This window comes from Vanacampus margaritifer, chromosome 2, assembly GCF_051991255.1.
Source record: "Vanacampus margaritifer isolate UIUO_Vmar chromosome 2, RoL_Vmar_1.0, whole genome shotgun sequence".
NCBI lineage: Eukaryota > Metazoa > Chordata > Actinopteri > Syngnathiformes > Syngnathidae > Vanacampus > Vanacampus margaritifer.
Genome location: NC_135433.1, coordinates 10,792,274 through 10,914,169, shown reverse-complemented (window position 1 = coordinate 10,914,169; position 121,896 = coordinate 10,792,274). Strand labels below are relative to the sequence as shown.

The following is a 121,896-nucleotide window of genomic DNA, read 5'->3' as shown; positions in this document are numbered from 1 at the left end:
CGGGATTTATTTTTTATTTAAAAAAAAAAACTTTTTTACTAAGCGATTAATCGTGATTAATCAAAATTCTAAGATGTGATTAATCTGATTAAAAAATGTAATCGTTTGACAGCTCTAGTAAAAATGTAACTCATTCTATCCTAGTGTGCCCTAGTTGTTGTACTAGTGCTCTGACTAGTCACACTAGTGATGGCAGACAAGTTTATGGATAATTCATCACACTAGTAGATACTACAATACTAGTAGAATGAATACGGCACAATTTGTGGCGGCCGAGGCTCAGGAGGTAGAGACTGTCATCCAGTAAAGTCTGCTGTTCGATTCCCGCTCTCTCTTCCACACACTAGTGGGACATAGAATAGATGCTCGAACGGCTTTCCATAGCGCACCATTCACCTCCTGGATTTTGTTTTGCATTTTAATAAAGTTTTAAACACAATTACATCCATCCATTGTATCTGTGGAGTGTGGTCATAGACAACATTGTATTCCCCTGGACTGCTTCTGTGTTCTTTTTAACTATTCCAAAAATTCGTAATTCTATGAATTATGATCACGGCTCATTTCCTCTCACTTTAAGCCTTTTAAACATCCTCTTTTTTCAGTAGCCAAATTGTTTTTGTCTTTTTATGAGCAGTCTGTCGTTTTGAATTCTCTCTATGTTACCACATCAAACTGTCAAACGCCACATCAGTTAGCCATAAGGATTTTCTAATTTCTATCCCGTGTCACCACACTTCTCGTATCACGTACACGCACACACACGCACACGCACGGCTCCAAAGCCACACCCAGAGCCTTCCCACGATAGCAGCGCGGCCACAGAGCAAGTGTGCATCTCCTACTTTTTTGGGGGGAATCGAGTGAGTTAGTTGACTGTGTCGCTGTAGCTGAGTCGCACCTGGGGACTTGTTCTTGTAACATTTGCTTACTTTAACATTTATTTCCTACAAACACTGTCCCACCCGGAACTGCGCTTATCGTGTTTTATTCGACGTTCTTCAAACTCGGTGAGTAAATGTGTGTTTGCATATACAAAAGTTTGGATTAAATGATTTACTGTTAACTGTCACGTTGATACACTTTATTCTTCTCACAAAGTTTAATTGTTGCACCTCCAAATTAATTCCAATGTGCGCCAATTTTACATTTAACGATTGTAGCGTACATTTTCTTTTTTTTTTCTTTCCCCAAACGTGCGTATTGCGCACAAATATCTCACCCTCAACTCCCAAAGTTAGACAATGGTGCGTTCGTGTTCTTCTTGGGTTAGAATGAATATTTAAGACAAGATGCAAGTTATTTATTAGAAAGCAAAATTACATGTGCTGCGGGTTCGTGTGGAGTTTAAAGTCTGCATTCTTTTTAACCGTTTTTCTTGTTTTGTTAACATTCCAGCTCCCTTTTTCATCTTCCATATGGTAACTCTACGTTAATGCACGTGACATGTTGGATCCCAGTTTTAACTGGGAAAAGAAAATGAACTTGTTTCGGTGAAATTAGTCTCAATTGTTATCTTGTGGTGAGTTTTGATGAGACTGGATATAAAACGAAAGATTATGATGTGATTTAAATTTCCCATGCACACATAAGGGATTTAGTTTTGACGAGACGGTGCCCTCCATCGTTGCAATTTTATGAAGTGGAAGTTCATTTTTCTTTTAAGTTTTGAGATGAACCTTGGGCCAATTGTTTGAATTGAAAATCCTAAAACATCAGTAGGCCTATGGGTTTTTATTTTTCGGAACAATAGTATTTCTAAATGGAGAAATACTCACATTGCTGATTTATTATATTTATGCAATATATATATATATATATATATATATATATATATACATATATATATATATATATATATATACAGTGAGGAAAATAAGTATTTCACCCCCTGGTGATTTTGTGAGTTTGACCCTTTACAAAGAAAGGAACGGTCTATAATTTTCATGGTAGGTTCATCTTAACAGTGAGAGACAGAATATTAAAAAAAATCCCAGGAAATCACATTATATTAATTTTAAACATTTATTTGTCTTTTATTGAGGAAAATAAGTATTTCACCCCCTACCAACCAGCAAGAATTCTGGCTCCCACAGACCCAGGGACAAGATTGTAGACCTGCACAAGGCTGGAATGGGCTACAAGACCATTAGCAAGCAGCTGGGTGAAAAGGAGTCAACTGTTGGTGCGATAGTTAGAAAATGGAAGACACACCAATTGACCATCAATCTCCCTCGGTCTGGTGCTCCACGCAAGATCTCACCTCGTGGAGTGAACCGGATCATGAAAAAGGTGAGGAAACAACCCAGAACTACACGGCAGGAGCTTGTTGATGATATCAAGGCAGCTGGGACCACAGTCACCAAGATGACCATTGGTAACACACTACGCCGTAATGGATTGAAATCCTGTAGTGCCCGCAAGGTCCCCCTGCTCAAGAAGGCACATGTACAGGCCCGTCTGAAGTTTGCCAATGAGCACCTGGATGATTCAGAGGAGGCTTGGGAGAAAGTGCTGTGGTCAGATGAGACTAAAATCGAGCTCTTTGGCATCAACTCGACTCGCCGTGTTTGGAGGGCGAAAAAAGCTGACTTTGACCCCAAGAACACCATCCCCACCGTCAAGCATGGTGGTGGAAACATTATGTTTTGGGGCTGTTTCTCTGCTAAGGGTACAGGACGACTTCACCGGATCGAGGGGAGGATGAATGGGGCCATGTACCGGGAAATCTTGGGTGAGAACCTCCTTCCCTCAGTCAGGATATTGAAAATGGGTCGTGGATGGGTGTTTCAGCATGACAATGACCCAAAACATACAGCAAAGGCAACAAAGGAGTGGCTCAAGAAGAAGCACATTAAGGTTATGGAGTGGCCTAGTCAGTCTCCAGACCTTAATCCTATAGAGAACTTGTGGAGGGAGCTGAAGCTTCAAGTTGCCAAGCAACAGCCTCGAAATCTTCAGGATTTGGAGAGGATCTGCAAAGAGGAGTGGGCCACAATCCCTCCTGGGATCTGCGCAAACTTGGTGACCAACTACAAGAAACGTCTGACCGCTGTGCTTGCCAACAAGGGTTTCTCCACCAAGTACTGAGTCATGTTTTGCTAGGGGGTGAAATACTTATTTTCCTCAATAAAAGACAAATAAATGTTTAAAATTAATATAATGTGATTTCCTGGGATTTTTTTTAATATTCTGTCTCTCACTGTTAAGATGAACCTACCATGAAAATTATAGACCGTTCCTTTCTTTGTAAAGGGTCAAACTCACAAAATCACCAGGGGGTGAAATACTTATTTTCCTCACTGTATATATATATATATATATATATATATATATATATATATATATATATATATATATATATATATAAATGTTAATACATATATATATAAATGTATTAATTATTTTATTTAGGAAAGGGAATAACCAGGGGCGTCACTAGGCTTCATGGTAAGGGGGGGGGGGGATGGCTTAGCCCCAAGGACAGGGCTGGGCAAACTCGGTCGTCGAGGGCTGGGTTAGGGTTAAGGCTTCATCTGTCTATCAGCCAGAAACTTCACATGCATTGTAGAGTAATTATTATTAATATTATTAGACAATATAGCTTGGGACTTTCTGCTGTTAGCTAGGCCGTGGCCACCGCTAACTAATTGTTACTAGCAGCAGACAGTGATGATGACTTACTTTCTTCTTCAGAAACTTCCTTCCTTATAACCATCATGACTCCCTTTCTCGGCCGCGATAAGACAATGGCCGCTAATACCGGCAGGTTAGGAGCAAACATGGACTGGATTATCAGTAATAAGGAAGTTCAAGTGGAATGGATTAGAATTGGATAACAAAACATGACAAGGGCTCTCGCTATCTACAGTACTATTGAAGTGAAGGAAATCAATTCATTTCTGATCATATAAGTAATTAAATACAGTCCATCCGTCACGTTATTTTACTCAATGCTGCTTGTAGTTGGCATGCTAGGAACACTACTTGGCTGACAGAGGCACGTTCAACTGCAAGCATGGTTGCAGTCTACGACGACGCAGAGAAAACATGGACTGGGTCATTACAAATAAGGACGTTTTCGACATGATTAAGTGGAATGGATTGGATAATGACACACGAGAAGCGTGGACAACCTTACACTTGGAAGTAAAGGGAAACCAACAGATTTATGATTATATTTACATGAATAATGAGGTTATGTGCCTGAATATTTAGTTCATTTCGCTTTCTGTATACTATATATTTAAGATTTTTGATATTTTTAGTAAAAAAACTATATATATATATATATATAGGGGAAAAAAGGCTTGAGCCCGTAAAATAGGTCGCCATTGGGAATAACTGTACTTCATTGTCCTTTACAGAAAATGAATGAATTGCTACTAAACTGTGTGGATTGGACAATTAGTATATCTGATTTGAAGCTATTTCAGAGTTTAGTGTTATGTAACATGAGCTCTTGACCACTGCAGAATTGACTGCCTCCGGGTTGCTGGTAAGCCAGTGTTAGTTTTTCCAATCTATTCTGTCATCATGAACTCAGCACGAGCAGAGAGGTGTGTAATAGTTGATTGGAGGTTAGCGCGAGGTTTTTGAAAGGTGCTGACTGATGAAATTGATCAAGAAAATACAGCGAAGTGAGGATCTCATGGATGCTAAACAGACATGTAGAGTTTTTTCTTCTTCTTTTTGGTCCCCAAAACTCTTTCTACCATGTGGAGGTCATTATTCATGGCTGTCACTTTAGGAATGTCTATGAAAAACATGTGCGTTGACTCAAACACATACTAAAAGCATGTCAGTGTCCAACACGAAAGAATTCCAATGTCAGGGGGAAGTCGTTCAACCCTGCAGGAAAAATAGCGGTGTACATTTGTGTGTGTGTTTATGCGGGCATTGGTCCAGTTTAGGAGGTCCTAATTAGTGTGTACTACACACACACATGCTCGACACGCCTACTGTTAACATACATTCATCACAGCTTGTATTTTGTCAGCCTGCATGTGACCATGAATATGATGAGCCAGCTAGGGAAGCCTTTTACATGGCCACTGTATAAGATCCAGCTTTCGTAATAACAAAAGTGGTGATAATCTTTTCACAATTTAGAGATCATTTCATTTGATCTTTTATTGACTGAATGGCTTGCTTCTTTGCCAAGGTACAGATTTCGTCAAATTTCCTGTTGCCCAGCTGGAGGCACCATCACTGAGAATACTGTACATACAACCTGTGCGTAGCCATACAATCTTTACCACGTAACTCAGTCTTGGATATTTAATTATACATATTTGCAGTACTGTATTTTGTTTTTCCAACAAGAAATCGTGCTTGGGCTTTGATGGATTAGTCACATCCTCACACAGACGACTTGACTATTGCTACCATTATTTTTGTTTCTGTGCTGATTGCTTGTTGGTCTTGGCACCAATGCAGTATAATAGAGTAGAATGTCTGAAGCCATGCCCCAAAAGTCACAAAATTGGGAGTTAAACTACATTCTTCTGGGAAAATATATGCCTCAAATGTTTCACAAATTCAAACCAGTGTCATGTGAGCAATACAATTATTTAAATGTCATAAGGCTTTTTTAATTCCAGGGATAATCAATTTCCATTGTACAGTATGTCTTGATAAGAGTTTTCCCACAATTATACTGTACAACAACTCAAACTCTCAAACTACACAATAATGTACAGTAAATACTGGAAACCAAACCAACATTGTCACAATCGGACTCAAACAACAATGCCAACTCAAATAATTATCATACAGCAATCTTGATCTTGTCATAGTAGCAAAAGCTGTGGCTTCATTTGTCGCAGAATTTTCAAATGACAACTGTCCCTAGCTGAAAAGTTGCTACAAAGATTGACATTTTTCTTCATGCGTTTCTATTTGTCCTGCCTCAGTAGTGTGAGCTTGTGTCTGCCCCCGGCCTATAAAACTGTAGTACATTTACGACTGTACAATGAAAAGTAGCAGAAAGTTGTGTATCTGAAGAGTTGTGCATTTGTTTGCGGTTCCCCAAACAAAGCTTTGTATTTACTCAATGGCAGGGAAGATGTGCCTTTTGTGTTTTCACTAAAAATAGACCTTGCGCTTTATGGTTGCTGTGTATCAACACACACAAACCACCTAAACTGACCCGCCCACACACACTTGAATGCATACACATTTCAGAGAAAAGATAATTGAATCATTCTGATACTTTGTGAATGAACCCCAGTGTACAGTGCAAGGTCCATAGATGTATGCTTGGAACAGAAGGAAAAGTTCAGTTTAATACTAGATTTATATTGCACACATTACTTGGGATGATAATCCTTACTAAAAACTTAATTTAAACTGGAGCAGTCCAAATATTATTTATGGACAATACATTAGTGAAATAAAGCACTCTAGAAGGAATGTCTACTTGTAGTTGTCCTGGTAAATGGCTGAGAGGGAAGTTTTAGTGCAAGGAATGTTACATTTTTCAGCAACACAACTTAATTTGGAGTCAGAGGGCCCCACTGGAAGATTTCATGTCCACTTCCTCTTCTCTGTTCATCACTTTTCAGCCATTTTCCCCAAAGCCAGCAAAGAAAGAGGAGTTGGGAGAGCGGAACAGTGAGAGAGTCGGGGGAGTGAGATCCAGAGGCCCAGTTAAGTCTGTGGCTTTGTGTTTTATGAAAGAAAAGGACATTAAATGTCAGCATTTTCCAGCAGTCACACAACACGCACGTACGCGCACACGTGCGCACACACACACTTGTACAGAGTCCCCTAGCTTCCTATTATAAGGGTGAGTGGAAAGGAGGAATGGTTGTATTTTGTGTCTCTTTGTCTGTGTATGTCAGTCGAAGTAGCTGCAATAAGCACACAATGGAAGAAGGTGCTATGGTTCCTCACTTGTATGTGTTGCTGACTGTGCAACAAGAGAAGTTAGACGTAGCGATAAATCAAATCTGGCTTTTTGTAATACATCCACAATTGCTGTAAATGTAATCTATTACTGTGATGATCTGAGTGACAAGTGGTAGAAATAAATTAGATATTGAAGCCTTTTATTTGCCTGTTGATTGACGCAGAACAGCTGCTGCTTTGTGATCACACATCTACTATGACACATACATCATGAGATTTGTGATAACAATGTAATGCATTCCTAACCGGCAGCCAGGCTAATGTATGTGGCATGTGGACATCATTACGTGTGCGTGTGTGTGTGCAGCTGCTGGCTAGTGCCTGAGGTGAGTACTGGTGCAGGAGGTAAGTATATAAATTACAGTGTTATTCTGCAATTGCAGATTTTTGTGTCTAATGTATTTAACGAGAATCACCAATATATCGTGGAAATCTGCGGTTTACAGCGATATATTTTTTTTTATCGTTTTTTAAATATACTTACATTAGGGATAGACAATACCCGTGATTTTGGATTTGAGCCGATACCAAGTAATACTTGGACTAAATAACGCGATATCGAGCCGATATCGATACCAAAAGTGTTTTTTTTCTTTTCTTTTTTAATTTTTTTATTTCATTTTATTTATTTTTTTTTACCAAATACTGCAAACAAAACCACGTCAGCTGCCACTCTGCTCATACCAATTCTGACTTCTCTAATAATGCTACTTACGGATGAATGGTTCTTAAATGTTTAGTGAGGTTTGTTGTATTGCCACAATATTTGTTAGTTGCTGTTTAGTGATAGGTCCAAACTAAACTCCTCTTTCGCTCCGACGATGCCGTCACCATGCTTCCAAATGTTTGTTTTGTTTATGCTGGTGAGGGCGGAGGAAAAGCGTGCTTGGCATGGATTTGGGACCTAAGAGTGGGCGGGAGCAGATGCCAGTATGTGCGTGCAGAAGGCGGAGGGAAAAAGTAGTTTGCATGAAGAAAAATACTTTTAAAAAAATAGAGATAAAGAAAATATAACCAATTAATTGCAAACATTGATAATTTAGCTTGGGGATCGATACTTAAAACTGAATCCTCTCGATCCAACCATCCCTAAGAGACCCACAGTTGTCAATGCACTTTTCTACTGTGTATATAATAAACAGAGGGAAAAGAGTAAAAGAAAAAAGTACAATGGTTACTTTCACTCAGATGCTGCTGTCAGCCACAGCCCACGCCCGGACACTCACACTCAGAGTCACCAATATCACACGTATCCCCTTGGGTATTTTCGTTATCCTTGTAGATAAGGTGTAGTATAACAAGTTGCCGTGGTTAAAACATACAATATAATAATAATAATAATAATAATAATAATAATAATAATAATAATAATAATAATAATAATAATAATAATAATAATAAGACATTTATTTTGTACAGCATTTTTCAAGGTACTTAAAGACGCTTCACAAAAAGTAAAAAAAATAAAATAAATCGAGGACAATGATAAAATCGGTACAAAAAAGCTTTAAAAAAGGTCCAAAACATAAAATCATTACAATACTAAATTCAGTGCAAAACTAAACATTCATAATATATATGATTATATGATATATGATTTTGAATTTAACCCCCAAGCATTAATGCTTTGTACGCGTGGTTTGTATTTTGCACGTGTTGACATAAAATATGTGCAAAAAATTACCCAAGCGGATAAAAGAAAAAAACATTTTATTTTCCAGCCTACCACATGGTAAAATTAGCAGACTGCAGTTCAAATTTGCCATAATGTGTGAATGAGCTAAATTTATAAAGCCATTGTATGTTTGTTGTGGGAAGTCACAAAGTCAGTACCATATTGACTTGCTGGCAGTAGTTTTGACAAATACTGTCAAGCAAAGAGGGTGTGTATTCATACTAGAATTTACATGCACAGTTTACATGCCTTTCATGTCAGCCTTAAAATTTGACTATTCAAACAGTGTCTGCAAATGTTCCTAAATTGCAGTTTGATATAATTCAAGTTTCGACGTGTGTTTCTGTGTGCTGCTGCATACGAGTATACAATATTTTCATTCCACTGTTACCCAATTATATTTACGTCCTCCTTTTTGCTAACACGTTATCAGCAGACGTGATTACATTTGTGCGAATGTGCATGTGTGCACATCTGGGAGTTATCCCGCGGCTCTAAAAAAAGAGTATTTCGGCAGCATAGTATTCAAATGAAAGTGTTGTGATGCAATACATTCTATTGGAGATCTGTCTAGTCAGTTTGCTCAGAGGTATTTATTATCTTGAGATTTATTATTGAGTTTGTGGTTAACAGCGATATAATTATAACAATTGAGTTTAATATTGTGGTTAGCTGCCTTAAAGTGGGAAAATATGGCTTGTCTATGATGTGCATATCCTAATTGCACCTTCATGAATCGGTGCGAATTTATTCAATTTTTTTTGGTCTGAGTTTACTGTGCTATCCTGTTTACTTCTCAGAGCTCAGTGATGACGAACATTTACCAAAAAGCAGTTGGTGTTTACATTCCTATCTAAACCCTCAACCTGGTGTCACATGATTGAAAGCCACAGCACGCCACCGTTTCAAGATGTAGCCTCTATTTTCCTGTCCTCGCCACCTCAAACAGGGCTAGTCCATCTCCTGGCGGCACCCCCACAACCACATGTGCTCACAGAAATTGTGGCCTGCTTCCTGTCGGCGGGAGGAGTCTGTTTTTACTACGATTCCATTTTGGCGGAGAGGGCTAATTCTTTTGCTGTCTGGTTCGTGTGTGTGGTACAACTGTGTATACTGCCAACTCAGCTCCTTTTAATGTTCGCGTTGGGTGGCAGTTACCAAAATCTAAATCAAGTGTGCACATATCAAAGTATTATGTTGTGTTGATTCCAATCCAATCCTATTTGATTTGTTAAGCACTTTAAAAGCAAGCGCAGTGCTCCAAAGTGCTGTACAAAGCAACAAATAAATGACATAAAAAACAAAGAGGTTCACAAAAAACACGAGGTTGGTCAATAAATACCATTAAAAGACAAATGTCGGTCATAAAAGGAGCAATAAAATCAAAAGGAATGTAAGTAATAGTGACAGATATGTCGACATCTTACTGTGTGACGTCAAACGTCAGGAAGAAGAGATGTGTTTTGGAGCGGCAAGAGCAAAGCCGAACTCCACTATGAGCTTCAGCTTGGTTTTATGCTGTCAGGAGCAGCTGATCAAACTGACCAGCAAGAGCAAATGGGCGCTTAAGGTTGAAGAAACTTAAAGATATAGGGTCGGGCGAGAGCATTTAACAATTAAAAAGCATATTAAATCATTTTATAATGCATCCTGAAGTGTGCTGGCAGAGTGCACTGTTACCAAAAATGGGGAAATATGCTCAAATTTAAATGTGCCAAGTTGACTCATTCATTGCCATTGACGGCTATAGACGTCAAAAATTCATTTGATCTATTTCTATTAGTTTTTCCCACTTTTGTTAAGAAAACCCAGAATTGTTTTTATTGTATTAGAACAGATATAAAATTTGTGATTAATCGTGAGTTAACTAGTGAAGTCATGCGATTAATTATGATTACAAATTGTAATCGCCTGATGCGCCTAATTTTTAATAATCTTTTCTTTAAAAAAAAAAAAAAAAGATTATAATAAATAAATAAATACAATTATTTTATTTATATTTTTCTAAAGAAAAGAATATAAAAAATTAGGGACGTCAGAAATTTAATTGTAATTAATCGCCTGACTTCACTGGTTAACTCACGATTAATCACAAATTCTGTTCTAAATGTACAAAAAAAAATTATAGGTTTTCATACTCTTGTTAACAAAAAGTAGGACTAATAGAAATAGTTCAAATGAATTTATGACGTCTATAACCGTCTGTCAGGATGGGGGAGCTTGAGGACCCACAAGGGAAGACAGAGCGAGGAGGCCGAGGTTCAATCAAAAAGAGGGATTTAATGACTATGCAAACAAAAGGTGATCTTCCAAATTACAAGATAAATCAAAACTTGAACCAAAACATGAACCAAAACATGGGGGGGAACAACAACAAGGCAAAAACGAGCAGCATGACATGGGGAAAAGACAATGAACCAACAGACAGGGGGGAGACAGGAGACTAAATAAACAGACGCTAAAGACACAACAAGACACACCTGGGGCAAGACACAAGTGGCTGAGGGCACTGATTGGTTCAAATGAGGAAAGGCAGGATTACACTTAGACAAGACCATGGGAGACACACAAGGAAAACAGAACCCAAACATGACACCGTCAATGGCAGTGAATGAGTTAAAAGACGTGCATTGGCTATTTGTGCCATTTGCAAGCGATTAATGGTTTAATTACATTAGTTCAGTGTGGGTGCGTGGTGACTGGTGACAAAGGCATGGACTATTGTACATGAGCAACTGGCATGACTTTGGCCATCTGTCCCAAGTGATAAAAGTTCAACTCGCCTGATCTGACTTTCAGATTGGCAAAGAATCTTGAGCTCCTGTGGCATTTTAGTGGGGCCACCAAAAACCATCACGTTTCCCTTGTTGGCATTAATTTGCAACTTCAAAAGTTAAGAGTCAGCCAGGTCTGCTTCAACAAGACATTTGATCAATGCAGCAAGATAATATCCACTACTATTTTTGAGGCACATACTTTTTGGTGCTCTCTACATAAAAGGGGAATGAAATTCCATATTTTCTGATTAAGGAATTAAGTGGAAGTAACAAAATGAAAAAAAAGGGGGACCTATAACGGAGCCCTGTGGGAACCTTCACATGAGAAGATCTTAGGAGGAAGCAAAGTCGTAGAGGCTGACACAGAGGTCCTGTCTGACAAAAATACGGTCTGCACCACTTGCTTTGCCCCACTGCTCAATTCCCAATCCGGGATTTCATGCTTCACAGTGTCGACTGCAGCAGTTGAATCTAAAAGCAGTCACCAGAATGTCATTAAATTATGTCATTAAAAGCCTTTGAAAAATTCATTTTGTGATATGCAGAGTTTTAAAACTGTTTTGGAAAACCACAAGAATGCTTTGTTCACTAACTTCCAAAAATGAATTAGCTGTGAATAGATCCTCTAAATGACAAATTAGGCATGAATAGCTTCATAGGACAGGCTGTGACAGAGCAGAACACAACGTAGCAAAGAATGTAGCAATTATCTTCATAAACCTATGTTACAAAATGTTCACATTTACTTTGATAGCCAGCCAATGCTGAGCTAATAAAGTGTTGCCTCGGTAAAGCTTGATCCGACGCGCTAGGCGGCTAATGTTTACCTGTTGCTTCTCCGTGTCATCAAAGAGTCCAAAGACTAATTAAAAATACAACTTTCTACTTTATTGACAAGTATTGACTTCTTGACATCAAAAAGAAAAGGGTACAAAATCCATAAAACATAGGCGCAAGCATACGGTACACAAGAAATCCACCAGAGCGGTCAAAAACCCGCATGCCCTTCCGGGCCAACACTTGTCTGCTCCCTGTTTTCTCCTGCTGATATACTTTTGGTGACAGCACCTCTTTAGCGGACAACATGGGTAACACAATCAAGCAAGCACATCAACTCATTAACATATTTGGCTCCTATATTTACTGTACTTGTCCCTTCGCTTCATGATGCATACATTAGCATCTAAAGTGGACATCTTACTAAACGATCTTAATCCTCAACAGTTAAGAAAAAAATTGCTCTTGGGCTTCTACTCCAGTTGCCACAGTTACTCCAAGACATCATTATTCAATAATCTATCCAAACCATTTATTAGTTAGTAGTAGTACGCTACTGTTTTTAAACATTGCAATGTTACGATAAAAGAACCAATGCCTGCGTATAAAGTCGCCCTCTTTGACACAATTTGACAGTAAATTATATTTTTTATAATTTGAGGGGAGACTTTGAGGCTGCACGTATTTCACTGGGTTAACCCTGTGATTCTTAACATTCTATAGAAAGCTGTCTTTGGATAATTGCTCACAGATAGAGCAGTTTCAACACTTGCACTGTACATTTGTTCCCTCAAAGAGATCTTCAATTGCCACACTAAATATTGAGTTACGCAAATTTCTTTTTATTCAATTATTTTTAGCGTTAACGATGTGCATCTATCTGCTGGAACTGAAAAGGGCCTTTGCCAAACTGTTCCCGTAAAGCTGGAAGCAAGAAGCAAGTTTCAGGCAGAACTATTAAGTCAAAGCATATCCCTAAGTAAATATTTAAATCATCTGCCCATATCATTATTCATATCATGCTGGGCAATCGAGACATTAAACTTGTTGGTGTGTTGTGTATGTATTTGTTGTTTCAGAGCGACTGACTCCTTTTATGTGAGATCCAGCCTGACAGAGGGAAACGGAAGCATCTTGCCATCTATCTCCATCTATCAACCACTAGAAGACGTGTTAGCCAAACAGAGGGGGCAGCCATGTTGATCATCTTAGTCCTCATCATCCTTTTCCATTTGGCTGCAGCCATTCTCCTCTTTGTTGCAACCATACACAACGTGAGTAAGATGATAGTGTAGACATTTTAGTGCCATTTTCATCAGGTATAAAGAGCACGTGTGATTTGTAAGATATAGTAGTTTAATATGACAAACTATGAATATTTTTATTGCAACTTTGTCAGCTGACTAGACTTTGCCAGCCAGTAGTCGGGAAAAAATGGACACAGATAAGTATCCACTTCCATGTTGACAACGTCGCTGAGAGGGAACTGACTCCACTCCGCTTGCAACAACTTGCTAAATGTTTCAAAAACACACACAAAAAAATGATTGCAGGAAAGGACGTTTAGAGTGTGTCACTACTGCTGTGTTCCAGGCATGGTGGTTGGTATCAGCACCTGGACGAGACGTGATTTACTCTGACCTGTGGTATTCTTGCAATAGCACTTGCTTCCCTATCGCCAAGAGCCACACGCCCGATGCAGGTAGGAAAGTGTCAAGTCTGCAGGTGCGTGTGTATGCGATGTCAAATTTTCTAACGGCTATTGGTTCCTTTTGCCCCTCAGCCTACCTGCAGACGGTCCAGGCCACCATGATTCTGGCCACCATTTTATGCTGTATCAGCTTCTTCGTCTTCATTCTTCAGCTCTTCAGGGTCAAGCAGGGAGAGAGATTCATCTTCACTGCTATTATTCAGCTGTTAGCCTGTGAGTGAAAAAAAAAATGTAACCAAGTTTAAAGGATGGAGTTCTATTAGCTGTCCCACATATTTTATATTCAATACATAATAGAGCTTCATCTGTGAATATGCCATTATAATTCTGATGGTCTTGTCAGGTCTTATTAGTCAGAGGTTTCTTATATTTTCTATTCACGGTCAAGCTTGGTTACAATCTCCCCACAAGCAGTTATTTATGTTATAATGACGTCATGTGTGACATTAATACAATTTCGAATGTACATTCAGTATGAAGACCTGTCATGAAGAGCAAAAACTTGTGATAAATTTACCACCCATAAGGTTGATTATTGCAGTAGTAGATGCTATAACTTTGGTCTAAATGAAGCTCCTCAATTCATTTCAACATGGTTCCTTGGTGCCATGATACCACAGGACTGCAACCAAATAATACTTTTGAGCACAAACACGGTGTTTATTATACAAACCCAATTCCCAAAAAGTTGGGACACTATAGAAATTGTGAATAAAAACGGAATGTAATTATTTGGAGGTGCCAAATTTTAATATTTTGTTCAGAATAGAACATAGATGACAGGTCAAAAGTTTAAACTGAGAAAATGTATCATTTTAAGGGGAAAATATATTGATTGTAAATGTCATGGTGCCAACAAATCTCAAAAAAGTTGGGACAGGTAGCAATAAGAGAATAAGTCAATTGCACTTATAAAAAAAAAACAGCTGGAAGACCAGTTACCACTAATGAGGTCCATTGGCAACTTGATTGGAGTATAAAAGAGCTTCTCGGAGTGGCAGTGGCTCTCAGAAGCCAAGATGGGTAAAGAATGACCAATTCCTCCAATGTTGCGCAGAAAGATGGTGGAGAAATATCAGAAAGGTCTTTACCAGCGAAAAATTGCAAAAAGGTTGAACTAATCATCATCTACAGTGCATAACATCATCCAAAGATTCAGAAAATCTGGAACAATCTCTGTGTGTAAGGGTCAAGGCCGAAAAAGCATACTGGATGCCCATGATCTTCGGGCCCTTAAACGGCACTGCACAGCAAACAGGAAGGGAAATCACAGAAAGGGCTCAGCAATACTTCCAGAAAACCTTGTGGGGCGCTATATCATACTGACTAAAGAGGACAAGGACAACCCAAGCTCTTATCAGCACTCGGTTTATAAGCCTGCATCTGTGATGGTATAGGGTGGCATGAGTGTGTGTGGCATGGGCAGCTTCCACATCTGGAAAGGCATCGTCAATGCTCCCATCCAGGCATCATCACTTTCAGAGAAGATCTTGCATTTCTCAGCACGATAATGCCAGACCACATGCAGCACCAATTACAACATCATGGCTGCGTAGGAAAAGGATCCCGCCGGGTATTGAAATGGCCAGCCTGCAGTCCACTTCTTTCACTTCTAGAGCACATTTGGCGCATCATAAAGTGAAATGTGCATAAAAGAAAGCCCAAGACAGTCGAACAGTTCGAGAGACGCGTCTTAGACAAGAATGGGACGGCATTCCGATTTCGAAACTTGTCTTCTCGATCCCCAGACGTTTGCAGACTGTTGTAAGAAGAAGAGGGGATGCCTCACAGTGGTGAAAATGGCCTTGCCCCAACTTTTTTTTAGATTTGTTGACACCATGGAATTTAAAATCAACATAGTTATCCCTTAAAATGATACATTTTCTCAGTTTAAACTTTTGACCTGTTCTATTCTGAATAAAATATTTAAATTTGCCACTTCCACATAATTGCATTCAGTTTTTATTCACAATTTGTATAGCGTCCCAACTTTTTGGGAATTGCGTTTGTACTTCATATTGAAAATCTTGCTAATACATCATGGCTAAAACTGCTGTATGATATTGAAAAGATGACTCTGATCTCATTTCCACTCTTTTACCAATTCTCTTTCCCCTTCAGCTGTGTGCGTGATGATGGCGGCGTCCATTTACACGGCTCAGAACAAGTCCTTCCACCACAGCAGTCTCCATGGCGGCTCGTACGGATCCTCCTATATTTTGGCCTGGGTCAGCTTCCCAATGACTCTAATTAGTGGTCTCATGTATCTGGTGCTTAGAAAACGCAAGTAGATGTCAACTTATGAGCGTGCAGTATATAAATCAAAATCCTTGGATGTACAGCAAATGCCAGGCATTTTAACATGGCGCTATTTTTCTAAACAAAACAATTAACACACACACACAGATCAAGCATATCACTTTTTTTTTTTTATGGAGAACAATTGTGTCATGTTCTCACCAAATGCAGCCGATGCATTTTAGATGTCAGTACCCATAGATTACTGACAAATAGCCTATTTGTCATCTGAGGAAATCCCGCTGGATTGTCTGATGAATTTGCAGTAACTGAACAACATTCGGCGTACATTTTAAAGCGTGATCTAATGGCAGGGAGGCAGAGTCATGTTAGTTCAATTTGCATTTCAAGTTGGACAAGTATCACATGATTTCCTTATCGCCCCACCAAAAGTTGATTTGCATGAAATCTAGGTGAGCATCTCCATGTAAATTTTCACGGTGACCAATGCTTCTTCGTGCATTTAGTGAGAACAGCATTTAATTTGTGCATGAACTGGTCATCCAAGTTGTAAAATCCACAAAACCTTTTGTTTGTTGCTGAAGGCCATCCATTTTTTTTTAAAACAAGAAAGTACTTGCCTTCATTCACCTTTTCATTTACAGGTGACTCCCCACATCCATGCTATCGCTTTTGCTTCTTTTAAGGCTCATTGTCATGTTTTTCACCAACATGAGCAAGACCATGTGTGAAATATATGTGGGTTAAGTAAAAAAAAAAAATTAAAAAAAAAAAAAACATGGGAGATTTTCTTGCTGGGTCCACATTTGTTTTTGAGAAGCTATTAACAAAAAAACATTTGTACATATTTGCTGTGTATGTATCGTGAAAACTATTGCTGACTGAAGTACTAATGTCGTCAATAACATAAAAAAAAAGTAGAAAATATTACAGTAAGCTTTGCTTGTAAGAAGTGTAGTGATATACTGTAAGTTGTAGGATTTTATTTTGTCTGTTACGCTTTTGCATCTGTTGGTGCTGACATGGTGAAACACTCAAACCAATGAAGTGCTGTGACGTGTAGGATTTAAAAGACAACATAAACTTGAAATAGGATTGTTCTGCTATTTTGCCATGTTATTATGCCATTTTGTTCTTTTTTCCAACAAAAACCAGGACAAAGGCTATTTATTAAATCAAGTGTAACACATGTTAAGATCACAAGTGAGGATGAAATGGGTAATTTTATTCTGTTGCCATTCTGACATGTTTGTCATTGTCTTATGCTTCACATCGGAGATTATGTCTGGCTAATTTGCTCATAAAATAGCACTAACTTTTTAACTCACTATTTATTGGTGTTGGTGTGGTTTTTAACATAGACCTGAAACTTTTTTTCATTTTCTTTTTTTGAGGCGGTGGGTTGTGGGCGGAAGAGGGTTTACAATGTGCATGCAGTATTGTGCCATATTCAACAGTTCAATTACAGTTTTTCTCCATAGGTTTGACACATTTCAGATGACATTTTCAAAACTGCAAGCTCATTTGGCCAAACAGACTGATCAGTTCATTAGCAAAAGCACATATCTATCCCAAAACTGCTCACACATGCTTCACTCCAAGTTCCTTTCCCAAACAAAGAGCTGGTACTGTCGCAACTGCAAAGATACGTCTCAATTGCTTTGGCTCATCTGCATTCACTTTTCTCGTGACTTGGATGATTTTGCACAACACCATGGATCATCTGCAAAAGCTCATATCTCTCCCAAAACAGCTTACCTATGTGTCAAAATCAAATTTCTATGTCATGCAAGTAGTCAATGCCCCCAAAATGCATCGTCCCTTTGGCATTCTGTGAGCACCGTCAGTCAAAATCAGTAGATGTTTTCTCACAACAGCTAACAAAATACAATTATATTTAAAACTGAGGGGGAAAAAAGGATTTTACAAGAGCAGTTTTCAAAGTTTGCGGTTTGACATACTCCACTCACAGTCAAAGAAATTGCAACACTTTTTATTGACACAAAGTTACTTACACAATAGAGTGCAACAAAAGAAAGTGTAAGCCGAAATCTGTATATTCATTAAAAACTAATAACTAAAATCATACCTAGCGCACAGCGTAAATGAAGAACCAACTACTGTAACATTTTCACTATACAGTAAATTCTGTCGAGTAAAATTGACTCTATTTAGAGTGGGACCAAATAGACTCCGTTTTAGAGTAATATTTACACTTGGAGTAGTGTAAAATAAAGAAGTGGGAAAAAAGTCACTCAAGGGTTGAGGAACGAACTGAAGACCTTTTGCTTGGGAGACAGCCGATTGACGCCTTGAACAACAGAGCTCCTGCTGTGTGTTACTGTAGTAAGTATATCGCTCTTGTCAGCTGGAATCTACACAACTCCGAGACCAAAAACATCTTAGAGCTAAGCACACAGTAGAATTGGCATAGCTTAGGTGGTTTCCCAACCTGAAGGTTCCTCAACTCTTCAGTGACTGAATGGTTTTTTTTTTCAATTCTTTATTTTACTCTCTTCCAAGTGTAAATATTACTCTAAATGGAGTCTATTTGGTTCCACTCAAAATAGAGTCAAATTTACTCTACAGAATTTACTGCGCAGTCACTATCGTCACCTTCCCCCTCTTGGGCATCCATACGCTGCTCTTTGTTTGGCCAAAGGTTTTCATTCACGTCGCAGCCGATATTTTCCCTTGCAATGCTGCGAGGAAAAAAAACGGCGTCAATGTCTCAACCATCCTCTACTGTTCACTGATCCCCTGTGATATGCTTGACTAATTTTGACAATTGAACAGTTATGCCTATTATGATTTACACACTGAAATCCTGCTGGCACGTTTTGGAGAGGACAGCCATTAGATTGCAAAACAACTAATCCAGTTCGATCATCAAGGTCTATCCATTTGGAAAATATGCCAAATGTGGGCACATTGTGCTAACTGTAGGCTAAATGTATACAACCATTTGCACAGATCCACTGAGGCAATTGAGACATGTAATAAGACATTGGCAATTTGATGAAGGCAATGAGTAATGCCATTCAGTTGAGACCAATTGTAAGGTCGTTTTGGGATTTGTCCATGGTATTTTGAAAATGTTATCACGGTTTCAAAAAATGTGCCAAACCTATAGAGTGAAACTGTAGGATGCACTGGGTTCTTTTGGGCAAACTTTAAACCGAATAATTTTCTTTCTTGATTCAGGCAAAATAATATTATGATTTTGCTCTTCAAACTCGATCTTACTTGAAAAATGATCTAAACAACATTTTGCGTGTTATTAGTCATATGATTTGAAGTCTGTCTTAATTAATTAGCATCCAATTCAAATGGATGTTCCTGTCTTTCAGTAAATCCCTTTAATATTCAGCATACTGAAATCAGAAGGAATGAAATAAATATGTAAATTGAATAGTTTAACAACATTTGACTGGAAACGCATTTGGATAGGCAATATATTTGCAGATATTCAAGAGAACTTGCAAAAATAAGTTGAAACATATTTATTTGTGGTTGGTTATGTACAGTGGTGTCTTTGAATACATTTAGGCGTAAAAATATTACTATATTGACTACTGTACATTTTTGCTTTAAGTAGTAATGAAGTCCTATAAAATGGCTAGTTAAAATGTACTAATGATTATATTGTTTTTTTTTTTTGTTGTTTTTTTAATGTTTGACGTATAACTTTTAATAGTCTGTTTCAGTTTCATTTAGGCCTAATAACAAAGACACAATATGCACACAAATGTATTTTATGTTGGGAAATAAATACTCTAAACTGTGGAAAAAGCCTTTCATATTTCAAAATAGAAAATATAAACGGTGAACGTTATGTTGCAGCCTAGATTTTTTTCAGTCCATACCCCAACCCTCTTGTTAGACTTACTAAACTTTGTCCTCTAGCGTCTAGCGACTTCAAGTGGACTGGCAGTGAAATACACCTCGGGACAGTACGTCACTTCATACTGTACAACCGCTGCACACACTCGTTTGATGTGAACCTCAGTAATTGTTTTAAACAATAAAAAAAAATGTTTTGCTTCATTTGTGACAAATGTCTCTTTGCGGTGTCATTGTGCAGGCAGACAGACAGACAGACAGACACATACAAACATACATACATACATACAGACAGACATACATACAGACAGACATACATACATTGAGTCCTGAATCCAGGCCAGAGGGTGGCAGTAAAGAGGAAATGGTAAAGAATAAGACAAAGAAAGGTAACACGAACCGGAAGTGTTGACACCCGGATGAATAAACAAGTAACACCGATGGAGCGAAACAACTGAGTTCAAAGAGGTTTTCCAGATACAGTATATATAACTATTTTTTGCGTATGATTTTGAGAGGAAATACGTAAGTGTACAGAGTAAACCTGTATATATCTGAATATTAGTTTGAAGCGTGCGCTGTCAGATTGGTAAAGTTAGGGTTGTCCATCTCACTTTATAAAGTTGTAAATCACATACAATTTTTTAGTATAACGATGGGATGTCATGCTGATCAGTATTGGTATGAACACATTACTTGTGTGAAACAAAGCTGCAGCAACCAACAGTAGTAAAATAGTGAAATACGCAATTAATGTAGGGCTAATTCTCTGGAAGTGCAAACGTCGTTTGACGACATTTAATGTTAAATTCAAAGCTAACCCCTATGTATATTTTTTTATTCTATTTAATTTGAAGAATGAAGCGGTTGTGTGAACCGTCGGTTTCTGAGAGCTGTGAAAAAAAGATAAAATTCTCCCAACCTGAAGTAAGTGTTCGTTCACGGTTCCTCATTTAATAGCTTGTGGAAGTGTTTATAAAATTTTGCCTGATACTGTGAAAGTATATTAAATGTACTAAGTGTGTCTGCTTTTGTGTACAGCTTCGGATTCTGGTTGAAGAGGAAGTCCAAAAAGCAGTGAAAAAGAATAATACCAAATTGCAGGTTTTAGCTGAAACTATTCAACAGCTTCAACATGACTTGGATTATGAAGGGTCCGTCCAAAAACTTGAGGTTGGTATACCGTACTACGTCATGCGCCACAAGTGACGTAGTGTGTATATTTTAGTGTAATGAGAGGACAAACAGCCAAAATGTGTTCATCCCAGTGTGTAACCTTAAGATGGTGCCAAACACACGGTTTTTGCCCCAAATTCAAGCTTTCAACAAACATCCACTAAAATGTTAAAATAATGACCAGGACATGTAGACAACATTTGTAGACACCAGTTTATACAGTTTATTTGTAAACATTGTATATTGGCACCAATACAAAAAAAGTTCTTCACCGGGTGTAGAGTAGACATATCTGTCCACTGACCTTGAAGAAAGAATACAGAGCAATCTTAAAGGAGCCATATCATGGAAAGTCAACTTTTTTATTTAAGTCATCTAAAAATGCTAATTTCTCATGTTTTTTTTCCTTCTTTCACGCATTTCTGAGCATTCCTGAGCATTCCTGCTCACTCCTGCTCTCCAAGCAGCAGCCCCTCCCAACCCAAGAAAATGACTGGGTCCTCACTCATGTATGTCATACTAGTCAATAGAGGTCGACATTAACAGAGGCCCATGGCCCCCGGGGTCCATTACGTGACTATGCCGGCCGGGCCAGTTGAAGTTCACCAATGGTAGTCCAAACGGGCCAGCACTGAAAACTTCCAAGGCCAACGTATTGTAACATCTCTCCAAAATATTAGCAGCAGATGTTGGTTGGGGATCTCACCTTTATTTGAGACACACAAACAGCTGCTATGGGCCTGAGCCGACGCCAGAAAATAATAACGAGTAGTGGTGGGCGGATCGATCCAAATATTGATATTATCGATACCAAATCAGTATCTGATAAATAGGTCTGCTTGTGGCAAAAGTTGTGTCTTCCGACTTTGAAAATGAAGACAGATGAAACTTTTTATCTTTATGTTAATTCTGTTTTTTAGACACGTATTGAGAAAATTTCAAAGAGAGCAGAAAAAGTACTCACCGCTGTGAAGTCAAACAAAAAGGTTTGAATGATGTGCATGCAGGTTTGTCCACTTAAATATGTTTGTGTATATAACAAATACATGTATCTCTATAGTTGCAGAGTTTGCTGCCATCTGTTGTTATTGATGATGAAGTCATTATGTAAGTAGAAGGACTTGCAATTCAGTATCAGTCTGCATTAATGGTGAAATCGTGTGCATTGCGTTACAATGTCATGTCTTTCTCAACAGAATAGATTGTGATGATGAAACCGTGCCACAGAGTAAGAGCCCAGTACTAATACAAGTAGTTGTAAATTTGTAGATAGCTATTTATTTCACCTGTGTATTTATCTACAGAAATAAACATGAGCAGAACAAAGAACAGACAAGAAAATGAGAACGATGTCTTGGTGAGTCCGAGTTTTCTTTTCTTGCACTTTGTTTTTTTTCCTCAAGAAGTGACACTGAGGGACAGAATTTTTTTTACATGTTGTGTAAAATGATAGGGATTAAAGGGTGATTTTTTTTTCTAAATAAAGCTCATATATATTTAACATGATAGTTTTATTGTCTGGGCCTGAGCACACAAACAGCGAATAGATGAATTTGTTTTTTAAAGCTAGTAGCAGAGGATTGTTTAAAAAAAAAAAGTCACAAAAAGCCACAACTCCGTGAGTGTTCACTCACTGTACTCTAATCTGTATCTCTTAATTGGAGTGTAAATTGATATGTTGCCTTTTGGGATCTCTGTGAAAAGTGTGATAAAAACATTTCCTCCTTTTTAGGTTACCATAAAAAATACTCTAAAGGAGTTAAATAACAAAAAACAAGGTATGGTTACTATGGCTGAGTGAATGTATGCATGTGACTGTATTCTTTACCCTTTTTGTCGGACTCATTCCTGTGTTTAATCCAGTTAGTAGGGCTGGACGTTATGGCTTAAAAAGAAAAATTTAAAAAATAAAATAAAACTGTTTGCAATAGAGAAGGTAAATATATTGTATATAAAAGATGACTAAATTGCAACAAATATCGAGTATAAATCCTCAAGTGGTGTTTGAAGACGGTACGTAATTGTCTCACCACTTTGAATCACACAAACAACTCAAACTAAAATATATTTTTTTAAATGATATATCGCCTAGGCCTATCAGCTATAATGAGCAACTTAGAAGAAATATGTAAGCTTCGATCTCCTCCTACTCCTGTGAGTGAGGTAAGATGCTTCCCATGCTCAAATCAAAACACAACATGCGTATTACGACTAATGACATGATGCTCAAGCAAAATACTGACATTTTCTTGCTTTCATATGTAATTCTTCTGTGTGAAGCCACAGAGTCCGCATCAGAACGAGGAATCCGTCTCTCTATGCCATAGCAACGACCCTCAGCACACAACACCACAGCAGGTAATATAATAACATACTCAGGCTAGATTTACACTGCTGGTCCAAGTGCCCAATTTTGTTTTAATTTCACATTACACGTCTTTACACTGACTGAACACATGAAACAACCTGTAGATGCTCAAATTGCGCATCAGTTACTCCACGAGTGTCAACACTGTGCAGCGACAACACAAAAATGATACATTACATATAGTTTTGTTGCATTGGGCTGAGGGTAACGTATAGGCTAGTCCACATCGCCACCATCAGATTTACAGTTGCCATGTTTAATGTGTTTGTGTTGTATAAGCAGATGTGAATGCTTGAGAGCAAAAAACTGAATGGTAGGCCTTGGACCATCCAGCCTAAATAATCAGTCGCATTTATGACTCATTTTCCTCCGCTTTCCCTTCCCCATAGAATGAGCCTGGTTATCCTCCTCTACCGATAAACCCTTTCCCGTCCGACTTGACCATGGAGGCTGTGTCCGACAGCATCCCCCCAAAAGTGAGCGTCCACCTGGCTCTCATCGAGCAGACCGGAAGCCTCTCTGTGATGTGGAAAGGAGAGGAAAATGAGATCTCTTTACCACCAATGGAGAACTACAGGTATAAGAAAAGCGCTGCGTGGCAAGTGTGTAATGGCTCAACTTCATTTATTCTGTCACCTCGAATTAACAGAGGAATGAGATTTCAAAGTTCATTTTTGAAATTAGGATTCGGATTTTGAGTGCCAGTCAAGTCGGAGAGTGTAAATGAAAGCAAAAAGTAGATTTTTGGATCATACAAGTTTAATAAATTATTCCAAAATTCAAATTGTATTTGGGGATAAGCAATTGATTTCATGATTCATTAATCAACTCGTGTTTTAATATTTGTTTCTATAGAGCACTTATTTTAATCATTTATGGTGCCATATACCTTTAATACTGAAATAGTTCCCAAACTTAATTCCGAGGTAGAATTTCTGCCTTGTTTATTAATAACTCGTTTTTCTCTTTTCTGTTTAAAAAGTCACATTCAAATTCTTAAGCCAACACTTTTATGCAGATTCTTGTTAATTTATTTTCATGTGTTTGCAATGTGTATCAACTTTGCCATTTTATTAGGTTGAAATGGTCCTAAATCGTCCACTTGCAATACTGTACTCGTGTTTACCATTTTATTTCAAAAGTAGACCATTTATTTTGAAAAAATCTGTGGACTATGTTTTCAGACAAATTTTTCTACACATTATAACCTAGTTGTCACATTGTCATATTCCACCTGATCTGTTGAAATTTTTAAATAAATTATTTCCCGTTAAATTACTTTGTTAGGGACGTATGCTGCATACATGTGTAGGAAACCAAACTCTGTTTCAATGGGTCTTGGGATTGGTGTATTTGTGTTTTGGATATACTGTAGTGAATAACGTGGTTTTCCTTACTTGCTTTGACGTTGTCTATTTCTTTTTCTCTTCACACGCTAGTGTCTTCCAAACCATGGAAAAGGTCAAGGGGAGCGGAGATTTCCCAGAGTGGAGACTGTTGGGCAGTGTGGTTGCTAAATCTCTTCCCATGTGGATAGCCATCTCTAAGTACAAACCAGGACACAAGCTGTGTGTCGCTGTGGTAGGCAAAGACATTTATGGCCGTTATGGACCCTATAGTGACGTTGTAGCCGCAGTCCTACCTGAATAGCCCCAGAACCAGAACCAGAGGAGCATCTGACTTACATATATTGTGTTCTTTTTAGTGCACTATTTATTTTGCATAGTATTTACCAAAGGCAAGGTATGCATTTGTTAACTGTTGGACGCAGAGAAGGCTATCCTGGTCCTGAGGCAGAATGTTTATTTTATTTTTTTTATGCTCAACATTGGTTGTGAATGTTAATTTTGTTTTATATTGTTGCTGTTTTTTTTTTGTTTTTTTGCTTTTCTAATTAATAAATTCCATTTATTGTTTGTGTGCCTTTCTGTTGTGAAATCATGTCTTTTGATGTCATGTGTGGTGTCATTTTAACAACTTCATTGAGCGTATAAGTGACGTAATAAAGGGCATCTTTTGACAGGTGACTCGCAATTACGTGACGTCACTCTAAAAAATACTAATTGCGTCGTTCGCTTAGAAACACGTGACAGCACAACGGCTATACAAGCCAGTGAGGGGTGTAATTGCTTCGCCAAGTTTTAAGCACTCTTCTACAGCTGTAATATGACTCATGTACATTATAGTTTTTTTTTTCAAGAACCAACTCGGTAACGGCTGGTTTTAACCACCCGCTCGTCATCGTGAAAGAACTAAAGATTCACATGGCCAAGGAGAGGCTCCGCTTCTCTATCTATCAACGAAGGTAATATTTAGTGAACGATTAATGAAGTGAACGTTCCTAATTAGTAGTGATGTGCCCTACTGTGCCGAGGCGCCGATGCGTGTGTGCCGAGTAAACCGGAAAAAAAATCTGCAAAGCGCGCATCGAGGCATGTGTCGATTACGCTTGTGGCCACGCCCGAAGCCTCGGAACGCGCGTTGCTACGTCCGAAGCCTCACCAGACGGGCTTCCTACGTCATCGCCAACACATAGTTTCGTGTGTGATTCGAAATAAAATGGCGCACCGAGACGACAATGAGCTCACAGGTGACACTGACACACTGGCACAACTCGCATCTTCAAACCTCAATTCAATCGGATTCGTTTTGCAATGGACGCACCGTCCAGTCCACAACGAAAAAGAAGAGAACATCCCCTGTCTGGGATCATTTTGAGCAGATCTCTCCTAAAAAGGTACAAATTATAATAACCAGTGTGAATATATATTGTAAATTATTGTGACAACACAGTGTATCCCTCGTTTTAATGTCTTTCTTATACTTGCTGATATTTCAAAAGGTGAAGTGTAAACTTTGTTCTAAAGAATTTGGGTACCAAGAGAACACTCTTTAGCCCCAATAAAGCACAAGAGGCTGAGAGGAGGCTCACAGCTGAATGTGCGACAGTGATCCGGCACAGGGCATCTTCCTCCTCCTCCTCCTCCTCCAACCCATCATCTTCATCAACACAACCGGACACATCAGAAGCTTCTCAGCCTGTGGAGCAAGGTAATATTCGATACATTTCCCCCCCCCCCCCCTTTTTCTTCTTCTCCAGGAAAATAAAAAATATTCAATACATTCTAATGGTGTTAATTAAGCAATAGGAAATGAGCGGCAGTGCATTATTGTGGGATAAGGCATTCTTTTGCTCCCATCTCTACGATGGGCAGCCAGAACTGCCTGTTGGCTAGTCTGTTTGTTGTGTCTTAGGTGACAAACTGTGGCGGCGATTGGACCACACAGTCATGAAGAGGAGGACCCAGAGTGAGACCGCAGATGCGACTGTGGAGGTCCACACTTACCTGGGGGAACCCAACATAAGCAGAATGTCAAACCCCCTGGACTACTGGGAGCTGCACAAACATGTTTACCCAAACCGCTACAAACTAGCAATAACCTTTATCTGTACCCCGGCCTCATCCGTCCCTTGCGAAAGACTATTTTCAAAAGCAGGAGAAATCCTATCTAAAAAAAGAAACCGTTTAAAGCCAAAAACTTTGGAAATGCTAGCTTTCCTCAATAAAAATTAATGAAAGGTGTGTCTTGTTCCTTGTTTATATGTCAATGTCTAAAATAAAGCAATCATTCTTTCAAGTACCACACGCACATTCATTCACATCACAACTCCCTGCCCTTTTGACCACATCAAATCCATGGTATCATTTTAATCACTCAGTCTGTCATGACATTTATTTTCCACATGAAGGCGCAATAGAACAAATGAAGCCTCATGATGCTTCGGCCCAGGAGCGAACCAGTTGGATGGAAGGCCTCATTGCTTCATGATGCTTCAGTTTACCATCACTACTAATTAGTGATTGGACTTGCTAAACTCATTAGGATAACCAATCACTAGAACCACTTAATTTGTTTACCGAATCGTTCGTTAAGTGATGCTTCAGGATTCAGGTCTTGTTTCTGTCAGGGTAGTGGTGGTTGCGGACCTAAACGCAGGGCAAGGAGGCACACACACACTAACGACACAATAAGACACACTTGGGGCAAGACACAAGTGGTTGAGGGCACTGATTGGTTGACACGAGGAAGGGCAGGATTCCACTTAACAAGACCAAGGGAGACACACAAGGAAAAATAACCCAAACATGAAAGTACCTCTCCCTCAAGGGACGGCTCCCAGACGTCCCTAAAAAAGTCCAAAAATAGGGCGGGTTGAAGGGGGCACAGAAGCAGGAACCTGGCCAACCAATCAGGGCCAGTCCGCAGGGCGTATTGAAGGTATTAGTTGATTACTATATTAAGTGTAATCTTTGCGTGTTCAAAATAATTGCAAATGAGATCTTATGAAGAAGCTTTCTTTGCAAAGAATTTATTTTAAGAGCTCTTAAAGACACATCAGAAATTGCTTGCATTCAAAGGTAATGTTAATATGAAAACACACAGTTGCTTTATACTTGAAAAAAGCATACTCCTCCTCTGAGGCTGGACAAAGGGTTAGTAATTATAATAGGCAGACAAGTGATATACCGACATGTTTACTACAACTCCCCGTCCAGGCCGGAAATATATGATTAGACAGGTAATGCAATGAGACCTTGACTCCCTTTTAAGACATACATTCTTATCTCCATGAGAACTTGACTCCCATGTACATTCCTATCTCACCAGCTGGAAGGGAGTGAAAAGTTCCAATATACTTCACAACACATTATCACAGTTATATTCATTACAATACACAGTTATATGTCCAATATATACTTATAAGTAAATTCATAAACAGTAAAAATATAAATTGAAAATGTTAAATGTCTTCAGTATCGGAAGCCAAACGAGGGAAGCCCGGCGGCACCGGTCAGGAGGGCGTCCCGGACGCCAAACTGGAGCAGAAGGCGGCTGTGGCAGCGTCCACGCCGCCCTGGCACAGAAAGCAGAAGGCGGCCGCAGGACGTGAGCCGCCTGTCCACAATCATGGGCTTGAGGCCGCCGTGGAAGAGGCGAAGAGACTTGGCACGGCAGCGGCAGAGGCGAGGAGGCCTGGAGGCTCGGGGCTGCAGTGGCACAAGCGAGGAGGCCCGGAGCGGCAGCATAGCCGGGACGGGGACTTGAGGCTGCCGTGGAGCCGGGACTGGGACCACATCAGCCTGCTGCCATTGGGATTGGGGAACACAGGAGACACAACGGACAGAAGATACAGGAACTAAAGACTCAAAACTAGAAGAAACCTGACGCGGTGAGGACAAGGGAGAACGAGGTAAAGAGGACATTGGAGAACGAAATGACGTGGGGGCAAACTTGGAAGGACGTGACTTGGGGTGACAAGATCGCAGGGAACGAGGTGAGGATAATGGTGGAGAATGAAGTGGTGTGGGGACAGGTTCGAGACAACGTGACCTGGTTAAAGACTTACTATGTTCTGAAAGAGATACGGGGTTTGTGGCTTGGAAGACGTAGGGTGACATGAATTGAAAAAGGGAGCTGACGTTTGTGAAGAGGATTTGTGACCTTTACTTAGGCGCGCCCGCCGGCCACCACGCGGAGGACCCGGGTAGATGGCCAAACGGGTGCCCAAGTAAAGGTCACGTTGACCTGATGGTGTGGGATGGGTTCCTCAAGAAAAATGGGTCAAGAACTGAGAAGGAATAGAAAAACCAGGGAAATCAAAATCTGCATCAAAATCATCGGAGTCAGAGAGGAGATTAACCAAAACCAAAACCTTCGATATCAGAAAGGTCAGAATCTGTATTTAAGGAGGTGACTCATGTCACACACAGGGAGGACTATAGGACACGAGTGAGTGGGGTATAGATGAATGAGAGACAGAGGAAAAAACAGAACCTACACGAAGAGGGAGGTGGTGGTCGGCAGGCTGAGGGCTAGCTGGGCGCTGCCATGTGCTTCCCGCTGGGTCCTTTCTTGGTCGATTCATTCTGTCAGGGGGGTAGTGGTGGTTGCGGACCCAAATGCAGGGAAGCAGGGCAAGGAGGCGGAGGTGATGTAAAACAAAAAAAAGGAATTTAATTATACAAAACAAACGATAACTCCAAATAGCAAGTGAAACAAAACGTGGGGAGGACAACAATGCAAAACGGCTTACCCATGTACTAAATTTACTGCACAACAAACGCAAGTGCTTCTTTTATATTGTGGATGATTGTAAACTAGGATAGGAGGGGATATTTTCTTTAAATAAAATGACATGTAATATATGTAATAAAATTATAGGCTGACATTGACAATAGAGAAGTTTTGCAAGTCATCAGAAGTTCCTCCTTCGGTCACACCCTGCCTGCGTCATTAGCAAGAAGGGCAAGTGAGTGAAAAAAAAAGTTCTTAATCTTGTCATGCAAATCATTAGGTGTGTGTGATTGATAGGCTCCAATGAGGATGAAGAGCACAGGCATCACTTACGCCCTCATGCTTCAGGTGGACGACCCCTATGTGGCCATAGCCTTGATGACCAGTTGTGGACGTTACACCGTCAAAGATGTGTGAGTACAAACTGAAAAATTGTGTTTCTTTAGTTTTGGAGACTGATGAGGTGTTGAGTATTAAGAAACTAGGATTTAAGCCTATAAAATAATTACTATTTATTCACTGTCCTATTCCCCTGCAAATTTTGATTTAAACTTACTTGTATTCAACCAGAATTTTTTTTTCTGCATTGGAAATGACAGGTGTCTCTCAGGACTTAGAAGATAATATGGATGTTGTACTGGAGGCATCACTGTGGGAAAAAAATATTTCCCAGCTTTTACATTTGAACAAAAAGTGGCACGTCCAAAATGATTCATACCCTTCTCAAAATCAATAAATTAATAATAAATAAATTTGATTTGACTTTGACCACGATCGCTCGCTCTGATGGAATCCGCAATGAATAAGGGATCGACTTTTTCTGCCTGAGTCATATCAGCGCATCGAGATTGACAGTTGATGTCTGTCACATCCAACATGGCGGCGTCCGGAGATTCGCGTGCGCTTTTCACCGATGGTGTGAGAGCAGCCCTGCAAACTTGGCCAGTTCTGCAGGTAAATCTAGACTATCAGATATTTACATGACGTGCATGCAGCACACGCTTCAACACGGATGCTTAACAATAATATGCAGTCGATCACGTAATGACACGCACCCAATAAAGGAGACATAGCCGCCGCTTAACGCTCTTGAAATATTTCTGTTTTTGCGTGTTTGTTTAAACGACTTTCAACCTTATGTGACAAAACGGCAGGTGCACTTGGTGCCATTTTTAACTGTCCTGGACTCCTGATGGAGTTTATCTGCAAAAAACACCATTGCAAAGCTCGAGAAGACGGAAGTGTACGCCTGTAAACCTCCATTCACTCTTCCCAATTTCCAGACAGAAAAGAAAGATCCAAACGGACGTATAAGAGGCTGAAATTGATTAAAAAAAAGAAACATTTATTTTGTCAATATCCTGAAAGAGATGGAACAGAAGAAGGCATCACGAAGCTTGCTAGCGGACGTACGTACGTGTAACCAAACTAATGGAGTGGCAGTTATTTAAGAACCCGCTTCAGTGTAGAAAGCTCCTACCCGTCTCTTGATCGCGTCCAACTCCCGGTAAAGTGCACACATTCATTCAAATAATAAACACTTAAATAGGTTTAACTGTCGTGTCAGTAATGACATGCTATTCATGTTTAAAATAGATTCAATAAAAAACATCAACTTTCCAACGGTTGAAATGGTCCAAATCAGCGCTTCCCCCGTTAGACTCCATTAGTTTTCAATGACAGCCTGCCTACCCATAATGCACCGCGCCGCCGAGATGCGCACTTCGCTTAATTGGGATACTATTTTTTTTTTAAACTTTTATTGAGACAATCAGAACATATAGTTACATTTAATAACATTTTTTGCATAGTTTTCTTTTTCTGGCTATTTATCTGTTCATTTTAAAGATAAGTGTGTGTGTGTGTGTGGGGGGGCAAAATAAAATAAACATTTCACAGGAAAACAGGTCAACCATCTTCGGATATTATACGATTGAAATATCTTGGGGTACTTCGGTGACTTGCTTGTGTGCTGATAACATCACGCTACAGGATGGAAGAGGAAATGTTTTGTGGCTTTCGGGATTGGATTGTGGTTAATGCTTATTTGGAGGGAAACATGGATGGTCACATTTTATGAAGAAAAAAAAAATCACTTTATATGCATACATTAAATCTTACAGCTGATACTGACAGTGTACAGGAAATGTCGGCCCATAAGTGGAAGTGACCTCCCTTCTATTTCATTCACAAATATTCACATACTTATTTCAAGCAATCCTAAAAATGTAACCCTCTGTATTTAATATGGAGACAAATGATGGAGGTTTGTTGTCGTTATTAGACTTTATGGGTTGCCTAATGCCTTATGTATTTATGCTTGTGATAAACAACATATGCTTTCAGATTGCAGTGGATAACGGTTTTGGAGGCGTGTACGGGCAAGAGAAAGCTGATTGGTTGGTGGATGTTGTCCAGCAGTACTTTCATGACAACGGTAAACAAGTCAGCTAACAGTGACTCAACAACAAACCTTTCTAAAGACGGATAATATTCCGTTTCATTCTTCTGGGGGCTGGTGGATTAATTACTGTTGAATTACTTCCACATCCACTATGCAAGTTAATTTCACAAACAAAGAACAAAAATGCCCCAGGTGAATAAGATGTGGTCTTGTCTATCCAGAAAGAAGGAGTAAGTGCATGCTTTGCTGAATTTTGTGTCTCATGCCATCAGCTAACCTGAAACAATATGAAGTGGAAGATTTCATCAGCACCCTCATGGATCAAGAGTTTCATACCGTGGTGGATGATGGAAGTTTACCTCAGGTACACACACATTCTTCACAACATCATCATCATCACCATCATCATCACAATTCTTCAGATATTATTATTATACATATTATTAAAATAATATAGCTTAGTGGCTGAACAAAGCAAGTAAAAGTTGCTAACTTGGTCGCTCGCTGTACTACACTTGTAAACACTGCTGGATTATACGATAAAAGTAAAGGTAGTCAATTTACACAACTAACATACACGGGTCAATTAATTTTGCACAACTAATGCATACAGCTGAGTGTGTGTCTGTCTTCAGGTGTGTGTCCAACTGATGCAGATGTTCAGTCAGTGGCAGCAGGGGGCGCTGCAGCAGCTATCCCTCTCCATCCAATCGTTGACACTGAAGGAGACGCCGAAGGCAAAGGTCGCAGCCCCGCCCACGCAATCGGACTCGGACAGTGATGGCGAAATTTAGGTGAGGTGTCGCGCGCTCAACACGTGCTCCATGCGCCCACCATCTTGCCTTTGTATTGGGGCTGTCACAACGCAATATTGCATTCACCTTTTGACGCCCACACATTTTGTTTTGCGAGAGTGATAAGGACGCCTCGAGAAATAACCACACGTAAGTCACCGATGTGCAAGTCTGGAGTTGCGAACTTTAAGTCTCAAGCAAGTTCCAAGTTACTATTAAAAAAAAAAAATCAAGCAAGTCAAGTCATCCAATCTTGCTCAGTCACAACAAATATTGGAGTGATAATAAAAACCAAAATTACTAATCATAACACTAAATAATATATGAGTTAAATACACAACAACTGAGATTATGATTGATTGAATTGATTCCACCAAATTGTTTTGAAATAGCATTTCAGCAAGTCAGTTGAAGTCAACTTGGTTTCTAACTAAACAAAGCCATCTCCAAACTTGAGCACAGAGGCGACAGGACAGGAGACATTTTAATAGTGAGAAAATGATTTACACACGTTAGCCATGCATATATATTTACAACCCATATTTCACTTACTATGGGTTCAAACACACTTTTGTTAAATTTTTCTTTTTACAGTTGTGATGACAATGCATCAGACCCGTATAAGTGCTGGCGCTTCATCCAGCCGCCAGATTGTCACAACTCCCCGATGAGTTTGTATATCCTGCCACTCTTTAGAATTCGACTCTAACCTTTTAATTATCAATCCTGACTTGCATTTCCGTCCTTGTTTCCAGCCTGCCATCTTGCCCGCACTCCTTGAACGGTGAACACTCCTCGCCACCCAGACCCAGCTCTCCAACACACGACGGACCACATCCTCCTCCAGGCCCTCCATCCCTGTTGCAATCCAAACTTATATCAACTCACTCATCCTCTCATTTCTGCATTTGGGTCCCCCCCACCCGCAACCGGAACCATGACACAGATTTGTATATAGTAAAGATGTTCATGCTTCTAGAACGAAGGCAACATTTACATCCATGGCCGTGATTGGTCAAAACAAACGTGCACAATGCCAATCAGCTTGAAGTATTGTATAGAACAGGGCTGGGCAAACTCGGTCTTGCAGGTTTTGGATGTTTCCCTTCTCCAACACAGCTGATATATGATCAGCTCATCAGCAAGCTCTGCTTAAGCCTGTTAACGATCCTGTTGTTTGGAATCAGCTTGTGTTGGAAGGTGGAAACCTCCAAAAAACCTGTTTGCCCGCCCCTGGCATAGAAGGACCCGCCTTTCCCGAGCAAATTACCATGGGGCAGTCCCAGATTGATATTGTGGAGAACTTCCTTGAGTGAATCGCAATTCTGGCTATTGCCAGGTTAGTACCCTGGTCCAGGGGCTGAAAATCTCCCCCAAAGTATTAGGTATTTTTTTTTCCATCTGATCATAAAATGTGAGACCAGAAATATTCAACTTTTTCCCAGATGACCATTTGCAAAAGCCAAGTGAGTGCTTTTTCTGGAGAAGTTGTCTTCTCCCTGGTCCGTGACCGTGGAACCCAGCAGTGTCTGTTGGACGGTCTGCCTTGAGACATTGCCATCAGCAGAAGCCACATTCACCAATATGGCCTTGGTGACGATCCTTGAGTTCTTTTTCACCTCTCACTATGCTTCTGGCCAGCACAGGTGTCATTTTTGTCGTTTGGAATTTTTCACAGTGCAGAATGTCTTGCAGTTTTTGAAATAATACTTTGTACTGTAGCCACTGGAGGTTCTGGAAATTGAAAACATTTTGACATGTCCTTATCGCTCTTTCCGCACTTGAGAGCAGCAACCGTGCGCAAATGCAGACCCTCAGTGTCAACCTGTGGCCCGAGCCATGACTGTCCACAGTCAAACCTGCTGCAGAGAACTGCTGTTTTTGCACCTGTTGAGTTTGAGTTGACATAAACAGCTTTTCCTAATCAACCAGGATAATTAGAATGCTTTAGAACAGTCTGGGCTATTTGAAATAGTTTTAAACGTTGTATTTTCCCATAGACTTTGACAGTTTGCAAAGGGTATGAATAATTTTGGACGTGCCACTTTTGGTTTAAATGCAAATAAGAGCTGAGAAATTTGCTTTTACTACAGTGATGTCTCTTGTACAAGATTAAATATATTTTTTGAAAGCAACAAGTCACAACGTGTTCACCACTATTCATTCTTAGAGCCAACAACATCAAGGCCATGGACAGGGAATATCGTGTTTCTCCAAATCCTCATTAAAGCTTCCGTGTTCATGATTCATGCATGGATGCCAATCGCTGCTCTTCAGTTAGAGTTAGAGTTAGAGTTTAGTTTCAAAACAAAACATTGCGTCACTATCTGCGAAGTTTGAAAAAAAGTAATGTGCCTAATTTGCCAAAGCAAGGAGGAGAAAGTAGTGATACGTGCGATTGTGCGGTGTACACTGTATATGTAAAACTCGCCAAAGAAATAATATTCAAGTATACATATACGTAGACTTGGGTGACCAGATTGCGGTAAACAAGAAAGCAGACCGCTAGACGGAGTGTCGTAACACATTTTTAAATGCTGCTAAAAAATGGAAACATGTAAAAACAGTTCAATCAAATCACAGTAACAGCCACCAACAGTTTAACTGCTATTATTGCCTAAGTCATAACAAACTTAGTAATAAAGTGCTTAAAGTCTAAACAAAACGGTACCGTACACCTTAACTATGTCTTTTCCCAAGGTATATACTGGTCTACCACTGCATACTTTTTAGATGATCTAATCTTTTGTAGCAGTCTGTCATTTCCTGTCAAGTGTAAATGAAACACTTTGCATGACATATGTGCTTGAAAATGTACTAAGTAAACAGAAGTCCTTTCAGTGAGTCCACAACTTACTCCTATCCTTTGTCCACTGGCTTTGCATCAATGAAAATATTCTCTCTACATTAGCATTATGAGAAGAAATAGCAAAAAAAGAACTCTGCAATCGTAAGTAAAGTCTCTCCTGCAGCAGTAACTTTAACATCATTTTTTTAATTGACAAAATAGTCCACTATTTGAAAAAAAGTAGGTACTGTACAAACCAACCTATTTGTACTTCATGTTACACAGGTGAAAAGCACAGATCACACCCTAAATATTACTAGTAGTAATTAGTAAATACGACCTTCACGTTTATACATTGAAAACTGTAAACCGTAAACACAAACTGAAACGAAAGGAACTGTCTTGTAAGTTTGTTGTAAGAAATAAACTGTAATTTACACCCCTAGGCAGAAGGGGGCGTTGGTCATCCGCCGTTATTACCAGAAGAAGAAACAAAGAAGTTGCTTACCAAATCTCGTTGCAAGCTAAACGGATGTAAATACATACTAAAAACGGCTTCAGTAGTAAAGCAATGTCGTCGTTTCAGTACATTCGACATTTTGTCAACGAACGACTAGCTGCTGCAGCGGAAGAGATTGCCGGGGTCTTCATCAATACTATCGTCGAATATGAAGAGGAGATCGGACGTCAGCGTCGGCTTCTGGATGACGTTCAGAAACCAAAAATAAACATACACAGAATAGGTCAGTCAAATAATTGAACGTGAGAATGTGCGCATTATTCGGGGCGTTGTCAGGAGTGGGTTAAATTAACTCTTAAATACTGTAATGGACATCTGACCGAGTCACATCTGGTGATGTTGCGACGTCATGGCAACCATCATTTGTCAGTGATACATTACATACAGTGATATGTACATTACATCATACATAGATACATTACGATTATCTATTTATTGTCCTCATTTGGGATTTCATCCCAGCCAAAGTATTTTGTCAGTATGCACAATATTTGGTGACAGTCACATTGAGAGTCGGATATATCTGCCGGATATGCTCCAAATCAGTCTGCATAATGAATGGAAGACTATTGGTAATAGTCAAATCAATTAATCTTTTATGAAGTAAGTCATTTTTCCCAGCATCCAAATCCTACCAGTAGTGTGATTGATTTTTGATTCAAAATGATTTGATTGACAATGATTTTTGCTTTAATCTATAGATGTGCAAGGAATTTTAATGATCTACTCCAATTTGACTCGCTAATGCTAATTAACGCGCTACTCGCGGGACTTTTATCACTTAAAAGAACAGCTCCTCACTTTAAAAAAAACAACAACTTTTATTGGAATAACTTGATTGTGACTTTTTCCTTCTACTCTCTAATGTGGCTACAACTTAACAGTGTATTAGATCGCGTGGAACCACACTGCTCCTAAGTGGCCAAATCGGTTACAACATGAACAGCGCTTCAAATAAAGGCACACACAGACAAAGGCAAGACAGTATAAAATAATTTAAATGAAATCGATTTTGGGACATTTAAAATCGATTCTGAATCATAATAAATGAGAATCACGATTCTTATGAGAATAATTTTTTGGGCATACCCCTAAAAAAAAATATATATATATCAACCCAAAAAAACTAATTTAAAGTACAGCTATCTGTGTCCAAATGTAAGGAATGGAAGTAAACATATACATACATACATATATGCAATTACATAAAAGTACAGATTTGATCTCGGACTTGTTCTGTCACAGTAATTAAAAATCTTACTTTTATTGTCCCTTCAGACTACCAAGAGCAAGTACTCGTTGGGTCCTCCTGGCCCAGTGAGGACCAAGAAGACCCAAAGCCTCCTCAAATTAAAGAAGAGCCTTGTACCAGTCGGGATAGAGTCGAGTTGGACATGAAACATCGGCGGGATAACTTCAGACTGATTTCTATTTGCCAAGAAAGTCACAAAGATAATCACCCTCTGGATTTGAGTCCTGGTGAAAGTCAGGATCATTTAGAAGAATTGGACTGTGATAAGGATGCCCTTTTGCACAGCACTAATGTAGATGAGAGTCAAGATGGCAAAGCAGCTGAGCATGGAGGCTTGGTATCGAAGATATATGCAGAGGCAGAAATAAAGAAAAGACTTGACAAATCCAGTCACGGTAAATATATACATAACTATTGGTATCGTGTTTATTGGTTAACTGTGATAGCTTCAAAAGTGGTACAAGTTATGGCCAAAGTCACACTCTAAACTTGAGGTGCACCAATTAATTAATAGACTGGATTATCAAATATTTTTTGTTGTTTAGAGACCTTGTTTAGTTTAAATAGTGTAAATCCTTGAAATTCAGCTTCTCAACAGTCAATATTCTCATATTTCTGTCGTGCTCCATGAAAACAAACTGGTCATCTTTGTGGTTTTCCAAAATTTAAACATTTGCAAACATCTGCTTTTACTTTGGAAAACTGATCAATATTTTTGCCTATCCTTTGACATGTTATGGACCAAACCAGTAACTGAATCATAATAAATGAGTGCGTTTTCTGTGCTGTTAATTTGAAATAATGTCCTGTTTTTGAATAAAGGGATGGATATCAACTCAGATTCATCCTTTATCGCCAAAATAGTTGCCAGATTTATCAATTATTTAAAAAATCCTTAGTTGCAGCAGGCCTAGTCTTATATGTAATTGTGAGTGGCCAGTATTTATTTGAATGTATCAAAAGACACAAATATTTTATACGAAAAAAGTGGACAAAGACATTGGAGACTTCTGCCAAGACTTCATTGGAAATTAAACCAAATGAAATTGAAATCAATCTCTGATATTTGCAGTATTGTATAGGCTCTAAAAATATATAGAGATTACTGTTTACACCTTTTTTTTATTTATTTATTTTTATTATTTGCTGTTTGGAATTTAAACTGTTCTACCCATTTAGCTAATGGTGTCTTTATTTTGTTGTACAGGTAGATCGACATATTGTGTTGTTTTGTATTACTACAGTTGGAATCATCTACAGTATTTACTGTAGAAAGCTCAAATTTAGTTACTGGTTTCTTCTGATCCCGAATTAACAAGGAACATTTTCAGATGATAAACTGACTAACTCCATATACAGACTATACAAATGCAATCACAAATGCAATCAGCAGAATTCTTTGTGACCAATAATTCTGCCCATCCCTGATTAGGACTAGTTAATGGGGAATCTTTTGAGGTGCCCCGAAAAACACCAAACCCAGTCCTATATCGGAGTTCAATAAATGTACCTTATTGAGCATGAGTGCTAGAGCGACATAAAGTATACCAGGCAGCCGTATGTAACCTTCCCTTCTTCTTTGTCCCTTTAGACCTCCAACTGCAAGATGTCCACAAGCAACAGGAGGTTCCCACTCGTTTTACCTGGTCCAACGAGGACCAAGAGGAGTCGGAACCTACAGAGATAAAAGAAGAACCTTGCACCAGTCAGGAGGAAGAGGAGCTGAGAAGAAAGCAACGCGTGGATACCTCTATGTATTTTCCTGTTTGTCAGGAAAGCTCACCTAGAGAGGATCGCTTTTTGGACCCCAAGACAAATCCAGATCCAACGCTTAAGCATGGCCTCGACATGATCAGCGCTTACAGTCAATATGCACACTCGAAAATCGGCAAAGGGGAGAAGCGGTGTATTTGCAGCCTGTGCGGGAAACGATTTTACAACAAAACAACGCTGAAATTGCATACCATGAGCCACACGGGTGAGAAACCGTATGCCTGCGACATCTGTGGGAACCGATTCACTGTAATTGCCATGTTGAACCGGCACATGAAGATCCACACGGGTGAGAAACCATACGCATGCGGCCACTGCGAAAAGAGATTCAGTGACAAAACGGCACTGCGGGTCCACATGAGGACGCACACGGGCGAGAAGCCGTACCCTTGCGACATGTGCCAGAAAAGACTGAGCAGCGCCACGGCCCTCAAAGTTCACCTGAGGACTCACACGGGAGAGAAACCGTTCTGCTGCAACACCTGCGGGGGCACTTTCCGAGCCAAGACGGCCCTCAAAAGCCACATGAGGATCCACACCGGCGATAAACCGTACACCTGTGACTTCTGCGACAAAAGACTGAGCAGTACGACGGCGCTGAAGGTTCACTTGAGGACTCACACGGGCGAGAAGCCGTACCCTTGCGGCATGTGCGACAAACGGCTGAGCAGCGCCACGGCACTCAAAATTCACATGAGGACTCACACGGGAGAGAAACCGTTCTCATGCAACATTTGCGGGAGTCGATTCAGAGCAAAAGCGACTTTGAAAATTCATACGAGAATCCACACAGGTGAAGCCATTCCTCTGTGACTAATACAAACACAGACGCTACACATACAGTAACTACAGTGGGAACTTAAACACATTTCATTCCCAGGACGCTTGTCTTCCTCCGATTTGTCTTCCAGGTCACAAAAATGGAATCTCGGCAACTAGACTCTTCATGTTTGTTGAAGATGTTTCACAGTGAATCCAAATATCTAATTCATTATCTTGTTTTTTTTTGTCTCTGGTGGTATGAAAGAAGCCATCCATGCAAAACGGTCATTCACCAGCCACCCAATTGTGACCACCCCCAGGGGACACGCCCACCAGAGACATAAACAGTGAGACTCGGTACCTAACGTTTAGAATTGAGGTTGTTTGGATTCAAAATTTGTGTAATGGAAACAAAATATTCTGTTTCAAGGTTAATAAACTTGTATCATCTGCATAATGTTTGAGGTAACATTTTAACATTCTTTAAATGCTTCAAATTTTCCCAAATAAACCATTGTGAACGTTAAAATGTAAAACAGCCCTCTCGTAACACTTTCAGTGATTTGACCACTCTTAACACCTGACCTTGGGGAATTTCTGTGTACTTTGTTAACATGTTCCATGCTTGCTGTGGGATTGCTCTGGTTGCTCTTTCTAGTCCCCTCAACAACAAAAAGCATAAGTCAATTTCCATTGACAGCTATAGACGTCAAAAATTCATTTGAACTATTTCTATAAGTTTAACATTTTTTCCCACTTTTGTTAACAAGAGTGTGAAAAACTGATTTTTTTTTAAAATTGTATTAGAACAGATATAAAATCTGTGATTAATCATAAGTTAACTAGTAAAGTATTGCGATTAATTACGATAAAAAATTGTAATCGCCTGACGCCCCTAATTTTTAATATTTTTTTCCTCATAAAAAAAAAAGATTATTAAAAAGAAAAATATATATATAAAAAAGAAAAAGAATAGATTATTAAAAATTAGGGGCATTAGGCAATTAAAATTTGTAATCATAATTAATCGCTTGACTTCACTAGTTAACTCACGATTAATCACAAATTTGATATCTGTTCTAAATAAGTTCTAGGGTTTCATGCTATTGTTAACAAAAATGGAAAAATATGTTAAACTAACAGAAATAGTTCAAATAAATTTTTGACGTCTATAGCTGTAACTTCCCTTGACCAACAAATTAACATGAACTAAGAACTTCATTTGGTCCTTGGTCGTTGAAAAGGATTTCTTAAATACAGCAGGCAGGAAAGGTCATCTGTACGGTACATACAACTTTTAATATTGTTATATGTTGATGTAAAATATCTAGTAAGCTAACATCCCAGTAGACCCAGATGCTTAATTCTAATAAATATGCAAACATAAATATGCAGTGATGTCAGTAACTCTAAAATAAGTACCTTTTGAACTAACGGCTAATCCTTCATCTACTGTATTACAAGCAATTTTAGTCTCCCAAGAATTTCAGGAGTAAAATAAACTGCACACACTTCTTAGCCACAGTGCCGCTCTCATGCACATATTTTTATTAAAAACTAATGGCGTAATGAATAATAAAATACAGGACCACACCTGATTCCTGACACTTTAGTACTCACTTAAGTCCCATCCATCCATCCATTTTCTTGACCGCTTTTCCTCACAAGGGTCGCGGGGGTGCTGGAGCCTATCCCAGCTGGCTTCGGGCAGTAGGCGGGGTACACCCTGAACTGGTTGCCAGCCAATCGCAGCTCACTTAAGTCACTAAACGAATAAATTCGAATACACGTAAGAAAGGGAAACTCTATCATAGATCATCGTAAAATTCTACAGTGTTATCTACTGTACATAATTTTAATAACACAATGTCCAATTTTTTTTTAACAAAAAACAAGATTGCAAGGCATTGTATAAGCCAAATAAACAGGACTACCTTTATTTTAGAAATTATCTAAAAAATGTAATTTTGTTAAGTGAAGTGTCTTTTTATAGGACAACAAACCCCAATCATTCATAGGCGTGAACAAAAGCTAAACGTTCATTCAAATGTGCTGTGACTACCGATACTTGGAAGCAGACAGTAGTTTCCTCTGAATCACATTTTTTTTTTTCATTTGGGCAATTGCTTGCTTCCAACTTTCGTAAAGGTCCTTTTGTGTTCCAGGATGACTGCGTCCCAGACAGCACCCAATGAAAGCACCATAAAGGCATGCTGATGGAGGAGTGAAAGATATTATAACATTTTTAATACCTAATTTCATACATCAACTATTGTTACACATTATTAACATTTTAATTCTTTATATTAACCTTGTTGAAATGTTTTGTGTCCTGTGCAGAGCAGATGGTGTTGATTTCGGTATAATCTGACCTAAACTGGGTCATACTATTGACTCTAAAAAAGTTCCTTCTCAGCGCTTTGTGCGAAAACACATTTGGTCCTTGAGAACAGAATCTGTTTTGAACACCCAAATCTGACCTTGTTTACGCCACTGCTCACGGAAAAGTACCAGAGAGTATGTTTAGTCTATAAATGAAAAGGAGGAGGTCTTTTTAACTATAAGAAGCTATTGTACACGTAGAAGAGTACATTTGACGCTCTGAAATCCCACGTTTTTTAAGTGATGTAATCGGAAGCTGTTATCTGTCCAGAGATCTCTGAAAGATTAAACATCATTTTTGCAAAGGTGTATTTTTCTTACATTAAATCTATCTTCATTTTTGGAACACGCAAAGAGGACAAAAATTCTTTTATTCCTCTTCAGGAGCCTTATGACTGATATAATTGCACTTGCAACTACGGAGGTCGCCACAATAAAAATAAAATGCATGGTTAGGTGACCAATTTGGCTTGCTGTTTATGAAAACGGTTTCATTAATACGCTGCATGTGAAAGACAGTAAAGTGAACCATCAGAACCACAGTGGACGTCTGTCTGACCTTCGCATCAGCAATAGTGTCTCCTCTAGACGAGCGGGGCCCAGTGTAATAGCGGCGCAGAATGATCGGCCCCCTAAGACCACTTAAAACAGTCACCCACACTGACACACAAACACACCGTGTCCTAATCAGAGCTGACGGGGCTTATGACGGACGAAGATGGGGAGCCGAAAAATAGTGCCGAGTGGCCAGAAAGAAAGAGCAGAGGTGGAGCAGCAAGAGTGATTAAGGAACAAATGTGCTCTTTAAAGTTTTAAAGTGAAGCGCTGGCAGAATGGCAGCCTCCCTCTTTAGTCCCTTCCCTCCTGTAAAATGGATGATGTCCATGGAATATTAGACTTTGCGTGAATGTGCGCTTTAAGAGGTTTAGACTTGTCATCTTAATCTTGTGCGCAGCGGCACTGAACTCTACACCCTTAAACTCGTAGAATTACAGTGCTGAAAAACTTTTAAAAATCCATTGATCGACCAAAATGGGTGACCACTGCATTTAGCTACAACAAATATGCTGGTGGTCATTTTAGGTCATAGACTTCTGGCACAAATTCCAACATCTTTCTTTGTGATTGGCTGGCTAATGTAATGTTAAGCAGAACAGAAAATGGATGGAAGAATGGAAATTTGTAAGAATAAACATAGCTAAATGATTTTCGGCAGTGAATAACATCAAGAAAGACAAAAGAATATTGTTAAACTTCTGTGAATCAGCAATTTTAGCTAGCTTCAAAAACTTCACCTTACACTCCTTCTACATCAATTAGGCCTATCAAACAAGTGTGTGTTTTAAAAAGAAGAAGAAGTAGTTTATTCCATCATCATTTAACTCAAAGTGGACATTTATGAATAGGACATACATTTTAAGATCCTAAAAAAATAACAGATAAAAATTGTACACTTTGCTCCTTTTAAGTTCCCACCAAAAGAGTGATGTCACACCTGGAACAGAGTCATGAGAACATTTTTTTTTTTTAAAGGACAAAACTATAACACAGACTAATGAGGCAGAAGGAAATATAGGGGGTAGAACAAATTAATTAAAACTGCAGTTTCAATTGATATTTATTTACTGTAGCCTATGTTTGGAGAAACTGTAATTAAATCTAACCGATGACGAAGGTGATTTTCTATATGTTAATAAGTGTCTTTGAAGCTGAAAACTTTCCTCGGGGACATCATGTAAAAGGGTAAATACATGTCACAATCATCCCCAAAAGTACGCACAACAATTGGTTGCAGTTTCAGGAACATATTTTTTTTTAATTCTAACCTAAGTGAAATGAAAGCCTAATTAGTCTTATTGCTGCAACTCTGCATCTGCCACCATATTCATTGTCACACATAAATAAATAAATAAAAATAATGGAGAAGCTCGCAGTGGAGTAATGCTTTTTGCTCAGTAATACTATTTTAATGCAATATTAGATGGAGACCTAAAACAGCAAACCGCATGACGGTGCAATGTGACGTCACTGCATCTCTCACATTTACCACAAGATGACAGTGTTTAACAAGGTATCATAATATGACGAGCCTGAAAGACGTCGCAGGGAACATTGTGCATTTTGTGTGCGTGTGTGTGTGCGCGCGTGTAAATAACATTTCACAGTCTACTCTCATCATAATTGCCTATTGATCTGCAGGGAGCAAAAACAACTAACGGCCATCTCATTTGAATTCATCTTTGAAATAAAACCCGAATAAAAATATCTTAAACGTTAAACATGTTATAAATAACATTGGCATTGTCCTTATTGTCTGGATGTGAAAAGGACCTTGAAATAAATGGACACACACGCATGCACGTACAGAAATACACGCATGCACGTACACGAACACACGCGCATACACACTGACAAGAGCTAAACATCCTCTTGAGAAGACAGGCTTAAACCCTTTTACGCATGACTCACCTCCTGTTTGAGTTATGCAAATTATTTATTCATAGCTACATCTCCACTCACTTCTGCTAACCATATGTTTTAAAGGTCAGTGAGTATTGAGTGTCCAGAAGTTTTGGAAGGTTCAGGGATCACCAAAGTCACTGGATTAATCCACTTGGGGGCATACACGAACATCAGTACAGTCTGTCACAGTAATCCTCCTCATAAAGGTATACATTTTTTTACTCATTTAAGATGATGAGTCTTGTGTTTACCTTTAAATCGATAACAGTGCACTTCCACAAAATGATAAAAGTGCACAAAATATTCTATTGGTGCTGACACCCTTGCCCCTCTGCCCTCTCTAAAAAAAAAAGTGCCCAATTGGAAAGTTCTTTTTTATTATTATTATTATTATTTTTAAATAAACTGTTTACCTAGGACAGGTCAATGTTGACACAATCATTTAGATTAAACTCGTGGGAGAAAAGCCCCGATATGCACCGAGTGCTCGCACACTGTCACGTGAATGCAGACTGCACGTTCGCGGTCGCAGTAGGACATAAAAATAAAAAAAATCTCTTCCCCTGCTCCACCCAAGCCAGGTAAGTGTGTTATGAATCCAGTGAAATTGTATTGTTTGTTTGCCCTTGATTCCCTACCTAGAATCATCTTGTTGTGAAGTAGCCTGTCTCATACACAAACAACTGATCATAAATTAGCCGAATAGCCACCTAATTAGCTTGTTTATTAAAGTTGTGGCTAAACCTCTAACCTACATTTTTAATCTGTCACTTTCAACTGGAAAATTTCCAACTGAAATGAAAACAGCAAAGGTCATTCCTTTATATTAATTTGGAAAAAAAAAATACAGTGTCAAGTTTTAGACCAGGTCCCTGCTTCCACAATTTTCTAAAATTCTGGAGAAATTATTTGTGATTAGATTGGAGAGTTTTATCGAAAAATATAGCATCATAAGTAATTATCAGTATGGATTTGGAATAAACCAGTCAATAGGGTTAGCTCTTATGAAATTCCTGGATGAAGTAACCACTGCAATAGACAATAAATTATATTTAATAGGAATTTTTATTTGTCTAAAAAAAGCTTTTGATATGATAGATCATGGTTTATTATTGCAAAAGTTGTATAAATATGGTGTCAGAGGAGTAGCTCATTCCTGGTTATGTTCTTATTTGAGTGATAGATGGCAATATGTATCTTGTGATCAAAATGATTCTGTGTCTTTAAATGTAACATGTGGAGTCCCACAAGGGTCAACACTTGGGCCAAAATTATTTATTTTGTATTTGAATGATGTATGTTTTGCATCTAAATTTGTTAATTGCATTATTTTTGCTGACAACACAACTTTTTTTCTGTTCTGGGTCCGATTTGATAACCAATGTTGAATGTGAAATAAAATTGGTTAAAAAAATGTCTGACCTGAATAAGTTATCTTTAAATACAATCAAAACAAAATTTATGATATTTGGTAATCATAAAATGGATTTAACAGTTAAATTGAGAATATTGGAAGTGGAAATTGAAAGAGTTTTTGATATGAAATTTTTAGGTGTTATTTTGGATCACAAATTGAAATGGAAAATGCATATAGATAATTTTAAATCAAAGACGGCAAAATCAATTGCCATATTATATAAAGTGAAGGATCTTTTGAATCATCATGCTTGGTATATTTTGTATTATTCTTTTGTTTTGCCTTACATAACATACAGTATTGTTTGGAAATATGGGGAAATGCATATCCCACACATACACAAGGTCAAAATTTATTCTATAAAAGAGAGCTATAAGGATAATAACAAAGTCAAATAGTAGAAAACCATCAAATGGGTTATTTATTAAGTCAAGAGCTTTGAAATTTGAGGACTTGGTTAATTATAAAATTGCACTTTTAATGTATAAATTGCATTATAAACAGTTCACTAGTCATATAGAGAATATGTTTAAGATAAAAAATATATAGACACGACCTCCGAAGGAAGGTACATTTTGAAAGAATAAAATCTAGCACTAAATTAAAAGATCAATGTATAATAAGTGGTGTGAAGGTATGGAATCACCTTGATGATGAATTAAAAGGGTGTCAGACAATTAAAAATTTCAAACGTTTATTTAAAAGTAAAGTTATTGGAAAATATGAGAATGTAAGTTGATGTATGGATCTTGTTTTTGTTAATTTTATTATCATTTATGTGTGATATTTGAGTTAATCGTTTTGTGTGGTCTGATTTAGTTAAAAGAGTAGGCGGAAATAAGCGTGAGCTTCAGCCTATGCCTTTTCGGTCTCTATGTTTCTTTTCATGACTGACCTGTATGTTGTATTTTTTTTCTTTTATGACTGATCGAAATAAATTGTAGTCATTCATTCATAGTTTAATGCTATACGCTAAATCAATCATGGAAAAATCAGCAGGCATGAAGCTATTATTAGCCAAATTATTAGCTATGATTTTGTTCAAACTATAACATTATTTCTATGCTTCAAGTCTTGTTGCCCTAATGACCAACAACTAGCTGTGGGATATTAATTATTATTATTATTATCAATATTAATATATGTGTGTGCATCCGGGCATTTCTGATACTTCCAGAATGCAACATAATGCAAATGCTTCCTTTGTACGGTGAAAATAAACAGCGAATTGTAATGCTTTTGCCTGCGACTATCATACAAGCCACACCGATTGTTAGAGTAGTCAAATGACATCTCATCACATTTTGAAATCAAAATAATCCTCACAAATTACAATGATCCAAAGTCCAATGCTTTTCAATGAGCGGATAGATTTCGTTCAGCAAATTGACCGCCATCTTGACCTGTGACGTCATCTCGGAATTGTCAATAAGGTATTCCATATGCGCAAAAGCGCCCTTTTTTCCCCTGGAGCACTTGCCGCCCAAAATGTCTGTGCACGCCACTGTCAATATGATTTTTGGTCCAATGTTCTTCATGTGTAAGAAAGAAACAGAATAGTTAATATTATTAAATGAGCCAGTAGATAAGCTAGTTGCTGTTTTGCCAAGTTATCAAAATGAATATTGCTTCTAACTGCAGCAAACAATTATTCTTATTGTTTTACGTAAGTAAGCTACATTTCAAAGCTTGCACTTTTTTGCTTTTACTGAAGTAAATGAGTTACATCGATACCTCTACTTCTAACACATGACATATCTGTAATTTTACTTATGAATGCGTTCGCCACCTGATCCAAAACTTGAGTCATGCATAAAGATGGTCATACCATGATCATTAGGCATGCGATAAACTTTCAGCTCAGTGAGCATTTCTGTAGATCAAAGCATATTAGCTATAAACTAGCACAGTACTAACCAGACCTGGTCAACAAACAGAACATTTGACTGTGCTAAAAATGTTGCCTATCGTTACTTTAGTTTGTCCATTTCCAGTTTCATTTACTCCAACTCTCTCACGAGATGGACTGTGAAGGCCAAATTGTTAAACACAAAATATTAAATGCCCAAACCTATTGTCAATAATTGAGTATTCATGTGAACTTATCACTCATCACGGATTTCTCTAGGCAACATCAACTGGTTACCTTCTGCATGTCCCTCCTGCCGGTGGGAGGAGCAGCTCTTGTTCTTCCCGTCACGATCCACAGCTCATGACCAAAGGTGAGGGTAGGAATGTAGATCGACTGGTAAATCAAAAGCTTGGCCTATCGACTCAGTTCTTCTAATACAGACTCTACACCGATCCGCCTATCGATCCCGGAGTAGGCACTCCACCCTTTTCCGACTGAGGACCATGGTCTCGGATTTGGAGGTGCTGATCTTCATTCCAACCACACTCGGCTGCAGACCGATCCAGTGAGAGTTAGAGATTGAAGAAGCCAACAGCACCACATCAGCTGCAAAAAGCAGAGACGCAATGCTGAGGCCACCAAACTGGACCCCGTCAAGGCTTCGGCTGCACCTAGAAATTCTGTCCATGAAGGTTATGAACAGAATTGGTGACAAAGGACAACCTTGGCGGAGTCAAACCCACACTGGAAACAAATTCAACTTACTGTCGGCAATGTGGACCCAACTCGAACAAGGACCGAACAGCCCTTTTTAGGGGGCTCAGTACCCCATACTCCTGAAGCACCTCCAACAGGACACCCTGAGGGACACGATCAAACGCATTCTCCAAGTCAACAAAACACATGTAGATTGGTTGAGCAAACGCCCATGCACCCTCGAGGACTCTGCCGAGGGTGTAGAGCTGGCTCACTGTTCCACAGCTGGGATAAAAAACACACTGCTCCTCCTGAATCCAAGATTCGACTTCCCGATGGACCCTCCTCTCCAGCACCCCTGAATAGACCTTACCAGGGAGGCTGAGGAGTGTGATCACTCTATAGTTGGAGCACACCCTCCGGTCCCCCTTCTTAAAAAGGGGGACCACCACTCCTGCCTGCCAATCCAGAGGCACTGTCCCTGAAGTCCTTATGATGTTGAGTGTCAACCACAACAGCCCTACAACATCCAGAGCCTTTAGGAACTCCAGGCGGATATCATCCGCCCCTGAGGCCTTGCCACCAAGGAGCTTTCTAACCACCTCAGTGACTTTGATCCCAGAGATGGGAGAGCCGACCTCAGAGTCCCCAGACTCTGCTTCCTCAAAGGAAGACACGTCGGTGAAATTGAGGAGGTATTTAAAGTATTCTCCCCACGACTCACAACGTCCCGAGTCTAGGTCAGCAGCGCACTATTTCCACTATACACAGTGTTAATTGTGCACTGCTTCCCACTCCAGAGACGCCGGATGGTGGACAAGAATTTCCTCGAAGCTGACCGGAAGTCATTTTCCATGGCCTCACCGAACTCCTCCCGTGCCAGAGTTTTTACTTCAGCGACCGCCGAAGCTGCATTCTGCTTTGCCAGCCGGTACCTGTCAGCTGCTTCCTTAGTCCCGCAGGCCAAAAAGGCCCGGTCGGACTTCTTCTTCAACTCGACGGCATCCCTTATTGCTGGTGTCTACCAACGGGTTCGGAGATTGCCGCCACGACAGGCACCAACCACCTTATGACCACAGATCCGATCGGCCACCTCAACAATGGAGGCGCGGAACATGGTCCACTCAGACTCAATGTCCCCCGCCTTTCCCGGGACAAGGGAGAAGTTCTGCCGGAGGTGGGTGTTAAAATTCTTTCTAACAGTGGATTCTGCCAGTTGTTCCCAGCAAACCCTCACATTACGTTTGGGTCTGCCAGGTTGGACCAGCATCTTCCCCCGCTATCGGAGCCAACACTAGGTGGTGATCAGTTGACAGCTTCGCCCCTCTCTTCACTCAAGTGTCCAAAACATGGGGCCATGAATCCGATGACACAGCGACAAAGTCCAATAACAAAAGACCACTCGGGTTCGCCCCTCCAAGTCTCACTGTCATTGCCCACGTGAGCGTCCAGCAGAACCAGAGAGTGCCTTGGAGGAGCGCTCTCCAGTCTTCCAAGGACTCCAAAAAGGGTGAGTACGCTGAACTGCTGTTTGGTGCGTAGACACAAACTACAGTCAGGAAGGCAGAGGGAGGCTACCCTATCGTCTACTGGGGTAAACCCCAATGTACAGGCCAAGCCAGGGGTCAACAAGTATGCCCACACCTGCGCTGCGCCTCTCACGGTGGGTAACTGCAGAGTGGAAGAGATACCAACCCCTCTCGAGAGGACTGTTAACATAGCCCAAGCTGTGTGTGGAGGTGGATCAAAGAAATCCGTCCGTCCGTCCGTCTTTTTCCGCTTATCCGGGGTCGGGTCGCGGGGGCAGCAGCTTTAGCAGGGAAGCCCAGACTTCCCTCTCCCCAGCCACTTCAGCCAGCTCATCCGACGGGACCCCAAGGCGTTCCCAGGACAGCCGAGAGACATAGTCTCTCCAGCGTGTCCTGGGTCGTCCCCGGGGCCTCCTGCCGGTAGGACATGCCCGGAACACCTCCCCAGGGAGGCGTCCAGGAGGCATCCGAACCAGATGCCCGAGCCACCTCAACTGGTTCCTCTCAACGTGGAGGAGCAGCGACTCGACGCTGAGTCCCTCTCGGATGACCGAGCTTCTCACCCTATCTCTAAGGGAGAGCCCGGCTACCCTGCGGAGGAAACTCATTTCGGCCGCTTGTATCCGGGATCTTGTTCTTTCGGTCACGACCCACAGCTCATGACCATAGGTGAGGGTAGGAACGTAAATCGACCGGTAAATCGAGAGCTTTGCCTTTCGGCTCAGCTCCTTCTTCACCACAACGGACCGATACAGCGTCCGCGTCACTGCAGATGCTGCACCGATGGATCAAAGAAATATATATATGACCCCCGGCTACTGAAGCTAGCTCTGGGGATCAAATAAATATATTATGTATATCGAGTTGGAACTTCTCGGCCTCACACACTAGCTCAGGCTCCTTCCCTGCCAGAGAGGTGACATTCAATGTCCCAAGTGCCAGCTCCTGTAGCCGAGGATCGGTCGGCCAAGATCACTTGGGTGCCGCCCAGCTCACTATGCACCCGACCCCTTTGGCCCCTCCCACAGGTGGTAAGCCCATGGGAAGTGCCTTTATACTGCCCGTCATATTTTGACTGGGAAGCACAAGTTTGGATAGGACGGCAAAGATGCAATCTTAATGAAAACGAGATGTGACACATGAGCTTTTATGGTTGATTGTTTCTAACATAGACATTCCCCTTTTATTATGTTATTGCTTTAAAAAATTAAAAGACATTGGCTAATGTGCTGGTGAATGAGTGTGTGTGAGCAAAAGATATGCTTCAAGAGAGATGGCCAGAGGAGCTTCTTGCAGCCGAATTAGCAGCACATCAATCTTTCATGGTCCTTGTTTTTTAAGTTGCATCTATCTCTCTCGCCCGCGTTCCATTTGATGCGACTACTTTTGCCACATTTCACATTCACTGAGACAAACATGCGCACTCTCCTTCCATATTCATTTTTATCCTGCTCTTTCTTTTCATGTCCAACTTTTCCAGCATGGGAATTGAACATGGGCGCAACTGAATGCCACAGCAAAAAGAATGACATCATTGCTCTCATGTCTGCTCAAACAGGAGAAAATGCAGTAGATGGTCATAATGTATATTTTTGATACAAGAGAGGTTTTAAGTGGAGTACATTTACATATGTAACTGAAAACATTTGAACACAACCGGGTGCTCTTTTATTTGTGTCTCACAAGAACGCAAGCTTCTGGCCGCTTCCTAATTGACTATTATTTCATGTTATATCACAATTGAGCATCCGCATAAGGATTAGCATTATTGAACAGGTTTGACTTTTATTGTCGAGACAACGACTTTCCAAGGAAATGGGGGAGGGGGAAAAAAACACTCCTAACACACACAACACCATAAAATAATCAATAAAGATGATCCTTTCAAGATAACCGACGATCGGGCCTTTCCTGACATAAAATGAAATATTCAGGACTGACGCAGGTTGACGCACACAAACAGTAATGTAACCATGTTCTGTGGTGAGTGAAATGACACAATCACATGGCCACAAATTAGAGAGACATTGCATGTAGCGACATTTACAGTTTTTTTTTATTTCAAGAAATAAGCCAACAAAATGAAATTCAAACCAAAAAGAAATTCAGAAAAATAGGACCATGTTGATAGATGGGCTTGAACCACCAACCTTCCGGTTAACAGCCAATTATGCTGACCGATTGCGCCACAGAAACACTGTATGTAATGATATTTATAGTTTTTGCATTTCAACACATAAGTGAACGCGCTGAAATTCAAACCAAAGGGAAATTCTGAAAAACAAACAGATCCCTGGTTGGGCTCGAACCACCAACATTCTTGTTAACAGCCGAACGCGCTGACCCATTGCGGGTACCAGTGGAATGTACTGAACCAATGCAAAACAAAGACAATGCAAGTAGCAATTTATAGTTTTTGAATTTCAAAGCATAAGTGAAGAAGCTGAAATTATAACCAAAGGGATATTCTGAAAAAGTGTAATACATCCCTGGGTGGGCTTGAACCACCAACCTTTGGGTTAAAAGCCGAATGCGCTGACCCATTACGCCACAGAGACACTGCAAGTAGGTCTATTTTACAATTTTTGAATTTCAACACATAAGTAAAGAAGCTGAAATTATGATCAAAGGGAAATTCTGAAAAAGTGCTAGACGTGCCTGGGTGGGCTCGAACCACCAACCTTTCGGTTAACAGCCGAATGCGCTGACCCATTGCGCCACAGAGACACTGCAAGAAGGGATGGTTACAGTTTTTGCATTTCAACACACAAGCCAACAAGCTGAAATTCAAACCAAAGGAAAATTCTCGAAAATATCACCTCCCAGGGTGGGCTCGAACCATGAACCTTTCGGTTAACAGCCAAATGCGCTGACCCATTGCGCCACAGAGACACTGCAAGTAGCACTATTAACAGTTTTTGAATTTCATCACATAAGCAAAGAAGCTGAAATTCTAACCAAAGAGAAATTCTGAAAAAGTATTACACGTCCCTGGGTGGGCTCGAACCACCAACCTTTCGGTTAACAGCCGAATGCGCTGACCCATTGCGCCACAGAGACACTGCAAGATGTGATAGTTACAGTTTTTGCATTTCAACACACAAGCCAACAAGCTGAAATTCAAACCAAAGGAAAATACTCGAAACTAACACGTCCCAGGGTGGGCTCGAACCACCAACCTTTCGGTAAACAGCCGAATGCACTGACCCATTGCGCCACAGAGACACTGCAAGTAGCACTATTAACAGTTTTTGCATTTCAACACACAAGCCAACAAGCTGAAATTCTAACCAAAGAGAAATTCTGAAAAAAAATTACACGTCCCTGGGTGGGCTCGAACCACCAACCTTTCAGTTAACAGCCTAATGCGCTGACCCATTGCGCCACAGAGACACTGCAAGTAGCACTATTTACAGTTTTTGAATTTCATCACATACGCAAAGAAGCTGAAATTCTAACCAAAGAGAAATTCTGAAAAAAAATTACACGTCCCTGGGTGGGCTCGAACCACCAACCTTTCGGTTAACAGCCGAATGCGCTGACCCATTGCGCCACAGAGACACTGCAAGAAGCGATAGTTACAATTTTTGCATTTCAACACACAAGCCAACAAGCTGAAATTCAAACCAAAGGAAAATTCTCAAAGCTAATACGTCCCAGGGTGGGCTCGAACCACCAACCTTTCGGTTAACAGCCGAATGGGCTGACCCATTGCGCCACAGAGACACTGCAAGTAGCGATAGTTACAGTTTTTGCATTTCAACACACAAGCCAACAAGCTAAAATTCAAACCAAAGGAAAATTCTCAAAGCTAACACGTCCCAGGGTGGGCTCGAACCACCAACCTTTCGGTTAACAGCCGAATGCGCTGACCCATTGCGCCACTGCAAATAGCACTATTAACAGTTTTTGAATTTCATCACATAAGCAAAGAAGCTGAAATTCTAACCAAAGAGAAATTCTGAAAAAAAATAACACGTCCCTGGGTGGGCTCGAACCACCAACCTTTCGGTTAACAGCCGAATGCGCTGACCCATTGCGCCACAGAGACACTGCAAGAAGCGATAGTTACAGTTTTTGCATTTCAACACACAAGCCAACAAGCTGAAATTCAAACCAAAGGAAAATTCTCAAAACTAACATGTCCCAGGGTGGGCTCGAACCGCCAACCTTTCGGTTAACAGCCGAATGCGCTGACCCATTGCGCCACAGAGACACTGCAAGTAGCACTATTAACAGTTTTTGAATTTCATCACATAAGCAAAGAAGCTGAAATTCTAACCAAAGAGAAATTCTGAAAAAAAATTACACGTCCCTGGGTGGGCTCGAACCACCAACTTTTCGTTTAACAGCCGAATGCGCTGACCCATTGCTTCACAGAGACACTGCAAGCAGCGATAGTTATAGTTTTTGCATTTCAACACACAAGCAGACAAGCTGAAATTCAAACCAAAGGAATATTCTCAAAGCTAACACGTCCCAGGGTGGGCTCGAACCACCAACCTTTCGGTTAACAGCCGAATGCGCTGACCCATTGCGCCACAGAGACACTGCAAGTAGCGATAGTTACAGTTTTTGAATTTCAACACACAAGCCAACAAGCTGAAATTCAAACCAAAGGAAAACACTCGAAACTAACACGTCCCAGGGTGGGCTCGAACCACCAACCTTTCGGTTAACAGCCGAATGCGCTGATCCATTGCGCCACAGAGACACTGCAAGTAGCACTATTAACAGTTTTTGAATTTCATCACATAAGCAAAGAAGCTGAAATTCTAACCAAAGAGAAATTCTGAGAAAAAATTACACGTCCCTGGGTGGGCTCGAACCACCAACCTTTCGGTTAACAGCCGAATGCGCTGACCCATTGCTTCACAGAGACACTGCAAGCAGCGATAGTTATAGTTTTTGCATTTCAACACACAAGCAGACAAGCTGAAATTCAAACCAAAGGAATATTCTCAAAGCTAACACGTCCCAGGGTGGGCTCGAACCACCAACCTTTCGGTTAACAGCCGAATGCGCTGACCCATTGCGCCACAGAGACACTGCAAGTAGCGATAGTTACAGTTTTTGAATTTCAACACACAAGCCAACAAGCTGAAATTCAAACCAAAGGAAAACACTCGAAACTAACACGTCCCAGGGTGGGCTCGAACCACCAACCTTTCGGTTAACAGCCGAATGCGCTGATCCATTGCGCCACAGAGACACTGCAAGTAGCGATAGTTACAGTTTTTGCATTTCAACACACAAGCCAACAAGCTGAAATTCAAACAAAAGGAAAATTCTGAAAACTAACACATCCCAGGTTGGGCTCGAACCACCAACCTTTCGGTTAACACCCAAATGCGCTGACCCATTGCGCCACAGAGACACTGCAAGTAGCGTTTGTTTCAGTTTTTGCATTTCAACACACAAGCCAACAAGCTGAAATTCAAACCAAAGGAAAATTCTCAAAGCTAACACGTCCCAGGGTGGGTTCGAACCACCAACCTTTCGGTTAACAGCCGAATGCGCTGACCCATTGCGCCACAGAGACACTGCAAGTAGCACTATTAACAGTTTTTGAATTTCATCACATAAGCAAAGAAGCTGAAATTCTAACCAAAGAGAAATTCTGAGAAAAAATTACACGTCCCTGGGTGGGCTCGAACCACCAACCTTTCGGTTAACAGCCGAATGCGCTGACCCATTGCGCCACAGAGACACTGCAAGTAGCACTATTGACAGTTTTTGAATTTCATCACATAAACAAAGAAGCTGAAATTCTAACCAAAGAGAAATTCTGAAAAAGTATTACACGTCCCTGGGTGGGCTCGAACCACCAACCTTTCGGTTAACAGCCGAATGCGCTGACCTATTGCGCCACAGAGACACTGCAAGCAGCACTATTGACAGTTTTTGAATTTCATCACATAAGCAAAGAAGCTGAAATTCTAACCAAAGAGAAATTCTGAAAAAAAATTACACGTCCCTGGGTGGGCTCGAACCACCAACCTTTCGGTTAACAGCCGAATGCGCTGACCCATTGCGCCACAGAGACACTGCAAGTAGCACTATTGACAGTTTTTGAATTTCATCACATAAGCAAAGAAGCTGAAATTCTAACCAAAGAGAAATTCTGAAAAAGTATTACACGTCCCTGGGTGGGCTCGAACCACCAACCTTTCGGTTAACAGCCGAATGCGCTGACCCATTGCGCCACAGAGACACTGGAAGAAGCTATAGTTACAGTTTTTGCATTTCAACACACAAGCCAACAAGCTGAAATTCAAACCAAAGGAAAATTCTCAAAGCTAACACGTCCCAGGGTGGGCTCGAACCACCAACTTTTCGTTTAATAGCCGAATGCGCTGACCCATTGCTTCACAGAGACACTGCAAGCAGCGATAGTTATAGTTTTTGCATTTCAACACACAAGCAGACAAGCTGAAATTCAAACCAAAGGAAAATTCTCAAAGCTAACACGTCCCAGGGTGGGCTCGAAACACCAACCTTTCGGTTAACAGCCGAATGCGCTGACCCATTGCGCCACAGAGACACTGCAAGTAGCGATAGTTACAGTTTTTGAATTTCAACACACAAGCCAACAAGCTGAAATTCAAACCAAAGGAAAACACTCGAAACTAACACGTCCCAGGGAGAGCTCGAACCACCAACCTTTCGGTTAACAGCCGAATGCGCTGATCCATTGCGCCACAGAGACACTGCAAGTAGCACTAGTTACAGTTTTTGCATTTCAACACACAAGCCAACAAGCTGAAATTCAAACCAAAGTAAAATTCTCAAAGCTAACACGTCCCAGGGTGGGCTCGAACCACCAACCTTTCGGTTAACAGCCGAATGCGCTGACCCATTGCGCCACAGAGACACTGCAAGATGTGATAGTTACAGTTTTTGCATTTCAACACACAAGCCAACAAGCTGAAATTCAAACCAAAGGAAAATTCTCAAAGCTAACACGTCCCAGGGTGGGCTCGAACCACCAACCTTTCGGTTAACAGCCTAATGCGCTGACCCATTGCGCCACAGAGACACTGCAAGTATCACTATTAACAGTTTTTGAATTTCATCATATAAGCAAAGAAGCTGAAATACTAACCAAAGAAAAATTCTGAAAAAGAATTGGACATCCCTGGGTGGGCTCGAACCAACAACCATTCGGTTAACAGCGGAATGCGCTGACCCATTGCGCCACAGAAACACTGCAAGTAGCGATAGTTACAGTTTTTGCATTTCAACACACAAGCCAACAAGCTGAAATTCAAACCAAAGGAAAATTCTCAAAGCTAACACGTCCCAGGGTGGGCTCGAACCACCAACCTTTCGGTTAACAGCCGAATGCGCTGACCCATTGCGCCACAGAGACACTGCAAGATGTGATAGTTACAGTTTTTGCATTTCAACACACAAGCCAACAAGCTGAAATTCAAACCAAAGGAAAATTCTCAAAGATAACACGTCCCAGGGTGGGCTCGAACCACCAACCTTTCGGTTAACAGCCGAATGCGCTGACCCATTGCGCCACAGAGACACTGCAAGCAGCACTATTGACAGTTTTTGAATTTCATCACATAAGCAAAGAAGCTGAAATTCTAACCAAAGAGAAATTCTGAAAAAAAATTACACGTCCCTGGGTGGGCTCAAACCACCAACCTTTCGGTTAACAGCCGAATGCGCTGACCCATTGCGCCACAGAGACACTGCAAGTATCACTATTAACAGTTTTTGAATTTCATCATATAAGCAAAGAAGCTGAAATATTAACCAAAGAAAAATTCTGAAAAAGAATTAGACATTCCTGGGTGGGCTCGAACCAACAACCATTCCGTTAACAGCGGAATGCGCTGACCCATTGCGCCACAGAAACACTGCAAGTAGCGATAGTTACAGTTTTTGCATTTCAACACACAAGCCAACAAGCTGAAATTCAAACCAAAGGAAAATTCTCAAAGCTAACACGTCCCTGGGTGGGCTCGAACCAACAACCATTTGGTTAACAGCCGAATGCGCTGACCCATTGCGCCACAGAGACACTGCAAGTACCACTATTAACAGTTTTTGAATTTCATCATATAAGCAAAGAAGCTGAAATACTAACCAAAGAAAAATTCTGAAAAATAATTAGACATCCCTGGGTGGGCTCGAACCAACAACCATTCGGTTAACAGCCGAATGCGCTGACCCATTGCGCCACAGAGACACTGCAAGTAGCACTATTAACAGTTTTTGAATTTCATCATATAAGCAAAGAAGCTGAAATACTAACCAAAGAAAAATTCTGAAAAAGAATTAGACATCCCTGGGTGGGCTTGAACCAACAACCATTCGGTTAACAGCCGAATGCGCTGACCCATTGCGCCACAGAAACACTGCAAGTAGCGAGAGTTACAGTTTTTGCATTTCAACACACAAGCCAACAAGCTGAAATTGAAACCAAAGGAAAATTCTCAAAGCTAACACGTCCCAGGGTGGGCTCGAACCACCAACCTTTCGGTTCACAGCCGAATGCGCTGACCCATTGTGTAACAGAGACACTGCAAGTAGCACTATTAACAGTTTTTGAATTTCATCACATAAGCAAAGAAGCTGAAATTCTAACCAAAGAGAAATTCTGAAAAAAATTTACACATCCCTGGGTGGGCTCGAACCACCAACCTTTCGGTTAACAGCCAAATGCGCTGACCCATTGCGCCACAGAGACACTGCAAGTAGCACTATTGATAGTTTTTGAATTTCATCACATAAGCAAAGAAGCTGAAATTCTAACCAAAGAGAAATTCTGAAAAATAATTACACGTCCCTGGGTGGGCTCGAACCACCAACCTTTCGGTTAACAGCCGAATGCGCTGACCCATTGCGCCACAGAGACACTGCAAGTAGCGATAGTTACAGTTTTTGCATTTCAACACACAAGCCAACAAGCTGAAATTCAAACCAAAGGAAAATTCTCAAAGATAATACGTCCCAGGGTGGGTTCGAACCACCAACCTTTCGGTTAACAGCCGAATGCGCTGACCCATTGCGCCACAGAGACACTGCAAGTAGCACTATTAACAGTTTTTGAATTTCATCACATAAGCAAAGAAGCTGAAATTCTAACCAAAGAGAAATTCTGTGAAAAGTATTACACGTCCCTGGGTGGGCTCGAACCACCAACCTTTCGGTTAACAGCCAAATGCGCTGACCAATTGCGCCACAGAGACACTGCAAGTAGCACTATTGACAGTTTTTGAATTTCATCACATAAGCAAAGAAGCTGAAATTCTAACCAAAGAGAAATTCTGTGAAAAGTATTACACGTCCCTGGGTGGGCTCGAACCACCAACCTTTCGGTTAACAGCCGAATGCGCTGACCAATTGCGCCACAGAGACACTGCAAGTAGCACTATTGACAGTTTTTGAATTTCATCACATAAGCAAAGAAGCTGAAATTCTAACCAAAGAGAAATTCTGTGAAAACTATTACACGTCCCTGGGTGGGCTCGAACCACCAACCTTTCGGTTAACAGCCAAATGCGCTGACCCATTGCGCCACAGAGACACTGCAAGTAGCACTATTGATAGTTTTTGAATTTCATCACATAAGCAAAGAAGCTGAAATTCTAACCAAAGAGAAATTCTGAAAAATAATTACACGTCCCTGGGTGGGCTCGAACCACCAACCTTTCGGTTAACAGCCGAATGCGCTGACCCATTGCGCCACAGAGACACTGCAAGTAGCGATAGTTACAGTTTTTGCATTTCAACACACAAGCCAACAAGCTGAAATTCAAACCAAAGGAAAATTCTCAAAGATAATACGTCCCAGGGTGGGTTCGAACCACCAACCTTTCGGTTAACAGCCGAATGCGCTGACCCATTGCGCCACAGAGACACTGCAAGTAGCACTATTAACAGTTTTTGAATTTCATCACATAAGCAAAGAAGCTGAAATTCTAACCAAAGAGAAATTCTGTGAAAAGTATTACACGTCCCTGGGTGGGCTCGAACCACCAACCTTTCGGTTAACAGCCAAATGCGCTGACCAATTGCGCCACAGAGACACTGCAAGTAGCACTATTGACAGTTTTTGAATTTCATCACATAAGCAAAGAAGCTGAAATTCTAACCAAAGAGAAATTCTGTGAAAAGTATTACACGTCCCTGGGTGGGCTCGAACCACCAACCTTTCGGTTAACAGCCGAATGCGCTGACCAATTGCGCCACAGAGACACTGCAAGTAGCACTATTGACAGTTTTTGAATTTCATCACATAAGCAAAGAAGCTGAAATTCTAACCAAAGAGAAATTCTGTGAAAACTATTACACGTCCCTGGGTGGGCTCGAACCACCAACCTTTCGGTTAACAGCCGAATGCGCTGACCAATTGCGCCACAGAGACACTGCAAGTAGCACTATTGACAGTTTTTGAATTTCATCACATAAGCAAAGAAGCTGAAATTCTGTGAAAAGTATTACACGTCCCTGGGTGGGCTCGAACCACCAACCTTTCGGTTAACAGCCGAATGCGCTGACCAATTGCGCCACAGAGACACTGCAAGTAGCACTATTGACAGTTTTTGAATTTCATCACATAAGCAAAGAAGCTGAAATTCTGTGAAAAGTATTACACGTCCCTGGGTGGGCTCGAACCACCGACCTTTCGGTTAACAGCCGAATGCGCTGACCAATTGCGCCACAGAGACACTGCAAGTAGCACTATTAACAGTTTTTGAATTTCATCACATAAGCAAAGAAGCTGAAATTCTAACCAAAGAGAAATTCTGAAAAAGTATTACACGTCCCTGGGTGGGCTCGAACCACAAACCTTTCGGTTAACAGCCGAATGCGCTGACCCATTGCGCCACAGAGACACTGCAAGTAGCACTATTAACAGTTTTTGAATTTCAACACACAAGCCAACAAGCTGAAATTCAAACCAAAGGAAAATTCTCAAAGCTAACACGTCCCAGGGTGGGTTCGAACCACCAACCTTTCGGTTAGCAGCCGAATGCGCTGACCCATTGCGCCACAGAGACACTGCAAGTAGCACTATTGACAGTTTTTGAATTTCATCACATAAGCAAAGAAGCTGAAATTCTAACCAAAGAGAAATTCTGAAAAAAATTTACACATCCCTGGGTGGGCTCGAACCACCAACCTTTCGGTTAACAGCCGAATGCGCTGACCCATTGCGCCACAGAGACACTGCAAGTAGCACTATTGACAGTTTTTGAATTTCATCACATAAGCAAAGAAGCTGAAATTCTAACCAAAGAGAAATTCTGAAAAAGTATTACACGTCCCTGGGTGGGCTCGAACGACCAACCTTTCGGTTAACAGCCGAATGCGCTGACCCATTGCGCCACAGAGACACTGCAAGAAGTGATAGTTGCAGTTTTTGCATTTCAACACACAAGCCAACAAGCTGAAATTCAAACCAAAGGAAAATTCTCAAAGCCAACACGTCCCAGGGTGGGCTCGAACCACCAACCTTTCGTTTAACAGCCGAATGCGCTGACCCATTGCTTCACAGAGACACTGCAAGTAGCGATAGTTACAGTTTTTGCATTTCAACACACAAGCCAACAAGCTGAAATTCAAACCAAAGGAAAATTCTCAAAGCTAACACATCCCAGGGTGGGCTCGAACCACCAACCTTTCGGTTAACAGCCGAATGCGCTGACCCATTGCGCCACAGAGACACTGCAAGTAGCACTATTAACAGTTTTTGAATTTCATCACATAAGCAAAGAAGCTGAAATTCTAACCAAAGAAAAATTCTGTAAAAAAATTACACGTCCCGGGGTGGGCTCGAACCACCAACCTTTCGATTAACAGCCTATTGCGCTGACCCATTGCGCCACAGAGACACTGCAAGTAGCACTATTAACAGTTTTTGAATTTCATCACATAAGCAACGAAGCTGAAATTCTAACCAAAGAGAAATTCTGAAAAAAAATTACACGTCCCTGGGTGGGCTCGAACCACCAACCTTTCGGTTAACAGCCGAATGCGCTGACCCATTGCGCCACAGAGACACTGAAAGTAGCACTATTGACAGTTTTTGAATTTCATCACATAAGCAAAGAAGCTGAAATTCTAACCAAAGAGAAATTCTGAAAAAATATTACACGTCCCTGGGTGGGCTCGAACCACCAACCTTTCGGTTAACAGCCAAATGCGCTGACTCATTGCGCCACAGAGACACTGCAAGTAGCACTATTGACAGTTTTTGAATTTCATCACATAAGCAAAGAAGCTGAAATTCTAACCAAAGAGAAATTCTGAAAAAGTATTACACGTCCCTGGGTGGGCTCGAACCACCAACCTTTCAGTTAACAGCCGAATGCGCTGACCCATTGCGCCACAAGGACACTGCAAGTAGCAGTATTGACAGTTTTTGAATTTCATCACATAAGCAAAGAAGCTGAAATTCTAACCAAAGAGAAATTCTGAAAAAGTATTACACGTCCCTGGGTGGGCTCGAACCACCAAACTTTCGGTTAACAGCCGAATGGGCTGACCCATTGCGCCACAGAGACACTGCAAGTAGCGATAGTTACAGTTTTTGCATTTCAACACACAAGCCAACAAGCTGAAATTCAAACCAAAGGAAAATTCTCAAAGCTAACACGTCCCAGGGTGGGCTCGAACCACCAACCTTTCGTTTAACAGCCGAATGCGCTGACCCATTGCTTCACAGAGACACTGCAAGTAGCGATAGTTACAGTTTTTGCATTTCAACACACAAGCCAACAAGCTGAAATTCAAACCAAAGGAAAATTCTCAAAGCTAACACGTCCCAGGGTGGGCTCGAACCACCAACCTTTCGGTTAACAGCCAAATGCGCTGACCCATTGCGCCACATAGACAGTGCAAGTAGCACTATTGACAGTTTTTGAATTTCATCACATAAGCAAAGAAGCTGAACTTCTAACCAAAGAGAAATTCTGAAAAAAAATTACACGTCCCTGGGTGGACTCGAACCACCAACCTTTCGGTTAACAGCCGAATGCGCTGACCCATTGCGCCACAGAGACACTGGAAGTAGCACTATTGACAGTTTTTGAATTTCATCACATAAGCAAAGAAGCTGAAATTCTAACCAAAGAGAAATTCTGAAAAAGTATTACACGTCCCTGGGTGGGCTCGAACCACCAACCTTTCGGTTAACAGCCAAATGCGCTGACCCATTGCGCCACAGAGACACTGCAAGTAGCGATAGTTACAGTTTTTGCATTTCAACACACAAGCCAACAAGCTGAAATTCAAACCAAAGGAAAATTCTCAAAGCTAACACATCCCAGGGTGGGCTCGAACCACCAACCTTTCGGTTAACAGCCGAATGCGCTTACCCATTGCGCCACAGAGACACTGCAAGTAGCACTATTGACAGTTTTTGAATTTCATCACATAAGCAAAGAAGCTGAAATTCTAACCAAAGAGAAATTCTGAAAAAGTATTACACGTCCCTGGGTGGGCTCGAACCACCAACCTTTCGGTTAACAGCCGAATGCGCTGACCCATTGCGCCACAGAGACACTGCAAGCAGCGATAGTTACAGTTTTTGCATTTCAACACACAAGCCAACAAGCTGAAATTCAAACCAAAGGAAAATTCTCAAAGCTAACACATCCCAGGGTGGGCTCGAACCACCAACCTTTCGGTTAACAGCCGAATGCGCTGACCCATTGCGCCACAGAGACACTGCAAGTAGCACTATTAACAGTTTTTGAATTTCATCACATAAGCAAAGAAGCTGAAATTCTAACCAAAGAGAAATTCTGAAAAAAAATTAAACGTCCCTGGGTGGGCTCGAACCACCAACCTTTCGTTTAACAGCCGAATGCGCTGAACCATTGCGCCACAGAGACACTGCAAGTAGCACTATTGACAGTTTTTGAATTTCATCACATAAGCAAAGAAGCTGAAATTCTAACCAAAGAGAAATTCTTAAAAAAAATTACACGTCCCTGGGTGGGCTCGAACCACCAACCTTTCGGTTAACAGCCGAATGCGGTGACCCATTGCGCCACAGAGACACTGCAAGTAGCACTATTGACAGTTTTTGAATTTCATCACATAAGCAAAGAAGCTGAAATTCTAAAAAAGTAATTACACGTCCCTGGGTGGGCTCGAACCACCAACCTTTCGGTTAACAGCCGAATGCGCTGACCGATTGCGCCACAGAGACACTGCAAGTAGCGATAGTTACAGTTTTTGCATTTCAACACACAAGCCAACAAGCTGAAATTCAAACCAAAGGAAAATTCTCAAAGCTAACACATCCCAGGGTGGGCTCGAACCACCAACCTTTCGGTTAACAGCCGAATGCGCTGACCCATTGCGCCACAAAGACACTGCAAGTAGCACTATTGACAGTTTTTGAATTTCATCACATAAGCAAAGAAGCTGAAATTCTAACCAAAGAGAAATTCTGAAAAAAAACTACACGTCCCTGGGTGGGCTCGAACCACCAACCTTTCGGTTAACAGCCGAATGCGCTGACCCATTGCGCCACAGAGACACTGCAAGTAGCACTATTGACAGTTTTTGAATTTCATCACATAAGCAAAGAAGCTGAAATTCTAACCAAAGAGAAATTATGAAAAAAAATTACACGTCCCTGGGTGGGCTCGAACCACCAACCTTTCGGTTAACAGCCGAATGCGCTGACCCATTGCTCCACAGAGACACTGCAAGTAGCACTATTGACAGTTTTTGAATTTCATCACATAAGCAAAGAAGCTGAAATTCTAACCAAAGAGAAATTCTGAAAAAGTATTACACGTCCCTGGGTGGGCTCGAACCACCAACCTTTCGGTTAACAGACGAATGCGCTGACCCATTGCGCCACAGAGACACTGCAAGTAGCACTATTGACAGTTTTTGAATTTCATCACATAAGCAAAGAAGCTGAAATTCTAACCAAAGAGAAATTCTTAAAAAAAATTAAACGTCCCTGGGTGGGCTCGAACCACCAACCTTTCGGTTAACAGCCGAATGCGCTGACCCATTGCGCCACAGAGACACTGCAAGTAGTACTATTGACAGTTTTTGAATTTCATCACATAAGCAAAGAAGCTGAAATTCTAACCAAAGAGAAATTCTGAAAAAGTATTACACGTCCCTGGGTGGGCTCGAACCACCAACCTTTCGGTTAACAGCCGAATGCGGTGACCCATTGCGCCACAGAGACACTGCAAGTAGCACTATTGACAGTTTTTGAATTTCATCACATAAGCAAAGAAGCTGAAATTCTAAAAAAGTAATTACACGTCCCTGGGTGGGCTCGAACCACCAACCTTTCGGTTAACAGCCGAATGCGCTGACCGATTGCGCCACAGAGACACTGCAAGTAGCGATAGTTACAGTTTTTGCATTTCAACACACAAGCCAACAAGCTGAAATTCAAACCAAAGGAAAATTCTCAAAGCTAACACATCCCAGGGTGGGCTCGAACCACCAACCTTTCGGTTAACAGCCGAATGCGCTGACCCATTGCGCCACAAAGACACTGCAAGTAGCTTTATTGACAGTTTTTGAATTTCATCACATAAGCAAAGAAGCTGAAATTCTAACCAAAGAGAAATTCTGAAAAAAAACTACACGTCCCTGGGTGGGCTCGAACCACCAACCTTTCGGTTAACAGCCGAATGCGCTGACCCATTTCGCCACAGAGACACTGCAAGTAGCACTATTGACAGTTTTTGAATTTCATCACATAAGCAAAGAAGCTGAAATTCTAACCAAAGAGAAATTATGAAAAAAAATTACACGTCCCTGGGTGGGCTCGAACCACCAACCTTTCGGTTAACAGCCGAATGCGCTGACCCATTGCTCCACAGAGACACTGCAAGTAGCACTATTGACAGTTTTTGAATTTCATCACATAAGCAAAGAAGCTGAAATTCTAACCAAAGAGAAATTCTGAAAAAGTATTACACGTCCCTGGGTGGGCTCGAACCACCAACCTTTCGGTTAACAGACGAATGCGCTGACCCATTGCGCCACAGAGACACTGCAAGTAGCACTATTGACAGTTTTTGAATTTCATCACATAAGCAAAGAAGCTGAAATTCTAACCAAAGAGAAATTCTTAAAAAAAATTAAACGTCCCTGGGTGGGCTCGAACCACCAACCTTTCGGTTAACAGCCGAATGCGCTGACCCATTGCGCCACAGAGACACTGCAAGTAGCACTATTAACAGTTTTTGAATTTCATCACATAAGCAAAGAAGCTGAAATTCTAAAAAAGTAATTACACGTCCCTGGGTGGGCTCGAACCACCAACCTTTCGGTTAACAGCCGAATGCGCTGACCGATTGCGCCACAGAGACACTGCAAGTAGCGATAGTTACAGTTTTTGCATTTCAACACACAAGCCAACAAGCTGAAATTCAAACCAAAGGAAAATTCTCAAAGCTAACACATCCCAGGGTGGGCTCGAACCACCAACCTTTCGGTTAACAGCCGAATGCGCTGACCCATTGCGCCACAAAGACACTGCAAGTAGCTTTATTGACAGTTTTTGAATTTCATCACATAAGCAAAGAAGCTGAAATTCTAACCAAAGAGAAATTCTGAAAAAAAACTACACGTCCCTGGGTGGGCTCGAACCACCAACCTTTCGGTTAACAGCCGAATGCGCTGACCCATTTCGCCACAGAGACACTGCAAGTAGCACTATTGACAGTTTTTGAATTTCATCACATAAGCAAAGAAGCTGAAATTCTAACCAAAGAGAAATTATGAAAAAAAATTACACGTCCCTGGGTGGGCTCGAACCACCAACCTTTCGGTTAACAGCCGAATGCGCTGACCCATTGCTCCACAGAGACACTGCAAGTAGCACTATTGACAGTTTTTGAATTTCATCACATAAGCAAAGAAGCTGAAATTCTAACCAAAGAGAAATTCTGAAAAAGTATTACACGTCCCTGGGTGGGCTCGAACCACCAACCTTTCGGTTAACAGACGAATGCGCTGACCCATTGCGCCACAGAGACACTGCAAGTAGCACTATTGACAGTTTTTGAATTTCATCACATAAGCAAAGAAGCTGAAATTCTAACCAAAGAGAAATTCTTAAAAAAAATTAAACGTCCCTGGGTGGGCTCGAACCACCAACCTTTCGGTTAACAGCCGAATGCGCTGACCCATTGCGCCACAGAGACACTGCAAGTAGCACTATTAACAGTTTTTGAATTTCATCACATAAGCAAAGAAGCTGAAATTCTAACCAAAGAGAAATTCTGAAAAAGTATTACACGTCCCTGGGTGGGCTCGAACCACCAACCTTTCGGTTAACAGCCGAATGCGGTGACCCATTGCGCCACAGAGACACTGCAAGTAGCACTATTGACAGTTTTTGAATTTCATCACATAAGCAAAGAAGCTGAAATTCTAAAAAAGTAATTACACGTCCCTGGGTGGGCTCGAACCACCAACCTTTCGGTTAACAGCCGAATGCGCTGACCGATTGCGCCACAGAGACACTGCAAGTAGCGATAGTTACAGTTTTTGCATTTCAACACACAAGCCAACAAGCTGAAATTCAAACCAAAGGAAAATTCTCAAAGCTAACACATCCCAGGGTGGGCTCGAACCACCAACCTTTCGGTTAACAGCCGAATGCGCTGACCCATTGCGCCACAAAGACACTGCAAGTAGCTTTATTGACAGTTTTTGAATTTCATCACATAAGCAAAGAAGCTGAAATTCTAACCAAAGAGAAATTCTGAAAAAAAACTACACGTCCCTGGGTGGGCTCGAACCACCAACCTTTCGGTTAACAGCCGAATGCGCTGACCCATTTCGCCACAGAGACACTGCAAGTAGCACTATTGACAGTTTTTGAATTTCATCACATAAGCAAAGAAGCTGAAATTCTAACCAAAGAGAAATTATGAAAAAAAATTACACGTCCCTGGGTGGGCTCGAACCACCAACCTTTCGGTTAACAGCCGAATGCGCTGACCCATTGCTCCACAGAGACACTGCAAGTAGCACTATTGACAGTTTTTGAATTTCATCACATAAGCAAAGAAGCTGAAATTCTAACCAAAGAGAAATTCTGAAAAAGTATTACACGTCCCTGGGTGGGCTCGAACCACCAACCTTTCGGTTAACAGACGAATGCGCTGACCCATTGCGCCACAGAGACACTGCAAGTAGCACTATTGACAGTTTTTGAATTTCATCACATAAGCAAAGAAGCTGAAATTCTAACCAAAGAGAAATTCTTAAAAAAAATTAAACGTCCCTGGGTGGGCTCGAACCACCAACCTTTCGGTTAACAGCCGAATGCGCTGACCCATTGCGCCACAGAGACACTGCAAGTAGCACTATTAACAGTTTTTGAATTTCATCACATAAGCAAAGAAGCTGAAATTCTAAAAAAGTAATTACACGTCCCTGGGTGGGCTCGAACCACCAACCTTTCGGTTAACAGCCGAATGCGCTGACCGATTGCGCCACAGAGACACTGCAAGTAGCGATAGTTACAGTTTTTGCATTTCAACACACAAGCCAACAAGCTGAAATTCAAACCAAAGGAAAATTCTCAAAGCTAACACATCCCAGGGTGGGCTCGAACCACCAACCTTTCGGTTAACAGCCGAATGCGCTGACCCATTGCGCCACAAAGACACTGCAAGTAGCTTTATTGACAGTTTTTGAATTTCATCACATAAGCAAAGAAGCTGAAATTCTAACCAAAGAGAAATTCTGAAAAAAAACTACACGTCCCTGGGTGGGCTCGATCCACCAACCTTTTGGGTAACAGCCGAATGCGCTGACCCATTTCGCCACAGAGACACTGCAAGTAGCACTATTGACAGTTTTTGAATTTCATCACATAAGCAAAGAAGCTGAAATTCTAACCAAAGAGAAATTATGAAAAAAAATTACACGTCCCTGGGTGGGCTCGAACCACCAACCTTTCGGTTAACAGCCGAATGCGCTGACCCATTGCTCCACAGAGACACTGCAAGTAGCACTATTGACAGTTTTTGAATTTCATCACATAAGCAAAGAAGCTGAAATTCTAACCAAAGAGAAATTCTGAAAAAGTATTACACGTCCCTGGGTGGGCTCGAACCACCAACCTTTCGGTTAACAGACGAATGCGCTGACCCATTGCGCCACAGAGACACTGCAAGTAGCACTATTGACAGTTTTTGAATTTCATCACATAAGCAAAGAAGCTGAAATTCTAACCAAAGAGAAATTCTTAAAAAAAATTAAACGTCCCTGGGTGGGCTCGAACCACCAACCTTTCGGTTAACAGCCGAATGCGCTGACCCATTGCGCCACAGAGACACTGCAAGTAGCACTATTAACAGTTTTTGAATTTCATCACATAAGCAAAGAAGCTGAAATTCTAAAAAAGTAATTACACGTCCCTGGGTGGGCTCGAACCACCAACCTTTCGGTTAACAGCCGAATGCGCTGACCGATTGCGCCACAGAGACACTGCAAGTAGCGATAGTTACAGTTTTTGCATTTCAACACACAAGCCAACAAGCTGAAATTCAAACCAAAGGAAAATTCTCAAAGCTAACACATCCCAGGGTTGGCTCGAACCACCAACCTTTCGGTTAACAGCCGAATGCGCTGACCCATTGCGCCACAAAGACACTGCAAGTAGCTTTATTGACAGTTTTTGAATTTCATCACATAAGCAAAGAAGCTGAAATTCTAACCAAAGAGAAATTCTGAAAAAAAACTACACGTCCCTGGGTGGGCTCGAACCACCAACCTTTCGGTTAACAGCCGAATGCGCTGACCCATTTCGCCACAGAGACACTGCAAGTAGCACTATTGACAGTTTTTGAATTTCATCACATAAGCAAAGAAGCTGAAATTCTAACCAAAGAGAAATTATGAAAAAAAATTACACGTCCCTGGGTGGGCTCGAACCACCAACCTTTCGGTTAACAGCCGAATGCGCTGACCCATTGCTCCACAGAGACACTGCAAGTAGCACTATTGACAGTTTTTGAATTTCATCACATAAGCAAAGAAGCTGAAATTCTAACCAAAGAGAAATTCTGAAAAAGTATTACACGTCCCTGGGTGGGCTCGAACCACCAACCTTTCGGTTAACAGACGAATGCGCTGACCCATTGCGCCACAGAGACACTGCAAGTAGCACTATTGACAGTTTTTGAATTTCATCACATAAGCAAAGAAGCTGAAATTCTAACCAAAGAGAAATTCTTAAAAAAAATTAAACGTCCCTGGGTGGGCTCGAACCACCAACCTTTCGGTTAACAGCCGAATGCGCTGACCCATTGCGCCACAGAGACACTGCAAGTAGCACTATTAACAGTTTTTGAATTTCATCACATAAGCAAAGAAGCTGAAATTCTAACCAAAGAGAAATTCTGAAACAGAACACAAAACAATACAATCATTGTTTAACTTCATACCTGAAAGCTCAGCTTTAACAGGATAGACTTTGTATGTATCCGCTTCAATTTGCAGACTGCTATTTCTAGAAATAAAAACAAACAATGTACACACAATCATGTGTATTTAATCTGGAAAAACAAGGCAAAGTGCTGTGAGATAATTTTATATTTTAGTTTTATTAATTTTCACATTTCTGTGCTATCCATTATCATATTGCGCAACAGCCAGAACAGGCTGGATATGACCTCATCAATTAGGGACTCAATATTTTAATAACACATGCGCAAATGGGATAATAACTTCTAATTGTCATTTCTGATTACTTACATTTTGATGACTTAGTGATCTAATTGGGGATTGCAGTGCCACACTTTCAACAATGCTCATTTGTATTTTTGCTTCATTTGAGTTAAACCATTTGGCATGAATTTACATATATTTATGTTTTATTTTATTTTTATTTTTCCATTTGTCCCTTTATATCAATAACTGCTGCTGCACCCGCTGTCTGCCTGAGGTTGTAAAAGTATGATATTCCAATCTGTGTCCAACTGCACAAAATCCATGCTGTGTGAAAGAGGATGTTAAATGAACATCCATCCATTCAAGAGGTTGACTCAATGACCAGCAACATTATGCAGTGGGGATCGAAAGTTTGGGCAAACTTGGATAAACCTTTGCAGACACGATAAAAGTGTATATGATGGAAATAAAGTCAAACTTTTTTATTTATTTTTTATTTTTACATGTTATAAGAATGTCTCATATGTAATTTGATGCCGTTTGGAGATTTTCTATCTTTCCTTTGCTAGTTAATGTGCATTATTAGAATTTTTTACCTGAGGTGCCCATACTTTCATTCTCCGCTGTAGTTAATACTTTTTATATATATGGAATAATTCCCATTCAAAACCTTAGTGTGAATATAATCATTGTACGTCATGCAAGTAACTGTATGCATTTACAGTATGTTAGTTCATGCAGTACAAAGATACTAGTGCAGTGCTGGAAGTGGGCTCATGGAATTTGATGGTTTCCTTTCTTTGCTATCATGAATATTTGATTCAGCTTACCGTCCCCAGAAGATTCCATCCAAATGAAAGCTAAACAACATCAACAACTACAAGAGCATGCGACAACAGAAGCAGCCTCCAACATAAGTGCTGTGTACATCCATCTCATTAAGCACTGGCCTTGAGTGTGAATGACATACGTGAATATGGAGTATTGTGCATTCTGTGTGTGTGCGTGTGTTTTTAACCTTGTTAGCATATCACAGTGGCCTGATAAAAAGGCAGTTATTATGTCGTTGGATGCAGAAAAAGCCTTTCGACAAAGTTAACTGGTCCTTCCTCTTTGCTGTTTTAAATAAATGTGGCTTTTGGAAGTCATTTATTCACTGTGTCAGTATTATATGATTCTCCTAAAGCTACATTTACTACTAATGGGATTATATCTCAGAGTTTTACTCTACAGAGAGGCACAAGACAGGGATGCCCACCGTCCCCTGTATTATTTGCGATATTTATTGAGCCGCTCGCATTAGCTATACGCCAGGATAGAAGGATCCAAGGAATTCACTCGGGGGTAACAGAACATAAAATTAATCTATATGTCAATGATATTTGACTTTATTCAGAAGAACCTGCTATCTCATTAGGGGAAGCATCTAATTTAGTAACTAAATTCTCACATTTATCAGATTATTCTATCAAGTGGACAAAATCAACACTACTACCTATTACAGAAAATTCATGGAACGCTGCAAGCCAGGACCCACATTACTCTTTTCCTAAAGGTAATTTAAAATACGTAGGCATAAAAATCTCACTTAAATGAACTGATTTAATTCATTTAAACTTCACTCCACTTTTGGATAGCATTCACAGTGACCTGGAGCGCTGGAAGAATCTTCCTATTTCTCTAATAGGATAAATAGCCACCATTGAAATGAAAGTTTTACCCAAAATAAACTATTTTTTCTCAATGATTCCATTTAAACCTACAGCTAACTGGTTCCATACAAAATTTTACTGGAATAAAAAAAAGCAAAGATTAGTCTATCTACTTTTCAGAAAAGTAAATCCAAAGGAGGTCTAGAAGCATCAAATTTTATGCCCTACTATATAGCTAACTAGCTACAATATCTCATTCTATGGGCACAACCCAACAGAGATACCAACTGTTGGCTGGAACTAGAACAGAAGGATTGTAACAACCTCCGACTTTTAGATTTACTCTTCATTACAACATAATTTAAGCGACACAATTGTTTTAAAAACCCAATGATTTTCTCCACACTGACCGCCTGGTGGAAGGCACTAGAAATCACAAAATCCCAATTGGAGCCCTGCGGGCTTTCCCCCATATGGCATAACCCCGACTTTCAACTTAACAATTGTTTTATTTAGGTGTGTGGGAGCAGAAAGGAATTACACATCTCCACCATCTTTTCTCAGATAATATGTTTATATCATATACAAACTTAATAAAAAACAGTATTTTTTTTTACATTATCTAAAGTAAAGTAAAGAAACTAATTCCAACACTTCGGGGTTTGCTCCAAACGCCTGTTTTAGCTAAAGATACTAAAGCTTTCTCAGACAACAACAAAAAACCTATAAAAAATACTTTAGTACACAGATAAAATGTACTTACCCATCTTGAAATGGGAGACAGACTTGTCTATAGCTCCGGAATCTGACTTTTGGATTCAAGTTTGTGATAACGTATTTAAAATGACAAAACACACAAATTTACAACTTATCCATCATAAAATCATTCATAGAACACATATTTCTCAATACATTATGAAGAAAATGGGACTCTCAGACTCCGACATTTGTTTCCAGTGTTAAACACTGTAGACACTTATTTTCATGCTTTATGGTTATGTACTCCGGTTATGCATTTCTGGACTAAAATCTTCGAAAAACTTTCCGATATCTTGGACTGTAGGATACCTTTATCTCCAAGCTTGTGTTTGCTAAGTAACCTAACAACAACTGACTTGCCACAAAAACAATCTCAATCTACACTCGTAGCCCTTGCTATCGCCCAAAAAAACACAATTCTTGTTAATTGGAAAAATAAACAAACTCTGAATATCAGCCAATGGTCTAACCTCCCCATAAATCACATTTTAATGGGAAAAATCTCTGCTTCGAATAAAAACCAACAATCAACATTTATATAAACATGGTCTACGTACATAGAATCTTTCTTTCTAGAATCTAAATCTTGTAACTTGATTCTGCCTGTTAGCCAGAGCCACCACATCGCTATAACTTATATTGCTGCTTCTCTATTTGGCATTTTGTAACTAATGGTTGTGTTTTTATAGTCAGGAACCCAGTTGCTGCCAGCAGGATCGAGTAGACCACATCAAATTACACCTTACAGTCACCAATGGGCACTAAGGGTTAATATTCGGAATCATTGCATGCTTGTTGTTCTGCCTTACGCAGTTTTGCCCATTGTTTATGGTCGGACCCATTTTGGGATGGACGTTATGTTTGCGGATATCCGATATAATGCCCAGTAGTTGTGGCGGGTTTTTGTAGAGACGCCAACAAGCAGAGACCACGCAACAATCCACAAGTGTATGTGCTTCGTCACGCAAAACTTGGTTAGATCTTTGTCTGTAAGTAATATAATTGATGTTTAAGTTTGTGACTATTGATTGATTTGACGCGGCAGTTTATCGTCCGTGTGTTTGTCGCTTGTGGCTGTTGTACGGGTTGAGTTGCCCTCGCTCTAAATGCACGTTGCTGATGTAGTGCTTAGTTAGGCCAATAGAGGGCCTCGTTGTTGCATTTTTGAGCAGGCATTTATTTAGGTCTTGTGTAACACGTAGTGGAAATGTTTGAATGTTTTTCTTTATTTTCTATTGACAAAGAACATTTATAATCTAAGTCTTAATAAGAAAGACACTGTTAATTTGCTGTTTATTATGTGAAAGGCATTAGACATTATACTTTTGTAATGTTCACTTTCTGTTTATTTTTTCAGTCTTACAAACAAACCAAACACATTAAATACAGATACATGGAGAAATGAGTGCAAAGGAATAAAAAACTGAGGGAGGAAAATATCATCCATCCATCCATTTTCTTAACCGCTTATTCCTCACCAGGGGCCCTCTTCGCCCTGCAACTCCCCTACAATTTTAATGCACCCCCACAACTGGGAGGGGAGGGTGAGTCGGGGTGGGGAGCAGACCGCAGTATTAACTCGTGCTGAGGTCCCGGTGGGGTGCCTGGTGGCTCTGCCGTGCCCCCTTCTGCCGCGCTGGGCTTGGGGCGCGGCCCGTGTTGGGGTGGGTGGGGTTTGCTTCGGGCTCCTGGGTTTGCCGCGGCCTTTAGGGCCCTGGGGGGGTTGTGCTTGCTCTGTCCTGGCCAGGATCGACGGCTCCCCTCTTTGGTGGAGGTTTTCATGTATGCCAGATCCACCACACCAGCATCTACCGAAATTCAAACACAATCTGCTTCTTTCTCTGGTCGTTGAATCGGTGGAAGCTGATGTCTGCGGCTCTTACTCTGCTTCATCTATCCTTCCTTCCTTTCCTCAGTCTCTCCTTTGGTCTCATGTGGTCTCCCTAATTTTTGAGAATTTAGATGTTTCTGGGGTTGGTGAAAGATTCTGGTTTGTAACCCTGTGGGTAGTAGGTGTTGTCTGGTCAGTGCTGGATTTCACATTTCTTTCTTTTCTTTTATCCTTCCTCGGGTCTCCTGACAACTTGACGACTAACGGGATTCTGAAGTCTTCAGTTTAGGTGAAGGGTATGGGATTTTTAATACGTTTCATGTGAATTAATGAGCACAAACTCACACACACGCACATTGTGTACACACACACACACAGAAAAAAGAGAGCAATGATAATGACATGTTGGATTACTGAATGAACAATATTGAGCTCTCTCAAAAAACAAAACAAAAAACAAAGGCAATCAACATGGAATGAGGTTATTAATTATCATTATTACAATTATTATTATTATTATTATTATTATTATTATTATAGTGTCTACTATTAAAGTACAGTATTATTATTCAAGTCAATATACAGTATATATATATATAATATATATATATATATATATATATATATATATATATATATATATATATATATATATATAATTACATTATTATTATTATTATTATTATCATGATTATTATATTATATTATAACATTATATACATATATATAACTTTACACTTTAGATTGGCACCACTAATTACTGCTCTTAACGCTGGCCTTCCTTCTTTTTGGCTGCCTAAAATTTGTGAAGAATGTCAATTAAATGCTTCAATGTGAAAGCGCAGATGATTCAGAACACGGTGTGAAATGTACCTGAATGTCCTCATGTTTTTTCAGGATGACTCATTTTTATAAATGAGATGTTCACGGTCCCCCAAGGCTCTTAGAAGGAAAGTGTATCATGAATGTTGCAAAATGAGCATGCACCCTTTAAGGACATTATATTAAACTGGGCACTCAAGTCATTTTTTTGCCCCTTTGGGAACCATAAGAAGAAACATCAACATCACATCAAACAACACATGCCAATGTGTATTAGATTAGCCAGGTTGATTTGAATATGCTGACTGTGTGTGTGTGTGTGTGCGTGTGTGTGTGTGCGCTTGCTGTGGTGTCCTAGTTTTTGCCTTGCACTCTTTGAGGTCAAATAAGGAGCAAACATTCTGCATCGGGGAAGGAAGAATCGTAGCCACAGGCACGCAGGCCTACTCACACACATATTAGAGCACACACACACCACAGCACAATTAATTCATGTTGTAAAATCACATTGGTCATGCTGTCAGGACACATTTTCATAGATGCATTTAAAACAACACCATCGTCCACATAATCAATGACAGTCACTAAACAAACTGCCCGGCAGTTTCCACCCACGGGCTGGTAGGGACAGGGCATAGGCAAACTAGGCGGTCGACTAGGGCGCTATCTAGTGGAGGAGGCGTCAAATTGCAGGGAAAATAAAAAATAAAAAGCTATAAGATACCCCCCTCCATCAGGTTTTCAAAAATAAAATATGTAAAAGACCCTGCTATTATTTGGGTTTTTGCATTTTTGTATTGTGGAATTGCGTTGTTTTATTGTGCTATTATAATATAGTTGATACTTTTATTTTGAAGGATACAGGAAAAGATCTCATAAACCGGTAGGAACTGACGTATGTAACCGACATACTTGGTAACGCCGTCTTCCAAGTACAGAGAAGACGTGTGCGCGCCGCAGGAAATCAGAGAAAACTTAAGTTTACAGCTAATTCAATGAACGATTCTTTAGCACCTGGCTGAAAAGGGAACAAGGCTCGTATTGGAGCAATGTTTCATTGTTTAATTAATGTTGCTATATTTCATGTTCATTGTGTAATTTACTGCATAGTAAAACATTACCGTTTTCGTCCACTGGAGTGTGCTAACGCTCCTTAGTAAATATTTAGCAACGCTAATGCTCAATCTGTCTAAGAATCTGTATTTCTGTATGGTTTATTTTTCTTTTAAGGTAAGGTTAAATTGTTTATTTGCAATATAAATTGTTTCTCAAGAGATTGTCAAGGCTATAAAAGGTAATACATTAAGGCAATTAATTTATAGAATATGGTAGGGTGACCAAAAATGTCCTCTTTTGTGAGGGCAGTTTATTTTCCTACGTCCTGTTGGGGCGTCCGGGGTTTTTATGAATTCATGAAAATGTCCGGTTAGCATTGCGTGACTAATAGTAAGTGAAGTACACTGTAACTGCGACTGGTACCCACAATTTCAAGGCTGGGGCAAGTGTCCTCTTTTATTCGGAACTAGGAATATGGTCACCCTAGTATATGGCTTAAATACGGTAAAAGGATACACAAAACATACCGTTTCAGTTATTAATCGATTTTTTTGTTTATTTGTATTGTAGCTCTTACAATGTGTTCACACAAAGGAAGGTTTAATAAAAGTTGTGAACCATGAGTTGGAGAGACCATCTTTATTTCAACCAAGGATGCTACAAAATGTTATAGAGCATGTACATTTTTATTATTTTACATTTTTACATTACATTATTTATATATGTTATATTACACCGCACATATATTTTATATAATAATTATTTTTTATGACTTCTAGTCCAAATAAATATGAGATCATGACCTGGCACCCTGAATCTGACCTGCTGCTGCTGTTAACAGTGAAAGGTAGGGGGAGGGGTCGCGGATCATCTCAGAGTGTTAGCGCTATTGATGGCTCGCTTATGTTGTTGTCTATACATCAAAAACCTTTACAATGAAAACGTTGCAATGCATTAAGAAAGCGGCGAAAGGAGGAGGAGGAAAAACTGGTCTATAACAATAAACATCAAAATAGCGTAAATTTTCGTACATTTTTCAAAGTTTCCCGTCAATTGTTAACAAAATGGGCGTCTGTCATTGACCTCATTATTTTTATTACTTTTTATATGTATCTTACACAAATATATTGTATATAGTTTGAAAATATTTTGTAGTTAATAATGTCAGCACAAATTACACTAAACAGTTGTATTGCACTGTACTTATGCTTTTTATTTTTTATTACTTGTAATTGGTGGTGGTGGGGGGGGCTACAAGTTCCATTTTCGCCTAGGGCACCAAATCACTTAGGGCCAAATCACCTGGGTGGGGAACAGCACACACGCACATGAAGACCTGAAAACGATCCACACAAAACGTATCTACTTGAGCGATATGACGTCTGGATGAGTGTTGATGTCACTTAAAGAAAAGAACAAACATAAGGGCAGAGGAGAGAGGGGGTGTCACGTACCATCACTGTAGCGAGGTCAGTGTGTGATGACATAGCCAAGATGGACACGACTGCCAGCAGGTCTGTACGTACGCGCGCTTTGGGAAGGCCAGATATCATGGGACCTGACGTGGGCTCGGGGTTTATGTCTGATTGACTGTCAGAAGCACTCTGGTTGTCCTGACAACGGCTGTCCCTGCGGGACACCGGCGGCCTTAGCTCGGTAGAGGAGCAAACTGCGACACTGAAATTTCTAAAGCTCTGCTTTGCCGCTCACGCTGATATCATTGTTTTGTCACAGCATTTAATCGTTGTTTTGGGTAAATCTGCGATCAGGATTGGACACCCCGCAGGATAAGGACTCATTATTTCTGCAGGGGAGAGTCAACAGTGTGAAAATGATTTGTTGGTATAAATTGGCAAGAGAACATTTGGATCACAAAGCAATGGTATATTTGAGTTGGTATTTGCACTAATTTCTCTTCATAGCCATAACCTGATTGATTTTGACACCTGATCTAACATTTTCAAACATCAAAAGGGTCAATATACCGAGCTGGTCCTCACTGCTTATCTGAGCTGGGAGTCCACAATCTTTTTTTCACTTGAGAATTGTTTCGACCCAATTTGAATACATTTCATGCACAAATTCTGATAACCTGCATCCGGATTTTTTTTCTCAACTGTTTTAATTACTCTTTAGGCATGAAAAAAATAATTACCTTCATTTTTTTTTTTTTTACATACATTTTTCAAGGAGTTGCTGAAATGTCCACTAGGGTGGATAATGTGCAATTGAGCAACTGATGAAATATGTTTGTAAGAACGGAATAAATAGAAAATAATAATGTAAAAACTATGGAAAATTATAGATTTTTTAACTCTTTGACTGCCAGACGTTTTTAAAAACGGGTTGTCGCCAGTGCCAGCCGATTTAAGCATTTTGAGTGATCTTTCAAGGTCCACAGAAAATGTTGTGTTTGGACTATGGAAACACACATCCGACCAAATGAAAGATTGGACTCTCATCTTTCATCAGAAAAAAAAAGTTTGTTTCTACCTTATTCCGTTCTTCAGTAATCAACAATAGAAAATGGTTACTTTCACCGAAATTTTCTGTTTTGAAACAAAAAACGGAGAAAAAGAGCTTTTTGTGAAACGATGTTATTTCATGCACTCTAGTAAATTGTACACTTCTTTTTGTCCATGAATGATGCCACAAACATCTAAATAGTGCTTTACTTCTGTAAAACGCTTTCACCAACAATGAAAAAGTGTTTTTTGATTGCAAAATGCGTTTATTTCCATTCAACAGTGTAACAATTTGACAAAACAATTTTGCAAACTATTTACAAATGTGTGCAACTGTGGTACTACTTACAATTATGTGGATGTTTCAAATACAGTTTTTCTTTTTGTAACGCTCTCCTGCGTGCAAGGAGACGCCAGGACTCGCACAACAGTTTACTTTCACTTTCACATTGGTCCGTTTTGCGTGCAAACGTTACACTTTCTTGACGGCCTTTTTTTCCGGGGAATAAAAAGCAAGTAGCAGACTGTACACACTTCCTCCGATGAATATGCATTGGACTCGGGGCACTCTCCGTCGTCCGATCGAACGTCCGCCTGTGCGTGCTCGGTTGCGCTCCTCGTTACGACACCGTCATAGCCGCCGCGTCAGCGGTTCCAATTTCGCCGTCAAGCTCTGATTCACCTTCATCATCATCGTCATCAATGTACTCTTTTTGCGTTGGTCGATGCCTTTTGTCTTGTAAGTGTAGAGCTGCTTGCAAACGCTCGCCATTGCCCGTTCCCTCCTCCATCTAGCTCCATCTAACGTCTTCTACTGCCGCGTCAATGCTTTCCAACCACGGAGTCACCATCATCTTCATCATCGATAATGATCATCGTCATCAACAATGTGCTCTTTTAGCGATGCTTTTGGTCTTTGAAAAAAACGGCTCTGGCGTTAGCTCCTCGCGACCGGCCGCCATTTTTCCTTTGTTTTCCATTCTGATCTCCTGCTCAACGCTCTAGCTCCGCCTCTACTGACACCCACCCGATCTTGTCAAAAGAGAGTCATCGCTGCCCTCTAGGGGCCAAAAATAGTCATTAGGCTCACGAGACCTGCTTAAAACTTTCAGGAGAGCTCCGCAAGCCTTCCCAGCACCCGTTTCAAAAAAAAAATAAAAAAAATGGGAGGACGTCTTTTAACGTCTTTGGCGCTCCTCCGTAGGTTTTTGCAGAACGTCATTTAACGTCTTTGGCAGTAAAGAGTTAACATTGTGTTCACATATTTTTAACAAATGTCAAAACCACTACATGTATTGCAAAAACATTTACTGTACCCAAAGAAAAATGAACTTTTTATGAAGTACAGATAGTAATTTAAATTTTTCTTGCAACCATTTATCATCACCTGCAGGTTTTGCTAGCATGTTTTAAATCTGACCACTACAAAACATAAGGACCAGGATCTTTACTCTCATATGAGGACTAAAAGCCATAAAATATTCCTATAATAAAAATTAAATGATGATTTAAAGAAAAAAAAAATACTGCAGATGAAGTATTTTCAATAGCAACAAAGTTACAGCAACAGTAAGTTGTAGTCACTATAAAGCTAATGATGTCCAAAGTCCAATTTAGTGGACTCATTATCAATTGCCATTTTCTCAAATTACAAAATCAATACTTGGATGTTTTAACAATTATATTACTCCTTAGTTGTTGCTTGATGTCCCAATATATTTTTTTTACTTGCAAGGGCCTCCAGAAATAGAAGGAATAGACACTTATTCCTTCCATGCACGTCACATCAGAACTTCTGTCGGGCATTTTGTTGTCTGTCTTTTTTTTTGCACTTACAAACGTTGACCACTGATGGCAGCGTATGTCAAGACTACACTAGTGTCCACTGGAGTGGCTAATGGCCAACTGTGGCAAAAAGATTCATTTATATAGGAGCGAACAACTTTTAATAGCTCTCCACTCTAGTTAATGTCTGTGTGCCCAAGCATTCCCATACGATTAAAGCATAATGAAAATGGCCAAAAGCAAACATCACTGGAGAGCTTCTTCGGAGAAAGGAAAGTGCACTCGATGAATTTCAACAAAAAGAATGCCACATTTGATAGGAACACCAAAAGCCTTTTTAACAACAGTTGATTCACATATTTCAAGTCTGCTCTGTTTAATTTTGTGGCTTCAGGTGTCACGTTTATCTTCCTTCACACCCACAAGGGACTACATGCAAGCCTCCCATCATGGTGAGTGGTAATATATTAACTATCATCTTTTCATATTGTTATTATTTCCTGGAGCAACAAGAAAACTTTTATAGCAACATATTTCAAAAAAATACACCATAAAATGACAAATGACTGTCAATGAAGAACAGATATTTATTTGTTATCTTTGTTCCTCGAAGTTTTTTTTCACCATTAGTATGCGGAGACGAACACAGACGGCAATTATTATTGTGGAACTATAATAATTTTGTAGTAATATTAATGGCAGTTACTAAGATACTGTATAATAATTGCCTCACATTATAATTAGGCTTTCCACGATCTGGATTTTTCAGCGATCAGTGAGTTTGAAAAACTGGAGCAATGTATGTCTTTAAACAACTAATATTTATGCTAGAGTCAACCACCTCCATTCGCAGGTGTCTTGTCCAGCAAAAAAAGCACAAAAAAAAAAGCACAAATAATTGACGCAGGATATTATTTCAATCAATGACGTCATTGATTAATCGGGCAAACTTAGTCATTTTAGCCAATCCAGCTAATTACATTGGTTGTTGTAAAGTCTAATTATAATATTTAAATCTAATACTGTAACACATGAAATGTAATGCGTCTTGTTATGCAGGATGGATTTTTAAAAATCCTTCTCAAATAGTAGGGAGGGTCCCCTTGTAATGCAAGGGTGGTGTGTTTCACCCAGGGAACATGTTTTTTGTTTTTTATCCCTATAAAATAAATAAAGAATAAAGTTAATTGCACCTACATAACAGTAGGTGGCATTGGAACTCTTATTTAATTTTTGTTGGAATTTCAGACAAATTGATGCACTTAAAATTTTTGTATTACAGAGTAAAAAACTATGTTAATAAAGTTGCTCTTTGTTGTAAGTTGATCTATATTTATTTATTTTTATCTTTTCTTTAATATTAGTAAGGCTACAATGCTATGTAGAGGTGTACTTGGGGGTGTGAAATGTTTTCTTCTTACAAGGGGTGCGTAACAAAAAATAATTAAGAAGCACGCTTGAATTATATTATTTTAATGCGCACGTGGAAATATGAAGGTGATGTAAATGGGTTTGTCTGGCCTATGTTGTTCAATCGTACTCCAAAGTGGTTATTATAATATTGATAAAGTCCTACGAACGTTGAAGAGGAATACATTTATTTGTCCTCTTTGCGTGTTCCAAAAATATCAAGACAGATTTAATGTAAGAAAAAACACCTTTGCAAGATGATTTATTTTAAAAAAAAAACAGAGATCTCTGGACATAGTGACAGACTCCAAACATCACGTAACAGGTGGAATTTCAGAGTGCCGAATGTGTGTCTTCCGCGTGGCAAATGGCTTCTTATAGTTAAACAGACCGCCTCTCTTTCATTTGTAGACAAAACATACTCTCTGGGTACTTTTCCGTGAGCGATGGCGCAAACAGAGTCAGGGGTGTGTGTGTTCGAAGCAGATTCTGTTCTCAAGGACCAAATGTGTTTTCGCACAGAACACTGAGAAGGAATTTTTTTTAGACTAAACAATATGTTCCAGCTTAGTTTAAGGTCAAATTATACTGAGTTCAACACTATCTCACATCTATAAAACATTTCGACATTGTTAATATAAAGAATTAAAATGTTAATAATGTATAACAATGGTTAATATATGAAATAAAGAATTTAAATGTTAATAATATCTAACAACGTGCACGTGTGCGCTTATGAGAGAGGAACAGAGAGTGATGTGATGACAACAAGAAAAAGTGTTGTTACTGGCAGGCTGGACAAGGAATGTGGGTTTGCAAAGTTGACACTGAATTGGTTGAGCCTGGGAGCTTGGCTACTTGAAAAGAAGACCTCGGTTCAAAAAATATTGGGCACCGTTGGACTATAGTTTGGGAACAAATGAGCCATTTGCTCCGATGTGATATCATCAATGTGTCTGCCTGCTATTGATTTATGTTGCTGCTCCTCAGAGAACATGTCCCATTTGCACATCAGCACAGTGTGGCAGGATCTCATATTGCGTTACAGGATTGCAGGAGGCATATTGATACAAACTTTATTGGAAATGAATGGCATAGGAATGACTGTTTGATTTGTTAGCTACAGCATCATATTTAGGTAAGAAGATCTTGATCCCCATGTAAAGTACATTCAGTATTACTGCTAATAACAATTTCAGCTCAAGTGTGTGTTTACATTTTGTGTGTACACATTGTCTTCTCTCATTTCTTTCCATTTGGCTGGGAATAGTCCCATTAAAAGGTGATTCTGCTGCCTCAGTGTGTTATTTTCAGGCTTGGATAATGAAGCCGCAGGAGAGCCACATTCGGAGCAGAATTAAATCATTTTTCTTTCTTCTCACAAACATGTACTACACGCGCACACACCCATTCAATCATTTGACCTGTAACTTCACTCTGTACCAATGAGAATGTGCCTGATGCGCAGCTCAGTCCAGGCTACTGTCTATAAATAGCATACATTTAGAGTAAGAGTGGACTGGGCATCACAAAGATTAATGACTCCACTCAACATGCATTTGACCAGTTTTTGTTCCCTCCTTTACCCCCCTCTTGCTGATCGTTTTCAAGCAGTGTCCTGTTGTCTTGTCACACCAAAACTATGCTTGTGCTTGGGCAGCCATGGCTGTTTGACTGAGACTTATTAAGTGCGCTGTGCATTTTTGTTGCAGCCGGTGTCTAACTTACAGTCCCCTCATTTGTGGTGAAGTTTTTTCACACTTTAAAAATCTCGCTTGGCAATCACATCCTGTCACATTTACTATTCATATATCTCTACATTGTCTCACCACCAGCCCATTTTTTTTGCGTGATGGCCCGAAAGGGGACCGCCGTGGCTGCTGGGAGTGTAGTGTAAAAGTTGCCTGAGGTTGAATACAATACTTATCCTAACAAGTGAGTAACCAGAGACTATTGATAAAGCACATACATTTTCTGTTTGATCAAATACGATATTTAAGTAATGAGTATCTTAAAATAAGCACAATGACCTTGTCCAGAAATTAAATTTTAAGTAAAAAATAACTTGTTAGAGCAAAATAAGCACATTTAGATTAAATTTAAGAAATTATATCTTACTTAAGATTTCAGTAGGGTACTTGAGCGCCATTTATTTAATTTTTTATTTATTAATTTATTTAATGCATCTGTTTTATTTTGTCAAAACAGTTCATAAATGTTTTTGTTGTAACAAGGAAGCTATCATCATTATGAAAAATGCATGCAGAAAATATTTTGATTCCAAATGGTCTGCATGGATGACCCCAGAGGTATTTGACTAGATATTAGACTTTCTACTCCACATGTGTGGCAGAATTGTGCAATATCCTCATGATGTTTCCATTATTGTCTCTCTTCTTCCCTCACCCTCATAAACACTTGGATGATGCTGAGTAAACACATTTCTTTTTAAAATTTCATTTGGAAAAAAAAAATCTTATTTCTCCAAGCCAAGAATTGCTGAGCGTGCACAGCATACAACATGCACACATCCCCTCAAAAGAACACCTGGACCTTACTGTTAGCAAACATTCTGCTCAGCTGGCAAGTGCTTCACTTAAAAGAGCTTCTAAACATGCAAGAGAAGGACCACAGATGCTTGCCTCACACAATATTGTCAACCAGGCGAGCCTCAAGCTCGCTATTTTGCTCAATTTCACTGCTAAGGGATTAACAATGCTCCTATTGCAAAAAACAAGAACACTCAGAAACTGCTTTTGTCACCTGTGACTTCAATTAATGAACATCTACAATCTAAGATGGCCACAAATTACAAGTCTTCCCCTTCTAAATATTCAAAGTAAAACCCCATGTCATGATTAGTATCAGCTGTGCTGTTTCCGTTGCAGTTGCTGGGGAGACAGCTGGTGGGCGGAGCCCGCCACACTCACCTGTAACCGTTAGCTCATCAGGCCAAGTTAAAAGCCTGAGAGAAACAGCAAGGAGTGTCGGGATATTCCTCTGTGACACTACTCACTTGACCCGACTGGTAAACGCTTATCCGAGAACCAGCTGCTGATCTCCATGACTTACCTTTTTGCTGCCACTGTGCATGCTTTTGAGTTTGTTTACTATCCGCCTGTGTGCGTGAGTTTGTGTTTCCTTTTGTCCGCCTGTGTGCGTGATTTTGTGTTTTCATTTTGTACTATTATTAAATCTAAGTTATCCGCATCCCTGCCCTGGCTCGCCTTCCTCTCTGCATCTGGGTCCTCCTTTCTCAAGCCGTGACAGAATATCCCGACCAGTTATGGACCCCGCAGATCCCAACAGCCTGTGCCAGGCCATGGCCAGCCATGGGCGCTTACTCGGACAGCACGAACTATATTTCCGCGAGCTGAAGGAGGCACTGTCGACGCTGACCGCCCAGATCGGGTCGCTCACCTTGAAGGTGGAGCAGAGGCCAGAATCCACGGCAGCAGAGGACTTGCGTGCAGCCGTGGCGTCACCTGTCGTCTCCACGTCCCAATCAGCTGGCAATGCTGTAGCTCGGGAACCCAATATTCCTCATCCTCCCCGCTACGCTGGCCAAATTGGGGGTTGCGACCAATTCCTTCATCAGTACAGCCTGGTTCTAGATCAACAGCCGCACACCTTCCCGACTGATGGCGCCAAGGTCGCTTTCGTAATGAGCCTACTTTCCGGCCAGGCGGCGCTATGGGCGATGGCGGTGAGTAAAGCCAATCCTGAGCTCCGAGCTTCATTTTCTGCCTTCCTGGAGGAATTTAGGAACGTTTTCAACCACCCCGTAAAAGGGAAGGAGGCGGGCAGCCGCCTGCTGGACCTCCGACAGGCCGACTTGTCCGTGGCAGAGTACTCCATCTCCTTCCGGGTTTTGGCCGCCGAGAGCCATTTCAACGAAGCGGCGCTGTGTGGTATCTTCCGGCGGGGACTCAGCCCGCGAATCAAGGATGAGCTGGCAGCACGGGACGAGACTTCCGGTCTAGAAGAATTCCTTAACCTGGCCATCCGCTTGGACAATAGATTGCGGGAGCGACGGCGGGAGCGGGAGGAGGACCGACGACCAAAGGAGGCAGACACGGCTGCTTCACCGTTTTCGACCACGTCCGCGGGGCGCTTCTTCGGCGCCTCGCCTCCCGACGCCTCGTGGCGACGCCCTCCGACGGGAGATGGTATCGAGCCAATGCAGCTGGGGGGAGGACGGCTCCCTGCGGCGGAACACAGGAACCGATGGAGAAATCAGGCGTGCCAATATTGTGGTCGGCTCGGACACCAATTGGCCACGTGTTGGAGGCGGCCGGATAGACGTCGGGACATCGCACCCGTTCCAGCTGCAACCACTCAACCCCAACGAAACGACCAGTGTGAGTACTCTCAGTCTCCAGGAGCATGTGATCCTAACAGTCCATTGGACACTAAAAGACTACAACTGTCGGGAGAAATGACTTGGGGTGGGGTGAATGTAAAAATGACGGCGTTGGTGGACTCGGGGGCGGATGATTGTATTATCGACCCGAAAATTGTCAACATCCTAAAATGTCCGGTGATTAGACTCGAGAAAACAAAGGAGATGTATGACCTTAATGGGCGCCTCTTGGGGGTGATTACCCATAGAACAGAGGGTCTACACCTGCGCTTATCAGGAAATCACGTGGAGACTAGACAGTTTTTTATTATGCCCTCCCGGTCAGCCCCAGTGGTCCTGGGTCTGACTTGGCTGGCCAGGCACAACCCAGACATAAACTGGGGCAGGCCTAGGTTAGAGAGGTGGAGCTTGTTTTGTCACTCCCATTGCCTGCGGTCAGCGGTGGACTACCACGGTGGCCCAGCGAAGGAAACTGGGGAATCAATTAACCTGGAAAATGTGCCAGCGGAATATCACGATTTACGGGAGGTGTTTAGTAAAGACCGGGCCTTATCTCTCCCTCCACATCGGCCTTATGATTGCGCGATAGAATTGCTTACCGGCGCACCGCTGCCTAGTACACGCCTATACCAAATAGCTAAGCCGGAACTCCAAGCCCTTAAGGAGTATGTCACAACATCGCTGGCTGCCGGTCTTATTCGGCCTTCCAAGTCACCGCTAGGGGCAGGATTTTTCTTTGTGGGAAAAAAAAGACAAGACCCTTCGCCCCTGCATCGATTTCCGTGGTTTGAACGATATTACAATTAAAAACAAATACCCATTGCCACTGATGGATTCAGCCTTCGCTCCCTTACACTCTGCTACGGTGTTTACTAAATTGGACCTTCGTAGTGCCTACTACCTTGTTAGGATAAGGGAGGGTGACGAATGGAAAACGGCTTTTAAAACACCCATTGGGCATTTTGAGTATTTAGTTATGCCTTTTGGCCTCTCAAACGCCCCCGCAGTATTTCAGTGTTTTATCAATGACGTCTTGCGTGACATGCTTAATCATTTTTGTTTTGTTTATCTGGACGACATTTTGATTTTCTCCAGAGACCTAGCAGAACATCAGCAACACGTTCGGCTGGTTCTGGAGCGGCTGCTGGAAAACCGGCTGTACGTGAAAGCAGAGAAGTGTGCATTTCACACCCGTTCGGTCCAGTTCCTCGGGTATATTGTGGAAAGAGGTCAATTGAGGGCTGACCCGGCCAAGATCCAGGCCGTGGTCGAGTGGCCAACACCCACGTCTAGAAAACACTTGCAGAGATTCCTGGGGTTCGCTAACTTCTATCGTCGGTTCATCCGCGATTATAGCTTGAAAGCGGAACCACTGACAAGGCTTACATCTACAAAAATTCAGTTTATTTGGACTCAGCAGGCTGAGGCCGCCTTTGTTAAATTGAAGTCATTGTTTTCACGTTCACCGGTCTTGACACACCCTAACGAAACTCTTCCATTTGTCGTCGAGGTTGACGCTTCAGAGACAGGAGTGGGGGCGGTGTTGTCCCAACGATCCCCGGTTGACCAGAGGCTGCATCCCTGCGCTTTCTTCTCTCGTCGGCTCAACCAGGCAGAACGCAATTACGATGTGGGCAACCGTGAGCTGCTGGCCATAATTTTTGCCTTGCAGGAGTGGCGGCACTGGCTGGAGGGCGCAGCGGAACCCTTCCAAATTTTCACGGACCATAAAAACTCATAATCATACTTACGGTCCGCTCGGAGACTGAATCCCCGCCAAGCACGCTGGGCCCTGTTCTTGACGCGTTTCAATTACTTCATTACCTACCGACCTGGATCCCGGAATACCAAGCCGGATGCCCTGTCCGGCCGCCGAGGGGTCTCTACCCGGACCGATTGTGCCGGAGTCCAGAGTATTGGGAGCTCTCCAGTGGGAGGTTGAGCGGAGGGTGGTGGAGGCAGCTGACGGCAGGCAGACCCCGGTAGCGTGCCCTGGCGATAAGTGGTTCGTGCCCACTCACCTCCGGCCAGAGGTGCTGCAGTGGGGGCACGCATCGAGGGTGGCATGTCATCCAGGGGTGGGTCGCACGCTGTCCCTGGTGGCGCAGAGATTTTGGTGGCCCGGGCTGCGCAAGGACGTTGAGGACTATGTCGCGTCTTGCGCGGCGTGTGCCCGTAATAAGTCCTCTCGCCTGAAACCATCCGGCCAGCTCCGTCCCCTGCCCATTCCCCACCGTCCTTGGTCGCATGTGGCGTTGGATTTCGTCACCGGGCTACCTCCTTCCAACGGGCAGTCGGTAATCTTGACAGTGGTGGACCGGTTTTCAAAAATGGCCCACTTTATCGCCCTGCCTAAATTGCCCACCTCGCTGCAAACAGCTGATGTCCTGATAAAGGACGTTTTTAGGATCCACGGGATACCAGTGGACCTCGTCTCCGACAGGGGGCCTCAATTCGTGTCCCGGGTGTGGAAGGCCTTCTGCAAGTCCTTGGGGGCTACGGCTAGCCTGTCTTCAGGCCACCATCCCCAATCTAATGGGCAGACGGAGCGGGCCAACCAGGACTTGGAGTCGGCGCTCCGATGCGTATGCCATCAGCACCCTTCCTCGTGGGCGTCCCACCTCCCGTGGGTCGAATACGCCCACAACACTCTCGTTCTGCCACAGGGTTGTCCCCGTTCCACGCGGCCTGTGGTTATCAGCCCCCCTTGTTTCCTTGCCAGGAGGGCGTGGTGGCCATCCCCTCGGTCCATACTCACCTCCGCCGGGCTCGCAGGGTTTGGCAGGACACCAGGAAGGCCCTGTGCCGCACCTCGGACCGCAACAAGCGGCTCGCGGACAGGCACCGGCTCCCGGCACCATCCTACCGACCGGGTCAGAGAGTTTGGCTCTCCACCCGGGACCTGCAGTTGGCAGGGAGCTCCAAGAAACTGGGGCCTCGGTTTGTCGGCCCGTTTGAGGTCGACTCCGTGATCAACCCGGTGGCAGTTCGGCTCAACCTGCCACCCACGCTCAAGGTACACCCAGTTTTTCACACGTCCTTGCTCAAGCCGGTCTCGGCCAGCCCATTGTGCCCGCCGGCCGCGCCCCCACCACCTCCCCGGGTCGTCAGCGGGCAGCCTATCTACACGGTTAGGGCCATACTGGACTCTCGTAAGCGCGGCAGGGGGATGCAGTATCTGGTCGACTGGGAGGGGTACGGCCCCGAGGACCGCCAGTGGATCCCCCGCTCCTGGATTCTGGACCAGTCACTGGTTCGCGACTTCCATTCGTCACATCCTTCTCTGCCAGGTGGTCCGCCTAGGGGCGTTCGTTGATGGGGGGGTACTGTCATGATTAGTATCAGCTGTGCTGTTTCCGTTGCAGTTGCTGGGGAGACAGCTGGTGGGCAGAGCCCGCCACACTCACCTGTAACCCGTTAGCTCATCAGGCCAAGTTAAAAGCCTGAGAGAAACAGCAAGGAGTGTCGGGATATTCCTCTGTGACACTACTCACTTGACCCGACTGGTAAACGCTTATCCGAGAACCAGCTGCTGATCTCCATGACTTACCTTTTTGCTGCCACTGTGCATGCTTTTGAGTTTGTTTACTATCCGCCTGTGTGCGTGAGTTTGTGTTTCCTTTTGTCCGCCTGTGTGCGTGATTTTGTGTTTTCATTTTGTACTATTATTAAATCTAAGTTATCCGCATCCCTGCCCTGGCTCGCCTTCCTCTCTGCATCTGGGTCCTCCTTTCTCAAGCCGTGACACCCCAGACACTTTCTTAGCCTTCTCTTTCATGCCTTCATGTACTTTTGGAAAGATTCTTCCGGAATCCTCCGTAGCTCCGTAGTCACAGCCATCTTAATGTCGTCCGTGTCTTGAAAACATGTCCCCTTGATCATGGTAAAGAGGAGAAAAATCTATTTCAAAGTGAATAGGGAAGTTGCTATCAGCTGCTCAGGGTATTGATATTATGGGAATGGCTCGCTCCCACTTTACAGATACCAATACTGCAGCCTCGAGACTTGGCTGATACCAATCCTGTACCATTCGGCTGTGACTAATATGTGGACGTACTCTGCTTAATGCTGACATCTAAAAAAAACATGCACATTCACTGTACAACAGCTAGTAACTGCTGCGGGCTTCATTAAAACCGCAAACATGACTACAGCCAGGGAAGTGTCCAAACTACAGCCATCATTCCCCCCCCCCGCAATAGAATAATATAAACATTTGGATTTTGTTTTCATCTCTCACTGTTTTCAACCAACCATACAATATTTTGGTACTACGGAAGGTAAGGGCTACTCGAAAATCCCTTAAAATTATTGTCATCCTTAAAAGCAGGTAGGTAAAAAACAAACAAGCAAACAAAAAGAAAAACAACCCAGAAACATCTTTACCAGCTAAAAATGCACAAAATGCCTCTCACTGTTCTTTCCAAAAGCAAACTGTCGGTAATTCTGTGAGAAAATAATTAATTGCAGCATCCATCCACCGGTGTCACCATGTTTGGTTGCTTTGTTTCCCCTGGCCTCTGCGCTTCTTGTTTTCATCACAGCCGCATATCCCGCCCCCAAACACACTGTTGCTTTGAGAGTGGTTGTTCGGCGCTGAGAAAATTTGCAGACTCGGTACAAAATGGATTGTCGAGGGTTTGTGAACTCACAAATACTGTGAGAATTCAGCTTACAGGCTGAGGCTCAATTGAAGCTCGTCAAACACAGGGCACTCTTTCTGGCATGTCGTGCGATATGAATTTGAATATACTGTATAATATTGGGCTTATGGGTTGGATCGGACTGGTTCTAATAAAAAGAATCTGATACCGATCCAATCATTTTGCCGTGGATTGGACTCAAGAGTGATCCAATGGATCAGACCATGCTTAATTGTGAGCAGGGGCGTTGTCATGGTGAAGCAATAACAAGTTGTCCTGTCACAACACTTAACTCATCTCACACACTGACGGAAACAAACTCCACAGGATTTCTTTGTAGATGTGCTGCCAAATTGATTGTGGCTCACATCAAAATTTGGGTTTGAAATGCGTGTACATCTTTTGTGAGACCATTCCTGGAACCTTTCTGATGTATCTTCTAAGTCAGGGATGTCAAACTTCGGTCCTCGAGGGCCGGAGTCGTGCAGGTTTTAGAGATTTCCCTACTCGAACTGCAGCTGATTCCAATTAACAGAATCATTATCAGGCTTATTCAGAGCTTGCTGACGAGCTGATCATGAATCAGCTGTGTTGAAGAAAGGAAATATCCAAAACCTGCAGGACTCCGGCCCTCGAGGACTGGATCTCGCCATCCCTGTTCTAAGTACAGTGGTACCTCGGCTCACGAACGCTTCAGCTCACGAACTTTTCGCCTCACGAACATTAAATTCGCGAGCATTTTGTCTCGGCTGACGAACTAGTTTTTGGCGGACGAACCAAATCACGCGACACGAGAAATCACGAGAAGCTGACGCACGCTCACGGCGTCCCAGTTCGTCGCCCCCTTTGTTTGAGTGCGGACGTGATTTGTGTTCGGTAGACATTTTGGATCATTTTGGAGTACTTTTGGAGTGCACTTTTGCTACCATGGGACCAAAAAAGACCCCACCACAGGCTAGTGTTAAGCCTAAGAAGACATTGAAGAAAATTACGGTCGAGCAGAAGAAGGAGATCATCGACAAACACGAACGAGGTGCGCGTTTGTGTGACTTAGCGTCCCAGTACCAGTACGCTAAGTCTACCATTGCTACCATCCTTAAGAACAAGGAAGCTATTAAGGGTGCGTGTGTGGCTAAGGGTGTCAGAGGATTTGATTCGCCTTCAAGAGGACAAGCAGAAGGAAGCCATTCAGGAGTTGTCATGTGAGGACGAGGAGGAGGAGATGGCTGCAGCATCAAGTGAGAGCATCAAGACCATGTTAACTAAGTGGAGTGATGTGCAGGCTTTTATCGAACAGTACCATTCAGAAAAGACTGTGGCTATGAGAATCATCAACATGATGAATGATAATGTGATGCCTCAGTTTCGTAAGACCTTACAACTCAGAAAGCAACAGGTATCAATTAAGAGGTTTTTAGTCAGCAACAAGGATAAAGAGTCTCCTAAGAAGCAAAGAAGAGAAGCCACACCGGAGGACTCTCCTTCCAAACAGTAACTCCCTCCTCCTCCCACTCCATTCCATCAAGCCTTCAACTACTGTACCATCACAAAGGCAAGTTGCAAGTTTTGCAAATAAAAACACTTTATTATACAGTACAGTGTATTTCTTTAATTACAATACAATAGCACATTTATTATACATAAAATAAGGTATATTTTGTGTAGTTTTAAGGCTTTTTTAGTAGAAAATTGTGTTTTATGGGGACCTGGGAACGTATTATTCTCATTTCAATGGTTTCCTATGGGAAATACTTGTTTGGAAGACAAACTTTTCGGCTCACATACTCTCTGTGGGAACCAATTAAGTTCGTGAGCCAAGGTACCACTGTACAACAAATGAAAGCCTGATCTGATGAAACTTGAAATATAAGCATGTGATTTTTACATTTCTGCATAAGCCCAGATAAAACTTGATTTTTTTTAAATTATAACTACTGACCTTGCATGCACAAAGCATATTAATAAACTATGATTTGACAGCAATAATACATTCCTTGGTGTAGGTAAAATATATGACAACAGGCAAAATTAGTCTGACCATACACATTTTTACACTGTAAACCTGAATGTTCAAAAATAATTAAATAAATTAAGTACACAATACTTTTATGAAAACTACTGCAAACTTAACTTTTTTTTAAGTTGGTGTAACTTTGTATTTGTTTTTGGGTAACTTAAAAACATAAATTAGCTGATGATTTAGTTTACTTATTAATTTGTAATTTCATTTTAGCCCTATAGTTGGACATTGTAAATGATCATTTGTTCTCAGTTTCCTATCTGGTTTAAATAAAATAATAAGAATTTATGTTAAATTATAAACATATGCTCATAGCAGGCGGCATGGTGGCCAACTGGTTAACATGCCTCCTAGTCCAGAGGTTGTGAGATCGAATCCGGCCCTTTGGCCTTCCTGGCTGGAGGTTGCATGTTCTCTATGTTCCTGCGTGGGTTTTCTCCGGGTACTCCAGTTTCCTCTCAAATTCCGAAAATTATGCATGGTATGTTAATTAAATACTCAATTGTCCCTAGATTGTCTGTATGCCCTGCGATTGGCTGGCAACCAGTTCAGGGTGTACCCCGCCTACTTCTTGAAGACAGCTGGGATCGGCTCCAGCATTCCTGCGACCGTCGTGAGAACACTGTGTACTCATGGTTTTTGCTTCTGTTAACTTAATCCAGTGGTTTTATAACATTTATAAGTTAGTAACTGGGAATAATTGAGTTGCTGTAACAGAAAGCTTCTAAGTAACTATGTATCAAAAAAAGTAATTTGGTGTAATCAAACCATTCAAGTTCTGCAAAACTTTAACTTTTGAGTTGATCAACTTGAAAAAAGTGAGGCAAGCGATAACATCACTTTTTTTTTTGGAGTTCTGCTAACTTATTCGGGTTAACAGTGTAGGTGGAAAGCATACAGGTGACACGTTACCTTCAGAGATATTTTGCACTTTGTGTTAATCAAAACATAAGGATTCCAACCATTTAAGTTTTCAATGTGAGTCTAAAACATGAACTGGGACTCTTTTGCTTGCAAGATTGTAATGAGTATTATGCTTTTGTGCTTTACCGTGACATACAAACCTTTTTGAGGGTGTTTACCTTGAGCAACATCTTGACTGATAAAACAAGAAAAGATGGCATATGGTATTTAAGTAATTTTGTCGTACTTGCTTAATACAGGCTTACACACCATCTTAAAAAATAAAAACAGACAGATCACATGCCAAGATAAAAAGAAACCCACGTCAACATCAGCAATGATCGTTTAGATAGCTGGAGCAGTATTTATTAAAATATGTCACAGAACCAAGGAAATAAGCAAACACTGTGCATACAGTACAGTATTCAATATAGAGCGACAGTATATGGGGGTATGCAGTATATTTATAGTTACATGTCCCAGCCCATTGACTTGATGTTGCTCTTGTACAATGTGTCACTAATGTCACCATATTTTGTATTTTTTTTTTTATAGCACCAGTCCCAGCCAAGAAAATGACAGAATGTGATGTCTATGACACCTAGACTTGAAACTGCTAGAGCAGCTGCAACCACACAGCATTTTTGTACAAAATACTTTGAAATAATAATGACACACACACACACACAAATACATTGCAGCCAACACTTTTTTTTTTGTTTTGTTTTATTTCTCTCTACGTAGCAACCCCTTGGATTCACTTTGCTTGTTAATGTATTGTATTTACATAGAGTAACAATTGTTTGGACATTTTACATTTTGCATAGATTTGCATATACCCTTAAACCCAATGCCACGAAATAGTGTCACCATTGCATAAATTGTACACTTTGTGCAACACTGGAGAAAATGTGTGTACATATAACAACACCTGTGAGTAGTGGCACACACTCTAAGATACAGTATATTATGCATGCATTATTCAGTACGTGTCCCGTGTCCGAAACAGTAAACATGGAAAACCAACATGCTTGAAATCAGTGTGCGAGGCATTGTGTGTTCACAACTCATGGTAGGAAAGACATACATGAAGAAGCACTGAATTACATGTGCTTGAAGTCAGAGGTGAAAGCAATCACGACAGTACAGTGCCGTGTGCAAAAGATCTAAGCAGGAGAGTGGAAAGGACCCAAAGAGGGAACAAAGCAAACAGAAGTGTCAAAGGAGAAAATGACCGAAAAACACACACGCGTATGCACACTGTGTGTGTGTGTGTGTGTGTGTGTGTGTGTGTGTGTGTGTGTGAGATCCATTTTAACACAGGCCAAGAGTATGATAGTTATAGGATAAGTGAAGGTTATGTCAACATTGGTTTCTCCATTAGTGGAATCTGTTTCTCTTTAGCCTTTGGAGCTTCCATCACTTTTGTCATTTATTCTCTTCTCGCCTTCTACATTTTTGTTGTGCTTATTTTCCAAATAAGAACCATTAAAATCAACGTTTCATATTAAAGGTACCACAATTTATTGGATTAAATGCTAAATAAACATGCAATCCCGTTATTCATTAACGTTGATAAAACCCTGAATTAGATGGTGTGAAAATAAAAAAAGTCTGCATTCAGTACACACAAAGATATATAGTTGGTGAATATGCAATTTTCCATTTGATGAACATTTTTAGGAGGAAAAAAATATGACAACCTTGCAGTAGCTCTATTCAACAACGCATCAAAGGATTAACCCTGCAGGTTTTCTTTTTCTTTTTACATCCACAGTGTTTTAAGAGAAGATGAATCTGTCTGTATTAGGGCTGCAAAAGCATTAACTTTGGAGATTCATTAAAATGATTTAAAGTGCTGAAAAAAAAAAGAACTCAGTTAACACTTATTTACTTCCTGTGGCGGCATATAACCTCTGCTCATGTGTGCAGCCAAACTTAAAATAAGTCACTGGTAGGACAACCACTATAGGCAGTTTTACTTTTATTTTATTTGCTTGACACTTGTTGTTCAAATGTAAAGCAATTTGCACACGTTGCAAATGCACTTTGCGAATCCAAATGCCATTTTAGTTGTACATTTTTGGTGTATCATCTCCGAGCAAAATACGCTGCTCAAATGACCTCCACGGGGCCTCGCAAATCAACACAATGTGGTGCTCGTGGCCACAAATAAATGTGTAAGCGAGATGTTTTAAGAATTGTTTCCATAAGGAAAAAATAAGACACAAAGTCACTTTTAGTCGTTTGGTACAACAGTTGTATCTTAGAAGAAATGTATAAGAGGATCAAAGACAGTCTACTTTCTATTGGATGATTTTACATTATATTTGATTATGTCAATGTTTAACAGGGACAGTGTACTGCAGATACATTCTTTTCGTCAGTCATAAGTATAATTACTCAAGTAAATGAGTTTAGTTGAAAAAAAATACACCAAAATTCTCTCAGGGAAGGGCTATGAGACTCTTGTTGATATTATTTCTTTATTATGAAAACAACTGCTGCGCCAAATAATTAAGCAGTTTTGTTGGTGAGCAAGCATGCAGTTATTATAACAATATTATCTTTGTTTATTCATCTCTTTTTACCGGGTGTTTTTCCTGGATGTGTGAGAGCTCAGATGAAAATTGAAAAAGTAATGGATGTGAAAGGAGCACATAGTGTGCTTCTCAGCAACTCATCAGTGAGTCTTTGAGAGATTTTGTCTTTTGGACATTTGAGGCAGTCAGTTTAAAATAATTTGCCTATGGAAAGATTGATGCAAAAACAATCAACTTGGGAAATGTTGTGAAACGTATTACCTAAAAATGCAATGCGAACAAGAGAGCGAGCGATAGAGAGACACGTCAGTATTGGACGAAATCTGATGGACAAGATAGCAGAGGCGATGGGAGAATGAGATTGATCGGGATGTGAATACTAATACTATCGTTCTCTAGCTGAAGCATACTGTAATCTTTAGATCTCACCTTCCATCCTTCCTTTCTTCCTACCTTCCTTCCTGCCCACTTGTCCTCTTTCCACTCAGGCTCTCTACTCTCTTTTTGTCCCCTTAATTCCCGCCTTCATCTCTCTGCTGCTCCTTTTCCTCTGATCTCTCAGCGGAAACAAACACATTAGCAGAGATCAGGGAGGGAATCACGTCATCTTTAAGTCCTCCGCACCCCTGCTGTTGCCCAGCAGAGCGTTACGCAGTGCAACATTAATGTGTATGGGTGTTGAGCCTTTTTGCGTTAACACATGATTAAGCATGCGCATGCTTATTCGTGCCCAAAATGCACAAGTTACAAATGTGTGTGTGCGTGTGTGCGTGCGTGCGTGTGCCCGCGAGAGGAGGCTATGCAGCCCTCTCCCATGCTGCAGGCATTGAGCAGAGTGTGGGGGAATGTGCTTGCCACTGCAGTAAATGGGGAGGAGGAGGGTGAAAAAAAGTAGGAGCCGTAAAAGTTGCTGAGGCAAACAAAAGAAAGGAGGGAGACAGTAGGAGTCTCTCATCCTTAATTAGACTTTCCACTCTTCCATCGTTTTTTTGGGGGAGAACTAAAGCATGAACTTTTTTTGCCTCCTCTATCTTCTCCAAACATTTGTTCTTTCCCTTCTGCTCTCATCACATGCCCTCTCTCACTCCAGTAAAGAACAAAAAAGTATTTTCTCCCAGGGATGCAAGAACAGAATGACGTCATTCTTTTTATTTATTTATTTTTTACTGCTTCTTCCTGACACTGTTTTCTTGAATGGTGTCTGATAGCTATCATGTTATTGGTCACAGATTTAAAGTGGGCTTGGTTAATATAGAAAAACACAAATGTTATTCTTGCTTTCCCCTTGATGTAGAGGTAGGAAGTATGCACATCTGTATGCTGAAATACTGTGGCAGATGAACACTCTTTAATTCTTCAACTGCCACCAAACGAATGAATCAAAATCACAACATTGTGCCAAAATCAGTCATTCAAACACACCCTCACCTGCATGTCTGCTGGGTGAGAGTTTAAGGCATATAAATGCACTGCTAGCATTCTACAGTCTCCAGTGCAGATGACACCGATTCGATTCCTGGCCAGTGTCCCAATACCCAGCCACCATTGTTCCCAGGCCCGGATAAAAGATGGGTGGGTTGTGTCAATAAAGGCATCTGGTGTAACTATGCTATATCCGTGGCAACAGCTAGTCTGTTACTTAATGAAGTGCACCAGCACAATCTGCTGTAATTCTCAAAGTGTGGCACACTCCCTTTAGATGTAGAATCAATGAATAACTGAAAATAACACAAAATATATTAAATTACATTTAAAAAATGAAATACATTCTAACATAGTAGAAATAATGTCTTACATAAAAATATGGGAAGACTTTTTAAAAGTTTGCATGCGTACTGTATTCATAACTGTTGGACACTGTAGTGTCAAGGAAGCAGTCTGTGTACGGTTCAATTGTATTTAACTTTTTTTTTTGTAGATTTGTATTTAGAAAACAAAGAATGTTGATTTATTTCGCTTCTTTGTACGCGTGTTGTATTGTTTTCCTATATTTAACATACATAATACTCACATTCATACCATCACTGAGTAATATGAAAGTACTGTACCTTTGTAGAGGATGCACAGTTCGAGGGCTTATTAAGGTTTTGGAACAGATTCAAATACTGGAGCCTTATTTTCGTAAACAACGCATAAAAACGTGCACATCTTCATTTACTTGTCCAGTTAGTCTGCTGGATTGTTTGGGAATTTGGAAGACCGCGCTGCACCTTGCTGGGTGTTTGGGCGGGCCAAGCGTGTTTTTTAATCATATGCCCCCGCCGCACATGACAATTTTATGACAAAAAGTAAACTATAGACCAGCTGAAACAAGGTCTAAGTTGTGGCGCGGGTAGTGTAACGTGATTTTTATGGATTTGATCAAGATGCAGGTAGACAGATTCTGCTATCTGTTGATATGTGTGGTGGATGCTATCACATTTTCATCATAAATGTGACACCAGAGTACATCAAACCCTTTGATTAATTGTAGAAATTATTTCATTGAATGCATTATTATGAATGTCACACGCAGATGCATGATCGCGGGTGGACAGCAGTCTCTAAGGGCGCACTCACACTAGGGCCATGTCTTCCTTACCGTACTGAAGCCTGATTGCTGCTGCTTGTTGTTTGTGCGTTTATTCTGTTTTCCCAACCACCATGCTTTAGTGCTTTGCCATTTTTTTCATTTATGAAAAAGCCACTGTATACCAACTATCATAGGACAGGTAAGAATGTTCACATCTGAGCTCATTGGACAAGCAAACACTTGATGGTTGAACATCATCAGGCCGTGTCAGGTCATTGGTCTAATAACTTATTTTAGTCAGGGTTGGTCGCTTTAAACTTTCATGAGAGCGATATCGCCCTCGGAGGCAATTAAAAAGTCCAGCATGTCCTATAAAACGTTTGCGTTTTTCTCCAGTATTTCCAATTAGAGTGTGAAATTTCTACTTGAGTTACAACCCTACACAAACAAACTGTTTTAAGCTCCCTCTCAGGATGCGGGGAAAAAAGAGATTAGTCATCAAATGCAAAAAAATAAACCTTGAAAATCTGACCTTGCTGTTGGCAGCATCACACCCCACATCAAACATCATTTTTGCACCAGAAAATAAAAGTATAATTATGACACCTGCCCCACAGCATTGCCAATGGTTTAAATAAGGCTATGATAACATATACGTATGTGGTTTCTCCACCTCAATGTTGAAAATCATACGAAGACACAAGACTATCCTCAATCAGACATTGAGATTCCAAAGAGGAAGAGATCATGGTAGTGTAGCTAGACAGAAGTAGTCGACAGGTAAAATGACAGCAATGAGACGTGTGAGTTAATAACGTGTCAAGTCAAATGTGCCTGCTCGTGCTGGAGGCCTTTGTCAAAATCACATTTCTGAAAGTGCAGCAACGGAGGTCTTCCCAAGCAATTACTGGTACATCCATCAGCAGTATAAATCACTCTTTGTCTGAGTGTGAGGACTTTCATGAACATGTGTCACTATCACGTAGTGAGAGTGCTTACTGATTGGATTTGCCCGCTTTCTCTTCCTCTGACTCACGCTCGACTAGCACCACAAGTTGCATTATGCACAAACTCCTCTTCTATTTACAGTAGTGATATAACTGACTTCATTTCACATTCACACTGTCACTCCCTCCCAGGTGAATGGCGATAAACGTGTGGAAGGACACACATTCAGAAAATACAACGCTCATACAAATGCTACCATACTCATAATGGTGAATGGTTGAAAAGTATTGTCAGGTTTATGCTCCACTTGAGATGGATTTGAAGTCAGAAATATCATCGTGGACCTTAGGCCGCTGCACACCAAGCGATGCGGCCGAATGCGACTGAAATGAACAATTGTCATCCAATTACAGTCGGTGACTCCTGGCTCGCATGTCTACTGAATTATAGGAAAATGCAATCTCTGCTGTTCTTATGGCTTAACAATGTTTTGAGTTTCCACATATACTGGACTGTATTGTTTTCATTGAATCACACATAACATGATTGCCCTGGCCGCTGCAGCTATGTTAAGAGAGGAAAAGAGCCACAATAAAGAAGCGAGTGCAGATATTTCTGACGCTATTGGCAATGATAGCCCTATTCATTAACTCCACTGATGCATTTCGGCAACAGGGACTCTCCACACGTTGCTTTTTTTTTTTTTTTTTGCCAGCTTCCCAATTTTTCCAACTGGAGGATGGTGATTTCAGACTTTGGAGTTTTTTTGGACTGCAGAATTAGCGTTAGACTCTTCTATGACAGCAATACTTTTATTATCCGTAGTCCTGTTCCCAAAGGGTTAGCAGTAAAGACAAATTTACAGTGTATGCAATCTGGGATGACCATACAATTCAGAGCAGATTATACTGTAGATTTCTTCAAACCCTTCCCAGATAGCAAACAATGTTAAATCAACATTGAATTAGGGTTAAGAAGGTTGATTTTTGGTTACAGTTGAAGATTGATTGGTCATTCAACATAGATTCAACAACATTATGAACATTGAAGTTTGTGTTTAAAAGATGACATTGCATCTACATTGTATTTTGGTTGATTTAAAACGTTTGAAAGGTCAATGTTTAATTAACGTTGGATCTATGTTTGCCTTTCTCCTTTTTCTCCATCAGCGGAGAAAGGGATTAGGAGAGGTGTGTGTGTGTGTGTGTGTGTGTGGGGGGGGGGGAGTATTCTGTGGACAGGCCTGCTATAATTATTGCACAAACATACATATAAATATTGCATAATTGCAATTTTACATGATTGCAATTCCTTTTGTTTTAAGCAGGACAATTTCTTGTTATTTGAGGGACGCTGAATCCAATGAACTTGAGAGTCCTTAAAAATCAATAAAATACTCTTTTCTTTAAAATCTTTTCTTTCGAGCAAGAGTATTTCTGAATGTTTGAAGGACACTGAAACTCGGTCCCCTGTCTCTACAACACTTCTAAGCTGTGATCTTTCCGAAAGAGACATCATTTTCAATCTCTCTCTCTCTATCTCTCTCTATTTATATCCATCCATCCATCCATCTATCCATTTTCTTAACCGCTTGTCCTCACAAGGGTCGCTGAAGCCTATCCCAGCTGGCTTCGGGCAGTAGGCGGGGTACACCCTGAAGTGGTTGCCAGCCAATCGCAGGGCACACAGAGACAAACAACCATTCACACTCACAATCACACCTATGGACAACTTGGAGATTTCAATTAACCTGACATGCATGTCTTTGGAATGTGGGAGGAAACCGGATTACCCGGAGGAAACCCACACAAGCACGGGGAGAACATGCAAACTCCACCCAGGAAGGCCGAAGCCCGGACTCGATCTCACATCCTCTGCACTGGGAGGCGGACGTGCTTATATGTACATTTATTTTATATTTATATATATTTTTTTTAAGACACTTTTTCTGAACTAATTTTTTGCCCTGAACATGCTGGTGTTCATCCTGTTGCATGAAACTAAAGTTCTTAGCCATTTCCTTTAGTAAGATGTTAAGCTCGCCAAGACAAAAGTGGATATTTGTATCATTTCTGTGTGACAGTCCTACGCAAAGTTCTCACTCTTTGGTCTAACCCTAATTCATACTTCAATGCTTAATAACTCAAAACCTGTGGGGAGTTAAGGACACATCTTTTAGAATGTTATACAGCTTGCTGAGACGAACACGTGAATATATGGATCATCTCTATGCGACACTCCTAGGCATAGTCCTCCACTTTCACATTGTCATTTGAAAAGCTCATATAATGTACAGACGCTCCCCACCTTACGAACGAGTTACGTTCCGGACGATCGTTCGTAAGGTGAATTTGTTCGTAAGTTGCTTCAGTGCTATATTTTGTATTATAATTTATGTTTAAAGCCTATATAAGTATATTGAAGGTTTATATAAGTATGTTTAAGGCTTGTACAAGTAACCTGCATTGGTTTGTACTGAAAAAAACTTGTAATAAAATGGAGAGAATACGTACTGTACTGTACTACGTATGTTAGAGAGAGAGAGCGAGAGAGACACACACAGTATGTACATGTACGTAATAAGATAAATAAAATGAAGTTTAACTTACTTTTGGAAGATGTACTCGATGCTTAAGGAGATGATGGAGGAGGAGGATTTTATATCATGAGAGATTCTTCGTCGTCGCTGGAATCGGCTTCAAAAGTTATTTCCTGCTTCATGGGGACCGGCGTTTTCTTCCTCCTCCTCCTCGCCACGTTGCTCAGCCTCCAATGAGCTCTCACAGCGCCAATCGTCAGTATTAGCGGCGGAAAGAAGCACTACGCGCAATACAAAATCTAACTTACAGCATTTCTTTCCGAACATTTTTCGACATACTGTACGCGCAGACATGTTCGTATGTACCGTTGTTCGTAACTCGAATGTTCGTAAGTAGGGGAGCGTCTGTACGTAGCTGTATCCGTATTCAATGTTAAGCATAAATGAGCCTTTGTCTGGTCTAGTCCAAATAAGTATTTGCTCACCAATGTGAAGTGACTGAAATATTACACAAATATTGTCTTTATGAATGTAGATTCTAGGGCGCCAAGGTGGCTGACTAGACTGTTAGCACGTCCGCCTCCCAGTGCAGAAGACGTGAGATTGAGTCCGGGCTTCGGCCTTCCTGGGTGGAGTTTGCATGTTCTCCCTGTGCTTGCGTGAGTTTTCTCCGGGTACTCCGGTTTCCTCCCACTTTCCAAAGACATGCATGGCAGGTCAATTGAACACTCCAAATTGTCCATAGGTGTGATTGTGAGGGTGGATGGTTGTTCGTCTCTGTGTGCCCTGCGATTGGCTGGCAACCAGTTCAGGGTGTACCCCGCCTACTGCAGGAAGCCAGCTGGGATAGGCTCCAGCATAACTTTACAATAGCTCAAACTTTTTTTTTAATTTCTAATGAAGTATTGTACATTAATTATGTAAAGTATACACTGCATTTTTAGATATCCATTAGTAGTTGCATTTAATCTTTAAGAACATTTTGTTTTTAATCATTAATATAGGCAATATTCTAAAGCAATCACTTTTATTACCGTTTTTTTTCCCCAAATTTAAGATGGTGGTACTTGGAGAGCAACATTTTTTTTTAGACGGTACTTACGGTACCACACTGCTGCAAAGAAAGGAGTGTCATAGTTGGACTACACAAATTTGCTGTAATACACAGATCTTAGTGCACCTCGTACAGTACAACACGCAATAAGTGCTCCAAACAAATATTGCTATACTCAATCTGACTAGGGCACTTTTAATAAACAAATAAATATAAAAACGAGACATGGGTACAATTATCCTGTAAATTGCAAAAGAAAAAAGTCAGTGTTTGGAACAGCCACTAGAGTGGTGGTGGGATGGTATCGGAACACTTAAGTTTCCTTATTCCATTCTCGCAATGAGTCCCATTCTGCACTTTAATTTGTCTCAGGGGCTCAATAAAGTCTATCTACGGTATATATCCATTTTATAGTGTTTGCAGTAGCAGTAGAACTGCATTGGACCGTAGCGAGAGGAATTTACATTTTTTTGTTATCCTATTTGGCAACTTGGAAAGTGCAAAATATTAAAAACAACATATACGCGTACAGTGAGTATGGTTAAAGTAACACTTCTCTGACAGTATCAATCAAAACTGAGCTTTATTATTTTGAAAAGTCAGATGTTTGACACTATTCTTATACAGTATAGGTTATCTTTAGAGATACATATTTGTGCAGGTCGAGTTACTGAGGTGACTCATATGGGAAAGTCGATCTCAAGCGGAATCTAAAAGCTTCATGCTAGCTCTCCTGATTATATTAATTTTGTGATTAAAAGTACAATATGTGACATTAGTGTAAAAATAGACTTTTTGTTGAATCATTTTGCTCTCCAGTTACCAAAAATAATTAAGAAGCAATACAATTGCCCAAACTAAACCCCAAATTACGTTACTCTCATTTAAGGAATGAAATGTGCCAATAACCTCATGAAAGTTTTGAGAAGACTGTTGACATCTCAAGGATTGAATCAAATATTGATGATTAAGCCATCAATATTTATTGATCATTAAGAGACGCTCATTTCAAGATTGATGAAAATTTAATTTCCCAATCAAAGATTTCTGTCTCATTTCCTAAAACCTCCGCCTAACGCACACGCATGCGCGCGCGCATGCATGCGCTTACTCGCACGTGTTGGGTTTACATGTCTAGTGGGGCCATCTCATTTACATAATGCATTTCCTAGCCCCTTTCGCTAACCCCAACCATCAAAAATGATTGCCTGCCCCCATTCCTTACCCTAACCTTAACCATAACCCAATTCAAACCTAAACTCTAAAACCAAGTCTTGACCCTCAAAAAGAGGTCTGAACTTGTGAGGACCACCAAAATTTCCCCACAATTTCAAGTTGGCCCCCACAATGGTAGTTAAACCTGGAAAAACCTGCAGGTACACAATGTAGCAAAGTCAAAAGCGCGCAAACACACACACACACACACACACACACACACACACACACACACACACACACACACACGCACACACACACACACACGCACACACAAATTAAATAAAGCAGTAACAGTGAATATTTAAAGAGGATTTTCATATTGAAAAACAATAATCTGTATACTTTTTTCATACTTTCAACTCTTTGACTGCCAGACGTTTTCAGAAAAGGGATGCCGTGGGTGCCAGCCGATTTAAGCATTTTGACTGATCTTTCAAGGTCCACAGAAAATTTTGTGTTTGGACTATGGAAACACACATACTACCAAATGAAAGATTGGACTCTCATCTTTCATCAGAAAAAAAGTTTGTTTCTACCTTATTCCGTTTTTCAGTAATCAACAATAGAAAATGGTTAGTTTCACCGAAATTCTATGTTTTGAAACAAAAAGCGGAGAAAAAGAGCTTTTTGTGAAACGATGTTATTTCATGCACTCTAGTGAATTGTACACTTCTTTTTGTCCATGAATGATGCCACAAACACCTAAATAGTGCTTTACTTCTGTAAAACTCTTTCACCAACAATGAAAACGTGTTTTTAGTTTGCAAAATACGTTTATTTCCATTCAACAGTGTAACAATTTGACAAAACAATTTCGCAAACTATTTACAAATGTGTGCAACTGTGGTACTACTTACAATTATGTGGATGTTTCAAATACAGTTTTTCTTTTTGTAACGCTCTCCTGCGTGCAAGGAGACACCGCTGGACTCGCACAACAGTTTACTTTCACTTTCGCATTTGTCCGTTTCGCGTGCAAACGTTACACTTTCTTGACGGCCTTTTTTTCCGTGGAATAAATAGCAAGTAGCAGACTCTACACACTCCTCCGATGAATATGCATTGGACTCGGGGCACTCTTCGTCGTCCGATTGAACGTCCGCCTGAGCGTTGTGCTCCGTGTTTTCCGGTGTCAGCATCGCTCGCCCGTGAACCTTTATAATGTCGTCTTAGCCACCGCGTCAGCGCTTCCAACTTCGGCGTGAACCTCGGAGTCACCATCATCATCATCGATGATGATCATCGTCGTCATCAATGTGCTCTTTATTGTTGGTCGATGTCTTTGAAAAAAACGGCTCGACCTTGAGCTGCTTGCAAGCGGCCGCCATTATGGCTTCTTCAGCCAATGTCCCCTCAACACTCTAGCCCCGCCTCACGTCTTCTACTGACGCCCACCCAATCTTGTGAAGGTATTATTTGATTACTATATTAAGTGTAATCTTTGCGTGTTCAAAAATAATTGAAAAATGAGATCTGATGAAGAAGCCTTCTTTATAAAGAATTTATTTTAAGAGCTCTTAAAAGACACAAGAGTAAATGCTTACATTCCAAAGGTGATGTTAAGCCTCGAGTGTGTCAATATGAAAACACACAGTCGCTTTATAGATGAAAAAAGCATACTCCTCCTTTGAGGCTGGACAAAGGGTTAGTAATTATAATAGACAGACAAGTGATTTACTGACATGTTTACTCCATTTCCCCGTCCAAAGCCGGAAATGATTAGACAGGTAATGCCATGCGACCTAGATTCCCTCAGACCCACAGTGTTATCTTCCATGAGAACTTGAGAACATGACTCCCATGTGCATTCCTATCTCACCAGCTGGAAGGGAGTGAAAAGTGTTATTCATTACAATACAGTTAATATGTCCAATATATTTCACACAAACATTATCACAGTTATATGGCATCTATATACTATAAGTAAATTCATAAACAGTAAAAATATGCATAGAAAATGTTAAATGTCTTCACTTGTCAAAAGAGAGTCATCGCGGCCCTCTAGGGGCCAAAAATAGTCATTAGGCACAACAGACCTAATTGAAATTTTCACCACAGCTCCAGAAGGCTTGCCTGGACCCGTTTCAAAAAAATAAAAATAAAAATTGGATGACGTCATTTAACGTCATTGGCAGCCCTCCGTAGGTTTTTACTTGACGTCTTTTAACGTCAGTGGCAGTGAAAGAGTTAAATTCAAATTAGAAAACAGGGCTGTTTTGAAAACAGTACAATTAGCACAACCACACACGCAAGATGCAGAAGCACTCAAAAACGGTATACTCATGTATACAAACCATCTTTTGTTACCATATGAAATACAGGTTTCCCAAGACTTAACTCTGTTTAAAGCAGTTACACACTGCTGTGTTTTACTTAAAAACACGATTTGCAAATCTGCTTCTCAGTGATTAGTAGGCTACACGATCATGATTTTTGGGGCCGATCATGATCGCTGATCAGCTAGTTAAAAAAAAAAAGATTTCCGATCACCTATCCAATCATAAGATAAATAACTTGTTTATTTACTTTTTATTGGGGGGAGGGGTGCATGCCTTTAACGTTCAGAATTTTTGGAGTGAATCAGCGACTTTAGAAAAAAAAATACTCAATTAATATTTAGTTAAATAACTTTACTCAACAGTATAACCCCTGCCATTATTCAAATCCACGTCTAATTGACGCCCTTTGAAATGCATTGGAGGAAAAACGTAAACTATAAAAATTAGTCTTGTTATTAGATTGCTGTAAAAGAAGTACATAGAGCAAGTGGAAATATACAACATTGAAAATTAACCAAACACAAGATCAATGCTACAGAGTACAGACTATTGAAAATATGATCTATTTCTCTTCATTTAACCCAAATCAGTCAACATAGACAATCACAACAAAACGTGTCCCAACACCTTAAGCCCAGAAAAATAGTAATAAAATTTACTGTAAAGTAAAATATTAATTAAGTAAATTAAATATTGCACGTCTATTTGCCTAGTTGTATATGACCAGAAAAAAATCATCAACATATGTAGGTTAAAATCTCATTGGCATTTTTTTCCCACAGGTTTTCTTGTTGAAAGCTCCATAAGACAGATGTAAATGTAAATGTAGATGCCAGTGTAAATCTGCTATGATGACATTATGATGGCATTATGAACCAGTGTGACAAATGTGGTCCTCTTCTTCATTGAGGATGTTCTCTTCCTGGTTCAACTCTTCTTTGATCTCTACCTCCTGCTCATCCTAACTTTTGCTCCTTGAGTGCATGGTGTTGATAATTATGTAATTCTTTTGTTTTTAGTGTTTATGTAGTTATATATAAAAAAATCTCTAAGAAACCATACAAGCCACAACACCATAGCCTCGCGCTGACCTGTTACTTTTGGGCTTCGGCGGCTTTGCTGACACTATGGTAGAATATCCAACTCTGGGGGGGAAAAAAACCCAAAAGGTGCAGAAGCAACATGGAATTAACATTTCCATTTGTCAGGAAGGTTTATCAGTTTTACAGTTTAAACACTGCAAACTCCACTATTAGAGGTGGACCACGATATAACTTTTTTGATGAATCATCAACTGAGGTCAGACAGGAAACAAAAGTTGATCACAAACGGGTTTCTTTCAAAGGACACATAGCCTGTTAAAATCACGTAAATATATAATTAATAAACAAGCTTACACAAACGCTGTAACGAAACCCTTGATGTCCTCGTGGTGACTCATTATCCCCTGTGCATGCATGAAGATGTGCAAATGAATGACAAAGAAGAAGACTACAACTGAAGCGCTCAGTTGAAAATACACACACGCATGCAGTGGGGACGTCTCACCACCTACAGCTGAATTTTGGATGAAATTTGCATTTACCCTTGAGGTTGCCTCCACACCCTGTTAATATTCTCCCCGCCATTAAGATGTGATTGCATTCCCAAAATCTCCCCCTCTTCCCCTCTCGACATCCCAGTGATCCCCTCCTCCTTATTTAAATAAGTGTTTCAGGTAATAACTCTGGGTTCTGCATAGACTGGCTCTTTTTGTCATCAGAGAGTAATTACTGGGGCTCAGATGAGTGCCTATTTTGTGCGTTGTACACATTGTGTGTATGTGAGGCTTTATTGCTCCCAGCTCTAATTACATGCTCCTGCTCCACTGGTGGCCTTGTTGGGGATACTTTCCGTCCTGATTAGCTTGGACATTGGTCAGCTATAGCTCAAAACCTCTGGCTGACATGGTCTCCCACGCTTATTTACAGTCCCAGAACAAAGTATCTGACAGCTGCAATCCCAGACAGCGGCAGTAATAATCAGGGTCAGAGGAAAAGGTGGTTATAATTGACCCAACCTGTGCCTCACTGGGTGTGGAATGAAATTATTCACTGTCTTCTCCTTGCTCCCTCTGCCCTATCCCGCACTCATTTCCTGCCTCGGAACTGCCAATCCAGCACTTTGAGACTGTTAGCCAAAGTTTGCCACACTCTCTGTCTGTAGCAGGCTCTGTTTGACATCACCTCAGGGACAGCGTAAACTGAAAATTGCGCTTGTGCACTTCTTTCATGCCTGACATAAAAGTGGCAAATCACACTGGAATTGACACTGCCAAGTAGGCTTCACAGCCGGTTCATTATTGCTTATAGCTAAAAATAAAAATAAACTAAAAATACACATTTTTATTTTCAAGTTGTGCATTGCAGCCTACATTGTTTTACATTTAGACCTTCAATTCATATAACTATCTATCTATCTATCTATCTATCTATCTATCTATCTATCTATCTATCTATCTATCTATCTATCTATCTATCTATCTATCTATCATTCATGAGTGAAAAACAAACAAACAAACAAACAAACACACACTATTTTTAAGCGTTTGGCCCACATGGAAACAATACAGTTGAAAATTAAAGTAAAGAATAAGAAAGGTTGTTTATTATTTTTTTATTTTATTTATTTAATTATTATTATGTCTGCAGTGCACGATTTAAGTTCGGCATTTTCTCCCGTAATACAAGGGGGTATTGACTTGCGCATGTGCAAGTAAAACCCCATAGGATTATGGGAAAATATGCTAGTTTTTTAAAATTTAGCCTACAAGCATATTCAAACATATTTGTGAGTATGTCTGAGCATATTTAACTAATTTGCTTCCCGAAACGCGTACAAACATTCTATTTTAAATATTGTCATGGTCCCAAAAATGTATTTTTACATTTGTTTTTTCTAATGCTAGAGCATAAAGAAGCTTTGGTGAAGCTTCTGACCTGAAGAGGTCGCTTAAAGTAATGATAGTTATTACAAAAACGGACAGTATGTGGCAGCAGAGTATAAGAGATCAACCAGGGCCATGTTGCAACAAGCTCTTTCCCCAGTGTTTTAAACACATTTGTGAATAATGATGAAACTTAGCTATATTCTAATGCTAATTGCTGCAAAACGAAAACAGATACAAATATACTTTGTTTTCCTGACTCTCTAATCTTTCTTTTGGTAGGATGCATGTTTTTATAGCAATAGATCAATGTGGGCCTTGCAAAATCAGTCAAAAACCAGTAAAACAGCTGGGAGTCAAAGGGGTTGCTACAGTGAAAATGGCTAGGAGTGAATGAGTTAAATGTACTGGCCAGTCAAAAATGTTTACTCAACATTGGCAGTTCCATACTTGCGTATTAGCTCTTTGACTGCCAAAAACGTTAAATAACGTTTAGTAAAATCCTATGGAGGAGTGCCAAAGACGTTAAAATACGTTTTTTTTTCAAAACAGGTGAAACTAACTATTTTCTTTTGTTGATTACTGAAAAACGGAAAAGGTAGAAACAAACTTTTTTTTCTGATGAAAGATGAGAGTCCAATCTTTCATTTGGTAGTATGTGTGTTTCCATAGTCCAAACACATAATTTTCTGTGGACCTTGAAAGATCAGTCAAAAATGCTTAAATCGGCTGGCACCCATGGCATCCCTTTTCTGAAAACGTCTGGCAGTCAAAGAGTTAACATATGTGGTGACCGTGGCTCAGGGGTAGAGCCAGTTGTCCAGTAACTGTAAAGTTGGCTGTTCGATCCCTGCTCTTCTCAAGCCATGTGTCGTTGTGTCCATGGGCAAGGCACTTCACACACATTGCCTCCAGTGCTCCTCACACTGGTGTATGGAAGGTGCAAATGTTTGGTGGTAGTCAGAGGGTGCACACTGGCAGCCATGCTTCTGTCAGCCTGCCCTGTGGCAGCTAAAGTACTTTACTGCCACCAGAGTGTGAATATGTGAGCGCATGAATAATGTATCCAATGTAAAGCATCTTTGAGTGTCTTGAAAAGCGCTATATAAATCTGATTCACTATTATTATTAACATTTTGCACACACTTACTCACACATTTACATGTGAGATGAGCACCAGGTTTTTTTTCATCACTTGGATTTTAGTGCTACATTTTCCAACAGAGGCTCTTTTGTTGGTAGCTCTATGAAAAATTGTACAAAAATCAGAATTTTGAGTAAGACAGAGTTTGGCAGTTTTGATCCAAGTTCAGGCTTTCAAACTTGGCCAAACTTCAATGTTTGAGCGCCATTAAAACTAGTGTTGTTCCGATACCGTTTTTTGGCCCCCGATAGTGATACCCAGCTTTACAGTACCATACCGATACCTACGTTTTTTTTTCTCAACATTAAAAAGCTGTCCTGCCATTGGTTCAGAGCATTCAAGGGCCAGTAGGATATCTTAGCTTGCCATGCAGTGAACATGTCACACATCAGTGAATGTATAGCATGAGCAAGACACAAGATGCTGCATCCAAAGTCCTATATTTGTGTCAGAATTAATGGTATCGGCATGTTACTTGTTAGTACTCACCGATACCGATACCACTGTTTTAATGCAGTGTCTGGGCCTGTATCGGTATCGGAACAACATTAATTAAAACTCATTGGTTGGCTAGTCTTGGTAAGTCGTGACCGTGTTTTCTCCTGATGATATTCTAAAAGTGTCTGGGGAGTTTTTTCTTCACTTCCAAGAACACCCAGTCCACATCCTTGCACGTACCAGTAGTGTCGCTTGATAGAAATGAAGACACCTTGCACTCGATGATCTGGCTGACACTCACTCTTGCCAACTCCATCCAGGCTTCAGTAGAAGGGCCTTGAGCGAGAGATTTGTATTGCTCATCTGCCATTTAGTTGAGATACCTGTGCATTTTCTGAAAGTAGCCTATGTATGTATGCTGTCTAGCTTCATTTCACTTTCTCGCGAACCTCTCGGAAGTCAGTTTTTTCAAGCTTTTCATTGTTCGCGATTAAAGCCCTAGCTTATAAGAGTTTGTTCTCTTTAGCCGAGTTTGTTGAAACTTCCCTGTCTCACTGTCATACTCACATGGCACCTTCACAGCTTCAGTCATCTCCATGTACCATTGTGAGGTCCTCTATTTTTAAATAGGTGACTTTCCCTGATTGGAAATCCTCTTCCTATTTCTTCGATCTTGGCTCACACGTACAGATGATTTTTAGTTTGTTTGTTTAGCTGATGTCCCACCTTTCTTTACCACCTTTATTCTCCAATTTCAATAATGACTACACATTCTGTATATGCACATATAGACGCACAAAGACATTTTGTTAACCATTGTTGTTTTTATTATGACTTATTCGAGCATTATTTCAGAGATGAATAAAAACAACAGGGTCTCTGCTCAGAGAGCTCACCCTACAATGTCACATAGATATTTATTCTTCTTAGATTAAATAAAAATGGCATATAGCTTAATGAAGAAGTGTAGTCACAGTTTCAAGCTTCCTTGTAAAATAGTTCTTCATATAATAAATAATAATGTATAGCAGGGTACCTTTCAGGCTCATAGCCGCAAGACAAATATCTTCACATTCTGAAAAGCCAACACACAGTATCCTTAAAGTGTAACTCACCTCCCCCAACCAGACTCTTGCTCCACTCGTCACTAGCACTCAAAGGAGGTGTTGCTGGAGGACCGTAAGGCTTGCGAGTGGAGAGACGGTTGTAGTGATCTTGCTGTGATTGACAGCAGCATTGAAAACTACGATCTTAATCATTTATATGCTACCACAAGCTAACCAAATGCTATGCTAATAAATCATTCATCCATCCATCTATTTTCCAAACCGTTCATCCTCACAAGGGTCGCGGGCATACTGGAGCCTATCCCAGCTGTCAGTGGGCGAGAGGCGGGGCACACCCTGAACTGGTTGCCAGCCAATCGCAGAGCACACATAGGCGAGAAACCGTTTGAACCCACATTCACACCTACGGACAATTTGGAATGATCAATTGGCCTACCATGCATGTTTTTGGAATTTGGGAGGAAACCAGAATACACCCACGCAGGCACGGGGAGAAAACTCCACACAGGAATCGAATCATGCACCTCACAACTGTGAGGTGGACGGGATAATCGATGCTCCTGCTATTAAATCACTAACCTGAAAATCGATACAAAGATGTTCGCAAATGCTACAATTCCAACCTCGCTAAGGAGGCATGTAAGCAGGTGTGTATGGCAATGGTCAGACTCGGCAGAGTGACTACGTCAGCCTGACGGGATTGACGTGCTCGTCCAAAGATAAGAAAATCAGCCAAATTGTGTTTATCCCAGTGTGTAAAGTGAAGATGGCGCCACAGAAGTTCAAGCTTTCAACAAACAAACAAAAATAATAATAATAATAATAATAATAAAAAAATCAGAAGGCGAAAAAAAAAATCGAAAGGCGGGTGTCTGTGGATCTCACTCTGCTTCGTCTGTCCTTTCTACCTCTCCTCAGTTTCTCCTTTGGGCCTTTGTGGTCTCCCTGATTTGTTGGAATTTAGATGTCTCTGGGGTTGGTGAAGGACTCTGGTTAGTGGCCCGGTGGGTGGTGTCTGGTCGGTGCTGGGCTTCGCTTTTCTTTCTTTTCTTTGGTCCCTCTTCGGGTCTCCTGGCGGCCCCACGACTCTGGCTGGATTTTGAAGTGTTCGGTTTAGGTGAACGGTATGGGAATTTTTTATTTTTTTTTTACACGCACGCACGCACGCACGCACGCACACACACACACACACACATACAAAAAAAAAAAAGGGGAGAACAATGATGATGACATGTCAAATGATCAATACTGAGCTCTCCCCGAAGAGAAAAAAAAATAATAATAAAAAAATCAAAAACTACCAGGTCTTATAGACAGAATTGATAGACATCCGTGTATACAGTTTATCAACAACAACAACAAAAGTAGATATGGTGTTGAGTTGCCCTTTAAGAAGGAAGTTAGTTTTCATAGTTGTCATACAAAATAAGTCAACATTTTTACCAGAGAAATTTGCAGTTACTTTCATCATCATCATTATCATCATCATCATCATCATCATCATCATCAGCAGCAGCAGCAGCAGCAGCCAATCACCATGATTTTCTATTCTGCAGAATTAATAATAACATAGCATGAAACATGTACTGTAATTTGGACTAAATTGAAAAGTGTGAAAGTTGAAAAGAGTGTTATAAAAGACAAAACAATCTTATAACAAAAATAGGGTGAATTGTGATTAATTCCATTTGCATGTCAACTCTTGTATCTTGTAACATAAACCCTTTTTTAGTCCCCATATGTGCATATCTCTCTCTCTCTCTCGTGTGTGTGTGTGTCTCAACCTCACAGACTGACAGTAACTTGACGCCAGATGGGTCGAGACAGACTGAGGTGCGAAGAGAAGAAAGTCGGATGTGATGAAATCTGATTGCGCTTATTCACAGACCAGTTACTGGAGACATGTCAACATTTGCTCAAATGACTGTGACGTTTTACAAAATGCTCCACATTTTATATTCAATTTAGTACTGTCAAAGTTAAAATGTTAACTCATTGATTAATCACAAAAATATTGCATTTATCATATATTAATCCAGATTAATCATACTATTAATTTTGAACGCAGATTATCATTTATCTTGATAAAGGATGGTTAGGTTAAAGGTCTAATATTATTAAACTTTTCAACATACTAAAATATTTCTCAAACGTGTAAAAGACATGTCTGTGATATGCATTCGTCAAAATTGACTGATCTAATATTTTTGCTGTCCCTAAATCAGCCCAAAAATGCTCTGTTCAAAACAGAATGTTTTAGGGGTGTGCCACTTTTATGTAAATAGCTGCACCAGGCCACGCCTAGGCCTTACCTTTCTCTTTCGAAGGGGCAGTGATTTCGGTCATGGTAGTCATGTGCTAATGTTGTGAATGGTAACGACTGGCCATGGGAGCAGAAGAAATGAAAAATACAGACATGTCTTTTACACATTTTAGAACTATTTTAATATGTGGAAAAGTGGCATAACGTTTTACCGTAAGAAAAAGTAGCATAACGTTACTACACTGACTATGTTGTAGCGTTAGTTTGTGATTGTTTAGGCAATGGTTATTTTGCCGTAACCGTCAAATCTCCGGCAAGCGTTATTTTGCCGTGAATGTTTCCAAGTTGTCGTGAATGCTTGTGGACATTTACAAGCGGTTATGAATAACACAAATGTGCACATTTAGGCCACTGCGCGGTTAGCATCACAAAGTCATGTCAACTAGTTGGCGAGTTGCCAGTCACGGCAAATTAACCACCGCAGATTGTATCTTGATAAAACAATACACAACCGCTTCATATTATCCAACCACTGTCTGCTTTATTATATCTGACCTCTTGTAACCAAACAACCTACACACGTCAAATGTAGCTCCCACTTTAGTCACTAAAAGTACACCAGTAATATGGTAGAAGGTGCACATCTCTTGTTAGAAAGGATAGGAAGGAAGGCTAAATCAAAAATGTTAAACTTACATCTTTCCCGTTTGCAGTCGTGTCACACTGTTGGGACCGATCCATTATGTTTAAATGTGTTGCAAATCCAGCTCTGAACAGGCTTTCACTAACAAAACAGTCATTTGAGAAATGATGTCGGTACACGTCCTTTAAAAATAAAATGAATCCACTGTCTTCTCAAAGACAAAGAAAGAAGGAAGTAACCACTTTTTTCCTGATCATTGTTTCCCCTCTCCACGGAGCATTTGCAAGCAGGGGGAGAAAAAGAAAGGAAGCTTCTCAAATTTCAGTCGGCGTGACAAACCTTTGCCAGAGGTGGTGCCACTAATAACCCTAGGGGGCTTGGTCGAGTGCACTTCTGTGTCTTTTTGACGTCACTAAATCACAGAAATTTAATCTGCACGTTTGAAGCACACATTTTAGAAAGGAGGAGAAAGCTAAAGAAGTCGCGGACTGACTTTTTTTCCATAACTGGTTGGATTATTGTATTATTGATAAAAAAAAACCCCACTAAAGTGCATTTTCATACTATGGGACCTTTAAAGGTAGCACAAGTTGTGTTTGAGCAATAAACGTAACTATATGTATTAAAGTAAAGCATTTAATAAATGTTATATTATGCATATGACATTCAGAATATTTGTTCATATCAAATCATTGGGGTAAACAATATATTATAAAACAGTTTACAATGCTGTTTGACACTTTAAGTGTAGTAAAAGTTATTGTGAAGAGGCAAAGTTGGATGAAAAACGTTTAGCTGGGAACTGCAGGGAAGGGCTCCCTGACGTGTGATTTGTTACATTTGCTGCAATTGTAATTGTAGTTTCATATCCTATATCCAGCAGTTGTTCCAATCTTGTGGTTTACTGAGTTTTGGCAGTGAGACATTCATTTTCTTACTGTGTGAACATTTTTCAAAATAAAGCAAGGAGAGGTTGAGACGTCACAGGCTGCATGAACTGTACTGTAATTCTCTCAAATCGTGTAAACACATTATGCTGTATACAGCAACCCTGGGACAGAAAGATGCCTTACAAATGCTGTGTATTTTTTACTATGCCGGATTATTTTACTCCTGGAAAAAAAATCGACATCTTGCATTGTGTTGTGCGCATGCTAGTGAGAGCACGCTGACCAGCTGCATCCCCGTTTGGTTTATTGGATGCACAGACGTAGACTGGAAAGCTCTCCAGAGACTGGTGAGGACCGCAGAGAAAATAATTGGGACTTCTCTTCCTCCAGTTAAGGACATTGCTGACAAACGCTGTGTGGACAGAGCGCTGATGATCACCAGGGATCCAACACACCCACACCATGTTCTGTTCAGCCTGCCAATCTCTGTCAAGAGCTTTTTTTTTTTTATGTAGGTATCTTGAACATTATATATGTTCATTTCTTCCTTCACCTTATAAAAAGATTAGGCAACCCCAATCGAAACCTATATCATCTATGTACTGTACACTAGATTACACTACACACAGATGCACTCATACTACGCTACACACATTCACACACCCAGTATGGCAAGGGTAAAAACCTTCCGCATCAGCGAGCAGAGAGGACATGAAGTGTGTGAAATGTTTATTCTGTAAAGTAGGAATACATTTGGGACATTGTGTTAATTTGTGAAATGTATGTGTTTTTTCCAGCGGGTACTCTTGTTACGTCATGCTGAAAAACACTTTTCTGTTCTCTGATGTCCAGACCTTTATGCCACCCCATTCTTGTGTGCGTTCGCGTATGCGTGTTTGTGTTTACGGTGCACCTCTGAGCTGAGTCGATGCTGCCGAGTCCCACTTAATGGCTTCTATGGACAATCCAGAGACAACAAGGCCTTGTCTGTACCCACAGGCCTTGTGCCTGAAGAAAGCAGAAACTGTCAAGTAAATTATTAATTCTCTGTCAATATTTAATAACAGATTTAGTTGTGTTTTCTTATCCAAATGAATCCCGCCTCAAAGCAGTTCCTTCTCCATTGCTTGACTGTCTGAAGACAATTTTTGTCTCCATTTGGACCAAAATAGAGACAAGCAAAACTGTTCTTTTCAGTGCTGTTTTTCTCTTTCTGCATAGCTGACAGAAGCACTCCATCTGTTTTCTGTCATACATTATTATTTTAGGGGCACAAGGTATACAAACAAATGAGAAAAGCATGTATTTGCTTAGCTAGTTCTTGTCTTGTAATCTCAGTGATGTACACACATAAGCTTTTACTTGACTTGCATTTGAAAACCTCCCTGGAGAGTTTGTGCTGAATAAGTCAACTATAAACGTAGACTAATATCTAAATAGATGTGAGGGGGGGGGGGGGGGGCGCCCATGCATGAGTAACTGTCAGCTTTCCATTTCACTTCCCAAATTTGACTCATTTGGATATTTTCCTCTGCTTAAGTGTGATAATCATAGTCTGCTGCAACTCTGCCTGCTGAGGTAATGTGTGTTTTATCAAGTATGCTTTATGTCCAACAAAGTTAGTAGTGCAGCTTGGAGCACCCAATAATGTAATTAATAATTCAGTAATGTCTGAAAATGTGATACATTTGGCACTTGCCTCGATCAAAAATTTAGTCAAACTCAATAATCTAATAATTTTTCCAAATAATAAAAAAAAAAAATCCTGACTGATATTGTCATAACATTTTGTCCTTTACATTATTACATTATTCAAACCTATCCTATTATTATTATTATTATTATTATTATTATTATTATTATTATTATTATTATTATTATTATTATTATTATTATATCACGTATCCCAAAGTCTTTGCAGCAGAGCAGTTCAAATCAAGTGGGTGGAGTTTACTTTGATTAACTCTGCAGAGTTGGTTCAACAATAAATAAATCAACTCTGTCAAATAACTCCAACACGGACCTTGCCTCGATCAAAAATTTAGTCAAACTCAATAATCTAATAATTTCTCCAAATAATAATAAAAAAAAATCCTGACTGATATTGTCATAACATTTTATCCTTTACATTATTACATTATTCAAACCTATCCTATTATTATTATTATTATTATTATTATTATTATTATTATTATTATTATTATTATTATTATATCACGTATCCCAAAGTCTTTGCAGCAGAGCAGTTCCAATCAAGTGGGTGGAGTTTACTTTGATTAACTCTGCAGAGTTGGTTCAACAATAAATAAATCAACTCTGTCAAATAACTCCAACACGGACCTCCATTTAAATCCGACAATGTCAAAAAAAAAAACACTTTGGGGGTTGAAATCAACTCTGAAACATTTTAACACCAACATTTTAGTGCTCAATTTTTTGCTGCCATTTTATGAAACAGTCTTAGATTCTCAAAACACAAAATGTAGAGCTTTGTTATTAGGGTGCTACACAGCTTCACAAAAAACAAAAGTAAAAAAATATGAACAGCCATCTAGTGTTGTTATATGATACAGAATGCAGATGAAACACCTCTGCTGCATCATACAGCATATGCAAATTATGAAGAACAGAAACTACAAAGTACGTTTTGTATAGCCTAAGCATTAACACACCAGTAATATAAACATGGAACATAATTTCCATACAAAACACATTACCCTGACCCCTTCCTATATTGTGCCGTTTGGATAGCCTTAATGGTGACACTTTGAATTGCATTAACTCATTACAGGGCTCATGAATCAAAAAAAAAAAAAAGAGTGTAATAGCAGAGTGACTTTGGCAGATGTTTACCCTCTTGAACCAGTGAAGCTAAGTCAATGTCAAACTGAGGCAACGATCCATTCGTCTTAATGGGGCGCTATGATAATGTGTTTCAACTTCTGTCAACAACTAAAGTGTTGTTTGAGCATGTTGTTGAACCTGGACCTGACCCATGGATGATGTTATGCAGGAGAGCCCTGCTAGCCTTCGGTGAGGCGAGATCAATACTGTTTCATAGTCAAGCCTATCAATTGTGGGTCATATCCCAGCTGTGACCTATGCCCTGTCAGCAACAACAATCTCACACTATCTAGCGGGCAGTGGCTACAAGGTTTAATTTTATGTAAAATTAAACAAACTTTTGCACTTCAGAATTGCTGCTGGTTTGTTTATGGTTGTGATTGTTGTTGCAAATGGTGTCCAAATACACTGCAACATAGCATGTGTTTCTAATAATTTGCCTCTCTCATGTAACTAAATGGCTAATGGACCTCCCTGAATAATGCAGTACTGTGCATAAAAATATACTGTTAAATTAGTACTTAAAAAAAAAAAAAAAACCTTATTTGATATAACTTATAACAAATGACACGACAACAGTTTTGTTGAATAAAGTGACTGGTGGTTGTATTTGCACATTAAATTTAGACAAATAATCTATTCTGAACAAAACTCTTTGTTTGTGTGGTCCATATTTCTTCCCACAGCTTCATGAAGCTTCAAACTTACTGGTCAAAAGACTTAAGGGATGGGCTGAGGCGTGAGTGAAGTACCAGATTTTGAGCAATAGAGGGCACTTGGCATCACTGGTTGTGTGAAGAGGAGGAGGGAAACACTTTAGCTAAAGAGTCAAGTGATATGCTTTACATAAGGACGGTGGGGGAGCCTGAATGCAAACTCCCAGCAGAGCCTGGTGTGGTTAAAAAAAAAGCCTTCTTCAAGGTTATTGGTATATATCAAGATTAAAGAGACCATAACTCAAATTGAATGCATTCAAAGTGAAAAACTGTAACAGACATCTAATCAGACTGCTCAACTTGCAATGTTATGAAATAAGCAAGGTACGTTTATTTCTATAGCACATTTCATACACAAGGCAACTCAATGTACTTTACACAAGGAAAGCAACAAACACAGAAGTTAACAACATTCAGAAGCAAAGCAGAGAAAACAAAAGTAGCTTATAAAATTTTGTAAAATAACGTATATTGACAATGTTAAAACATTAGACAGCAAACATTTAGAGTAAAGAAATGTTCTAAGATGATAAAAAAAACAAAACAAAACATGATTTAAACATATTTGAAAGACCTTAATCAAAGGTATGTGGAAAAAAAAGCAAAGTTGGAGTTAAAAGCATTTACACTCCGGGCTGACTTCACTTCTGTTGGCAGCTTATTCCCTTTGTCTGCAGTATAACAGCTAAATGCAGCTTCACCATGTTTACTTTGAACTTTGGGTTCCACTATTAGACCCAAGTCTGCAGATCTCAGAGCCCTGCTTTGAATGAGCTGCAATTGTCTGATGTTCTTTTGAGAGAGTCCAGTCAGAATACCGTTACAATCATTTGGGGACATTGATAAATACAGTTGTGGGTCATCTGCATACCTATGATAGTCAACATTGGCGTTCTGAAGCATTTGACCCAAAGATAACATATACAGACTGAACAACAGGGGTCCAAGGACTGACCCTTGAGGGACCCCACATTTGATGGCCATTCGATCAGATTCAAAATTTCCAATGGTCACAAAGTAAGTCCTTTCCTCCAAGTTGGACCTGAACCATTTTAGGACGGTTCCATTTTAACCCCACCCAAGTTTCCAGCCTGTCCAACAGTTTATTATGATCAATTGTGTTAAATGCTGCACTGAAGTTCAATAAGACAAGCACCGATACCTTCCCTGCGTCAGTGCTCAATGTTACATCATTTAGTGCTTTAGTCAGAGCCGTTTCTGCACTTTGACGAGTACTGGACTGGAATTGACCAAAAAGCCCATTTGAGTTCAATAATTTGCTGAGTTGAATAAAAAACAAATTTTC

At 40.5% G+C, this 121,896-nt stretch overlaps 6 protein-coding genes, 1 long non-coding RNA gene and 98 other non-coding genes across 112 annotated transcripts; 6 read left to right on the top strand and 99 right to left on the bottom strand.

Moving 5' to 3' along the window:
* The first annotated feature begins 812 nt into the window (after positions 1–812).
* Positions 813–17,441, top strand: emp2 (epithelial membrane protein 2). Its single transcript, XM_077559616.1, has 5 exons — positions 813–1,010; positions 13,221–13,415; positions 13,735–13,843; positions 13,925–14,065; positions 15,974–17,441. Exons 2-5 carry the CDS (start codon positions 13,338–13,340, stop codon positions 16,141–16,143), a joined length of 498 nt encoding a protein of 165 aa, XP_077415742.1. The 5' UTR covers positions 813–1,010; positions 13,221–13,337; the 3' UTR covers positions 16,144–17,441.
* A 2,918-nt stretch (positions 17,442–20,359) lies between these two features.
* atf7ip2 (activating transcription factor 7 interacting protein 2) lies at positions 20,360–25,414 on the top strand. 2 transcript variants are annotated; one of them, XM_077559853.1, is made up of 12 exons: positions 20,360–20,422; positions 20,812–20,881; positions 20,996–21,127; positions 22,051–22,116; positions 22,191–22,237; positions 22,327–22,358; positions 22,435–22,487; positions 22,863–22,908; positions 23,223–23,293; positions 23,411–23,488; positions 23,888–24,075; positions 24,938–25,414. In XM_077559853.1, exons 2-12 carry the CDS (start codon positions 20,813–20,815, stop codon positions 25,146–25,148), a joined length of 993 nt encoding a protein of 330 aa, XP_077415979.1. In that variant the 5' UTR covers positions 20,360–20,422; position 20,812; the 3' UTR covers positions 25,149–25,414. The 2 variants fall into 2 exon arrangements, with proteins under 2 accessions (XP_077415979.1, XP_077415978.1); XM_077559852.1 differs by having other exon boundaries at positions 20,363–20,479.
* Positions 25,415–25,692: 278 nt separating this feature from the next.
* Positions 25,693–26,968, top strand: LOC144044558 (uncharacterized). Its single transcript, XR_013291295.1, has 3 exons — positions 25,693–26,235; positions 26,341–26,549; positions 26,754–26,968. It is a non-coding gene; the product is annotated as an uncharacterized LOC144044558 (long non-coding RNA).
* A 916-nt stretch (positions 26,969–27,884) lies between these two features.
* Positions 27,885–31,262, bottom strand: LOC144044826 (uncharacterized). Of its 2 annotated transcripts, none has more exons than XM_077559479.1 (3): positions 31,057–31,262; positions 29,341–29,428; positions 27,885–28,645 (listed from the first exon to the last, which is right to left on the bottom strand). In XM_077559479.1, the coding sequence occupies exons 2-3, from the start codon at positions 29,425–29,427 to the stop codon at positions 28,313–28,315; spliced, it is 420 nt and encodes a 139-aa protein (XP_077415605.1). In that variant the 5' UTR covers position 29,428; positions 31,057–31,262; the 3' UTR covers positions 27,885–28,312. The 2 variants fall into 2 exon arrangements, with proteins under 2 accessions (XP_077415605.1, XP_077415606.1); XM_077559480.1 differs by having other exon boundaries at positions 27,885–28,642.
* On the top strand, positions 30,432–35,618 carry LOC144044825 (pre-rRNA-processing protein TSR2 homolog). 6 transcript variants are annotated; one of them, XR_013291370.1, is made up of 6 exons: positions 30,432–30,530; positions 31,923–32,013; positions 32,253–32,344; positions 32,616–32,774; positions 33,369–33,445; positions 33,530–35,618. XR_013291370.1 is itself a non-coding variant. In XM_077559477.1 (5 exons), exons 1-4 carry the CDS (start codon positions 30,435–30,437, stop codon positions 32,772–32,774), a joined length of 438 nt encoding a protein of 145 aa, XP_077415603.1. In that variant the 5' UTR covers positions 30,432–30,434; the 3' UTR covers positions 33,369–35,618. The 6 variants fall into 6 exon arrangements, 2 of the variants coding, with proteins under 2 accessions (XP_077415603.1, XP_077415602.1); XR_013291371.1 differs by having other exon boundaries at positions 33,369–33,449; XR_013291368.1 differs by having other exon boundaries at positions 32,594–32,774.
* A 418-nt stretch (positions 35,619–36,036) lies between these two features.
* On the top strand, positions 36,037–40,326 carry LOC144044076 (uncharacterized). The gene is made up of 3 exons (XM_077558281.1): positions 36,037–36,305; positions 37,361–37,729; positions 38,926–40,326. The coding sequence occupies exons 1-3, from the start codon at positions 36,134–36,136 to the stop codon at positions 39,918–39,920; spliced, it is 1,536 nt and encodes a 511-aa protein (XP_077414407.1). The 5' UTR covers positions 36,037–36,133; the 3' UTR covers positions 39,921–40,326.
* A 12,366-nt stretch (positions 40,327–52,692) lies between these two features.
* Positions 52,693–52,766, bottom strand: trnak-uuu (transfer RNA lysine (anticodon UUU)). The gene has a single exon. It is a non-coding gene; the product is annotated as a tRNA-Lys (tRNA).
* Positions 52,767–52,861: 95 nt separating this feature from the next.
* On the bottom strand, positions 52,862–52,935 carry trnan-guu (transfer RNA asparagine (anticodon GUU)). The gene has a single exon. It is a non-coding gene; the product is annotated as a tRNA-Asn (tRNA).
* A 259-nt stretch (positions 52,936–53,194) lies between these two features.
* On the bottom strand, positions 53,195–53,268 carry trnan-guu (transfer RNA asparagine (anticodon GUU)). The gene has a single exon. It is a non-coding gene; the product is annotated as a tRNA-Asn (tRNA).
* Positions 53,269–53,359: 91 nt separating this feature from the next.
* trnan-guu (transfer RNA asparagine (anticodon GUU)) lies at positions 53,360–53,433 on the bottom strand. The gene has a single exon. It is a non-coding gene; the product is annotated as a tRNA-Asn (tRNA).
* Positions 53,434–53,527: 94 nt separating this feature from the next.
* Positions 53,528–53,601, bottom strand: trnan-guu (transfer RNA asparagine (anticodon GUU)). Its single transcript has one exon. It is a non-coding gene; the product is annotated as a tRNA-Asn (tRNA).
* A 94-nt stretch (positions 53,602–53,695) lies between these two features.
* Positions 53,696–53,769, bottom strand: trnan-guu (transfer RNA asparagine (anticodon GUU)). The gene has a single exon. It is a non-coding gene; the product is annotated as a tRNA-Asn (tRNA).
* A 91-nt stretch (positions 53,770–53,860) lies between these two features.
* Positions 53,861–53,934, bottom strand: trnan-guu (transfer RNA asparagine (anticodon GUU)). The gene has a single exon. It is a non-coding gene; the product is annotated as a tRNA-Asn (tRNA).
* A 91-nt stretch (positions 53,935–54,025) lies between these two features.
* trnan-guu (transfer RNA asparagine (anticodon GUU)) lies at positions 54,026–54,105 on the bottom strand. The gene has a single exon. It is a non-coding gene; the product is annotated as a tRNA-Asn (tRNA).
* Positions 54,106–54,185: 80 nt separating this feature from the next.
* Positions 54,186–54,259, bottom strand: trnan-guu (transfer RNA asparagine (anticodon GUU)). The gene has a single exon. It is a non-coding gene; the product is annotated as a tRNA-Asn (tRNA).
* Positions 54,260–54,350: 91 nt separating this feature from the next.
* On the bottom strand, positions 54,351–54,424 carry trnan-guu (transfer RNA asparagine (anticodon GUU)). Its single transcript has one exon. It is a non-coding gene; the product is annotated as a tRNA-Asn (tRNA).
* A 259-nt stretch (positions 54,425–54,683) lies between these two features.
* trnan-guu (transfer RNA asparagine (anticodon GUU)) lies at positions 54,684–54,757 on the bottom strand. The gene has a single exon. It is a non-coding gene; the product is annotated as a tRNA-Asn (tRNA).
* Positions 54,758–54,848: 91 nt separating this feature from the next.
* On the bottom strand, positions 54,849–54,922 carry trnan-guu (transfer RNA asparagine (anticodon GUU)). The gene has a single exon. It is a non-coding gene; the product is annotated as a tRNA-Asn (tRNA).
* Positions 54,923–55,016: 94 nt separating this feature from the next.
* Positions 55,017–55,090, bottom strand: trnan-guu (transfer RNA asparagine (anticodon GUU)). The gene has a single exon. It is a non-coding gene; the product is annotated as a tRNA-Asn (tRNA).
* Positions 55,091–55,181: 91 nt separating this feature from the next.
* On the bottom strand, positions 55,182–55,255 carry trnan-guu (transfer RNA asparagine (anticodon GUU)). Its single transcript has one exon. It is a non-coding gene; the product is annotated as a tRNA-Asn (tRNA).
* A 91-nt stretch (positions 55,256–55,346) lies between these two features.
* Positions 55,347–55,420, bottom strand: trnan-guu (transfer RNA asparagine (anticodon GUU)). Its single transcript has one exon. It is a non-coding gene; the product is annotated as a tRNA-Asn (tRNA).
* Positions 55,421–55,676: 256 nt separating this feature from the next.
* trnan-guu (transfer RNA asparagine (anticodon GUU)) lies at positions 55,677–55,750 on the bottom strand. The gene has a single exon. It is a non-coding gene; the product is annotated as a tRNA-Asn (tRNA).
* Positions 55,751–55,844: 94 nt separating this feature from the next.
* trnan-guu (transfer RNA asparagine (anticodon GUU)) lies at positions 55,845–55,918 on the bottom strand. The gene has a single exon. It is a non-coding gene; the product is annotated as a tRNA-Asn (tRNA).
* A 94-nt stretch (positions 55,919–56,012) lies between these two features.
* On the bottom strand, positions 56,013–56,086 carry trnan-guu (transfer RNA asparagine (anticodon GUU)). Its single transcript has one exon. It is a non-coding gene; the product is annotated as a tRNA-Asn (tRNA).
* Positions 56,087–56,180: 94 nt separating this feature from the next.
* trnan-guu (transfer RNA asparagine (anticodon GUU)) lies at positions 56,181–56,254 on the bottom strand. Its single transcript has one exon. It is a non-coding gene; the product is annotated as a tRNA-Asn (tRNA).
* Positions 56,255–56,348: 94 nt separating this feature from the next.
* On the bottom strand, positions 56,349–56,422 carry trnan-guu (transfer RNA asparagine (anticodon GUU)). The gene has a single exon. It is a non-coding gene; the product is annotated as a tRNA-Asn (tRNA).
* Positions 56,423–56,678: 256 nt separating this feature from the next.
* On the bottom strand, positions 56,679–56,752 carry trnan-guu (transfer RNA asparagine (anticodon GUU)). Its single transcript has one exon. It is a non-coding gene; the product is annotated as a tRNA-Asn (tRNA).
* A 91-nt stretch (positions 56,753–56,843) lies between these two features.
* trnan-guu (transfer RNA asparagine (anticodon GUU)) lies at positions 56,844–56,917 on the bottom strand. Its single transcript has one exon. It is a non-coding gene; the product is annotated as a tRNA-Asn (tRNA).
* A 91-nt stretch (positions 56,918–57,008) lies between these two features.
* Positions 57,009–57,082, bottom strand: trnan-guu (transfer RNA asparagine (anticodon GUU)). The gene has a single exon. It is a non-coding gene; the product is annotated as a tRNA-Asn (tRNA).
* Positions 57,083–57,173: 91 nt separating this feature from the next.
* On the bottom strand, positions 57,174–57,247 carry trnan-guu (transfer RNA asparagine (anticodon GUU)). Its single transcript has one exon. It is a non-coding gene; the product is annotated as a tRNA-Asn (tRNA).
* A 259-nt stretch (positions 57,248–57,506) lies between these two features.
* On the bottom strand, positions 57,507–57,580 carry trnan-guu (transfer RNA asparagine (anticodon GUU)). Its single transcript has one exon. It is a non-coding gene; the product is annotated as a tRNA-Asn (tRNA).
* A 91-nt stretch (positions 57,581–57,671) lies between these two features.
* On the bottom strand, positions 57,672–57,745 carry trnan-guu (transfer RNA asparagine (anticodon GUU)). The gene has a single exon. It is a non-coding gene; the product is annotated as a tRNA-Asn (tRNA).
* Positions 57,746–57,839: 94 nt separating this feature from the next.
* trnan-guu (transfer RNA asparagine (anticodon GUU)) lies at positions 57,840–57,913 on the bottom strand. The gene has a single exon. It is a non-coding gene; the product is annotated as a tRNA-Asn (tRNA).
* Positions 57,914–58,007: 94 nt separating this feature from the next.
* On the bottom strand, positions 58,008–58,081 carry trnan-guu (transfer RNA asparagine (anticodon GUU)). Its single transcript has one exon. It is a non-coding gene; the product is annotated as a tRNA-Asn (tRNA).
* Positions 58,082–58,172: 91 nt separating this feature from the next.
* On the bottom strand, positions 58,173–58,246 carry trnan-guu (transfer RNA asparagine (anticodon GUU)). Its single transcript has one exon. It is a non-coding gene; the product is annotated as a tRNA-Asn (tRNA).
* A 94-nt stretch (positions 58,247–58,340) lies between these two features.
* Positions 58,341–58,414, bottom strand: trnan-guu (transfer RNA asparagine (anticodon GUU)). The gene has a single exon. It is a non-coding gene; the product is annotated as a tRNA-Asn (tRNA).
* Positions 58,415–58,508: 94 nt separating this feature from the next.
* trnan-guu (transfer RNA asparagine (anticodon GUU)) lies at positions 58,509–58,582 on the bottom strand. Its single transcript has one exon. It is a non-coding gene; the product is annotated as a tRNA-Asn (tRNA).
* A 259-nt stretch (positions 58,583–58,841) lies between these two features.
* Positions 58,842–58,915, bottom strand: trnan-guu (transfer RNA asparagine (anticodon GUU)). Its single transcript has one exon. It is a non-coding gene; the product is annotated as a tRNA-Asn (tRNA).
* Positions 58,916–59,009: 94 nt separating this feature from the next.
* trnan-guu (transfer RNA asparagine (anticodon GUU)) lies at positions 59,010–59,083 on the bottom strand. The gene has a single exon. It is a non-coding gene; the product is annotated as a tRNA-Asn (tRNA).
* Positions 59,084–59,174: 91 nt separating this feature from the next.
* trnan-guu (transfer RNA asparagine (anticodon GUU)) lies at positions 59,175–59,248 on the bottom strand. Its single transcript has one exon. It is a non-coding gene; the product is annotated as a tRNA-Asn (tRNA).
* Positions 59,249–59,343: 95 nt separating this feature from the next.
* On the bottom strand, positions 59,344–59,417 carry trnan-guu (transfer RNA asparagine (anticodon GUU)). Its single transcript has one exon. It is a non-coding gene; the product is annotated as a tRNA-Asn (tRNA).
* Positions 59,418–59,512: 95 nt separating this feature from the next.
* On the bottom strand, positions 59,513–59,586 carry trnan-guu (transfer RNA asparagine (anticodon GUU)). The gene has a single exon. It is a non-coding gene; the product is annotated as a tRNA-Asn (tRNA).
* Positions 59,587–59,681: 95 nt separating this feature from the next.
* trnan-guu (transfer RNA asparagine (anticodon GUU)) lies at positions 59,682–59,755 on the bottom strand. The gene has a single exon. It is a non-coding gene; the product is annotated as a tRNA-Asn (tRNA).
* Positions 59,756–59,849: 94 nt separating this feature from the next.
* trnan-guu (transfer RNA asparagine (anticodon GUU)) lies at positions 59,850–59,923 on the bottom strand. The gene has a single exon. It is a non-coding gene; the product is annotated as a tRNA-Asn (tRNA).
* Positions 59,924–60,014: 91 nt separating this feature from the next.
* On the bottom strand, positions 60,015–60,088 carry trnan-guu (transfer RNA asparagine (anticodon GUU)). The gene has a single exon. It is a non-coding gene; the product is annotated as a tRNA-Asn (tRNA).
* A 95-nt stretch (positions 60,089–60,183) lies between these two features.
* Positions 60,184–60,257, bottom strand: trnan-guu (transfer RNA asparagine (anticodon GUU)). The gene has a single exon. It is a non-coding gene; the product is annotated as a tRNA-Asn (tRNA).
* Positions 60,258–60,352: 95 nt separating this feature from the next.
* On the bottom strand, positions 60,353–60,426 carry trnan-guu (transfer RNA asparagine (anticodon GUU)). Its single transcript has one exon. It is a non-coding gene; the product is annotated as a tRNA-Asn (tRNA).
* Positions 60,427–60,521: 95 nt separating this feature from the next.
* On the bottom strand, positions 60,522–60,595 carry trnan-guu (transfer RNA asparagine (anticodon GUU)). Its single transcript has one exon. It is a non-coding gene; the product is annotated as a tRNA-Asn (tRNA).
* A 78-nt stretch (positions 60,596–60,673) lies between these two features.
* On the bottom strand, positions 60,674–60,747 carry trnan-guu (transfer RNA asparagine (anticodon GUU)). The gene has a single exon. It is a non-coding gene; the product is annotated as a tRNA-Asn (tRNA).
* Positions 60,748–60,825: 78 nt separating this feature from the next.
* On the bottom strand, positions 60,826–60,899 carry trnan-guu (transfer RNA asparagine (anticodon GUU)). The gene has a single exon. It is a non-coding gene; the product is annotated as a tRNA-Asn (tRNA).
* A 94-nt stretch (positions 60,900–60,993) lies between these two features.
* Positions 60,994–61,067, bottom strand: trnan-guu (transfer RNA asparagine (anticodon GUU)). The gene has a single exon. It is a non-coding gene; the product is annotated as a tRNA-Asn (tRNA).
* A 91-nt stretch (positions 61,068–61,158) lies between these two features.
* trnas-gcu (transfer RNA serine (anticodon GCU)) lies at positions 61,159–61,232 on the bottom strand. Its single transcript has one exon. It is a non-coding gene; the product is annotated as a tRNA-Ser (tRNA).
* A 94-nt stretch (positions 61,233–61,326) lies between these two features.
* trnan-guu (transfer RNA asparagine (anticodon GUU)) lies at positions 61,327–61,400 on the bottom strand. The gene has a single exon. It is a non-coding gene; the product is annotated as a tRNA-Asn (tRNA).
* Positions 61,401–61,494: 94 nt separating this feature from the next.
* trnan-guu (transfer RNA asparagine (anticodon GUU)) lies at positions 61,495–61,568 on the bottom strand. The gene has a single exon. It is a non-coding gene; the product is annotated as a tRNA-Asn (tRNA).
* A 256-nt stretch (positions 61,569–61,824) lies between these two features.
* trnan-guu (transfer RNA asparagine (anticodon GUU)) lies at positions 61,825–61,898 on the bottom strand. The gene has a single exon. It is a non-coding gene; the product is annotated as a tRNA-Asn (tRNA).
* A 262-nt stretch (positions 61,899–62,160) lies between these two features.
* On the bottom strand, positions 62,161–62,234 carry trnan-guu (transfer RNA asparagine (anticodon GUU)). Its single transcript has one exon. It is a non-coding gene; the product is annotated as a tRNA-Asn (tRNA).
* Positions 62,235–62,328: 94 nt separating this feature from the next.
* Positions 62,329–62,402, bottom strand: trnan-guu (transfer RNA asparagine (anticodon GUU)). Its single transcript has one exon. It is a non-coding gene; the product is annotated as a tRNA-Asn (tRNA).
* Positions 62,403–62,496: 94 nt separating this feature from the next.
* On the bottom strand, positions 62,497–62,570 carry trnan-guu (transfer RNA asparagine (anticodon GUU)). Its single transcript has one exon. It is a non-coding gene; the product is annotated as a tRNA-Asn (tRNA).
* Positions 62,571–62,664: 94 nt separating this feature from the next.
* Positions 62,665–62,738, bottom strand: trnan-guu (transfer RNA asparagine (anticodon GUU)). The gene has a single exon. It is a non-coding gene; the product is annotated as a tRNA-Asn (tRNA).
* A 256-nt stretch (positions 62,739–62,994) lies between these two features.
* On the bottom strand, positions 62,995–63,068 carry trnan-guu (transfer RNA asparagine (anticodon GUU)). The gene has a single exon. It is a non-coding gene; the product is annotated as a tRNA-Asn (tRNA).
* A 94-nt stretch (positions 63,069–63,162) lies between these two features.
* Positions 63,163–63,236, bottom strand: trnan-guu (transfer RNA asparagine (anticodon GUU)). Its single transcript has one exon. It is a non-coding gene; the product is annotated as a tRNA-Asn (tRNA).
* Positions 63,237–63,330: 94 nt separating this feature from the next.
* Positions 63,331–63,404, bottom strand: trnan-guu (transfer RNA asparagine (anticodon GUU)). The gene has a single exon. It is a non-coding gene; the product is annotated as a tRNA-Asn (tRNA).
* A 91-nt stretch (positions 63,405–63,495) lies between these two features.
* trnan-guu (transfer RNA asparagine (anticodon GUU)) lies at positions 63,496–63,569 on the bottom strand. Its single transcript has one exon. It is a non-coding gene; the product is annotated as a tRNA-Asn (tRNA).
* A 94-nt stretch (positions 63,570–63,663) lies between these two features.
* trnan-guu (transfer RNA asparagine (anticodon GUU)) lies at positions 63,664–63,737 on the bottom strand. Its single transcript has one exon. It is a non-coding gene; the product is annotated as a tRNA-Asn (tRNA).
* A 91-nt stretch (positions 63,738–63,828) lies between these two features.
* trnan-guu (transfer RNA asparagine (anticodon GUU)) lies at positions 63,829–63,902 on the bottom strand. The gene has a single exon. It is a non-coding gene; the product is annotated as a tRNA-Asn (tRNA).
* Positions 63,903–63,996: 94 nt separating this feature from the next.
* trnan-guu (transfer RNA asparagine (anticodon GUU)) lies at positions 63,997–64,070 on the bottom strand. The gene has a single exon. It is a non-coding gene; the product is annotated as a tRNA-Asn (tRNA).
* Positions 64,071–64,164: 94 nt separating this feature from the next.
* trnan-guu (transfer RNA asparagine (anticodon GUU)) lies at positions 64,165–64,238 on the bottom strand. The gene has a single exon. It is a non-coding gene; the product is annotated as a tRNA-Asn (tRNA).
* Positions 64,239–64,316: 78 nt separating this feature from the next.
* On the bottom strand, positions 64,317–64,390 carry trnan-guu (transfer RNA asparagine (anticodon GUU)). Its single transcript has one exon. It is a non-coding gene; the product is annotated as a tRNA-Asn (tRNA).
* Positions 64,391–64,481: 91 nt separating this feature from the next.
* Positions 64,482–64,555, bottom strand: trnan-guu (transfer RNA asparagine (anticodon GUU)). Its single transcript has one exon. It is a non-coding gene; the product is annotated as a tRNA-Asn (tRNA).
* Positions 64,556–64,649: 94 nt separating this feature from the next.
* On the bottom strand, positions 64,650–64,723 carry trnan-guu (transfer RNA asparagine (anticodon GUU)). Its single transcript has one exon. It is a non-coding gene; the product is annotated as a tRNA-Asn (tRNA).
* Positions 64,724–64,817: 94 nt separating this feature from the next.
* On the bottom strand, positions 64,818–64,891 carry trnan-guu (transfer RNA asparagine (anticodon GUU)). The gene has a single exon. It is a non-coding gene; the product is annotated as a tRNA-Asn (tRNA).
* Positions 64,892–64,985: 94 nt separating this feature from the next.
* Positions 64,986–65,059, bottom strand: trnan-guu (transfer RNA asparagine (anticodon GUU)). The gene has a single exon. It is a non-coding gene; the product is annotated as a tRNA-Asn (tRNA).
* A 94-nt stretch (positions 65,060–65,153) lies between these two features.
* Positions 65,154–65,227, bottom strand: trnan-guu (transfer RNA asparagine (anticodon GUU)). Its single transcript has one exon. It is a non-coding gene; the product is annotated as a tRNA-Asn (tRNA).
* A 94-nt stretch (positions 65,228–65,321) lies between these two features.
* trnan-guu (transfer RNA asparagine (anticodon GUU)) lies at positions 65,322–65,395 on the bottom strand. Its single transcript has one exon. It is a non-coding gene; the product is annotated as a tRNA-Asn (tRNA).
* A 78-nt stretch (positions 65,396–65,473) lies between these two features.
* Positions 65,474–65,547, bottom strand: trnan-guu (transfer RNA asparagine (anticodon GUU)). Its single transcript has one exon. It is a non-coding gene; the product is annotated as a tRNA-Asn (tRNA).
* Positions 65,548–65,638: 91 nt separating this feature from the next.
* Positions 65,639–65,712, bottom strand: trnan-guu (transfer RNA asparagine (anticodon GUU)). Its single transcript has one exon. It is a non-coding gene; the product is annotated as a tRNA-Asn (tRNA).
* A 94-nt stretch (positions 65,713–65,806) lies between these two features.
* Positions 65,807–65,880, bottom strand: trnan-guu (transfer RNA asparagine (anticodon GUU)). Its single transcript has one exon. It is a non-coding gene; the product is annotated as a tRNA-Asn (tRNA).
* A 94-nt stretch (positions 65,881–65,974) lies between these two features.
* Positions 65,975–66,048, bottom strand: trnan-guu (transfer RNA asparagine (anticodon GUU)). The gene has a single exon. It is a non-coding gene; the product is annotated as a tRNA-Asn (tRNA).
* A 94-nt stretch (positions 66,049–66,142) lies between these two features.
* Positions 66,143–66,216, bottom strand: trnan-guu (transfer RNA asparagine (anticodon GUU)). Its single transcript has one exon. It is a non-coding gene; the product is annotated as a tRNA-Asn (tRNA).
* A 94-nt stretch (positions 66,217–66,310) lies between these two features.
* On the bottom strand, positions 66,311–66,384 carry trnan-guu (transfer RNA asparagine (anticodon GUU)). Its single transcript has one exon. It is a non-coding gene; the product is annotated as a tRNA-Asn (tRNA).
* Positions 66,385–66,462: 78 nt separating this feature from the next.
* Positions 66,463–66,536, bottom strand: trnan-guu (transfer RNA asparagine (anticodon GUU)). The gene has a single exon. It is a non-coding gene; the product is annotated as a tRNA-Asn (tRNA).
* Positions 66,537–66,627: 91 nt separating this feature from the next.
* Positions 66,628–66,701, bottom strand: trnan-guu (transfer RNA asparagine (anticodon GUU)). The gene has a single exon. It is a non-coding gene; the product is annotated as a tRNA-Asn (tRNA).
* A 94-nt stretch (positions 66,702–66,795) lies between these two features.
* Positions 66,796–66,869, bottom strand: trnan-guu (transfer RNA asparagine (anticodon GUU)). Its single transcript has one exon. It is a non-coding gene; the product is annotated as a tRNA-Asn (tRNA).
* Positions 66,870–66,963: 94 nt separating this feature from the next.
* Positions 66,964–67,037, bottom strand: trnan-guu (transfer RNA asparagine (anticodon GUU)). Its single transcript has one exon. It is a non-coding gene; the product is annotated as a tRNA-Asn (tRNA).
* Positions 67,038–67,131: 94 nt separating this feature from the next.
* On the bottom strand, positions 67,132–67,205 carry trnan-guu (transfer RNA asparagine (anticodon GUU)). Its single transcript has one exon. It is a non-coding gene; the product is annotated as a tRNA-Asn (tRNA).
* Positions 67,206–67,299: 94 nt separating this feature from the next.
* trnan-guu (transfer RNA asparagine (anticodon GUU)) lies at positions 67,300–67,373 on the bottom strand. Its single transcript has one exon. It is a non-coding gene; the product is annotated as a tRNA-Asn (tRNA).
* A 94-nt stretch (positions 67,374–67,467) lies between these two features.
* trnan-guu (transfer RNA asparagine (anticodon GUU)) lies at positions 67,468–67,541 on the bottom strand. The gene has a single exon. It is a non-coding gene; the product is annotated as a tRNA-Asn (tRNA).
* A 78-nt stretch (positions 67,542–67,619) lies between these two features.
* On the bottom strand, positions 67,620–67,693 carry trnan-guu (transfer RNA asparagine (anticodon GUU)). Its single transcript has one exon. It is a non-coding gene; the product is annotated as a tRNA-Asn (tRNA).
* A 91-nt stretch (positions 67,694–67,784) lies between these two features.
* On the bottom strand, positions 67,785–67,858 carry trnan-guu (transfer RNA asparagine (anticodon GUU)). Its single transcript has one exon. It is a non-coding gene; the product is annotated as a tRNA-Asn (tRNA).
* A 94-nt stretch (positions 67,859–67,952) lies between these two features.
* Positions 67,953–68,026, bottom strand: trnan-guu (transfer RNA asparagine (anticodon GUU)). Its single transcript has one exon. It is a non-coding gene; the product is annotated as a tRNA-Asn (tRNA).
* Positions 68,027–68,120: 94 nt separating this feature from the next.
* On the bottom strand, positions 68,121–68,194 carry trnan-guu (transfer RNA asparagine (anticodon GUU)). The gene has a single exon. It is a non-coding gene; the product is annotated as a tRNA-Asn (tRNA).
* A 94-nt stretch (positions 68,195–68,288) lies between these two features.
* On the bottom strand, positions 68,289–68,362 carry trnan-guu (transfer RNA asparagine (anticodon GUU)). Its single transcript has one exon. It is a non-coding gene; the product is annotated as a tRNA-Asn (tRNA).
* A 94-nt stretch (positions 68,363–68,456) lies between these two features.
* On the bottom strand, positions 68,457–68,530 carry trnan-guu (transfer RNA asparagine (anticodon GUU)). The gene has a single exon. It is a non-coding gene; the product is annotated as a tRNA-Asn (tRNA).
* Positions 68,531–68,608: 78 nt separating this feature from the next.
* On the bottom strand, positions 68,609–68,682 carry trnan-guu (transfer RNA asparagine (anticodon GUU)). Its single transcript has one exon. It is a non-coding gene; the product is annotated as a tRNA-Asn (tRNA).
* A 91-nt stretch (positions 68,683–68,773) lies between these two features.
* Positions 68,774–68,847, bottom strand: trnan-guu (transfer RNA asparagine (anticodon GUU)). Its single transcript has one exon. It is a non-coding gene; the product is annotated as a tRNA-Asn (tRNA).
* A 262-nt stretch (positions 68,848–69,109) lies between these two features.
* Positions 69,110–69,183, bottom strand: trnan-guu (transfer RNA asparagine (anticodon GUU)). Its single transcript has one exon. It is a non-coding gene; the product is annotated as a tRNA-Asn (tRNA).
* A 94-nt stretch (positions 69,184–69,277) lies between these two features.
* Positions 69,278–69,351, bottom strand: trnan-guu (transfer RNA asparagine (anticodon GUU)). The gene has a single exon. It is a non-coding gene; the product is annotated as a tRNA-Asn (tRNA).
* Positions 69,352–69,445: 94 nt separating this feature from the next.
* Positions 69,446–69,519, bottom strand: trnan-guu (transfer RNA asparagine (anticodon GUU)). The gene has a single exon. It is a non-coding gene; the product is annotated as a tRNA-Asn (tRNA).
* A 78-nt stretch (positions 69,520–69,597) lies between these two features.
* Positions 69,598–69,671, bottom strand: trnan-guu (transfer RNA asparagine (anticodon GUU)). Its single transcript has one exon. It is a non-coding gene; the product is annotated as a tRNA-Asn (tRNA).
* A 91-nt stretch (positions 69,672–69,762) lies between these two features.
* On the bottom strand, positions 69,763–69,836 carry trnan-guu (transfer RNA asparagine (anticodon GUU)). The gene has a single exon. It is a non-coding gene; the product is annotated as a tRNA-Asn (tRNA).
* A 94-nt stretch (positions 69,837–69,930) lies between these two features.
* On the bottom strand, positions 69,931–70,004 carry trnan-guu (transfer RNA asparagine (anticodon GUU)). Its single transcript has one exon. It is a non-coding gene; the product is annotated as a tRNA-Asn (tRNA).
* A 94-nt stretch (positions 70,005–70,098) lies between these two features.
* On the bottom strand, positions 70,099–70,172 carry trnan-guu (transfer RNA asparagine (anticodon GUU)). The gene has a single exon. It is a non-coding gene; the product is annotated as a tRNA-Asn (tRNA).
* Positions 70,173–70,266: 94 nt separating this feature from the next.
* Positions 70,267–70,340, bottom strand: trnan-guu (transfer RNA asparagine (anticodon GUU)). The gene has a single exon. It is a non-coding gene; the product is annotated as a tRNA-Asn (tRNA).
* A 94-nt stretch (positions 70,341–70,434) lies between these two features.
* trnan-guu (transfer RNA asparagine (anticodon GUU)) lies at positions 70,435–70,508 on the bottom strand. Its single transcript has one exon. It is a non-coding gene; the product is annotated as a tRNA-Asn (tRNA).
* A 15,331-nt stretch (positions 70,509–85,839) lies between these two features.
* Positions 85,840–86,658, top strand: LOC144044685 (uncharacterized). Its single transcript, XM_077559256.1, has 2 exons — positions 85,840–86,343; positions 86,429–86,658. The coding sequence occupies exons 1-2, from the start codon at positions 85,924–85,926 to the stop codon at positions 86,618–86,620; spliced, it is 612 nt and encodes a 203-aa protein (XP_077415382.1). The 5' UTR covers positions 85,840–85,923; the 3' UTR covers positions 86,621–86,658.
* The last annotated feature ends 35,238 nt before the right edge of the window (positions 86,659–121,896 follow it).

Bases quoted from the DNA above. Each gene is read 5' to 3' on its own strand.
- emp2 (XM_077559616.1), top strand. From the start codon at position 13,338: ATGTTGATCATCTTAGTCCTCATCATCCTTTTCCATTTGGCTGCAGCC. The intron at 13,844-13,924 runs GTAGGAAAGTGT...TTTGCCCCTCAG, and splicing joins GAGCCACACGCCCGATGCAG to CCTACCTGCAGACGGTCCAG. The intron at 14,066-15,973 runs GTGAGTGAAAAA...TTTCCCCTTCAG, and splicing joins TATTATTCAGCTGTTAGCCT to CTGTGTGCGTGATGATGGCG.
- atf7ip2 (XM_077559852.1), top strand. From the start codon at position 20,460: ATGATTTTGAGAGGAAATAC. The intron at 21,128-22,050 runs GTTGGTATACCG...TCTGTTTTTTAG, and splicing joins GGTCCGTCCAAAAACTTGAG to ACACGTATTGAGAAAATTTC. The intron at 22,238-22,326 runs GTAAGTAGAAGG...CTTTCTCAACAG, and splicing joins ATTGATGATGAAGTCATTAT to AATAGATTGTGATGATGAAA.
- LOC144044826 (XM_077559479.1), bottom strand. From the start codon at position 29,427: ATGAATCGACCAAGAAAGGACCCAGCGGGAAGCACATGGCAGCGCCCA. The intron at 28,646-29,340 runs GTAGGTTCTGTT...TCCCAATGGCAG, and splicing joins ACCACCACCTCCCTCTTCGT to CAGGCTGATGTGGTCCCAGT.
- LOC144044825 (XM_077559476.1), top strand. From the start codon at position 30,435: ATGTCTGTCACATCCAACATGGCGGCGTCCGGAGATTCGCGTGCGCTT. The intron at 30,531-31,922 runs GTAAATCTAGAC...ATATGCTTTCAG, and splicing joins AAACTTGGCCAGTTCTGCAG to ATTGCAGTGGATAACGGTTT. The intron at 32,014-32,252 runs GTAAACAAGTCA...TCATGCCATCAG, and splicing joins GCAGTACTTTCATGACAACG to CTAACCTGAAACAATATGAA.
- LOC144044076 (XM_077558281.1), top strand. From the start codon at position 36,134: ATGTCGTCGTTTCAGTACATTCGACATTTTGTCAACGAACGACTAGCT. The intron at 36,306-37,360 runs GTCAGTCAAATA...TTGTCCCTTCAG, and splicing joins AATAAACATACACAGAATAG to ACTACCAAGAGCAAGTACTC. The intron at 37,730-38,925 runs GTAAATATATAC...TTGTCCCTTTAG, and splicing joins ACTTGACAAATCCAGTCACG to ACCTCCAACTGCAAGATGTC.
- LOC144044685 (XM_077559256.1), top strand. From the start codon at position 85,924: ATGGACCCCGCAGATCCCAACAGCCTGTGCCAGGCCATGGCCAGCCAT. The intron at 86,344-86,428 runs GTGAGTAAAGCC...ACCCCGTAAAAG, and splicing joins CGGCGCTATGGGCGATGGCG to GGAAGGAGGCGGGCAGCCGC.